This window comes from Falco cherrug, chromosome 14 (assembly GCF_023634085.1).
Source record: "Falco cherrug isolate bFalChe1 chromosome 14, bFalChe1.pri, whole genome shotgun sequence".
NCBI lineage: Eukaryota > Metazoa > Chordata > Aves > Falconiformes > Falconidae > Falco > Falco cherrug.
Genome location: NC_073710.1, coordinates 17,087,050 through 17,231,228, shown reverse-complemented (window position 1 = coordinate 17,231,228; position 144,179 = coordinate 17,087,050). Strand labels below are relative to the sequence as shown.

The 144,179-nt window shown below is 41.1% G+C and overlaps 1 long non-coding RNA gene across 1 annotated transcript; it reads left to right on the top strand.

Moving 5' to 3' along the window:
• Window positions 1–80,655: 80,655 nt before the first annotated feature.
• LOC129737391 (uncharacterized) lies at window positions 80,656–139,834 on the top strand. Its single transcript, XR_008735167.1, has 3 exons — window positions 80,656–80,752; window positions 114,720–114,864; window positions 138,980–139,834. It is a non-coding gene; the product is annotated as an uncharacterized LOC129737391 (long non-coding RNA).
• Window positions 139,835–144,179: the final 4,345 nt, after the last annotated feature.

Below are 144,179 nucleotides of genomic sequence, written 5' to 3'. Positions count from 1 at the left end.
TCCTGTTGACACACTGGTTAGCTCTGTCTGGGTCTGGTCTGGATAACAGGAACCCTGACAAGCAGCAAGGGCTACCTGTGTGAGCAGGTGGTGGGACCCGCCAACGTGTTTGCTGGTGCTGCCTCTAAGATCCTCTTTGCTTGTAAACCAGGCTACTGGAATGATTTTTCTTACACTGGATAGCATTGAATGTCATGCATCTGTAATCTGTGGGGTGATTTGCTGCTTTTCTCAGTGCACTGCTGTCTTCAGGCTCTTGAGAGCGAAAAGGTTTGATGCATAAATTGTGAGCCATGACAGAAAACGTGACCTTGTATGTTTTACTATTACTATCGGCCATCTCTGAATGGAGTGGCAGCTTTATCAGTGAATATCCAGCAATTTTTTTCAGATGAAGTTAGACATTTAGGAATAGATGCACCTCTTTCTACTTTCTGAACATACATTTTGTTATGACACCTTACGGAGCTCATTTTAAACCCTGCTCCAGGGCAAAAATATTTATGGCATACTTTAAATAAAACATATTATGTATTTTGTACAAACATATGTATCATTGTCCCCCTAGCTGGAGCTGATATAATTTCTGACACCAAGTGCTATGCCTCATGCAAAATTCATGACATGTCATTGCATAAGAATGAATGTGTTCCTTTAAAATACAGGCTTTCCAGCCATGATAACCACTTAGTTTTCAGTTTCAGGAACCAAAATCCTTCCTTGCTGTGACTGACTGAGTGCAACACTTTCTCAGTGACTGGCAGCCTCAGAGTCTAGGTGGTAGGTTGATTATGGTTTTCTCCTGCACATGGTCTTTACGTCTAAGTCAACAGTATTTGTGGGTCTATATTCAACATAAATCATCTCTTAGAGGTGCAACAGGGATCTGTAAGCATCCCCTTGTTAAAAGCTTTGAATACTGAAAAATTTTAGTTTCTGATCTTTATTGATAAAGAGAGGGGTAAAGATTGTTGTCAACAACATACACGTGGTGAAAATTATCATAAAGTCATAATGTACGGCTGCATGGATGTTCCAGGGATAGAATAAATCCGCTGTGTGCATGGCATTGCCTAAGCACAATGCAGACGTGCGCCCCAACCTCATGGCTGCACAGAATGAACAATTAAGATGGCACAAAGATAGTGGGGGTAGAAAATGCTGATTTGAGGGGAAGAAAACCAAAACCGACAACAAACCCCAAAACTTCAGGGGGTGGCTGGAGAGGAGCTGAGCAGTGCCAAGCCTTGCCTTCTGGCTAACACCGGGAAGCACCTGCGCTGCCCTGGCTCCTCCGCTCACTTCCCAGGGGCGAGAGGCTCAGCTGGGAAGGGGGCTGTTTATTCTTGTCCCGTACCTGTGGAGCCAAGGAGCAGTGTTTAGGAAGTTATCTCTGGTCTCCATCAGCTCCTTAGGAGCTACGTTTCTCTGCTGGGGAAGAGGTTGCGGAGAGTCTTCCCTAGAGGTGACTTAGAGGCCACAGAAGGACACGATTACTTTTTGAACAGCTGAGGGGGTGATTAAAGCATAACTTTAAAAAGGAAATATTAGTTAAAAATTAAAGCTTGGAAAGTCAAGAATAAAAGGGTTTAAAATAAAGGCAGTGTTCTTAAACTGTCCTGCACTAGCCATGCTGTTTGCAAGGGTGTGCATGCACGACGTGGCGGTTCTTGGAAGAGCCGTGGCACACGGCTTTCTCCCGGGGGCAAGTGGCTGCCTCCAGGGCAGAGGTGAGGCTGGCCGTGTCCATGAGGATTTCTAAAGACCATGTTCTATAGCACAGCGAAGGCTTGGTACTGTGACAGCTACTGCCCCTGAAAACCACGCTGGGATGTTGATGAAACACAGCAAAGCCTATTGAGTCCTATTAGTTATAAAGACTGGAGAGTGTTGTCTCTTATATTAGCACTAACATCATCTTCTTGCGCAGAAAATCACTGCTCTGACACATGTGGCTCCATCTCCCTGCCATTAAACCGATTAATACAACAAATGGTATTTTATAATAAATACGTGTCACTTTCATGATTTTAACTGGTCTTTTGATTTGTTTCCTATTTTATGTTGTTTAGACAGACTGATTTAGACAGTTAAAAATCCACTTAACCATGATACATTGTGGCTGCCTGACAGACAATAACATTGATATATATGACTAGATGAATCTCTAATTAGATTTTGGCAGCACTGTCACAGTCAGGGAAAGTTTCTCCAAGTACTCCATTGAAATGATATTTTATGCAACCTCATGGAACAAAGGCCGTTTTTAATTAAGCAGGTCCCCTCAAAAGGACGTTAAACTTAATGTCATTTTTTTCAGTGGCCTTTGCCCTTGCAGGATCTGCCTTCTCTAATATACACTTTGGTAGCATGACTTAAAGTGTCTATTAAAAAAAGTACATAAAGCAGATAAAAATAGGATAAAAAATGATACCTGAAGCTTGCCCTAATGCTACATGTAAGATTAGTTGTAAGCGTGGAAGCAACAGTCATTTGATAATATATTATTGTTATTTATATAGGAAACAAAATAGTTTAGAACAAGAGAATGATTATATGATTGCATAATAATATCAATATTCTGTAAATCTCAGCTTTTATGAACACTTCAAAGTAACTATAGAACAGAAAGGACTATTAAACGAATGGGAAAACTATTTCCAATAACATCTTCCTAAAATATTCCAGGTGAATTTCAGAGCTGGAGAGAGGCCTCTCGGAGGTCTCTGTATACTAGTGCAATATAAATGTGAAATAAGTAGATACAACTGTGCTGCAGTTAATGGACATGTACTTCATCTTACTTTCTCCAAACCTGCAGCGAGCTAGGTGTTAAAACCTGCATCGCTTCACTTAATGCTTGCCTTGGTAGCTGCACATGAGAGATGTAAGAAACAATCAGATTTCCTCTTCTGGACCTGGACTGTTCAGGTTTCATCAAGACTACAGAGAGCAGGTGTGAGCACAAGATCTGGAGTGCTAACCTGGGAGTATCTTACCGGCTCACTGGCATGCAAGTAAAATAAAAGCTTTCCCTGTGGATGTTTACAGCTTAGAGGAGAAAAAAATCCCAATAAATATATTTACAATCCCTCTATCCTAACATGTAGTAAGTAAAGATCTGTTTATTCCTAAGTACATATTAAGAAATCTGTAATGATACTAGTTGGAGTTGTGTGTGTGGATTGCTATACATCAAGAAAAAAAGGAGTTGAAGAGAGTGGTACTGTGGGAAGGGCCAGAATGGCCAGGGTATGTTGAATGTTTTCCAATCCCATTGATTTCAGCGGGAGCAGAGCATTGTATTTATTTTTTTTATCCTATAAAGATGAATCCTTTAATTAGCAAAACAAGGGCTGTTGGACAGTCATTGATGTCTGTAGCAATTTTGCCATTAATTGCAAGAAGTGCAGAATTCGACCTAGTCTACTGAGACCATCTATACGTATCACTAAGGAGATCATTCTGTGGATTTGCCTATACGAAGAAGTTAGCGTGATACATTCTGCCTTGACATTTGAAATTATCACACTGATGTCCTGCGTGGGCATGTGTGGTGCCCTTTAAAGCCAGGGTTAGGCTACGGCTTATTTTCATATGAAAATAATACACATGAAAATACAAGTGGGCATTTGCTGTTCTCATTCCATCTGTATTAATTCCAAAAGTAGATGGCAGCTGCAACATTTGAGAAGACTTGCTCCTCTCTCATGCCAGCAAGCAATTTTGTACAAAAACTATCCTTTCCATATAATTTTGAGGACCCAGAGTGTAGTGAACTGAAAAATGCGTTAATTTCTTTGCAGAAACAAGTTCTATGGACCTTGTAGCATGGTGTGATCAACAAACTCAAATACTAAGCATCCCAGAACTGCAAGAAAAAGGTAACTACTTTGTTTTGGGGGTTTTAGGTTTTTTGTTTGGTTGGGTTTTTTTCCCACAAATTAGTATTTCTTTTTTCTAGTTGCGAATTTGTTTGGAGGGTGTATAGTTAATGACTTTTCATTAGTTGAATGCATTTTGGCTTTGTACGAGTACTTGGTGAGATGTTCTCAGCAACTTTGGACGAAGAAGGTAATTTACTTACCTTTGCTCTACCCTGTGATCTGTGAGGAAGGCTTGGTTTAGATCAGCTTATCACTCCCAAGCAAACAGAAGCTTTCCATACACGATCTTTATGGGAGTACACTGTGCACCTACTAGCTTAATGCTGTCATGGTAAGCCTTGTCAGGAAAAAATACACTCCAGTGCAGTTTCAGGTGACTATTTCTGGGATGTTTAGCTAATGTTCTAGTTACCTCCCTCTGTTTCCTCCTTGAGCTCTAAATTTATTTGCTTAGGCATTTAAGTCCCATTTTAAGGCAGGAGCTTATATTTTCCTCAATAAGCCCAATTTGCCTGAAACAGTAGATCTGATAACTTCTCTACTGATGAAAAAGGTAGGAGGCTGTTAGCACTGATACTATTTATATTGTGCTAATGGGTTTTAACCCTCTCACAGAGCAGGGCTGATGGTTTAAAATAATGACGAGGCAATAAATTTTTACTGGGACAGGTGTACAAATAGTACCAAAAAGAGAGTGCTGCTCGGGGTCAGGCTATGAAAAGAATGGTGTCCCAGATCATAGTGCAAGATGAAACTGTTTTATTTGCTGGTAAGACCTGATGACACATGGTTTTAGCTTTAGCCACTAAGACTTATTTGCTACAATTGACAAGATCCACGTGTATCTAATATTCAGACCTGCTCGAGTCACAGTCATCTCAACTTCTGTTTTCAAAACTATTCCTCTGAAAAGGGGAGTGTCCCTACCAACCGTTGACTTCAGTGGGAACCAAAGTTGCACCCAGAAAAATCTTGGTGTTGCACTGATTGTTGCAATCCTCTGCCATTTCCAAAACCTCCATGAGACGCCTGGAATTCCTATCATGACTCTACCAGATGTGGGTAGTGGGAAGACAATTAATTAACCCTGACTTTAATGTAGGACAGCATAGCTAACTTGTGCTAATTTGCCATGATGTCCAACTGTTATACTGAGTATTGAGTTATTTGATAGCAATGTTTTTTCCATCAGTGGTGACATTTTTAATAAATATTTTTTCACTGGAAAATTATAAAACAAAACAATGTTTTATTTTCCATTTTTTTTTCAGCTCTACACTTCAGTTTTCTTACTACAGAAAGTCAGTTTTGCTTTTTAGCATTGAATAGGTGTTCACACTTAACCAGCTCTTATATTCACACTGCACCATTTACTTTCCCACAAATAAGACTAAAATATTTTTCAATAAATGAATAAATTATATAGAGCAGAAGGTGGAGAGTGGGTAAGCTGAAATAAGATGTAAAAACTCATGTTGAAATAGTGATTTGCAGTATGAGCAAAAAGGTAGTTCTTTTTGACCTGAGTGCTTCATCACCTGTTTAAATCACTAACCAAATTTAGTGAAATTTCTGTACCTAGATAATACTGTGCTGGTATTTGCTAAGTTCATGCTACGTGAATGTGGAAGAATCCAGCAGCATTCGTTTGGTTTTGAGTTCTATAGTCAAATGGGAGCTATTACAGCCTTGCTAACGATAGCTTTCAATATCATACAATCAAAACACTGTATGCTCTTGCTGAAGATAGCGGTGTCATTGTAAAGGTTGTATGTTTGAATGCTAGTCTTAAATACCTGTTTTGCACATCCTTTTTTCCCTCGGGACACTAGGCTTGTAAGATAATATATACAGTACTTCAGAATGTAGTAAAAGGCTCATCAACTGTCAAATGTAGAATTCACCTACCCCATGTTCTACTGTGGATTTAGGCCATCTGATTTGGAGAAGCAATTAAAAACTCTCAAGCTCACATTCAAATAGTCCTATTCTGTACTTGGTTATCATAGTGTCAGAGACAGTCCACCAGTGGAAAAGGTGTCAGTCTGGCAAAGCATGTAGTTTACCTCTTGGAAGCTGCAGTGCTTGTATGTCCTTCCAGATATCTTTTTTGTTTGCTCTTTGTTATCCTTGTACAATAGTGAGCATCACATGACTAGTGTTTGATTTGGTTATAATGTTTTCTTTCTTCTGGTTAAACTGTAGAGAGAAGTAACTGTTCAGTCCAAGGTCTTGGATTTTCAATGAACAGCTAGTTGTTTCTTCATTCATCGCTTTACACCTAAATGACAAACCAGGAGCATGAAAAAGGGAGGTAACACAAAGGTCTTTGTCAGCAAGTAGGGACGTACTTCAATTTGTAGCTTTGCTAAGAGTACCTGGCTGTTATAGAATATCTTCTACTCAATAATCCAAAGCACTTTACAAATACTTCTATTTTAAGATTCTTCACAGTCTTGTACAACAAGGAAATGTTACTTTCCCATCTTGCAAATGAGTATACAGAAGAACAGAATGTGGAAATGGCTGAGTAGCTTTCTCACTTCTGGGGGTATCCCTGTAGCAGGTGGCTGGTATGTAGGACAGGTGCCAGGATGTTTGCAGTTACATCAGAAACCTATGTAAAGGTGGACTCCTCAGCTTCATTTTGTGGTTTACCTTTAAACAAGGATGTGACTGGAAGCATTGATGATGAGCAAAACAGTTCTGTTCTCAGCAGCTTGAGGTGGAAAACAAAGGCAGAAAATAAGAGATGCTTGAAATGATGTTACTGTCCTTAATCTTCTTTTTCCATCAGACTGTTTATTGTGGTTTCTTTTTTTTCTTTTTTATTTTCTTCTTTTCTTTTTTTTTTTTTCTTTTTCTTCTTCTTCATTTCAGAAGAAAATTATCTTTAGGGGAAATCAGAAGGAAGAGAAAGAACAGGAAGGGTACAGCTGTTTTTCTCCATAGGGAACTGTCTTGGGGTAGGTATAAGGGTGAAAAGAAGTAGAAGAAAAAAGCCTATCCTTATGGCATCATTGTTGCCACTGTGGTGGTCAGTGGATGTTTTCCATGTTTTCCACTTGTGTACGTGAGGGCATCAAGGATCTTAGAGCTTGTTTTTCTTCAATGTGCAGCACAGCACGTTGGCCTAGATTTTATTGCTGTGACCTGAACTCATCTTTGTACCATAGGGGAAATACTTGCAGTGCTTTACTGATCTCGGAGACAGTCTCATTTTCTCAGCACAGAGCTAATATATCAAGCTAATTTACTGCCATGGTGTGTTGCAAAGCCTATATAATATTGAGTAAACATTGTTGGCTTATACATTAACTGTAACTAAAACCCTGTGCAAACTTTATTCTGGCTTCAGGATTTTCCTTGAAGAAAAGAAGGGTAGAGGTGTTTTTTATTTTTTCTTGTGTGTGTGTGTGTGGGTTTTTTTTAACCATTTTTCACAGTGTGAAAACTTTACTTTTAAATTTGGCAGTTCTGTTAATTCTAGGTCAAGTGGCAGGCATGGTTAGGAGCTTTCTGCATGGATCACTCAGTTGACTTCTTTTCTTTGCCAGGATCCCTTAGCAGTGTTTAATGTGGTTTCTCTTTCCTATTTGGTGTGCAAATATAACTGAAGAAAATAAGAATCTAGATGTCTGTCTGCTATGGAAACTTAGCATTGCTGCTGTGCCTTTGTATGGCTAAGAATTATAATGTTTTGGATGATCTTCTAAAAAGGAAACCAAATATTTAGTTCTTTGAATTTATGTGTGACTCCTTATCTGGGATTCTAACATGCTTTACCAGCACCAGGAATTAATTAGAAAATAATTATTATTATATAATTATTAATAATATTCCTTATGTAAGGAATATCCTTTAAAAGGGAGGCAGGACACCACCAAGAAACTATTTTATTTGGTGAAAAGAAATACCAATGTTTTTCAGTATATTGGTTGTATAGCCTAAAGCCCTTAAAATTTGATTTTAAAAAAGTTTTTGTGATCATTTGCTATGGTTCTTGGTGATCTTGTATAGATGAACAGACTGAAGCAGTAGATCTTAAGTAACCAGCCCAGTATCAGACAAAAAGGCAAACAAGCAATGCAGGAATTAGTAATCCTGATTCTCAGAGCCCAAACTAGACAAGAGTGCTTTCTGAATGCAAGCTGCAAAAATAATACTCTTATCCAGTAGATTAATAGTGCACAACTGCCAAACTCATCAAGCAGTGAGTGAACTGAGGGGATCTGCTGAAGGTGTTGGTTTGATACCATAAAATTCTGACTATGCTCAGACCCGCCCTTACCGGAACAAAGCATGTGTTTGGATTCTGTTTGAGGTTTGCTCAGGTACTTTGTGACTACTGAAGTAGTAAGGCACTGATGAGAGAAAACAGCAGTGGAATGACTGTGCAGGAAGCTCATAAATCCAGTCTCTCGGAAGAGGTGGTAGAAACACCATTGCTTTGGAAATTTAAGAGTAGTCTGGTTGCTCATGTAGAAAGCGTCCCCGAGGAAACCTGCCCTAGAAAGGTGTGGGCAAAAGCATTTTCCTGTGCACGATTCCTATGAAACTGTTTTTCCCAGTGTGTACATTTCTATTATTTACAGTAACCTTATGTTCTAGTTTTACTGGGACTTTCCCAGTTTCTTTTGTGATACTGTCCCTGTGTCCTGGGAGCAAGAGATAATGTTAATCGGAAAATATAAGGGCTTTATTTGTATTCAAAGCATGTTGCTCTGCTGAGTAAAATTCATTCTGGCTTAACTGTGAACAAACTTTCTAGTGGATGAGTGTTAATCTTATTGAACAGTGGTAGAAATGAAAAGCGAAACATCATCAGAGCTGTTGTTTTGCTCAAAGTGAATAATAATGTCACCTCTTCTGTGTTTCATGATAAACTCTGTTGGTGCGTTACTGGAACAAATTCTGCCCCATGAGAAAGAGCCAAATGTCACTACTAAGAGAGATTCTGACAATAGGGGCATGAGCATTTATTCTTGACAAACAGTCCCATGTGTCTTCTGCAGAAGTCTGGCAACCCCAAAATGAGTCACTAAAAAGCATCCCATTCTTTTGTTTCTAAAATTGAATCACTTTTAAACACTCTAGATTTCTGCTACGTGGGGACACCACTTCGGTGGAAGGAATACTTACAAACTTTCCTCTCAACTCACATTCCTTTATGTCTTCTTCATAGGGGCTTACTGCTGCTGAGGCCTGATTTGAAAGTGTCACAGTCTGTGCAATATGGGCTGTGATGCTTTTTGAGTTTGCTACAAAACAAAAGATCATTTTCCAGTTTTTTTTGCACTGGTGGGGAGGGAGGAAAGCAGCCTCTGGATTGTTTTCTGTTTGTTCTTCAAAGAAAGCCAATTGAATTGCGTTTCTTTTTCTTCAAGTACAGTCAGGAGAAGATTCTTTCATGGAGGATGGGTAAACAGATTACACAGAATCCCATTTTTACTTTTTTTGAGACGTGAGTTAGACTTGGACCTGAATTTTGGTATTTTTTGTATACTGCTTAATTTTCTGATTGAGCCTGGAGGTCAGGTTTCTACAGTGGATCAAAAGTCTTTTCTGTTCCTGCCTAAACCAGGAAAAAATGAACACTGTAGGCCTGATCTAAACCCTGGTGAGGGCAGTGGAAAGGCTGCCATTGACTTTGGGGTTTGGATCAGGCACCTATTAGAGATTGTCTTTTCATATACGCAAACAAAATCCTGGAAGAAAAATATCTGTTAGTTTCAGATTTCATTACAAACTCCAAATTTGTACCATTCTTTTTAGATCTGGCTTTTGGAAACTCTTATTATAGTGTAAGAAGTACAGACAACACTAAAACCCAACACTGTACTTACCAGCAAGGAAAGACAGACAAGGTGGCTCGTCACGCGCAGCCGTGAGTCTGCTGCATTTCCTTCACTGAGATTACTGAATTTCACAGATAAGCTTTCCCAGTACTTGGGAATCTAAAATCTCCTATGGTTTTATAACATTTTTAGTAAGTTCATGATTGGCTAAATATAATTATCATTTTATTCCATGCATGTTGAACAGTTCACCCAAATGTCTCAAAATCCTTACTGGGTTGAAAAGGGCCTTTGAGAAGCAAAGTTATGCAGTGATGGAGCTGGAGTGCAACCTGCATGTTCTCTTTCCCTGTTCATGATTTTACTCATTCAGCCACCATTCTTCTCATCATTTTATGATCATCTAGCAACCTTTTTCAATGCCAATTGGATTTTTCAGATAAAGGCACTAATTTCGATTGTACAATAGAAATCAGCTTTCAATGGTATTTCAATTAACCTTGCTATTAAAGAAATTGCTTTTTGCCAATACTCAATGGTTGGTTGACATTCAGAGAACACATGATGCCTTTAATACAATCTGTATTGAAAGAACAACCTGCATTTGTTGTCTTTGAACTAGCTTCTTTTAGTTTGGGTAGTTTTCGATATAGCTGACATAGAGCAGACAAAAAAAATGCACAAAGTATTTTGAATTAAAAGCTTTCAAACGTTCTCTGCTGTATTCTATTCCATTTGGGCATATATCGTGTTATTGCATTGCAAGTCCTTTTTTTTTTTTTTTTTTTTTTTGTAGATTATGTAAGTTATTTGCTTAACCCACCGCTGAAAATCATGCATGTGTCTCAAGGTGCAGACAAGCACACGGTGAGGCTTCGTTGATGGTTCTAATCCTTTATTGCTGGTGGAGGTCTCAGTAGGCAGAGGTGGTAAACTACCTGCTCCAGCCTGAATTCCAGCCTGGTGTGCAGTGCCAGGCTTGGTGCCAGTTTGTGTGCGGGCTGTGCTTAGCGCTAGGAGGAAATAAACTCGGTTGGAGTCTTGCCAAAGGTTTTGAAGTTCAGGTGGGGTTGCTCCCCAGTAACCCCTGGTAAGAGCCACCTTGTTAAGATGTGCTGGAAATACCTTTGCAGGGAATCATGACCCTGTGGTTGTCTGGCAGGAGGGAATTCAGAGTTCTGTTTTTCCCCTAGGGCAACGGGAGCTGACTGTCTGTCTTCCCCTGAAACGTTGCTCGTGACTCTCTGAAGGCCAGGGCGCTTTGCAGCACGCTGGGGTTACAAAGCCCTTTGGGAAAGCACTGACTGTCCTGGACTGGGACGTACGTACAGTGGGGGTCCTGCTACATTGCACTGGTTAGTGCTAATGCATTTCAGAGGAATAGGGAAAGTATAAGAAATCCTATGTATCCTCCTTGATACAGATTACACTGCTATACAAGCGACTGATAGGAAGTCAGCGCCACCAGTGCAAATCCAGGAAAATGATTATATGGATGAACAGATGAACAAAGCATTTTAGGGCAGATCCTGAGCTTTTTTTCACAGCAGGAAAAAGACTGAGGGTCCTGGTGCTGGATTTCCTACCAGAGGATGGCTTTTGTAAGCACACTGTAAATTCTAATCATGCCTTACAATGGGAGATACTTGGAACGTATTGAATATGGGGTTGCAGACTTGAGATGATTACTTCCTTGTGCCTATCCTTCTATTTAGCATAGCATGTATCAGTGAGGGTTTTTTTTTAAGTACGCTTTTTGTTTAGCAAACTATTGAATAATTAGGGCTAAACTGCCCAACATGCCCATATTCTGTTGTTTCAATAGTTTTTCTATAAAGATTTTAAGTACCCATACTTGCTTTTGAAGAAAAGTAAGCACACAGCGTCTGATGTTAGACATGAACATGTGTGAGTAAGCAACTTGCAACAAGGTTCAGTCTATGGATGACTCTATAAAGATTGCATGTAGGGGAATGGGAAAATGCATATGGAGATCATGCACATTCTGCTCATGAACTTGTTCATGCAGAAATCTGATAATCCGGCTCCAAACATTGTTCAAAGGATTTCTGGTTGGTGTCTGGCTAAGTGGAGTTTGTCAGTTGCGTTCAAAGCAGTCCACTCTGCTCTTAATGTTTCATTGTTTGTTTTCAGACTGAAAGTCAAACCCTCTGCCTCCAATTTGCTTTTTCATTCCTGAAGACCCCAAATGTGAAAAACATCCCAGTCAGAAAAGTGGGCTTTTCTACTTTTTACGTCTTTAATTGAAATCTGAGCCAAAAAATCCTGCCAGCATTTGAGACTTGAACAACTGAGAAGTAAAGACTGATCTGAAATTATAGCAGATGATAGAGTAGAGCACTAAATAAGAATATAATGAAATAATAAAAAAGAGACAGCCAAGTTGTCAGCAGCATAACAGTATTTTAGATAATCCCCTCTGGGCCATTTTCTTAACAGCAACCAGTTGTGTTTATCTGAAGATTAGTGCAGAGACTTTTGATTTTACAGTGCATGTTCCCCATTTACTTTTAAAAAAATATTTATATGCCTTTATATATATCGCTTAGTATTCCATGTGAGGCAAATAATACCACATTGCTTTAGGTTTTATTGGCAACACATTTAATGTTTGGGATGGGGTCTGTAGTAAAGAGGAAGCAAAATTATTTGGTCCTGTAGGCTGTTTAGATGAGGATTACAGCCAAAAGTTTGGGTCCCAGGAAATTGGCCAAGCCTGGATACTCACAATGTCAACTTGCACGTACAGTACATAGTTTAATATTTTATAATGAGTCTTTTTTTTTTTAAAGAAGCTGTTTGCCATTTCAGCTCTGCTCACAAGACAAGAAATTGGCTGAATCAATTAAAATCTTCGTTTAGCTTAATGTGACAGTAGAGTTTTGCCCAAATAGGAGTAACAGATCTGCTGTGCTAGAATGGGAGAGATTGTGAGAATTGTGAGAATATGGCTTTCACATTGCAGCCCGGTCCTGTTCCAAAAAGGAGGGAAGGATTTGCCAGCAATTGCAAACAGAGGCTTGGGTTTCTGCTTGCTTTTAAGAGATTTCTCTCATTTTAATGAATGTTTGAATAAAAATGTTAGAAATGAGCTGTCAGAAAGGATTATTATTTTTGCATCTGATTTAACCTTGTTTAAACAGGAAAGTTGCATTAAAACAGTGGAAACCCTGAAATAAGAGTGGCTTTATCTGAACTCCTTTACTGGATCAAATCCTTGATCAATTGGAAACAGGTGTAAGTTAAAATGAAGCAGGAGTGTTCACACTGAGATTGGCCCTGGTTTAATTAAATTGATTTTCAGATCAATTTAAATTGAGCTGATGCAATTTGCCCTGTTATTTAAATTAGGCCTGCAGGAGTAGTCTTGGAATGAGGGACTGTACACAATATGGGTAAGAGTATCTGAATCAGGACCATTATTATTATTTACGGGAATCAACTTGTCAATGAATTATTTTTTTCAAATTAGGGGGTAGCAGCCATAATAGGCCACTGGTGTTGGCTCCATTGATAATTATACCATTTTTCTTCTTTTCATAATTGTCCTAGTATGAACTGTGCTATTTTAGCAGAAAGTGTTAATTATTTTATCAACAATTGGCAGACCCTGCTTCAATTTACTGGTTTCCCTTTAACCAAAACAAAGATTACAGGCCCTGTTCCATAGCTCAGCTGCTGAATCTTTACTAAGAAACTTGGGAACCCCTTTCTCATGAAACACTGTGTAAAGCTTTAAGCACTCTTTGAAGCTGAGTTGTATTAAATGATAGACAAAAAAAGCCCTCTGAAGAATTGGTGCTTAATTACAACTTAATTAGCATAATTATGCATGCTAATAGCATCTCAAATGAATAGCAGTTGTCAGGAGGTTGGGACCATCTGTAAGAGTGTCGGATTAATACATCATTTTTTATTTCTAACAACGCTGTAACTCTTTCCCTGAAAGTGATTTTCATTAATCAAGTTCATTTTTATTATATAGAAAATTTGGCATTTTTCATTATGGGCCATTATCCGTTTCCCCATGCAGTCCTAATACAATACTAATGAGACCCCATGTGGCTACTCCACACTGACAATGGTAGTACAGGTGTATTATTATAATTGTTACAAACAGCACATTGTACCTCAGGACTAGTAGAGTTCTAATCTCAAGATATCAGGGTTTCCACTTGGTACCTTCCCTTGGGTCCAGTACAATTTCCAGAGCTTTATGAAAAACATACATGTTTGTGGTTATGAGGAAGCAGATTTAAAGAGATAGAAGCATGTTTGTTTTAGAGGTGGAAAACTTCGAAGTTCAGTAAGCTGTTTTGGAGATTTTTTCTTTTACTGGCTCTACTAAGCTTTGAGCTTCAAAGAAATTGCTTGCTACAAAGAGCTGCTGAGGGGGTCAGGGATGATGCGGTGGATACTCTAAAAGCATCAGTATTTACTTAGCAATTTGTGCGGGTGTGTGAGATCAAATTCCAGAAGTAGTATTCACCATAAGGTTTAGTAAAAAACCAGCAGCGGCAAACTCATCCTGGATAACTGAATTTCTGCAGAAGAAATGTATGCAGCCAGGTAGTCGAGTTCTAGTGGTACACAGCACGTACATGCACATGGAAAGTGGCTTTTGAAAGTTTAGAACAGCTTTTGTGTTAAACAATTGGCCAGCCTCTGCTGTCAGGCTCGCTACTGGGAATCCGGAGCATGATGATTTAAGTCTATGGACTTAGTTCAGATTTACAGTGCAGCAGCTTAGTGCATAGCTGACCTTAACGCTTGTGCTTTAGCTTTAACTAATTGGTTAATGTTTGCTCTGTAGAGTCAAAAAGCTCTGTGTAAGCTCTAAAGATTATTTTTATTTGGTGGCATGTTGGTATACTCATGCCTAATGTTTGTATTTGATTATTTTTTTTTCTCTGAATGCACTGTGGGTTTTTTTCAGATGAGATTTTCCCAAGGGATTTTTTCTCTTTTTCTTTTACTTTCCCTAAATAGCCTTCTGAAAACTGAAGGCTTTCCAGTAAATTCTGATTTCCTTTGGTGGCCTGACTATAGAATGAATGGAGCAGTTTTGAAAATCCATTTTTAAGGAGAGGGAGGGAAAGGGAGAGGGGAGGAGGACAATCAACAAAGCTGCTGTGCCTGTATTTATCAGGCTGCCAGTGGGAGCTGCACAGTTCAGACTGCACTTCTAATCAACCCTAAACAAAAGAACATTGAAAATAGCTCAACTGACACAGTCCTCACCATAACTCAGGACTCGGTGGCAGGCACCAGTAAATCTCTTGTTGTTGTTTGTGAATACATTTGTGCATATAAACCCCTCTGCAGCATCTACCGGGGTTAGGCATCTCCATGGAACAACCCCATCAACTTTTCCCCCACTGTGCAATCAATCTAGACTGGAGACAAATGCCCGGTGGCTTAGAAGCAGGTGGAAGTTGAAAAAATAAGGCCTGGCCAGGATCGAATGAAGATTGCATGTAAATTAGCAGCATTAATATGTAAAACAAAAGCTCAGCCAGGACTATTTGTTCTGGTGTACAGCTGCTCAAAGCATGGTACAGAACCTTGGTAAAATATCAGCAGCATTCTGAGATTAAACCTCTCTCCCCATGTCTAATGTGCTTGAATATCACTTTACACTGAAAATCCAATGTAAACAAGCAAGATGGTATTTAAATAGGAACTAGAAATTGCTAGGGCAGTACCACAATTTGTGTCTCCTACTGGTCTGCTCCACAATCTCCACTTCAGAGTCCCAGGCAGGGCAGGGAAAGTACTCTGTGGTTCAAGCTGTCTGCGTGGTATATAATCCTGCTATTTCTAAGGTACCAGCACAGCCTGTCTGCCAACTCATTATCTGGGGTGTCTGGTTATTCAGTTAGCCTGGTAACTGCTGGTTTGTTACTGTAAAAATTGAGAGAGATGAATCCATGCGTGAACTGAACACCCAGAAAGACACTGGTGGTGTCCACAGTGAGGGCAACTTTAAGCAAGTGAAAATCTGAGTCTGTGCAGAATTGCCCCCCACCAACCTGGAGGTAAGCGTGGGGATCTGACAGCTCTATGCCGCGCATGTGTGCTCAGTGCTGGACTTCCTTTGTTCAGGGATTTTAGAGCAGGCTTAATTGTATTGCTTTGGATAATGTTTTCTGATGTCATTAAACATCTACTGGAGAGCTAAGAATAGAACTTCAAAGTAATGTCACCTGTAACATTTGCATTCAGATTTTCTAAAAAGAAACTCTTAACGGTTGCTACAGCCCTTGGATTCTGTAAGTTACATTTAACTCTAAATTCCCTGAGCAAGGCAAAAGGTGAAGCTCCTTAAAAATCAATCCAACCTCCCCCAAAATACCGAAATGTGAAGAAACTAATAAAAATCAACAAACACCTTTCCTTCTTTCACCTTGATTTTCCTCAGTGTTGGATTTAATCATGGATTTCTGTGGGAGGGGAGGATGCATATGAAATTTTTAAAGTCTAATTGTTCCAGTTTGACTGCTCAGTGCTCAAAGCCTTCAGCACCACTTCTGTCTGCTGCAGATTTTAGATGCTGTGCATCCGCGGATCCTTTTGCAGGTTGCTGTTGGGTGGGCAGCACCTGACCACGCAACAGAACCAGAAAGAGGTATTGCAACGCAACCTGAGATACGGTTATCAAGTGAAGCGGTGCACCTGTGGCTCTTCAAATACAGTTGTTATGTTGCTGCAAAAAATTATAATACATAATACGTAGGGAAACACAATGTTATGGGTAATATAACCTACAGAGGACTGTAGAGGTGGTGAAGCCTGTCTGTGAAGTGAGGTGTGCGCTGAAGTGCTCTTGAGCAACTTGCACAGCACCTGTCTTGGATCTGGGGTACCAGGCTGAGATCTGGGGTACCAGGCTGAGGGCGGTCTCAGAGGAACTGTGGCATCTCATGCTGTTTGGATCACTGTGGGGGAGGGTGAGGTGTTGCCCTTGTGGCTGGGTGGATCTCAGAGAGGGAAAGGAGAGTGCCAAGGAACTTGGCTGTGTCTTAGGGACATATGACTTGTCTTTTTTATCTGTTGGAGTGATACTTTTTTTTCCTTCTTGATTTTTTTTTTCCTAATGTCTCAGTCCTCTAAAAGATCCTGACCCTCAGCTCTAAAGATAATCCTGGAACAGTGCCTCTCTCCCCTCTTTCTGTGGTTCCTCCTAACCTTTTGCTCTACTGCAAAATGCAGAGGGATTAATTTTCACTGATAGCACAGAATTTCATGTTGGGGGACAATCGAACCAAAGAACAAGAAGCCTTATGCTACTGAAATCTTAGACGGCAAAACACCACTCTGCCTAAGCCTGATGCAGGAGAGCAGCTTTCCCTATTGTCATCTGTTCGTTTTGCTTCAGCTGGCTTCTATATCTGCAACCCAGGGTTTGCAGTGACTACAGCAAAGAGTGGGTGCAACGATCCAGCTGTGATAAAGTACTGGCACATGGGAGCTGGTTATTAGTTTACAAGAAAAGAATCACAGGGTGGAGGTTATAAGTGGAAGCAAAATATGTGCTGCAGATGGCTGTCTGTTGACATTGCTACGGACAGATTATGCTTTCCAGAGATAAAAGAGTAATCATAAACTGGATGTCCTCCCAGGAGGGTATATATACTTGAGTAATAGACTTGGACTATGGGGTTAGTCTCCAAGTTCATATTAAGTATGTATTTTCAAGAAATTTGTGGATTCTCAGATTCAGTATTTTGTTCATTGTAAAAAGAGCTCCAGGCCATAAAGCTTGGGCTGGAATCCAAACTTTTGCCAGATTTAGCAGATTTGGAAATTCTAGCATTTCCCTTTTGAGCTGAAGTTCTGTTGATGATGATGAGTCTTAAAGCAAGAAACAAAGCCCCAAAGATCCATCTGTTGTGCAGGCTCCTGGGCTTCTGAGGGCGCTTCTGTACCACCTTGTAGTTCAGTGCTGGTGTGTGCGGTGTGCCAGAGACCAGGCTGGTAGAGCCAGAAGAAGATACCGAGCAGTACCTGTGGGAGTGGGCTCTTCCATGCTGGGAACATAATTTGCTAGTTGTGGGCCCAAGAGGAGAGCTGCCCGGCAAAGGGATCAGTAACACTCTCTGTTTTGCCCTGTTCTTTTTCAGCATCTGTGCTGAGCTTGTCTCGTGTTACCGTTTTGACTAGAAGAGTCCCTAAAATGTGGCTTTTAGGTTAAAACCTGGCGTATGACGTCCTCGGCAATATTTGTCTGACAACAGTGATGGCATTTTGCCAGCGGATCCGTTGTATTTCCTTGGAGGTTAGAAACATGTTGCTGGAGTATCTGAGTGCATTTGAAAGGGTTCTCTACAGCTGGGGAAAAGCACACTTGTTGTGCTAAAAGACCTGTTAGTTGTGCGGTTAACAGCAATCTTATTAATGCATAAAACTTCCATTGTTTCTTCATTTACTTGAAAGGGTTGTTTAGCCCCTTAATTGCCCTATAACAATATAGTGATAGTAAGTTAGATTTCAATCAACATACTCATGAATTGCCAGTATTTTAGCAATAAATTGCTAGCTAATAAACTTGTAGCTTCCTTTGTAAATGCCAGCTAAAGGCCTAAACATTCCTCGCAGAGTTAATTGCACATTTAGTGCTCATGTAATTTTGAATTAATTACATGCCAAATGGATTTATGTTGTATGTACTTAATAAACCTTGGTAAGTGCCCTTTTAACAATCAGTTGGTATTTAGGATCCTATTTACGTAAAAAGAATGACTTACAACACTGGGTCATGATGTTTCTACCACATGCTTATGTGCTGACTTTAGTGTGTGGTGGTTTGTACGGGATTCAGGACCAGAAGCTGCAGAATTAAGTAAGTGCAAATATGAATCCAGTGGAGGCTTCTGAAGATTTGCTATATCTCGGCTTGATCCCGTAGTCAGGAGGTGGAGTCTCTGTAGGCTTCTGTGATCCAGAGCACGTGGGAGGGAGCAGAATGGTTGGTGTTGGTTTTATTTTAGGTTTGGGCTGTATTGCAAAAGTAGAACAACTCTGGAAGCAATACCTGGCACTGCAGCAACAGTAAGAACCAGTGGCAAAAAGAGCAGCACCCAACACCCTGCTGAAATGGAAGAGAAAATCCATACCTGACTGCTCATTTGCCATCCTTTTGTAAAGTACTATTTTGTCAGCCTCAGCCTAGTAACCTATAAGGAAATTTGCTTTCTTTCCCAGCTAAGTATTTAATGTGTGACATTTCAGAAAGCTTTAAATCTGTCAATGCTAGTAGTGCAGACCTATATTACAAACACAAGCAGCATGAATGTTTAGGTAAAAAGACAGGTAAATTAACTTCCCATGCAAAAATTGCTCCCAGGGTTGATATTTTTTAGGTCCTTTTGCTTTTGAAACATTAGGCATAAAGAAGTTCACTCAAAACCTTGTGTTTGTGTTGTCCTGAAGTTCTAGGGGCTTTATTTTGTTTTTGACATGCCAGGAGCAGCGTGTAATGTGTTTGACCTTGTGGCTTTACACATATATGCATTCGGGGTTTTTTATCTGAGTAACAGGAACCCATTCCTGAAAGATTTTGCAACCTTTAACACACAAATGGTGACCTGTAGGCTGCAGGCTTTTAAAAATTTAATTATTGACCTTTATTCGTTTCCTCTCTCCTCAGCAGATAACACATCATTTAGTGCCTTTTAATATGTAGTGAGTGCTCAGTATTTCAGGGAGATATCATTGTCAGGTTGTAGCAATGTTGGAATGTTCCTGTGACAGGAATTCCTCTTCAGAACCGCACACCGAATAGCAGGCTTTTGCCCTCTTTACGTCGAGATAAAGGCTGAGCAACTTGGGAATACAGAGGCAGGTCAGGGTGAAGAGAAAAGGGCAACAATAAAATGAAAAAGCAGTTCCTTGGGGCCTGAAGTGGAGTTCTACATAAAACAGAATTGTATAAGTTCTTCCACTACTGTGAAAATGTCTGATTTCCCTTGTTGTCAAGAGGTCGGCAAGGCAGGTTTACAAGCACCAGATAACTGATGCAGCAGTATTACTAAAGATGTTCCTTTTTTTTTTTTTTTTTTTTTTTTTGGTCCTGCTGAGTGCCATTCAGTTAAATTGTTACACTAGCAGACTTATCTAAATAACCAAGGCATCTGGAAAAGTGCCATCTCTTACTTTGCTGGATATGGGAATAACTTCAGTATAAATTTACTGACATTATACTGGAAAAATACTTGCTGTGTTTTGAAGTGGATGCACATTAGACCATGAGATATTGGTGACTATGTGATTAAGCAGCAGCATATTGGGTAGCAGTTGTCACTGCAGGATAATAGACCACGCCACTAGTTAAGCGTCCTGAGTAAAGCAAAGGTAGTTGCAAACTGCTAAAATCAATGATAATTTGTTAATGGCAGTTAAAGCCAGGATATCAGGTGTTGAATTTTGAGTTGAAAAGCTCTCTGTTTATTTGTGAAACTCCAGCAGATATGAATGGAAGAAGAGATCACATCTTGGTGATCTTACAGCATACGTTTTTTATGAAATGGGGGAAGTGGTCCTACACTACTGTCAGATGCATTATAGCTCCAAGCTCAAACTCATGACTAGGATTGATTTTGCTTGTGCTGTACAACATGGAGAAGCAGATGTATCACATATATTAATGAGCAGTTCTGCCCATCAGGGAAGCGATATTGCCAACCCCAAATGCTCAAAGAACAGAAGATTGAATGACAACAGTAATAATAAACGCAGAGCTCTGTTTCACTCTCACATTTCTAAGCACCTTGATTTTTTTCCCCTCTGAGTCTCTGTACCCAAGTGAGCTAGAAGTTAAGATTCTCTGGAGCTGAGTAGCTGTTTTTAATTAAACGCCACCTCTTCCAAGATGTGTGGCAGAGTTGCAAACTGGCGTGTTCTAGCGTTAGCAGTACTTTTTAGGCATTTTCCTAGAGGCTTGTTTTATATTCCACCAAAGTAAAGCTTCTCAGTTAAAAACTGCTACGCACTAATCTGCAGGACCTTTTCCTGGCTTGCTTACCGAGGAGGGCAGGAAGACTTATCTGTCTGCTTATCTCTGTAAAATGCCCCATGGAAGGACACCCATCAGGCTCTTCTTACAGTTGTTATTTTCCTCTAGATGTTGCCCTTGGAGGTGATCATTAACTAGAGAGTTTTCCTTGTCAGAAACCCTTTCCTTGCTGCGACTTCCAAAGAGGTAGGGTGGTGGTCCCATAGCTGGTGGGCTCTGATGTCTGTACACTATGGAAGGTATATTTTAAGCCTAGTGCTAGGGAGACGTGTTTCTCCAAGCCTTGTGGTTTACTGTGGTTGTATGGGAACCATACATTTGTAACACTTTGGTCATTTAGATTTGGGACACAATGAAGTGCTTCCTACAGAAAGTTTTTCACCTTTTTTCCAAAAATGTGTTTTTTTCCAAAGAGAAAAAAATATCTCAAACTTCCAGATGGGGGGGAAAAAGTTGAAAAACTGTGCCTAGATATTCTTTTTTTTTAAGTAAAATGTTTCTTATATAAATGCCAACATTTTATTTTGACATTTTCAAAGTAAAACAGACTTCCTGGGGTGGGTTTGTTCAGTTTGCTTTTTATGCTAACCAAAAAACTCACCCCAAACCCCCTACACTAGAAGAGAAAATTACTTGAAAGTGCTAAATATTTTCTATCATCCCCAAGTAAATTATTTTCTCTTTGTTTCATTCTGAAAAGTGAATCTCTCCATAACTAATGCAGTGACAAAGATCAAAGAATAAACTTGTGCAGAGGGAAATTTAGGGAGAGAATAAAAAATGTGGGACAGTCAGTGAGGTAAGGAGATAAACAAAGCTGTTCCCTGGATGGCAAAGGTTTTACAAAGGGCCTTGCATTAGTTGTGCTGGCATTATGCATAGAGATTTAAAGAAAACTCTGCCAAATAAACAAGGACACACTAGAGTATGGACACCAGAGGAGGGAGCAAGTTGTATTATGCTCACAGATGTAAAGGTGAGAAAATTTGAGCCAAGTCCTAAGATGTAGAATTTTTTGGTTGAACATGCAAAATACTTAAATACATTGTCACCTGGAAGAAAATGTAAGTACTGACCTCCTCACAGAACTGAAGGTTTTGAACTGCACTAAACTCATGAAGCACTGGGTTACTGCCCTTCCTCGCCTGAACCCCAAAGACAACCACAATGAAGTTTCAGAATCTCCAGTTCTCCAGAATCTTCATTACTGGTGTTTTCCTCAGTGGTTCTCTTTGTGATTAAGCTTGGCGTATTTGTTTTGTTACCTGGTCAGTGTCTGAAGGATGTGCTCCTTGCCTGGGTACGTCTGTCACCAGGATTTTCTTTTCAGAAAGTCAAATTCTGCAGCCCGTGGAGGGCCTTCACTTCAGTGGAGCTGTGTGCGGTGTCTCCGTGGTAATTACTACAGATGAATTTGCTGTAAGAAGAGGAAGGAGACGAATCCCTTTCCAGCAGGACTTCTTTGGGCAGGATGCTGTTAAAGTTGTGTTAAAGCAGCGAGCCATGTCCATGAAATGTCATGCCACGTCTGTCCCCAGCCCCAGCAGACCTTGTCGGTCTCTCACCTTCCTCATCAACCCAGAAGCAGGCTGGTGCAGTGTAGGTTTCTCAGCCACTTGCCAAGCAGACAGAAGCTGAAGTCAGGGACCTTGGATGGTTTTGCCATTTCAAGGCCTAATTGCTGCACCCTGTGTAATGAGCTGAGGATCTGTTCTCTCCTTGAAATCCATGAGAAATCCCTCGGAGCAACAGTCCCAAGGAGCTTGGATTTACCGTGCAATTTTCCTTTGCTAAATGGCCTAGAACAGCAGCGGATATCACTTCACAAAAGTATAGTTAAAATTAACAATGCAAGATGCTGCCCAAGAACTGCAAATGCTAGACAGGGACCCAGCTGCAACATCTTATGCTACTCAAAGGATTTCTGCATGTAAGTTAGGTTACTCACATCATTAAGCATTGGCAGGAACATTCTCTGTATTTATACATCATCAGCCTTTATAATCTTGTTAGTCCTGACCCCCGGAGCTCTGCTTTGTGTTCAGGTGGGCAGGCTCAGTAATTTATCCGATGCAGGCACTTCATGACCCAGTTGGGTGATGTTCCGACTTTTCTGTCCTCAGTACAAGCAGCAAAATGGCTAAATGGTGAAAACAAATGAACTTGCTGCACGCTGGATGCTTTCTGTATCTTGCAGCTGGAGCCAGACTGAGGAGCTGAGGACTCTGGTGAGCAGGCTCCAGGTGACCTGATCTCCAGGTGGTCTTAGAGTCAGGCGATGCTAAGATGCTAAGGCGAAAACTCACTGATAGGTCAGAGAGGACCAGAGTATTTATTTTGGTATTGTTTTGGAGGATTTTAGGGAAGTGGTTTCCTTTACTGTTTCTAACACACTACATGTCTGTATTTCTTTTGCGTGTACATCAGGCCAAACAGAATTGCTATGTATCTTAATTAGAGGATGGAAATAACAAGCAGCTCCACCTTCATGGAAATTTATCATGCAGAACAAAGGCAGATTATAACCCCATGTACTTATTTTCTTGTCTCTGCAAACTGCACAGCTTTTTTGACACAAAAATCACCATTTGGAGAAGGTCTGAGCAAAACTAGTGTTTCAGATCATTTCCCTTTATTTGAACTCACAAAATTTAGTGCTATAAAATAAGACTGGAATTTTTCAGTCAAAAAATTATAGCCACTAACATGGAATTTTGAATTTTTAGAGTTTAGTTTTTCTTTTATTTGTTTTATCACTATACACTTTTATAATTTTTCTGTTTTTCTTTTTATCGTGGTTTCCTAAAGGCTTGTTTATCACTCTTTTTAGTGTGCATATGTCTGTTGCATCCCTTCCTGGAAACTTCAAATTTGGGGCCTTTTTCACAAAATTTGACAGATGACATGGGTGTCGAGTTTAAGTGCCTTCACGTTTTGTGAAAACAGATGTGTGAGTGCACTCAGCTGTCAGTAGGCACAGGAGAATCCATTCTGGAGGTCACATTTGAGACCCTGGAGAGGGTATAAGGTAAGCACCTTAAGTTTCAGTGCTCACAGGATCACTCTACTAAAAATGCTCCTTTTGATCTTGTAATTTTCCAAACTGTTTTGTGAGAAAGCTATGTGTGGCCTAAGAAAGAAATCAAATGGAAGAATAAACCCCCAAACTTTTGAAATGATTGTTTAGATTTGCACAAAGATAAGGGAGAGAAAGAATGTAAAAAGAACAAAGGAGGAAAAAGTATTTTTGGTAATTAAGAAGTTAAAAATATTGGAAAAAAATCGCAGTGGAAAAGTTTTAAAGGTGAAAATTAGTTTTAGCTATGGCTGGTAGAAAGCACTCACATTTGGCACTGTTTTTTTTTGTTTTGTTGGTTTTTGGGGAGTGGTTTTTGGGGGGGGTTGTTTTGTTTGGGGGTTTTTCTAATTGGTTTTTTTTTGTTTTTTAAATTTTTAACTGGCTGTTGCTTAGTTGCATCTCCCTGCTGTACAGTGTGCAGCCCATATCATTATACGTGCTCCCTACCTTCCCAAGTTTTTGAGCAAAACACATGCATGGACATGTCAGTATTCTTGATTCCCCAAGCAAGAGCTGGACAAAACCCATGAAAACTTACCATGTGGGTAAATTTTGCATCTTTTTTTTCCTTCGCTCACTTTGTCATCAAAGCACAGTTTGATCTTGTAATTGAGGATATTCCTGGGAGCCCCCCTGTCTTCTTTTAAAACAGAAGGTGAGTGTGAGCTGTGGAAGTAAACCTGAACTCCGTCTTCAACATCTGGAAGAATTCAGCAGCAGATACCATCATGAGGGCTGCTGCAGCGCCCACAGAAAGGGAACATTTCCCCTATGTCTTGGCTTTTCATGATTGACATCTCTCAGTGTTGCGGGTCTGACAAAACTCCCAGAGGCGAACACCCTCACTCTTGTATCCAGAAAGTCAGGGTAAATAAACTTGGCATTTTGAATTCTTATGTCAAGGAGTTGTCAATAATGTCTACTTGTACTTGAGCCTGTCAAATCTACTGACAAATTAGGGTGAAGCCATCTCTCTTTTTTTTTTTTTAAAAGTCAGCGAAGTCCCCTTATTTATTGTTCCCTCAGCTCCATCACCATCATAATGTAACACAGCCTCACTAGACTCAAGCCTAGTCAGGGTACGTTTGTTTTTAGAAAAAGCTTTTGAGACTTAGGAATTTGTCCTGTTGCTAGAACGGAAAGATTCAGTTTGTATTCCCAGCCCTCATGTTAGCACGCTGCTATCGGGTAACTTCTTGTGCCTGTTTCCCACCCTAGACCACGCAGGTGATCACATCGGCCCCTCAGCATCCAGCTGAGCCCAGTGTAACATGCTGCCGGTGGAACCTTTCTCGTGCTCAAGTGTCGTACTTCCATCTCAGGGAACAGCTGGAGGCTCCTCTGCCGACGGGAGCTTGAGCTCACCCGCTAAAGATGCTCCCTTTGCAAGGAGGGGAAAGTATCGTTATTGACTAATATTGTTATTGGCTTTAAACTAGCTAGCTTGCTAACAAAACTTGCTAACATACGTTCATAATTATGCAAGGTTCCACTGTAATGGATGGGATTAATTGTAAGAACAGGATACATTACAATTGATTAATATAATTAATAGTGTTTTATTTATGTTGTATGTGGCAAGGCCAGAATGGGAGGGAGATAAACGATGAACACTTTGAAAGGCAAGATGAGATTTAAAGTGAATCCCTTGAAACAAGGACAGTCCACATGGTACCGCTGGGTTTCATTCATAGGTAGTACTGCAGGCATAGCAGTGATGACTATCTGCTGTGATGTCTTAAAGCAGACACGAGGTATTGCAATACAGTGCTGTAGAAGTTTCTGATTTTTTTTTTTTTTCTGGCGGCAAATGGTTTTTCTCGTTTGCTGAGAAAGGGAGAATTTAATTCACATTCACTGCAGACAGCTTCTTCCTCTGCTTTTGACATTTAACCCTACGCTAAGGGGCCCAGAGCCTGCTAAATCTACAGCCCCCCCAAGTTAGCACTAACGTATCGTATCAAAATTCTTGACTTCTAGCAACCAGGGATTAAAGTGAAACAAAAGTTGGAGAGAATGAGTTTCTCACCATCTTTGTCCTTCCATTATATTCAAGCCACACTTCCTGCATCTGCTATAAATATTTAAAGCAACAGTAGCCAACGTTTAAAGATTGGGACGGAAGCAGAAATCTAACCGTGTCTGCGTCTTCCTTTGCAGCATGCGGCAGTGCTGCGCTGCACAATCAGCCAGAGGTCATGTGCATTCTTAATGAGGTCGTCTGCCCTCTGCTTACACGGCAAGCAATATGAAACTTCAGTGAGAGTTTTAATTGCTAACCATGGCTTATAGCCTTGGATGAGTTGGAAAAAGCTTTATAATAATGTATGTCCAGGCTTACCGGGCAATCATGGTTGTATAAGAGGGTGTAATTAGTAAAAAGGCTGGAAAATGTGTCGCCATTTCTAAAGCTTCCATACAATAAATCCCAATACAGTTTCCCAATCTGAAATTTACCTTTATCTCTCTTTTGAGCGCCTGTTACTTCTGGAGTGACAGCTTTTTTAAAAAAAAAGTTAAAGAGAGAAAATACTAGGAAAACAGGGAATTAAAGTCTAAAGATAAATTCATGACAAATCCAAGCATTTAAAAATATGAAGTTCCCAGCTAATGTTCCTGAACTGATCTACTTTCCCCCCATTTTGGAAACAAATGCCTCTCTTCCTCCTTCAATATCATGCTAGCTACTTTCTGAGCAGTTAGTTTGAGCACAAGAATTTTGCTGAGGAATTTAGGAAGTCCGTTACCTCTCCTTGAATTTCTCAGCAGCCACTTTAGAGGCAACACAACTTTTAATTATGTGTACATCATGACACTGGTTTAGAATAATCTAACAACCTGTCTTCCATGCATGCTGAAAAAGTACTCCCACAGACAAACATGACAGCCTTGTTAAAGTGTTACCTGTTTTTGTCTCTACTTGATGTTTTGGGATTCATTCATTTGAATGTCTTTTACTGAAAAGTGGAAATCCTGCAGTGCTGCTTTTTTTTTTTTTTTTTTTTTTTTTGTAATTACTGATCAACGGTTGGGCAGGGAGGAAAAGAGCATACAATGGAGAGGAGCATGTGTGTATTGCAAAATAATTATTCTCATGCATGTGAGAGGTAGTAGAGAGAAAATTAGTTTTTTTAGAAGTTTCTCCCCCCTTGTTTATTACTCCACTTAGAACTGAAAGCATTTTGTTTGAGTTCTGGCGCCATGGTATGTGAGGCATGAAATGGGACTGTAAATGCCAAGAGAATGATAACAGCCTGGACTAACTTTCAGGTCTGTGGATTCATAATCCAGATCCTTCTGTGACAGACATTTGGTATCGCACTTCTCATCCACACCACATACTTAACAGGTGGCTTATTGCTACCTTTAAGTGTGTCCAAGGTTTCCCTTGGGCCTTGGAAGAGCTCGGATTTGGACAGTGTACGATGTCAAGGTCTTAAAGACCGATCAACGTGAAGTCTTGCTTTTGGAAGACTGTGTTGTCTTGTCTGGTGAACAAGCTTCTTACTGTGATTTTGTTCTGGATAAAGAGGCATCTGTAGTAACTCAGTGCAGCCTGAGAGAGGCTCCTTAGGACTTTTGAAGATGACATTTGATTTGCAGCCAGAATAGCAGAGTTCCACTTAGACAACACAAAAGCTTTTTTTGCTAACGCTCTCTTTGGGAGGAAAGTATCTTATAATAAATGATTTGAAGCATTTCCTGGGGCATTTAGTACCATCTTTAAGGACCTGATTTAACCGCTGAGAGGTCAATGGGAATTTTTCCTCTGACTTCAGTTTAAGCAACAAGGCATTTCTTTTCTGTTCTTTAAAACCAAAATCTCCCTGACTATTGTTTGTATTATTCTTCCTTTTTTTTATTTCTGCCACTGAACTCCTCTCTGCTATTAGTCTTTTCATCTCCACAGTAAAAAAGAAAAGGAAAAAAAAGGAAAAAAAAAATTTGCTGATAAGTGGAGACTGGACAGCGGATACATCAGCTCCGTGATTACCCTGCTATATTTGGACATTGAAACCGAGAAGTTGCTGCCAATTGCAGCCAGTCCATGGGGACTGGTGAATTCTGTCAATGAATGTTGTTCGATTGCTTTTTTTACTAGTGGCTGTCGCTATCTTTTTGGACCTACTAACACCCAGGTCGATAACTGAAAGGCTATGTGGATACAGAGATTTCCTCTGCTTCCCAAGTTGGCAGCAGAGGTTATATGTTATAAATCATATGCCATTATGTGATGAATCTGGATCATAATCTAAAGGAGACATACAGTTGGTGTACTTTTCCTCAGCTGCCCTGCCTGGATTAATTATAGTATATTTCTAATCGATGCTGCTCTTCAAAAAGAAAACCATGAAAAAATTCCTGTTAGAAAAATGTTTGACCCTTAGCCCTCAGTTGTCTTTTTTGCAGTGAATGTAAATCAAGTGGCATAGCTGGTCCACAGAGAAAGCCTCAGATCGGCCAAAGTTGCAGAATCAATCTCTGATTTTGGAGGATTCATCTAAAGTGTTCCATGCCATCCAGATCTGAAGATGTGGTTAGGCTGCCTATAAAGCTAGGTACCTTTAATTTGGGTCAGGATTGGGAGCTTTCTTAAAGTTCAGGAATATTTCTGTGGACACACAGACACGCATAGAAACCCCTGCAACAAGCTACTTGTGCAGTCGGTGGACAAAGTTGATTGAATTAAACCTGAGTCCTTTCATACTTTCTGATACCAGGAGTTAATGAACTGTTGCCTGCAATGTTTAGTGCTGTGTGTAATCAGTCACTAATTGTAGAAACAACTGATTTCAGGAGTTCATGGCAATTATGAAACACTTGTAATGGCAGGAGTGTATTAAAAGGAAATAAAAAAGACATGCTTTTTTCCTGAGCAAAACCCAGCAACCCAGCAGTGAAGTGTCTGGGGTTTCAGGGTGAAAATGATAAGTCTCTTCTTTGACACTCAGTAGCATCAGAAAGTCTTAAATATCTGTGTCAAAAAAATTTGGTAGTTGTTCCTTTGCAAGTAATGTTAATCTACAAACTTTGGAGGCAGTATTGCTTGTTTTCAGTTTTGAAGGAGTTTATGCTTTCAGCTCACCTGATGATATATCAAAGTATTACCCTGACAGTGGGCGTAGATGCGAGGAGAAGCCATGTGTTAATTTCCATTCCTTTATGAATCAATCGATAAACAAACTGTAATGTCATTATAAATCTTAGAAAAATTGTGTGTTAAGAAGATGTGAACATTTTAATGCAGTTCCTGCTTTCAGAAGCTTGAGCAGAGGATAGCCCTGAAATATACTGAGGGTTAAATCAGCAATGCAATCAGTCCGACTGGCTTTGCCTTCAACATGCAAATTTAATATCACTGTAGGATCTCTCTTTCTTGGCCCTGCTGCACACTGACAGTGCCTCAAAAAAGGTGGTGAGGCAGCACATAGTACCTGAGTGTGCTGGTGCACTCTGCTTCTGTTTGATGCAGATTTATCACACTAACAGGCTAAACCTCACTAAGCTACAGAGAGCTTTTAAGACAATTATACTGCAGTGTCTCCTTTCTGCAAGAGTCACAGTCATAATCTTGCTAAGCAGCACTGGAAGAGCGAGTTGGATAATTAATCTGCAGTTTTTGCCTTTCATTCATAATGACTTGCTCACTTTAAAAAAATGTGTCTCCTAGGTGGCTCACCTTCTTCCTGTAAATCCTCGATCTGTGGATTTTTGATCTGTGTATTTTTTCTTATGTTTACAGATAACTACACCTATACTCATAGGCATGGGGGAGGCTGAATGCCTGAGTGTGTACTCAGTATTTCCAGACCTGGGATCATAACCGATTCATGCAGTCATGGGTGAGGTGTTCAGCAGCCTCCTGATGTGCTGAAGTGTGCGCAGCTCAGAGAGAAGGGATATACAGGAGCTCGTAGCAAAATGGGTAAAGCTTGGGCAAAAACCTTCTCTGTTTCCCTGCTTCTCACCATCTTGAGTGTGTGTTCAACCCCAGCCCGGAGAAGATGTTGTCATCTGTGGTTTTAAACACAGTTTTCTGTCAGTGGAGATGTGGGGAACAGATATATTATGGTGTTAGATTATCATGGTTAATCCAGTAGTGCTTCTTTGCAGTTGGTTGCCACGTTGCAAAGCTGCTCTCTTCCTACCTGGGCTGTAAAACTGTGTGCAATGTCCTGCCAGTTAACAGGACTTCATTTTCTAGTGAATGCTTGCTGAGAGAGGAAATACTGTCTGAAATAAAAAGGTACGGAGATCCCTACACAAGACAACATGCTACTGTTTCAAGCAACTATATCAGAAGAATTAACGTGTGAATTAATTCATACTGGGTCAACAGGAGATAGCAAGTTAAAACCATTTATCTGCTGGTGGATCTCTGTCAACCTGCTGATCCAGGGACTCATATCCTATCTGCTGTTGCAAAAATCAGTAAGGAAAAGGAAAGAGCTCATAGAAACTGAGAGGTGCTGTGGCAGTGCTATTTGTACAAATGCTTTACATGACTACTGACCTGTCGGCAGGTTTGTTGTATTTTTTGTTGTATTTTTCAGAGGTTTGGGGGAAGAGCTCAGCTGCACGAAGTGCTAAAGGAACTATGACAGTTTCTGGTAGCTGATGGTCTGGTGCTCCCAGATTTTAGAGTGGATAACTATGTTAATTTTAGCTGTGTTGAAGAGCTTTTCCTCTGGTAGCGCTTACAGAAAGGAAGAGAGAAAAGGGAGAGAAGTATTTATAACCTTCAATTAAGTTTATTTGGCATCCTTACAGACAGCATCACAAGATGAGACTGGGGCAAGAAATATGTCAGGTATATTCTAATGTGATTTTTAAAAGAAAAAAAAAAAGAAAACTTATTGGAATTCCCCCTTTTATTCCCTTTTTTTCTCGAAATTACAGCAGGTCCTGATCATCTGCAATGTTGGCAGCTCCTAGCGTCAGTTAAGGTTTTCAAGGCTGTGTTTATCCAAACCACTGCTAATAATTTTTTAGTAGACTTCCTGTGAAAATGTAATCACTAAAGAAATGCAAAAAAAAAAAAAAGTCTTCCTGGGTCTATACCATATAAACCACAGTGGTTTTAACACACTAAAACTGTTGGATTAGTTTATGGCTACTGAAACCCCAGCCAGCCTGGGTACAGGAGCCAGAGCTGTGTGATGCTAGCTGGGGGGACTGGTCTTGCACTGTGGTGCAGGGACGCACGGGCTTGCAGGATAGACGAGGGTGGGTGTGGAGACACACTTCAAAGCTGTTTTCTCCCTTTCTACAGCCTCACTCATACCCGACGAGCTGTGGAGCCGGGTTTGCAGGGGTGAAGGGACTGGAGCCATGCCGTTGACTTGTGCGTGCATTTGCAGCTAGGCTGAGGTCAGAGCAGAAGAATGCTGCTGTAATTATGGCTGCAGGCAAGGGCTAAGCATAATGGGAATCAGGGTCTGGCTCAACCAAAGATTTCCTGTATGATCCTGGTCAAGTCACTTAATTACTTTTGCCTCATTTCTCAGTTGTACAGTGTATATCCTAAGGCTTCAGTTACCTGCCTTGTCTATTTAAAACAAACTCCCTTTGAAGCCAAGAGTGTACAATGAGACTATACTGTTAATTGGAGTCTCTGGGTGATAGTGTAATTGTGTATAGTGTAATAACAACATTTCCCTGCAATTTGCATCAGCTTTGCCACTGAATCAGACCTCTGCAATGCTCACAGTTTCGTCCTGCTCCTGTTGAATATCAGTGCAGAAAACTTGAACGCTGGCCCATTAAATGTGGGCTAATCCCGCTCAAGAGACTTATCACTGAGTTCTCTGAAGTCAAAGGCAGACCTCTCATTATTTTTGGGGTCTGGGATTTTCCCCTAAATCCCTTCTCATGCTGGAGAAGTGGAGCAGGAGGTCTGCTGCCATGTCCGCGTGCACCGTCCCTGCATCCCTGGCTGCAGATGCTGTGCGTGGTGTAACGTGGCACTAGCGGTTCCACACAGTTCTTCAGGTTTAGGGTTAGCGGACCTGTGCTCACACGGTGAACACTGGTTCTGCTGCATAAAGCTTTGAGGTAAGAAGTTTGGAAAAAGTTAAACCAATCCTTGCTTTTTCCCCTTAAGAGAGTGTTGTTTTCAAAGCCTTCTTGCAAAATAAATAAACAATTCAAGTTTTGTTTGATTTTAAAAGAAACAAGCAGAACACAGAATTAGCCAACTAACCTTTGCCATATAATTCCAGTGACATTTTGAACAGCATTTCATGATTTGGGATGAACTGTCCTGACAGAAATAGCTGTTTTGAAACTGTAAATACTGCTGAAATCCAAGCTTATGTAAATATTTTCAAATGGGAGGAAAATAGACAACATGTAATGCAAAGTTTAGGTTGATTCTGGTGGAGATTGGATCTGCTGGAGTAACTCAGATGGTGTGATATGGTAATTCGGACTGAAGTGAATGGTTTAAGAACGGATTGTTTTCATAATTTCACGTGGTAGCGTGTGGTAAGGGAGAAATCCAACCCTGTGTAAAGGGCCTGCATGAATGCCATGAGTCTCATATATCCCACTTAACCCCCTCAGAATGGGGCTTAAATGGGAAATTAATCAAAGAAATCAATACAAGGTCAAATGGTGTTTGTTTACCCCCGGAGTAGGCAGGAGTGAAAAATTTATCTGCAGTGTAAGTCTATGAAGTTGAGTGGGTTTTTCTGACTCTCAGGATGAATTTGACTGGGAACCCAAGTGAATAATGAGAAGACACAGACTGAGAAAGTTTACAATTTTTTATGTTTTTTGAGCAAAAGCCTCAATTTTCTCAAACATTAGAAATACATAGAAGACTTATACAAAATTTCTTTTTAATTTTTCTAGATGGGAATATTTAATCCATCAGAGGAGCCATAAAATTCCTCATATTTAAATATATTTCAGGTTTGTATGTGTATTTTTTCCTTATGCCAAAAGCAAGAGGTGAAATGTTTTATTATGGTAGAGGACCTGGAAAATGAGACAAGTTCTTGCCTGTTGCAAAATGCCCCATTTTAGCCTGGGTACACACTGGGTAAATTCTTAGCTGTTGCTTAATATCTTCTTTCTGCACCTATTTAAATGAGCAGAGAAAACTCTTACAGTCACTGATGGTGGGTGAGCAGTTTAAGTCTGAAAATAGCATACTACAGTTTAATGCGGAAAAGGTGGGGTCTAAAGCTGCAGATAATCTGCAAGTGCCATTAATCTATTAATTAGTCTACCTACATCCTTGCCACCTCACAAGAACATTTATAGTAAATGTTCCTCCATCTCTTATGTGTGTGCATAAAATAAACGTGTAGAAGCAGCTAAGAATTTGCCAGGTGCACCTTCTATTAATAGCGGGGAGAATATACTCCTCCAGCACATCCTCTGCTCGCTTCAGCTAAAGGAGCTGTGAGATACTCCCTATATAATGGGCTAAACCATACCCAAGGTATTCAGTAATAAAAGTGAAACTTTAAGTGAATATGAATTTAAGTGAATGCATAATTCAGTAAAAGAGCTGTGTAGGTCCCTGTCTTACATACACATAGACAGGTATCTAGACAGTGTCACGGATTAATTGCAGTGGTGACTTCCTAAGATGAGGCCACGCGCAGACAGAAAGGAGCAGATATTCGTTGCTATCTCTGAACTTTGGTTTATGAGGTTCCTGTCACAGTCGAATGAGGGGAGGTCAGTGCTGCCAGAGGATAAACCAAAGTGCCCGAACAAGTTAGGGTATTAGCTTTTTCTTGTAGCAGCTATATTAGGTGGTGAAAATGTTCTCTGAATTTCAGACACGCTAACGTTGGTCCTATTTACATCTGCATCATCTGAAAAGGTAGGATCTGTCTGCTGTAGGATGAGACAGACACATGGCAGTACTTACATCTCCTAGGTCCACTAAAACCCTGACTTGACTGAACAGAGTGCTTTAATAAGTGTGATGGGTTTTGGAGTCTGTAGCTTGGAATTATTCCTTCTTTTCAGTTACGCTAATGCATCTAATAAATTAACAAGTATAGGGATACCTTAATGCCAGACAAGGAGCCGCTGCTTCATGCAGTCCATTGACATCTGTAGGTGCTTTTGATATTGTTGGGAGTTTTGCTCTTAACTTGAACAGGGCCAGGATTTCTCCTCAGGAGAGTGTTCCCACAAACTAGGACAAGTTGCATGAGTAAGAGCATCTGGACTGATTTGTGTGTATGTTTAGACTTCCTCTCAGCACTGTTTGAATGCCTCAAGAAGTAAAATAAATGCCACTGATGCATTCATGTCCTTTTCAATTTGTGTAACACAAAACAATAGTTCCCACTTCTATTGTGTGATTTATGTTTCCATAATGCACAACCGGTGCTTTGACATGCTGCAGAAAAGAATTTGTTGGACATGGTAATACTGATAGAAAAATGTTCTCTCTATTTAGATGTCATGACTATTTTCTTTTTCAAGTGAAAATTCTAGTGTCACATACAAATGTTACCTTTTCCCCTGATTATCTTGTAGAAAGCTAATAGTTTTGGAATAGATACAGATTTTTAATGCAATGCTATGGTTCTGGTTTATAGAAAAATGGATCAATTACCAAGGCAGGCTTCAAAGAGGGAGACTGCCCTAAGTTATAAATGGCTCAGTCCCTTAATTCTGTCATAATCCTATTTGATATATAGTTCTCAGTGCTGCTGAATCCTTTTAGGGCTCTTTGATCAAGTGAGTACTTTCAAATGTGATGCCTCCTGTCATCTAACCCCCTAAAAATAACACAGCTTGCCATTTAATTTCTGGAAACATTAGTTTTCCCTGCTTTTTTTTTTTTTTTTTTTTTTTTTAATAGAGAAAACAAAAAGCCTGACTTTCATATTAGCTAATTTAAGGAGAGAAAGAAGTACTACTGGAAACAATACTTTTTTAAAAAAAACTATTTATTTATTTATTTATTTATTTATCTCCAATATTCCTGCTTAGGCTGGTGGTCTGAGCTCTAGCAGAGACAGGACCATACCACTGGTACTTACGTATCAACTATTAGGTGCTAATATTCTAGGCTTTACTGAGGACTTAATTGATTGGGAATATCAGATGTGTGAGAGATGCTGGAATATCACAGAAAGCTTCAGTTTTTCAGAAATAATGAATGATTTAGCATGTATTTGGGGACATCTCACTGGATGCCTTTGAATTCAGCTCTAAGGAGCAGATCTTTGTACAGTGCCTCAGGTCTGGCTTTTTTCAGCATCCTGATGAGTCTTTTCCAGATCAGGTCATGGGACGCATTAGATATGCATGTTTGACATAGATCCTTTTCTTCCTTCCCACTTTTAAAAGAACACCAGGAAATTTTACAGTTACTAAGCCTGAGTTAATATTTTTTTTTATATTATGGCGATCTGATGCCAGAACTTCTGCTTTTCTGCTGGGCACTATAACAGCTGTAACTGCTAGTCAAAATCCAGCTCTGTAAGGAGGAAAAGTATTCATGTAAATGGAAGGTTTGATACTTGGCATATGAGAAGGTCTTTGTTCTCCTTCTCCTTTGCAACCGCTGCCACTAAGTTACATTCAGCATTGGTATTCTTTCTTCCTGTACCCAATATGCACCCAGGTGAGCAGATCCATCGTCTTAACAAAGGCAGCTCAAGAGAGTGAAAGATTGTAGAATCAAATTGTCCAGCCTTGTGCAAAGTTTTCAACTCTTCTAGTTGGAAATTGGCAGCTCTTGGAGCTATACTTGGCAGTTTCCTGCAGGAGAAACTTGGTCTGGGGCACCAGAATCGCAGGAGGAAAATGTAACCTGCATGCAGGAATGGCTAGCTCAGCACCTCTTTTTTTTCCCAGCTAGTCATGTTTTCCAAGAGATCATATATACCCTGGAAAGGGAAAACACTGGAGGAATGTGCTTGAGGTGAGTCTTGCAGACCCCTCACCAATGTGAAAATTCATTTGACCTTTGTACTTTTGGAAGCTGTGGGGCAGTAGGCTCCGTGCAGAGCCATGGCTCACGCCACGCACAGCCGGCAGTGGCAGCTTGCAGAATTTGGCTTCTCTTCTATCTTTGCACCTCAGCTCAAACACCAGTCTGCTCCAGGCTTTCTTACACAACTGCGACCTGTCTTCCCGCAGACATCTCCCTTTGAAAGGTAAACTTCAATTTCATTGTAACTACTCTTAAAAGGTAGATTAAATGTCTGTGCCTGTCCTTAAAGCAATTAAGATTCGGATATAGCCTTCCAAATGAAGCGATGAGGGCACAACAGCCAACTGCTGTCATGGTGGAACTAGGCTGGCTTGTACAAAGGGCTATGCAATGATGCAGCTGCCTGTGACCATAGAGGACTGGATTCTTTCTCCTATAGAAATACATTATCCCAGCAAATCCTATGTTCCTGTTTCAGACCGGCTTTCCCTCAGCATTTAACAAGTAGAACAGACCATCCCAGACATCGTTCCAACCTGTTCAGATGTTATTCTGCTTCTGCCTACAGGTTATTGTACATTCAGCTGGAAACCCGAGCATTTTGAACTCCTGAACCATCATCTGCTCAATCTATACAGTCTGTTTATCAAAGGGTTTAAGTGCACTGTAAGGTCCAAACCATGTTATGGAGCCCTGCCAGCTGAAATGAAATATTAGTTGCTGTATATTTTGAAAAACTGTCGCTTTGTAGGCCAAAAGAGCTTGGAGATCCCAGCTGGTAATCAAAGAGCAGTGTCACATTTTTCATGGTTAGGGGCTCCATTGGTCTCCAGATTCTTTAGAAACCTAACTGATGAATTAGCCAATCAAATTTAGATCTGAATTAAATCCAAAATGCCATCATCAAAGACCTGTATCGCCACCAATAGCAACACCTGCAAAAAGTCAAGCCTGGTGAAAATAAACAACCAAAGCATCTGTGCAGGATGTTTAGCTTCATGTTCAATAAATCCCTGCTTGGGAAACAAAAGCTGAACACAAGTGTGGTCCCTCAAGCACTTCTTCCTAGGCAGGGACGTCCTGATCTGTCGCCTTTAAGATCGGAAAGGGCTTGCTCTCGATTTCTGTGGGTTAACTGCTAGGGCTCCTCTCAGTCCCCCCAGTCGATGGGGCAGATCACTGTGGAAACAAGAGGAAGGCTTTGGGAGGCTTCAGTCCTTGGTCCTGTAATGCATTTAGTGGCAATTAAGTCTGATTCTGCACCTTACTCGGTGCTCTGGCTATAACCCAGTTAGGGCGACACTCTGAGTGCTGCTGGGATGGATTGCTGAGCCTTGGACCTGACCTTGCGTCAAGTGAGAAACTTAAGTCTTTTAGACCTTTTAGTGCTCTGGATCTTGTGCTGGCAGTGTGGCAGCAGTGGCTTTCACCACCTCCGGACCTGTGGGAGCCACGTCCAGCTTGTCTGAAGATGGGGTCAGGTATGCGTGATTCAAGAGCAAGAACAAGGCAGAGGTGAGCGCCGTCTAGCTGAGGCAGTGGTCGGGGAGGTGCTTCCTCCAGCATCTTCCTAGCTTGACAGGCCGCGTGTCCTGAAGTAGGCATCTCATGGGAGGTCCTAGGAGGTGAGGATTGGGGTAGACAAGGGGAGTTATAGCTCTCTCCCCCTTTCCTGTGTGCTGCTTCTCGCAGTGAACTGCTGAGGTAGCCTGGAGCGTGTGATGCCTACTGCAGTGCTTAGTCCTTCTGGCCGGAATGTAACTCCTGGTACTTGGCAGGACCTCTGCGAGATCAGGCCCTGGGGTCTGGAAAGAGAGGGAAGGGGGAAGCAGGATTACTCCTGAGATGAGCTCTGAGCACGCAGCTGTCCTAGCTGAGACACTTGCCAGCCTTCTAAAATAAACCCACTCAAGCCACTCTTTTCTGATCAAAGAATGAAGTGGCTTAAGCTGGATAAAGCCTGTGTTGGTGACAGACTTCACTGCTAGGGCCAGCTCGTGCGTTTCCTTCAGTTAGCGATGGCTTTTAAGGATTTTGACTTAATTCTTTGGATCTTAAACATAAGCAGAAAATTCTTATAGTTAATCATACATTTTTCTTTTAATTACGGAGTTTGGCAGCTTGCAAATTGAATACCATCTCTGCGGTGTTTCCTGTAAAATGTTCTATTAAAATGTATTGTTCTGTCTTGCCTTCTCTTTTTCCTGCAGCTGAGTTTAGCACAGGATAGCTAAAGAGACCACAACAGAGAGCAGTTTGCTTGTTACTTTTCAAGGAGAATTTGTTTTGAGTGAATGTATAATCTCCAGAGCCCCACAACACATCTGATTTCCCCTCACCTCTGCTGTGACTTGTCCCGTGACATGAGACTATCGATAATATATGTATCTTCTTACTGTACTGCTCAGTACATTCTCCTGTAGGTAGATCTGGTTAGAAAGCACTTGAAGTTTCCTTACACATCTGCCCTTCCCCAAGGGATCAATGTCTTGATGGATCACATTCAAACACATTCAACATCTCACGGAGGGTGTGTGAAAGGACAACAGAATCACTTTCACTCTATCCATATCCATTTCCTACTGCACTCCCCGTTTTACAACTATTGGCATGCCTGGAGGGAACAGCACTTCTCAAGGTCACAGGAGGTGGAAAATAGCCGCTGTTAAGGTACAGAAACTTTTGAATCGGGGTAGTAAAGACGTGACCTTTTCCTAACTCCAAGGAGAAGTTAGTGGGAATGGTTGGTGGTGGCAGCGTGTCTCTGTGTATAGTGGGGTTGTGGTGGGCTGGGGATTTTTTAGCCTTTGCAAGTAAGGTTAAGTGCTTATTTTTAAAAAGATGATAGTATTCTTTGCCTTTTCAGGGTAAGAATAATTTTCTAAGTTTCTTGACTTTGCGTTATAGGAGTGAAGGAGAATAAGATCCCAGCATTACCACATTTCACCCTCACTTTTCAGTGGGATCTGTACGTGTGCCTTATAAAAGTGCAGTGCAGTTTTATGCGCTGACTGCACGCTTGTTTCATTGTTCACTATTAAAGAGGAGATTCTGACATACCTGGAAGTGTCCAGCAGTTAGCAGTCACTTGTAAGATGAGTTTTTACTGTGACTCTTGCAGGGGTGGGAATTAAACCTGTATATTCCACTTCCGAGGTGAGAGCCCCAGCCATTTGGTTTCAGAGAAAGAAAAGAAGCAGCACATCACTTCTGTGTAGCCCTGAGATGGACCGTCACGTCCCCATGAACCTGTCATGGCAGAATCTCTCCCAGGTCAAAATGATGTTCCTTTTGGCAGATCCAAAATGTTTGTCAGTGTAAATGCAAGTCACTTCTGTTATGTGTGATTGAGAGTGAACACAGACTAGGCAAGTACATGCAGCGTCCCACAAGGCATCCAATTACCACTGGAACTTTCTACCACAGATTTTTCTGTTTTATTTTTTTTAATAGAAAACATGATTTATGGAATTTTCTGAGAGGAAATTTCATTATTGTCACAAAAATGTTCATTCTCCATTGGGGAAAGCAAATGAAGTATTTTGTTTCCACTTGGACTTCTTGAGTTTGTGGTTTTCAGAACCAAATTATGTTTTGGGTCCCATTGACAGTAATCGGTTTCTACCCTGGCTGCCAGGGTGTCTTGTTGGAGTTGTAATTTTCTAGTGCTGCATGTGCCAGAACACCAAACTTCATCGTCATTAAGCCAACCTTAATCTTGTACAGTCTTTAGCTGAACTAGTGCTTGTATCACCCCTGACTGTCAGCTGGGTACAGGGGATCTTTAAGTCAGATCTAGTGTCCATATGCCAGAAAGGCCATATTAAACAGGGAACAGCTGATTCTGCTCTGCAAAGACCCACAGATTTCATAGTCTTGTAAAAGCAGGAACCAGATGGATATTTTAATGAAATTTAATGAATTCAGTATTGGGCTGCCAGCAAGGGAGGGAAGCAGAGATGATAGGAACCAAACTGAGGTATTTATTCATTTCTTTGCAGAATATATTGGGTCAAAACCAAGAAATATTTAAGCTGAACTTTTCACAAGGGGTGTAGGTTCCCAGCTCCCACTGACAGTCAGGAGCTGTGGGGCATACTCTCTCTTGATTTTCCTGGAAAATCTAAATGGCCTCAATGGCTCTCCCTCCCCCCCCCCATTTTTTGGTACTTGAAGTGAAAAGTGTGTGGTGCTCATATGTGATGGGTAGTTCTTTATTCCTTGAGAAAGATGGTTTAGATAATGTATAGCATCATGCATAACACTCTTGAAGTGCCAGTCCTAGAGCAACTTAGATGATTCCTTAACTTTAGAAATGATTTTACAGCAGCGATAGCATTCCCATTAGCATGTGACTCGGATGGTGGGAGGTGCCATACAGATTAATAAAGAAGTGGTGTTTCTGTGAAGGCTTTATAGCCTGAACAGATCACTGCATACCGTATGTGAGGAAAGCTGCTTAAAATCAGCCTGCCTCTTCTTCTGTGGAAGGTGACATTTCAACACATACGGCTTTGCCCAACTTACGCTTTTTTTTTTTTTCACTTTGCAAGCGATATTTTGTAAATATTTGTCAATTTGCCAATGTTTGTGCCTCTTGCAGCCTTGAACAAAGCTTGTTACTGTTAGTGAACATATCTGCCTTTCTTGGCATCTTTCCATTTCATTCTTAGGATTCCTTATGTTTTTAATGTACTAAAAATAAATTCTTATTGCTGTTAATTATGTTGACCCTTATATCCTTTTACTTCTCTTATAAGTTTTCTACAGTTTTTACTTTCTCATTTTTATCTGCAGTTTTCAATTTTCTCCCTCTTTCCACCCTTATTTGTTATCTATTTTATTTATATGTACTTAGCATTCATAAATAGCTGTTTTTCCTTCTCCCTCCTTCTTTCCTAATTGTGTCTTTCTGAGCCAATTAGTAATGCTGTCAGTATCGGTCGCAACTTTCTGTTTACATTCTTTCTACTACTGTAAGTGGCAAGGTTGGTTTAGCCAATAACTTCACAAAAGCAGCCAGATCCAGGACAAGTGACAGGCCAGGACAGAAAGAAATCTAAAAATGTACTTTACATTTGACTCGACTCTTACTCGGACAGAGTGCCCTAGGATGGCGACTGACAAATTTCCACTTGTCCTTAGGATGACTGGGGTAGATATAAATAAACCGTGACATGTGACCTAGCAAGGAGTGTGAGGGGTTGAAATCCCATCCCAAATAATCAATCCCACTGCAATTTCCTAAGTAAGATTGGAGAAGGGGTAAGAGTCAGCTGTACCGAGCAGCAGTGATTAGCCTCATTTGCCCTGAATTGCCAAGGAATGGCGAAGTTTATAATTGTGTAAGTGACCAGCTGAGCAGAGGCATTGGAGAGAGGGGATGGAATGAAGGTCTGGGTTTGTTTCTAGACAATAGGAAGCAGTTGGCCGAACTGTGCAACTCTCGAGTTTCTGTGCAAATTGCTTCTAGTTTACTAGTCATTGTCTGCTCAGTGCAGAAGTTTTGTGAATGGAAGGGGCAGCTCCTTTCTCAGGTATTTACATATATTTTTCTTTTATTTTCTGCCATATTATTGCAATAGCCATTGGTTTTTCTTCTCAAATGGGAACCTGTGTCTTTCTGTGCTGACTTCTTGCAAGCAGAATTAAAAGCACGCCTAGGTTAGACTGAGATGAAGAGAAGCAGGTAACCCAAGCCTGATCTGTAGGATGCTGCTGGCTCACCTTGTGGAAAAGTAATATATACTTTGGCTTGAGAAGCAGGCTCATGTTAGGGGACCTGGCAGCAGAGTAGCAGGTGTAGCTGGCTGCAAATGAGTTCCCCTGGCAGGGCTGTGTGGGGATGTGTGCCTACTGCTGATCAGTACTTTGCCTGGCTTGAGCTTGTTCTATCAGGCTTTGCTTTTCTGAGCACTTAAGATCAATATAAATTAATAAAAAGAAACCCGACAGCCCATAAACAACATTAGCTATGGAGCTGTTAAAATGCAAGCAGTCAAACTGTATTTAATCCACTTTCTCACATTAATGCTGTGCAAGGGTGCATATTTAAAATGCTACTATTAGATTAGTAACAGATGTTGCTTAAAGGAAACAATAAATGATTTTTATGGAGAATTATTTTGGAGGAGGCTTCTTTGGGGCCATCTGAAGAAGTCAACTGGCCATATGTGCGCACCGTCCACTCAGTGCAGAATGACTGTGAACTGTGTGCACAGCCAGGGCTGACCCCCGCAGCCAAGAGCCCTCCCCTGGCGATGCGCAGCCAGCCCAGCTGCCGAGAGCAGGGCAGCCGAGCTGTGCAGGCACTCAGACCAGCGCTGTGCTGGCACCTGGCTGCTCAGGCCACCTTTCAAGTTGTCAAAAAATGGACTCAATTTCATTATTGCTCTGAGATCTGTTCGTTCCCAGCTCGGCCCCTGCCTGGCTTCAAGATAGCATCTTCATAGTTCTCTGAAGTTCACAGGAGATGTCCATGCTTCTGATGAAATAACTGTGTTTAATACTAAATGATACATCCGTGTCCTTTGGGAAGTGTATCCTCTTGCAGGGTTTGTTTCAGTATAGTCCCTACCTCCAGTGTTACAATTTCTTTCTTGCTTTGTGTGTCAGACTTGTCTGGTCTGACATAATTGTCCAGTGTTAATTATTGCGTGAGTTCTGGCATGATCTAGCACAGTGCTGAGGTATCTCCTTTCTGCTTCATTTCTGTAGAGACGTGGAACGATCCCTTCTCCAGTAATAAGGCTCAGCCTGGTCACTCAGGTTCCAGGGAGTTTCTGAAAGCACGTGTCTCCCCACGCCTCAGCTGCAGCATCCAAAAAGTGAGTAAAAGCATGTGCTTCCTTCGTGACACACAAAAGAAGTGCTACATTTTGGTACATACAGAGTGGAGCATCTGCCTTGCAGCCTCAGTGTCGCAGAGCTGGAGATGGTAGGGGGTAGGGGGAAGGGGGAAGGAAGGACATGGCTATACTTCGTACATGTCTGGTGCGGGATACTCACAGCCTTGCTACCCCATCCTGCTGCAACCCTTGTGTCTCAAAGGAACCTGAAACAAGCATCTTGACAGGGTAGGACCTCCCTGCACAGAAGAGCTGTGTGGAGAACAGGGAGAAGCTGAGAACACCTATTAGGACAGCAGGTTTGAGGCTTTCTTTGGGTTGACGCAGAGACCAGGCTTTCTCCTCAATAGCCTATATTTCAGGAAAACATCCTCCCTTCTGCCTCAGGTAGCTAGATACATGCATATTTAGACCTTTCTTCTTCTCTAATACATGTGTATGCATGGGTTATATACATATATATACCTGTATACCGTAACCACTCATCCCTCTTCCTTTTGTAATGTTTTTTAAACATTTGTGATTATACAGCATCTTGTAAAGAATTAAGAAGTTCATAATTATTTATAAAGTTAATACTTATAATGAAATGGTTGCACTTTGATGTCTGTATATGTTTTCTAAGCTAGGATGACCTATATTGTAGAGGTATTATGTATACTAGGTGATGCAGGGATTGGCTTGGGAATTACCCATGTTTAATGAACACTAAAATTAGAATTTGACTGAAATCCACATAAATGGCTCGACAGCAAGTTCGGCTGCCCCTGGGGAGCTGTGGGCAGCTCAAATTTACCCACAGGCATTTTTGAAAATGTTTTTTTTGAATCAGCATAGTGTGCTTTTTGGAGCAGAGAGTGCAGCTTGCACTTTAAACTCCCTTCTCTTCACCTTGTCCCCCATTTTGGTGTTGAAAAGCCCTCCACGGAGAGTAGAGCACGAAGTATGTTGCAGATATAATACATGCTACACTGATGCTTTTTTGCACTACTTGCCATGGGAAGATTTCTGCTTTCCCTACTTAGTGGCCTCATTGCTTGGGCACTTGCTACTTTAAATTTCTAAATATTTGTCCTCTTCTGTAGGTATGTGTATGTTGGATAGCATGAAACCTCGTCTAGCATGAAACCTGGTCTAGCTGTTCTGTATCTTGCTGTGCACCACACTGCAATGCTGAAAGCATGCAGCCACAGTGAACCCTAGCTCTCAGAGATGAGGCCTTTTTTTTCGTTTTGTTTTCATGTTAGTGGCTTTTTCCTTAACTCTGGGGAAAGGTAAATCTACATGCTGTACCTTCCTTTTACCATAGGAAAGGAGTTTAATTATCCTTTAGGAGGCCTGTTTATATCATGACTATTAGCCTCCAGTCACTGAAGGAAAAAAATTCCTGGAAGAATAATATGCGGCGCTCCCACTTTGCACAGGCCTGGAAAAAAAGGCAAGTCTTACTTGCACACATCAAAAGTGGAGTCAAGAAACTTGTTATTTCTGTTCAGGAAGGATGGGCAGATGCAGGCAGTCCTTTGCTCCTTTTGCTTTGTCCTAGCAGCTAACAGGTGACACGGGGCTGTGCCACGGCCATCACTTTGGGGTGCCTGGCTTGTACGTGACAGCACAACAGACCCCTTGGCTTCGGCTGCACAGCCAGGCAGAAGTGGTTAGAGCTGATGGCCTGTTTAATTCACAGCCCAGTTGTGCAAGTGGAAAAATATTGCAATTGTAATTGTCGCCCACAGTCAGTGTGAGAATTCTTCATAAGATTCAAGGAGAAAATTGCTAATTTAAGAAGCCAGTGTTCTTCCAGAGAAAATCTTCAGGAAAATGAATTTCCCATGTCACAAAGGGAATACATGATTTTATCGGTGGGCTCATCTGTAGGACTTTGGTTTGCCTTCAGAGGCATATATCTCCTTTTAGAATGTATCTTTGAGGAAGCGCTAGGTAAAATGGAAACTGGCAGCATGGGTTTTGAGCTGTTTTATTGCAGTTTGTGACATGTCGTGGCTGTAAAGAACTCAGTCCACCAGTGCCTTCTTAACTGGCGTACTCCAGATTAATTTTTTTTTCAGCTTTATGCTCCTAAGCCTGAACTGTAGCCCAGCCTTTTAAAACTTCATTCTACATTGTTGCTTTTCCCCGCCTTTCTGCCTTTCTTTCTTTCTGCTTTCCTCCCATTTTGTCCTGCCTCATAGCTGTAGGATGTTGGCTGGAAACAGACAAGCCTTTTTATTTCTTTTGACTGCTTCTGCAAAGCTTGATGGGGAATTTACATAATCAATGAGGTAACCCTGTCACCCCAAACATGGAGTCTTTAAAGAGAATAGTTTTATGCAAATTAGATATTGATGGTGTAATGATTAATTGGCCCCCAGCCTTTGTTAATATGCAATTGTTGTAGTGTAACATGCATTTGTAATTATTTTGGTTTGGTTGTTCAAACAAGTGGTGGGCACTTAATTGCTTGCAGCAATTGAAAAGACAGGATATCAGGGAGAAAAACAAAGGGCTGGTTAACTCGCTATCTGATATAACATTAGATTTCCTTTGTGTATATTGTGTTACAATGGTCAGATTCTTAGGTGATAAAAATCAGGGCAACTCTCTTGGAGGATATGGAACTATTCTGACTTCCAGCAGCGGAGGATGTGATTTGAAATGTTCCCAAAGTCAAATTTCAGTGTTGTATTTGGTGTTGGCTCACCTGGGAGTTAAGATGGTGAGCTGTGTTGCTTATTGCTGTTGGTTGTTATTATTAAAAAGGAACCACTTTGGTTCCAAAGATTGCAACGAGTTAGAAGCATGCATTAGTGAGAAGCTGCTTGGAAGATTGTTTCAAGCAAACAAATAAGTTTACATTCTACAAGGTGCTTATCTGCTCTGTGCGGCTTTCCAGCTAGTTTGATATCTGTTTTCCATTCCTTTTGCCTCTAGATCTGCATTTAACAGACTGAGAAAAAAGCCTGTGTATTTGGAGGTGAAGAATCCTACATCTCCATAAATGTACTTAAGCAATCGACTGCATCAGTTTTCTATAGCTAGTGAAATTACTACATTTTTGCTTGGAGAGTGCTTTAAAGTTGTGAAGTTTGTCTCCTAGGATAAAGATAATTTGAAGGGGATAGCAGAGGGATCCATCTAGGAACAGTGGACATAAAGGGAGCCGCTGCATATTATTAAGATCTTCTAAAAATGAGCTCTGTTAATAATTATATATAGAAGTGAACTCTGTATATAATTATATAATTGTAGTTATATAATTACGATACCTTCATAGCAATAGGGCATGAGAATAGAAGCTAAAATATGGAATAGAGACAAGAATGGGAGTGAGTGTAACAGATGCTTTTTGGCAGACAGATAGCAAGATGTTCTTTGACTCAGCAGCAGCAAACAGAATTACTTAGAAAGGATACACTTTTTATCCTTTATTCCAGCAAATGAGACACTGGAAGTGGGAGGACTGAGTATGTGCCATGGGTAGGACTTGCCTTAGCAGTGATGTGCTGTTAGGGCGCTGAGGCTGCAGTCTTTTGGGTTCCTTATTCCTGCTTTGGTCTGTTGTTCCCCTGGAGCTCTGTCCCAAATGCCCATGATATACAGCTTTTTCTTGGTCACTCAAGTGGTACAAAATCCAAGGAGAACCTGCAGCCAATTTTTGTCTCATTTAATAGGTTATGTTACGATATATATGCATTGTCCTGAAGTTGGTGCTGGAGTATAAAATAATATCTGTTTTTAAGATAATTATTTTGCATAGTCAAAATGAATATGCAGTTTTCCCCAAATGATTGTTATAGAGTTGCTGATGAGATCTGGATTTTTTAAATTAATGGTATTACTTCTAGGAGAAGGAAATGTAGAATGTTACTTTAAATCACTTATGAATTCTCTTACCTTACTTCTGTTTAAAACTACTTATGATAGTGGGGATTAATTATACAGATCCACTCTGCTTTGATTAATGTCCTTTGACCTAATGGTCAAGTATAAAATGTGTCCTGTTGTCTTTTGTATAATGTCTGTTCTGCTACCCACATATGAAAATGACATGTAATCTCATAACGAATTCATAGTCAACTTTTTTTAATGTAGACCTAATAGGCAAGACAACAAATGAATGCTTGTATCATCTAAATAAAGAGTTCAAGCATATCTTTGATCTTTTCATTCACTGAGAGGCATTGGCAGTGAATGGTTTTAATTTGAAATCGAACATGCTAAAAAGCTGCTCAGAACTGATGAAGCTCAATCATTAACCTGTGCAGCATCTTCTTTACCACCCATTTGAACCTCAGGGAAGTAGGCAGGTTTTCTTATGTTTGGGTAGCATCAGCCACAAATGCTACACCAAAACTTTTAATCACTCTCAACAGAGAAGAAATTAAGTATGTAAGAAAAAAATGGTGCCTTGAGTTGCTAGGAAGGTTGAGTCAAGAGCAAAGTAAAAGAAGACCAGGCTAGATTTTGACCTGCAGGTCCTGAGCAGGTCATATTTTCACTGTAAGAGAAAGTAGTATCAAGTGGCCAGAAATAATCACAGATTTCAAGAGGGAACTTCACAGGTTCCTCTTGAATTCATCACTGATCATCTTGGACATTGTGGGCTGTAGGCTAATTTCTCAGCCAGTGGGCAGCTTGTTCAATAAATCCTTTGTAATCTTTTTCTATACCAGCCAGTGATAAGGAACCTTCCCTTATCTAGTAGATAATAATAATACCTAGTAGTTGAGGGGCAGCAAAACTAACAACGAGAGGAAGTGTGCATGACAGCAATGCTGACCAGTGTTACAGAAGTCAATATCTGTTAAAAAAAAAATAATTAAGTATTAAAAGCAGTCCCAAAGCTAGCAAGTATCTCAGCATCTCCTGGCTCAGACGTGATATTAGAAAATAAAGAAATAATAAGACCAATCATTTTACAGGTGTCGGAAAAAACCCCAATCTGATGCAAGCTGGGTTAGGGGGCAATGATGTCCAGGAAGAAATAAAGTCACAAATTGGCACACAAGTGATTGCATTGACCAGTTTAAAAGAGATCTGGTAATAAAAAATGTACATCATAATAACTTAAAAAACAAGTGATGCCTTTTCAGCAAAAAGAAATTTCTGTCTTTTAGTGCAAAGGTGAAAGCAGGAGATCCAGCAGCAGAATAGCTAATTCCAGACATGTACAGCAGTAAGCATCTCAGGAAATGACTGAATATTGAGTGAAGTGAACAAATGCTAAGGGAGGTTTCAGTGCCAAACCCAGATCTTTAGGCAGCATTTCATTGTGTTATGTCCCGTTGTGCCTCTTGGTGCGAAGAGGCTGTAGCCGGGTCATCCCGAGGCTCCAAGCAAGGCATCTCCTCCTCTCAGGAGACATCCCTGTGTGTAAAATTGCACCGGGGAGCAGACACAGCTGTTGGTCACGGCTCCAGTTGTTTCTGCGGCTAAGGCCTGTTAAGAACACCCAGTTTTAATGTAGTATTTTTACACTAAATGCAATGCATATCCATAAATTGCATCCTAGAAAGGATATAATGAACATGTCTGTCTCAGACCATAAACTGTAACGAATCTACAGTCCTATCTTAGAGATACTACTGTACATCTGAAAAAAGTTATTGAAGTGTCTCAGTTTACACTGGCCCAGAAAACCTAATCCACAGTCTTTATTCTCTCTAACATTGCACATATATTTAAAGTATAATATATAATTTCAAACTGTATATTATTTATCCCTAAGAATGTTTGTAGGAAAAATAAAAAATTTGCATAATAAAGCAGACAAGCAATTCAGAGATGTTCTGGTCTCCTGGGCAAATTTGAATTTAAGCAGGTATTGTTATGCATTTTACAGAAATGTACATTGAAAGAAGAACTTTCTTCAAGTATTATACCAATACCTCAGAACAGTTATAAAAATTTAAGCTTCATAAACTGCTTAACTGGTGTTTTCTTAATACTCTTGTAGTTTAAAGAAGCTGAAATGTTTTATTATTATTATTCTTTAAAATCATGTTCTCTTCAACTTCTCCACCAAACTTCAAGCAGACGCTTGTGAGTAAGTTACAGAATAAACCCCAAAAGAAATGTTTTCTCAGTGGAAACACAGACACACTATTTACTGTGGCAATAAGGTACACTCAGCTCCAATGCCACATTTGTAATCAAAATGACAGCCAGCGCCTCACCTACCTGGAACATAAGACATGAGGATGACAACTCTGTCATCAATCTTTGGTTATATTTCATCAGGACAAGGCTATTGTCTGTGCTTAAGATAGTCTAGGGAACTACAATAATTATTAAAACAAACCCTCATATATTGCTTTCTGCTAAAAGGGTAGTGACAGGTTTTCACGTAAAATCAATCTCCAGATTAAACAAAAAATCATTATAATAAAAGAAGAAAGATAATTTAAAAAACTGATTATGTGCAGGTGGTATGGAAAACTTATCTTTCCTGTTCACGCTCTTAAGTAGCTCTATAGGAAATAGGTGCAATGTGTGGTCAAATTGTTTCAAATGCCAGACTCTCATCTCCCCGAGACAGGCTGGTCGTGTCTTTGTTTTTGTCACTGTAGCTGTTAAAAAAACGTAGATAGCCTGGAGAGCTAACGAAGATGAGACTCTTGTGAAGTTCCTTGTGGCAAAGGCCCACGATAATGAAAGGGACAAAACTGGGAGTGGGGACTAGATTCCAGCTGCAGTTTGTTTTTGCCTTTGTTTTCAGAATCACAAAATCAAGCTGCGTAGTTGCTTTCGTGGCATCCTGCTGAGCAGTAGATGCTGCAGCACGAGTCAGGAATGCTGTGATCGCTGAGCACTTTGTGGCTGCCTTAAAGAGCAAGATCCCACTGGTCTGTGTAACGTATTGAAAGCCGTGATAGCAGGCATGACCTCTGAAATGCTGGGACCCCTATGTGCTGCTTGGGGCAACCGGCAGCATTTGGAGCCCTTTTAGTAGTCCATTATCATTTTCCTGGCAGGACGAAATCCAAAAGGTCTGATTTCATCCATGTTCCAAGGAGAAATGGGAGGAACGAGCAGTTCAGGCCATAGATATAGCAGTATCAGCCTATGCGGGGTGGATTATTTTAGCTTTTTCCATCAGAGACATTCTCCTCAGGGCTGCCTTTCAGAAACGTAACAGTATGAAAAGTGTGTGTTCTGAGCTAATATGGGCTGTATCCCCACGTGTTCTCATGCAACGGAGAAACCTGTGACCCTGTTAGAAAGTTACTTGCTGGGCCAGATCCAAAAGTGACATCTATGGTATTGCAAATTACGTGTTGGTAGGAGTGTCTAAGGCAGTCTAAACGGGTGGAAGTTAAAGCAGCTATAAACAGAGACCTATTTTGACATAAACTTGTACCCTCTTAATAGCTCCTTTTTGCACTTCCTCCCTACCAGTTTCCCACTGCGTAACGGGGAGGTTGGGAGTCATGGCTTGAGCCGTCTCTGAAGCTGGTGATTTACTTAGCCGTACACCTCACCTTGGGTGGCATCCCTAGGAACTGGTGTCAGTCCATGTTCTTCACCATTCCCAAAGGGCTCAAGGGGTATTTGCTTTGACAGGGAGCTCTCGGAGCAGGAGTACCTGCCGTTAAACTGCAATGCAGACTCTGCTGGTAATACAGAAGGTGGACAGGTCGTTGTAGCATCTTGTCTGTAATAATTTGCTCTTGCTGGGGAGAAAAAATGTAACTGGGTCCATTATGGTGAACACAGAGTAGGAGACTAAGCATTTAGTTTCTGATGGATGACTCTGTAGATGTGATAAATGTTAGAATGGTTGCAGCAGTAATGATTCTGTGTTGTCCAAGAGGTTGCATTAATTTAATTAGATTTGTACTGGAGTCTGAGACGACCTGCCTCTACACAATGTCTTAAGCAGCCAACATGCACTGGAGGTGTACAGGAGAGAGGAGGTGTGTGTGTGGGTCTGTCTTTTTTTACTTCACAGACAATAAATTCTAGATCAAAGCAAAAACAAGCAATGATATGTGTAATTTTTTAACAGAAACTCTATAAATATTCAGTGCTGCTGTTTGGCAACATTAAGAAACCACTGAAAAATGCAGTCATTGCTAAATGTGTTCATTTGAGAGGTTTGCTGTTACAAATGTGAATCTTCAAAGACCATGAAACTTAACAATAGCTTTTCAGTATTAGACAGAGAGTTAATTATAACATCTATCACACAAGCAAGGTAACTAAAACAAATCCGTATACCTCTTTAGTTTTTGTCTTGTTGAGTGAATGCTGTCAGAAGGAATTTGCCTCAATGCATGTGCTTGGTGATGTTATCAAAGTGTCTGTCAGGGAGAGCACTTTAATACTGTTCAGAGGCTTGAGCGAGCTCTCTGGGATTGGCAGAGACAGTGACAGAGGTGACTACGGTAGGTCCTGACAGTTTGAATACAGAATTATATAGTGCAGTGACAAAGTGTTCAGTTTATTTAGACTGGGGAACACAATGTGCAGGAGACAAAGGAGAAGCAAAGAAAAGGTTAAGTTACTGAAATTTTAATTGAGCTCTGAGTGACTGTTTTTGAATAATTGGTTGTGTCAAAACGTAATGATTACCGGCTTGGGAAGCTGCAGCCTTTCACCCTTAGGTCACTGGCTCAAATCTGGACTGTGCTGGTTGTAATGACTGATGTTCAATACTGGCTAATGTGAAATGAATTGCTGATCTCTGCCCAGCTTCTACTGGATAAGCATCTGCATCACCAACAGCATGTGCTGGGAGTCTCGGCGAAAGCAGCGTCCAGAAGTAATCTTCTCCTTTTTACCCAAGTCCCCTGCTGAGAATTGGTTCTCTGGTATGCGAGATTTTGCGCTATCACTACAGTAGCTTTATTAACACAGTGGAAAGATGAGAACTTTGCTTCTCAAGGTTTCCTTCCTGGTGACTTCCGTGTGCATTTGGTAAAATCGTAGCAATCCATCACTAACTATAGGGAGCCTTTCACAGCACTAACAGGACTACGGCAACCAAGGCATCAGTATTAATCACTGAAGATTGTTCTCTAGGGTCTGGACACAGTCATTTCACTCCATATTTAGGACTATTTTTGAGTCTTCGTCTTCCAGAGACAGGGAAATAAAAATAATAGCCATTGCACAGACAACATTAACCCACACTATCACTCCCCTTGCTTGTGTCACAAGCCATTTTTCCTGCCGCTGGAGCTAGTGTGAGATCTGGTGCTGAAAGTCTCTCAGAACACATTGAACATTTCTAAACACACCTCTCTCTGTATAGGTCTGGCCCAGAGCCACTCCTCCCCAAAACATGCCATTCCGCAGGCGGTGGGAGCTTGGAATAGGGATTTGCTATGATGCCTCAGTAGATCAAGGCAAGATCCAGCAGTCACTGGGTTTTACCGTCTGAAGTGTATGTCCCTTGGAACAAGCAGCAGAGGAAAAGTTTATCTGTGCATCCCCGAATAAATTGTAGAAAGGTACCTCTAGGCTGCTGGAGTATTTCTATGAATACAAGATGATAAAATGACTAGATTTTGTTGGCATCCTTAAAAAATTCCAAATCTTCTGGACAGGCAACCCAGATGAGAAAGACTCATGAACTTTTAAGTTGCTGTTGTTTCCAAAGAAACCAATTCAGCTTTAGCAGCTTAAAGCCATTCCTGGCTTGTTTATCTGGGGAGAAATACCCTTCCTGCTGTAGTTTTGTCATTGATTTCAAAAGTGAAAGAGGTTTCTCCACTGACTCAGCAGGCCTGGAGAGGACTTTGAATCAGTATTAGTTTCACGAGTTCATGAAATCTTTTTTCTTATTACCTGAGTTTTTGGTGGTGAGTCACTTTATACTCTTCAGTGAGAACTGAGGAGGGTGTAATAACGCACGTTCTCCGATTTCCTATTCCGCTGTGTTATCCAAACAGCTGGATCTTCATGCAGACTCTCATGGGAATGTCGAAGGTTATGAACCAAGCTGTTCAACTGGTTTGTGGGTCCTCTCCAGACACATTCCAGCTGAAAGCTCTGGCATTTGAATGAGAGAAGGTCTTGACATCTTAATTCTGGACTAGCAGGTATCACTCCCCATGCAAATATAATTTCTTAGAGCGTGAGCAAGTAACATATGTCCAGCCCCTGCACTGCAGAAGCCCCAGGGAATGGACAACTGAAGTCCAAAAGCCAAACATATTTCCTGATTAATTGGGCCCTTGAGGCTTTTGGGTGACATTAAAGAATCTGCCAGTCATTTCCCCTCCTCTCACCTCTTCTTTTAGATAGTAAGTAATAAAATAACATAAAATCTGCTTTCAAGACCTCATTACAATGAGGCACTTCAGTCCAGATGCTTTGTATCTTCTGTAAGACCTCGTCCTATAAGGGGAGGGTGCATATCTTGAATGCCTACTTCAGCTACAGGAAGAATACCAGCTCAGCTGCTTTTCTTCCAACCAGGAGTAGTGGCTTGCACAGTGCCCACCCTGTTCTGAAACTGCTGGAATGTGGAGATGGCTTTTGGGATAAAATGCTGGAATTAGAAAGGGAGCCATTTTCTAAAGACAGAAAATATCTGCAGAATTAAGAGGTTAGTGGAGCGTTAAAAAAGTGTGATTCTAACTCCCTCTGGCTCACTTCAGGGGGAACAACCTTCAGATGTCAGTGCTTTGGCACTCAGAGGTCAGGGAGAGCACCGGAGCAGACTTTTTATCTCCTCTGGACCTACAGTGCACAGCATGAATGCAAAGCAGAGTGCTTAGTGTCTTCCACCTTTGGTCAGCATGGTTGTGTTGGTGAGAAAGGACAGACCCCATCTCCAAGAATGCAAATGACACCGTATTTTTGTCTTTTTCCCACATAATAGATAATTTTCTCAGTGTGGTCTGGCCCAGGAGTGGTGACTGCCTAAGCAACAATTCAATGTTTTTAAAGTGTTCTATATTTTTATTTATTTTTAACTAGTAAGGGTGGTGTGATGGATTACAAGCATCATGTGTGATGAATCTTGCCACCTCCAGCATAACTTCCCCAGAGAAATCACCTGTGTGGGTTCAGCAGACCATTAGGATTCAGCCCCTGACTGCTTGGCCTTTCCCCACCCAGGATGAGAAAGAAAATCCTAATGAGGTATCAGCAAGGACCATGTTTTTTTTTCCTGTTGCCTTTGCCATGGGATGCAGTGCATTTTTACATGAGTTGTGTAAGGGGGAGCTCCCTGATGAGGAATAACGCTGGCGTGCACCAACAAAGTGACAACCTCTTGGTATCCTTGTAAAATTCCACCCAGTTAAAGGGAACCGGAGAGGAGATATATGGCTATTAAAGTAAAACATAACTGCCTGTCAAAGAAAAGTAGTGACAACACGCACCAAAAGCTCCGCCATCTAATGCCTGTCAGCAGGAGCGGGTAGTTTTTAACATCGTTCATATTCCTCAACGAATGTGCTTGAATTGGCAGAGACAAGGATGGAGTTGACACGGGCAGGTTCTGTCAGCTCAAATCCAGAGGTGAACTGTGTGCATCCGAAACCCGGTCCTGACAGCTGCATCCAGGCGCAGGCATGTTTAGGAAGCGGGAGCCTGGGAGGGCAGGGGAGGGACCAGCCTGAGCTTCGTCTTCTCCCAGAGAGGCAATGTCCGCTGTGAGCAGGAACGGAAAGGGGGCAGGGAGAGAGAAGGAACAACACAAAACAATGCCTATTATGTTTCATGTCAATGTTGCTGTCATTAGGTAGTCGGAAAGATTTCAAACAGATAAACTCCCCTTTGGTATGGCAGGCCGCCTTGGCAGCCAATTTTAGGCCTTGATTTGATTGATAAACTCTTTGTGACAAGGAAGGATAAAAGAGGCCCCTAGTTTGGTACATATAAATAGGAAATTAGCTGGCAAAGTTGTCAAAGATAATTAACTCTCTGATTCTGTGTGTCTATTCAGGTTGACATACTGAAATTATTTAGAAATGCACATGTCAACGCTCTGACAGAATTTGGTGCTGATCAGATAAACAGTTTTTGAGATGCCTGATTGTAAAATGATGTAAGAGCTTAGCTGGTGGTTTTATCATTATGCATTCTCTTAGCAGCAGCAGGTATCAAACGGCAACACCATCCTTTAATGTGCTAGATTCAGAGATCAGGAGACAAAGTTAAGTGTGCTACTTCACAGTACTCCGCTCGCTTGTTTTGTTCCTTGCCCCAGGTTAAAAAAAATACTAATAACGTGCTAAATTCCTGGGTGTTCATCTGCTCCTCATCCTTTCCCCAGGCACAATTGGAAGCAGAAAAGATAAGGGTCTATGAGATAAGAGGTCTGAAAGCCATGGCATTTTGTTACTTCTTCAGAAGAGATAAACTACCCACTGCTATAATCCCAAACTCAAAGATTGGCAAGGTTAGGAAAGTGCAATGGGAAAAAATCGGTGGTGCTGAACAATGTCTTTATAGTGGCTCCTATTAAAGCAATGACAGAGAACAACAAATATATTTAGCATTGCAAACTCAGCGTCTCACCCACTGTCCCTTGTTTACATCTTCTCTGGAGTGGTCGGTGTAGCACTACAGTTGCGATACGTGTCTGGAGTGTACGTCTGAATGGGGTTTGATTTCCAAGTCCCGTCAATGTCCTTGGAAAAGTTGAAATTGATGTGTGCATACGTGTTGTACAGCAGATGTGAAGGCACTGTAATCTTTCAGAGTAACTTTTACTCATTCTTGGAGATTTCCTCCATCTGAAAGTGTTTTTCAGCCTCCAAAAACAGCTGCTCCTTGGCAGCGTGGAGGTATAGGCACTGTAACATCTGTCTTGAACATGGCATTGATGGAACAGAACTGGCCTTTGCTTTCCTTAAAGCATTAGGAGCTTTGTGTAGCTTGTAGGCTGTAATAACTGCCAGAAAGCAGCATTACCCCAGTTCGGTGAGTGAATGCTGTGGCACCGTCCAGTCAACTCACCATGCTGCTCTCAGCAGATTGGGAATTTTAAGCCTCCAGAGTCTAAACTCAGTCTGGACACCGGCTGCCAAGTTTTGCAGCTTTCTGTCACATCTTGAAAGCTGGCAATCAGTCCAAGTTTTTACTGTGGGATCTACCCTCTAGATAGGCAGCTTTGATTGAGTGCTCATCTTTCAAGAGTCTTGTCCAAGGTGTGACTGCTTGATTTGGTAGGGGGCAATGGGGAACAAGTGGAAAGAAAATGAGTAAAGGGTTGGTATGACATGCCGTCGCATTTACCTAGGGGGTAAAGGAGGCAATGCTACAAACCACTAGAAAAATAACAGGTATCTTAAGTGCAGTATCTGTAGTGCAAATAGCTGGCCCCATAACCTGCTCGAACCATTGCTGCTCTCTGAAGTACTGACCACTGTCTGCCTCCTGCCCCTTTTGTGCCTTTCCAACCACGGCTTCCCAGGCAATGTGAGCGTGTGAAACGTCTCTGCCACACAGACAGCAAGAGCTCACACATTCAGGTCGTTGCCTCTCTGCCAAACCTGGCTTGATAGACGCAAGCCCTGGCTTTGATCATGTTGATGAGGAGCTCCAGAATCTTCCAGAGATCTACCCCAGAAACAGACCACGTACATGACCTCCCACAGGATTCGCAAAGGGTAGGCACAGGTTCCCTGCAACTCAATACTGATGAATACGCTACTGTCCTTGGTGTCAAAATGATAATGGCACATGAATTATTCTCCCTGAGAGCCCTATAGTTCCTTTTTATCATATTTTGCACTCATTTGTACAATGAACAGTGTCTTGCCTCCCATCACTTACTCACCCAGAAGCTTTTTGTCTGTTTATAAATAGGATCTCACTTGACATAACACAATTCATGATATTATTTCCTCATCCATAAGCATTTCTGTAGTGCTCATTTCTGCATTTACATTCTGCAACTATCTTGTACAATAGGTACCCCAGGGGCCAGGAATTGGGCTTTAGCAGTAAGATCTTATATTTCTCTTTTTTTGCTATTCATCTTAACAAGGGAGTTCAAGAGTGATGAAGGTCGGTAGTGGTTAATAAGGGAATGGATGCAGGTACTTATTCTAAGTGCAGGGACAGGCTAGTGCTTTATAAAAAGATGTCCTAAACACTGATGTCTTTGCTTTATTATGTTCATCATGTCTAATTCATACCTCCCAGCACATGGCAGTGGGGGTCTGGTTCATAAAGAAACTGATATTCTCATGTATAATGCAACATTATCTAACCTTCCATATATATCACTGGTTTAGGATGAGTTATCTTAGAGCTGCATGCCCCTATGTGGCGTGGTATCTATTTTACAATAGGTTTGTAACTTATCACAATTGAAACCAAAGGAATAAACTGGAAGCAAATGTACTTTTCTCTTGAGTGGTTCTTGTTAGGGCTTAGTTGAAATGTTGCATCTTACGGAGACTTCATTTATACGCAATTTGATGATGAAGGCTCTGCTGCAGGCAACCTGGAAACGTGAAATAGGGATTTAATCATAACACTTTCACTTTTCTCCATTGGGAGCTGTAGGTTTGCAGTGCCTTGGAAGAGCAACCTGCTTTTATTTTGATGCCAAATATGGATTTATGTGCCTGGCCGTAGATATGCAGATTTGAAAACAATGTCATTGTATGCCAGAGCTACCCAGAAGCCAGAGATCTCACAGAATGACCTGGGGCTCCTGGTGGATCATCAGTTGAACGTGAGTCAGCTCGATGCTTCTGCAGCGAAGGCGGCCAACAACGTCCCAGACTGCATTAGGAGGAACCTTGCTATCAGGTTGAGAAAAGTGATTCTTACCCTTTACTCAGCACTGGTGAGACGCATCCAGGGTCTATGTCCAGACCCAGGCTCCCAGTGCAAGAAAGACTCGGATGTGCTGGAAAGAGTCCAGTGAAGGGCTACAGAGATGGCTAGGGGATGGAGAGTCTGGCATATGGGGAGAGGCAAAGAGAGCTGAGGCTGTGCAGCCTGGAGAAGAGAAGGCTCGGGGGATATCTTGCCAATTTGTATCAATATCTAGTGGTGGTGGAGAATAAAGGAGACAGAGCCTGACTCATCTCAGTGCTGCACGGGTTGAAATACAGGATGTTCTGTTTAAATGTAAGATACTTTTTTTTTGCAATATAAGGGTGGTCAAACACCAGAGCAGGTTACACAGAGCAGTGTGTGTGGTCTCCATCACTGGAGATACTCAGAACGCCACAGAACACGCTCCAGAGCATCCTGCTGTAACTGACCCTACTTGAACAGAGGGGTTGGACTAGACTGTGTCCAGTGGTCCCTTCCAGCCCCGTGATTCTGTGACCCTGTATTTCCATTACAACTGAAAATCCAACTCATAGACAATGTAATTGTCTTTTCCACAAAAGACAAGCATTCTTCTAAGGAGAAGTGCATAGGTTATTATGTCCTGGAGCAGAAGTAACTTCCTCATGACTTGTTGGCAGATGCTTGACACATCTGTTTGCTTTAGACTTCCACTGAAAAGACATTTCTGTTCCTGCATCACATGTGTCAAATTCAGCTTCTGGGGAAATGTACAGATGTTCACACACAGGGAAGAAGAAAAAAAACATGCCACAGGAGTAGGTCATGGTCGTTGATACATCATACAATGTACTAATGAGGAAAATATGTTTCCTTTAATTAAAACATTTTGCCTAGGCTTAAGATATGTTGTGATTTCAACAGGCTTTTATATGTGTGTGGTTAAACAAACATGTTGGATGTGTGGGTGCGCAGTGATGCTCACATGCCACTCTTTCCATCTAGCTGTAAGAATGAGCCCACTGTTGATGGTGAGGCTGTTGTGGGGATTTTTTAAGGAAACTGCATGCCAATATCGCAGTTGTCTTTCGTCTGCTACTTCTTTGTGTGGTTTTGCTCAGGAAAGTAGTTAAGAGTACTTATGGAACAGTCTGAGGCTTTTTAGGAATTGGAAGTGGCAAGTGTCTGAAAAACAGGTAAGTGCTACGTGTGCTGTGAGGGCTGGGAAGCAGGGGGGTACTCGGGGAAATAAACGGGGTGAGAAAGAGGTCTCTCGCTCGTCTTCAATTCATTGTTTTTGCGGAACTTAAAAACCAGTAGCTATTCAGTTTGATTCCATATGTTGGCCATATGATTGTGCTGCCTGTGCATATCGCTCTTCCATTTCTCCGTACTTGATTTCCAGGCAGAATTCTGTGTATTTCAAAGGTGCAGTAAATTTTACTGTTAGTGGGTTTGGGAGTTTGAGTCTTCGCTAACAGAGTGTGTAATTGTTTTTATACCCAATTCCAGACAACCTTCCTACCTGTTTTCCTCCTCTCCTGTGATAGCAAGTTTTCTCTTTCCATCAAATAGGACAAAATGGGTGGTCTTGAGTGATGTGAACGGGGATTCTCCGATCATTCTGCTTCTGCAGTCACAGCATCATTTGGGGGTTTTGTAGTCTCCTGCTCTGCCTGTAGAGCCAAAGGAGTTCAAGCTGTGAATAATTAAGTCATCTTCCAGTATTATTGAGATGCCTGCTACTAGAAAATACAGGGTACCCTTGTGGTATCTGACTTCAGTGTCATCCATGCTTGAATCCTTATACAATTCTAGGGAAGGTGGTGTCCAGTTCCAGGCTCCAAGGTCAGGATCCAAGCCTGAAACTGCTCTTTGACATGACTTGCAGGCATCTCCAAGAGCACGTCTCACTATCTGAGATATTATAGCTAAATCACATTCCTCCCAAAAGGCAAATATTGAGGTACTTCAGGTATCACACTCTGGTAACTGTTGGCATATACATTTCCTTAAGAATTCTGACTCACGTTACACAGAGGGAACAAAAATCTCAGAGTTCAGGGCCCACATCTGCTCTGCAGCTGCAACAAACATCAAATTTATCATCGGTTTTTGTGATGCAGGGTAAACTGTGTCTTCCTAGATAATTAATTAAAGATCTTGGGAGTATCTCAGCTTGAGAAAAGGAATGCAGGAATGGAAAAAGGGAACGACTATGGAATTTTTGTTTACAGGAGAAGGAAAAAATAAGCCTCAGTAGCAAAGAAGAATAGAAAATAGATTTCCCAAACTACTTCTAGAAACCGGAATTACAAAATCAATGGATAAAAGGCAATTTGCTGGGTCTACTGATGATTTTAGTAAGGCATTTGATGTGATTTCTCATGACATTCCTGCTTGCAAAACAAGTTTACACATTGGTTTGGGTATAAACATTGTGTCATGAGGACTGCAAACTGGCTGAAGGATGATTATTAACAGCAACATGTCATGTTTTGGGGAGGTGTTTAGCAGAGGCTGGGACCAAGATGGGATTTATGTTGATTCTTAGCTACTGCTAGTTATGTGGAAGAAGGCTGTGCTATTAAAATCTTTAGATGCCAGTCACTTGGGAGATTGAGTAGACAGTGAAGCTGCCCAGATATGTCCAAGTAGACCTATAGATGATTGGCATATGAACAGAAAACAGCACAACGCCATGTAATGTGAAAACCAAGAAGCTAATACTTGAGGAAAACCTCATTCTGTGGGAGAAACCTAGAAGACCACTTTGCTGACCTGAGGTGATGGATAACAGGAAATGAAATATAAATCTGTGGTGCCATGACATGGCAACAAGCAAGTCTCAAATGGGATGGAGGCAGGAATTTTTGACCAGAATTAGAACCTCTTGTAGGACAGTGTGCTCCGTTTTGGGCACCTCAAGACTAGACTTGACGGAAATTCAGAGAAAATCAGCAAGTTTATGTGTACGTGTGTGGATGAGTTCACGTGCACCCAACTGACAGTGGTCCAGTCTCTGCTGACACTGAGGGCAAGGATGTGGGCAGGTGGTGACTGTGTGCAGGAGTGTGAAAGGCATGAACACCATAGTGTTAGAAAAAACCCCACTGTATGCGGTTTTATTAAGAGGTTGCTAAGAATACAACCAAAACTATCAACTGGAAAACTGAAGCAGGATATTAACGAAAACATCCTGAATGAATGAGATAATTTAGGTTGGAACATTCTCCTTTACGTCTCTTACATTCAGTTTGAGGAACACAGCGCAGCACCATGGGGATGCAGTACTGGAGGGCGGGTGAGTTGAACTGTTTTTTAGATTGTATGAGCTTCTCGAGTCTGCAAGATGCCGTGCTTCCCGGGTTTTCGCTCTTTGAAGTTTTCCACAGAGCAAACCCTGTATCAACTCCAAGTGAAAAGTCACAATCGTCGTCACCATTTGGCCTGAACAGGCCACCTGAGGCCTCGCTGCGTTCTGTGCTTGTTGACATTTTAGCATTTACACTTTCAGAGGTCTGTGCAATGGCTGAATGGTACAAAATATGCAGGACAGTGTGGCCCTTCTGCAGATGGGTGTGCACTCAGGGGCCCATGCGATCACCGCGTGCAGAGACATAGGTCTGTGTAGACAATGCTGGGGGGGGTGCGGACAGACAGCTTCATGTGAATTGGTGCGCTTCGTTGGTTGTGCAGGGCTTGAACAATCAAATCCCTTCAGTTCACTCTGCTAACTGGATTGCTTATGACAAAATCACAGCTTTTTCTCCAACCCTTTTTAATCTCCATTTTGAAAAAAATTGGAAATGACATGGTAAAGTAAGACCAATTAACATTAACAATTGCAGTTTATTTGCTTCCACTGTTTTACAGCATGCAGTCTGGTAAGGCAACATGCATTTCTATTTTGGAGACATCAAAATAAATAAGTAAATAAATACATAACCCTGTGGGCTTACGGATTGAGTCAAAGAGCAGGAGATTATTCCTGGCACCGTACTCAGAAAAAATTGTTGCCTTTGAAAACACCAGACATTGACAGTTTTGCATCAGGACAAAATTACGATGAAGTGGAATCTCTCCATTCACATTGTGCCAATTCAGCAGATGTTTCAGACAATTCTGGAAGGTAAAAAAGAAATTAATAGAGACTAGAAACCAAAACCAAGCCCAGATCCCTTGAGACAAAGGTTACTATTTCTCCCCCTATCAACTCTCCTGTATATGTAGCGTGGTAGGGTTATGTAAGCACTTGCATTTGTATTGCAGTGCTGCGTAGCACTTTTATATAGAAAAGACGCCAAAGCTTTTACGAAAGAAGGTACGTGTCATTATCTCAATTTTACAGGTAAGGAAACAGAAGCACACAAAGGTGCTAAGACTTGCTGGCAAAGCACACAGAAAACCACAGCAGAGCCAAGCACCTGACAGATGATCGTGTGTGTTTGCCTTTGGGCCGTGTCATCTGTCATCTTAATGGTACAAACATTTTGGATTTAGTCACACTGGAAAAGCAGAGGACTTAGAAAAAAACCAACAACAAACCACTCCAGAAATTTGCCAACTAAAATCAAAACATCTAATTTAAAAACTTCTAAGAAATAGTTGTCGTGTTTTTGTTCTCTGTGAGGGAAATGCTCTTAATTAGAGCTTTATAAATGTTAAGCTATGCCCACCCTCATTCCACAAATTAAAACCAGCTACACTTGAGAGAAGCTACTAAGAAGACTTAGTCAGTAAAAATACCAGTGATTATTCTAAGATCTCATATTCTTTCACCAAAACAAAATAACATAAGCCTAGAGACTGACTGACTTCTATCATAAACATTAACATGCTGTGCTTGGACCTCTTGAGATCTGTCGAAAATCAAAACGTTTTGTCTCCACGTAGGTTTCTAGTAATGGATTTTCCATGCATCCCTTATTTCAGTTTCTCTTACCATGTGTGGGACTCAGAAACTCATTGCTGCTCTGGGCAGTATCAGTTCCTGCTACTACCTTAAACACATCAAGGGGCTGATCACACATTACTTTTTTATTATGCACTGTGTATTTCTAGAGGAGAAGGGAGCATTGTTTTCTACCATTTTAACTTAGTGTTCTGGGTGAAAAGGATATCAGATGGGGAAAGAGCAAATTTATCTTTCAACCTGTTACGTGCTATGCTGATGTGTCTTAAGTGTGCTCCTAATAGTGAATTTCAGCCTTTAGCAATACATTCTACTGGAATTGTATTTAACAATTTGATCCCCATTCCTTGAAGAGTACTTCACTGCAGAAGTTTCTGTACAATCTGTGAGGGAGGGGTAAAAAAACCAAACCAAACCAAAGCAAAACAAAACAAAACAAAAAAAAAAAACCCAAAAAAGGAAAAAAAGGCTATTACTGCCAGGGGAACTTCAAATCCCAATATAAGCATTGTCCTTGCAGGAGAGCTCATGGATGGAGCAATTCCAAGATGTCTTCTAGCAGCTCCTATGCATTTCAGCTGATTAGTTTTCAAGTGCTAGCCTTCCTGTTCTTAATTCATTTGTATTTAAGTATTGCTTGTATTTAAAAAGCTGCAAAGATTAAGCAGAAGACCTGCTTGCCCGTATTCTATCTGTACAAAACAAGTAACCAGACAAGAATGTAACATAGTCTTTGTAAAACATGGGAGAAAAATTCTCTTCCTTTAAGAGGACAGGTCTTATTGCTGCATCTTTGCCTCCTTTTAAGCCCTGCTAATTGTAGTGAAATGGCCCCTGATTTTCACCTGAGACATCACTTTGTCAGCTTCAACACTTTTAATTTGTTTTTTCTTAAGGTTTCAGAGAGAGTTAGGAACATGTTTTTAAAGATTTCTTTATTATTAGTTCTATTAGAGTTTGATATTTGCTTACCTTCCAGAAATAAAAAAAAAACCCTACAAACCATGCACCAGGAATAAAAAGAATAATGCTTATGAGATTTGTTTAAAATCATTGGCTTTTTTTACATAACAGCATTCACCTAATCTTTTCCAGTTTTTCTTTAGAGCCACAAGGACTAGAAATTAAAACTTAAGCAAAAGCCAACAAAAAAATCATCCAAGCTTAGGTTCTTGTGCAGTCTCTTGATTTAAGCAACACTTTTAAAAACATTAGCTATTGCAACACTCAATAAAATCACTAGAGGTTGCACCATAGAGTGGGGGGAGTGGCTCACCCGCTATAAATTTGCCTGCCTCCCCGAAGTCAGTAGAGCTAGGACTCTTTGCACCAGCTGACATGCCTGTCCCAATATATTTGGTCTTGCAGTTGTGTTTTTTGATTTAAGGGAAATGGTTAAAGTGAGGCCGTCTGGCTCACATAGAGACTGGAGAGGGAGAGTCTCTTTGGCTCTGTTTCCATTGCAAATAACTCAGCCTCTGAAGTTTACTCAAAATATTTAAAACAACACACAAATGAATAGAATGAAGTAACAAAAAATGCAGAATGAGTCGCTGTAAATGCAGAATGAGACCCTGTAAATGCTGCATGATGAAGTGCTTGTACATAAGATACAGTTATAATTACATGTATTAGAGCAATGTGTATCTCCTTTCAAGAAGGATGAGGACTCAGCCTAGGAGCAAGTTGTCCTTGAATCCAAGGGGGATTTGAGGGCAATCCAGAAGCTAGAGAATTGGTCGGGGAGCCCTGGTGCAGATAAGAAAGTATCTCGTCTGTAACGGACCCAATTTTTACACCGAGCGCTCCGTGGAACGTGGGGCACCCACTGTACACAGGAGTGCTTCCTTGCTGAGGCAGAAGTGCACTCGCCACCGTTAGTGCTTAACAGACCACTTCTTAACGATTAGATCAACCTCTCGCTGCCTATGTCTGCTTTTAAATATACACAAAAAGCCCCAAACTTCACCTAAGTAGGGAAATGCACTGACACAGGAAGTTTTTTTGGTAGAAGATTCAGGTGGAAGTGGCGTGAGTTGCCATAGTTACTGTGTTTGGTAAAGTCATAAACATTAATTCATCTTACTCGTGATCTTTCTTTCATTTCAGTTTTGACTGTCTGGTAAAGTTATTACTTGGTATAGTTTCATGATTACTGTTGCTTCCTCTGAATTTCTTTTTCTTACCAGCATGTGCTGTGCTCTGCTTTAGAATATACAGAATATTTGCAGTACGCAGAATGATGGATGTTCTAGTTAATATTATACAGCCCTCTGGTTTAGTGTGAAGTCTTGAGCCTGAGATTTTCACCTACCAAAAGTGGAGAATAATACCAAGATAAGCCATAGTTAATGGCACGCAATCAAATATCACAGATATTTTCATCATATATTAAGGTTAGATTTTGCCAGTCATATTTTTCTCTGGGTTTTTCTTACTCTCTGAGAAACCTCATTACAAGAATTAGAGCTCCTACGGGCATGTGTGCTTATCTGTGTAAATAGGAATGCAAGAATCTGGCCTTTAATACTACTGATACTTTCCCATGTTGTTACCGGTGTAGAAACATGTCTTATTCCATGAACACTGCACCAGTTCCAAGAGAACTGTAAGATACTGCTCAGTACAAGTAAGGACATTTGAGTCTGTTCCTAAATACTATTTGTTTGATGAACTGCAAAATATTTCCAGTATTTGTTTGTCATCACTGTCAGCAACTCTGCACCTGGCTCCTGGTGTTCCAAGAGGAAAACTGCTCAACTTTTTTTTTTACTTTTTTTTTTCTTCCCTATTTTTAATGCTTTTTTGCAATAAGTGAACAATGAGCTTCTCCTCAGACATCCAAGCATAGCACGGCGGCACTCTGCTCGCTGCTGCCTTGCAATCTGAAAAGAACAAAAGCCAATAAGCAATGATGACAACCATGTAATCCAGTGTTTTACAGCCTTCTATCTCAGGAAAAAAGCTACGTTCCAGTGCCACTCTGGCACAGGTGAATATCTGCTGCTGTCTGAGACTCGGCAGGAGGCAGAGACACTTCCAGGATGACTCTTTTCCCCTGCTCTTTACCTGCAGTTATGTTACAGGCCCTGCAGCACTGGGAGATGCTGAAGTTCGTTAGTATCCAAACCAGAGTAACAGTCCTTTTCCTGATATCATTCCTCAGTCAGAGGGGTAAGAGAAGCATTGGAATTGCTTTCTGGAGAGCACATGAGAGGCAGATGTGACACATTACTACTAAGGCTAGTGGGGACCTGGTGCATCCTCGTTGTCATGAAGTCGTGTACTCTCAGGGCAGAGCACAAGCCTACCTAACACCCGTTATCGGTCTTGAAAAGCTCCGATGTAGGACTAACAGATGTAAAAGGGAATGGATCAGAGTTTCATGCAGGGCCTTTCTTGTTTATTTGAGATGCCTGAATTACTTCTTCACGTATTACTTCCTAAAAACCTTAGCCTCACAGGACAGTTGACAGTTTAAGTGTTGGGTTTATCAAGGGATGCTGTGGAGAGCCAAAGCAGAGATCAGACACTCTTCCATTCAGCCCACGCTACCCAAAGGGATTTCAAAGTGCCCCAGTGCAGTATCCTTTTTGGCCAATCCAAAAACATTTTTCCTCATTTAAATGAGAGCCATATGACACCCCCCACCCCACCCCCCCAAACAGAGTAGTAGCAGCCAGTGTAGCAGCAAGTTGAGGTACAACTGTGTCTGAAGGGTGATAGTAAGAGATCTTTGCTTCTTTGTACAACCGGCGCTGAGGTTGCTCTGTTCCCATCATTGATTCAGTACAAGGTGACTATCCTTCCTGCGGATGGTTTTCTTCAGGGCAGAGGTAGCTCATAATCTGCTGCCGCAAAGGTGCTGTCAGTGAATATTCCCAAGTGTGTTTCCTGCCTTTCCCTAAGCAATAAAGTTGATTCCCTTGGAGAAAGGGGGAAGGTTTCATAAACAGTGTGTCTCCAGTTTTTTGTTCCCCCGGAGACTGAAGTTACAGGTTTCTTCCTGCTACAGAAAACTGGCAGCAGAAGTTCAGATTTTCTTGGGTGATGCTAACACCTCATTTCCACTTCTTTCAGTGCCTCTACTACTGGTGGAGTGCTTCATCCTATGTGGTTCTCTGCAGCCATTCCAGAAAGCAGTGCCTTCCCCTGCATTGATCTTTCTTGTGGCTTCCAAACGTCTTTTGTTCTCATTATCAGCACAGACCATTGAAGGGCAGCCCTCAGCCAACACCTGAAAATGACTTAAATAGCGGTGTAGACACCTGGTCTTTGAAAGAACAATGCCATTTTCTCCTGTGAGTCTAATTATAGTTGCTAATGCATTGACCCATAGGAAAAATGGTCCCACATAGTAACTGTCTGGTCAAAGGTGCGGAAGTAGTTAAGAGAAAGAGACGCTATGTTAGATTGAGACTCGTAGCACTGCGTAGCTGTGAGAGATCTCAGACTCCTCTCTGTTCTCCGTGTTGCTGAATTGCTGTTAGGCCTAACAGTTCCTCTTTGTATCAACCTATAAATACAGCTGTGTCTACTGGATTTTGCCCAAGGGCTTGTACATCATAGTTTGCTAAATTTTAATTATGCTTATGTTTGCATTTGAGTGGAGTTCACATGTCCCATAAAGCCCTTAATCCTCAGTTTGCCATCCCAGGCAAAATGCCCAGTCTCAGCTGAGGCCTTCCTAGCAAACTGCAGTGACTCCATTGACTCATCGCCACATTCTCTAATGCATTTATGGATCTGGTAAGAGCTCTGCTACAGATCTGCATTCCTTAGACCAGCAATATAAACTGCTGTTGATACCCTTCGTCAAGAAATACTATACAAGCATTCTGTCAAGCAACTGAAAATCATCCATCTCTCCTGGTGATTTAAAGAAAAAAAAAAAAGTATCTTCGTATCAGTGTGCAGGCACACTGACAGCTGAAAAATATTTTAACGCAACTGCATGGAAACAGTGAGTTTGTTCTAAGAGGTTTGAAAAGCACATTGTAATTATTGTTTGACTCCTTTGTATACAATGTTGCAAGATTACTCCCTTTTTAAAAAACAAATTAGTGGTGCAGTTTGCATCCAATTTCTGCATGCAATTACCATGATTACGTGTGCAGTTCACATAACTGCACATAGAAGCTGTCAGAATTGTCCGTTTGGATATGCGAAGTGGAAATGCCGTTGTCTTCTGCATGCATTGGTTTGGCAGCTGATTTGCAAATCTGCCTCTACTTGTGGCCTGCTTTCCAGAGCAAGGTACTTGTTTCAATTTAAATAAATGGCATCTCTCAGTCATTCCTTACAATTGACAATTATAGACTGAGGTGCATTCATTTGACAAGGACAGATCTCCTAGAACAAATTATTCAAAGGAATTTCATTTGTTGTTTCTTTTTTCCCCCCTCCTTTGATGTATGGTAGTACAAAGGAATCCAGGACGTGGCTTTTCAGAAAAGAAAGACTTCTGAAATATCCTATGGGCAGCATTTTATTCCTGTGTAGTTCTATTCACAAAACATTTCTTGAAACAGTTGCAGATGTGCTTGTTAAGATTTGCATGTGCTAACTGCAGTACATTGAAACTCCCACCACAATGTGTTTTCAAGTTAAAATATAGCCTCCTTGTGCATACTGCTCTGATGAAAGTACATGCAAAAATTATGACGTGCACAAGCCCAGGATCTGTCTCTGTAAACAGAGCAATTATGAGTGCTATCACTTTTGAAGCCGTTAAAGACTCAAAACAAACCAGCCAACAATATTTTATAGTTTCCATTCTGTTTTGCCTTTATTTTTATATTACAACCCAACAGCTTCAGGCTGCAGCAGAAACTGAAACCCCTCAGAATACAAAACATAAGTAAGAAGAGAGAGCTTTCAGGTTGATTACATCTGAAACACACATGTGAAGGGAATCTGTAGCTCAGAGAGAGACCAACTTCACCAACATCGTACACCAGGTACATCATACAATAAGTCAGTGGCAAATTCAGCACTGGAAATTAGGTCTTCTGGCTCGCAGCCTTTTGCTCTTAACACTGGGCCAATACAATAATATATTTTTTCCATATGTCATTATATATTTATTTCTTGATCCCTCTCTCTCTCTTTTTCCAGGTTCCTGTAAAAACTTTGGAAGTTATTGACTTTTTCTTGAATTCCCTAGGAAGCCTTCTTATATCCACTTAAATACCAGCACCTTTTATGCCCACATCCCTCGGCCTGTGCTAGCCCTCTTTATCTTCATCTAAAGCTCCAGAGGGAAATGCTATTCATCTTTATTTCTTTAATTTGTCTTTCTCTAAGAAGCTGACCGACGACTTCTGATTTCCTTTATTCTAAGCCAGATTTAGATGGTTCTGAAGCTTCAGAGCTGTGGGATATGGGTAGCACAATTAGAGGAAGCAGAATTTGAATTCCTCAGCGGAGGTAGTAATGGATGAGGCTCCACCACTGAATGTGGTGAAGAAATTACAAAACTACAGAAATGCTTTATGTCTGCTGACGCTGCTTAAACAGCACTGGTAAAAATAGTGTGTCCATTGACCGAGCAAAAATGGAAAGGATCATTTTTGATCCTTTGAGTCATATACCAAAATTTTCACATGATTACCTTTAATATATCACATTCCTCAGAGCTGAGGGTGTGAGAGGTCTGCATTGGAAATGGGAATTGCTCCTCAGAGATCCCTCTGATTTGCTGTGGGACCATGCCCATGTGTAAGTCCATCGGGGCACCAAGGGACCTGGCAATACTGAGCATCTTTTGACAACTTTCTCCCAAAGATAGGGATTCGGAGTGGACAGAAACCCTTGGTCTACTGCTGCCTTGCTGGGTCACACAATGAAGCCTGGAAGCTGTATTTCAACTGCTTCATACAGTACAGCTACTACAGGTTGTCCACTTCGGAAACGTTTGTTGAGAAAGGAGAAAAAGGAGCTCTGTGGTAATACCATGTCTCAGAAATTACTGTATGACTATTTTCTTGGTTGCTAAAACAAGGCACAAAGCCTCTGAAGAAAATATTTATTAAGCCACAGATGGCAAAGCTGAGCCTCTGATTTCCCTAAATCCTTAAGAGGATTGTGGTACAGCTTATAGGAGCATCTTAGTGGCTGGATGCTCAGCTTCTTATTAGATATGTCATACATATATACACCCAGAGTGACTTGAGCAGAGAAAGTGTTTGCATTCCAGCTTTGCTAATTACACACCTTGAATTAGGGTAACAGATAGCTATTTCTTTGTTTCTTTCTTTTTAATGTTTGTGGGATTCCAGGCTTTTGTGTACAACATGGCAAATTGCAAACCTGTTTTCTAAGTTTGATTTTAGATACACTGCATATATTTTCTTGATTTTAATTACAAAAACGAGAGGAAGCAATAGTAGAAAGGTGAATGATCAGGGTGGTCATACCTTTGTTTGAACAAAACATGGAAGAGCAGAGCATCATACCAGACATGTACAGAAAAATAAAGGAAAAGATGTGATTACTTTTATAGATGTCTCTTTTTTTCCGAGATAGTTTTACTTGCATTCCTTTGTTGTTTCCTACATTCTCTGAAATGCTTGTCTTTTGTTCTTCTGCTTTTATTCATCTTTACTTCTTCATATTTTATGGTTGTAGAGAGATGAGGACTGAAAACGTGATTGGGAAAGATCACAGTAATCTGTGTCCAATCTTGACACGGATGATATTCAAGTCCTATCGCAGTTGTCTCCATCATGCTCTCTTACATGCTGCTGAGATTCTCCTATTTTTTGCTGGTGTTGGTAACAGTGGCTTTTCAGCAAAATGTGCTTAGTCCAGACAGTTGACAGTACACCGTAATTTTGTTGAAGATTCCCTCATTCATACTATGACTTTTCTGGAAAACCCAGATCAATTTTTCTAGTGAATGGTGTGTGTGGGACAATGATAAATGTGATTTTTAAAGGAAAAGGCAGTGCAACAGATTTTGTTGTTTGTCAATTTTTAGATGAGAGTAACTTGCACGTTTTCTGAATGAAAGAAAACATGGGCCGATGTGAGAGGGAGCAGGAGAGAAGGCTTACAGCAGTCCTGTGATGCCACCAACCTAAGCAGAACCAACCTCTTTTGCTGGACCAGGTTTCTCAGGTTAGTTCTCAGTGCTGATCTCGTTTGCCGTACGTACATTTATTACTGAGAGTTTTTGAGTTGTATGCTGCCCAGAAAAGGGCTTGAAAGTTCATCCATATAAACCATCTTCTCTTATTTGATTTGCAGCTTTAGGGAAACAAAACTTTGCATATTGCTTGACAAAGATAAGCGGATTATAGGAAAGTGACACCTGAGTTTACATTAATGTGATCTTCACATCGAATTAGTAGATTCCAAAGTATTGCTAGCAGCCAGATCCAAGGCAGACAGACCCTTTATAAGCAATTATGAGCTAGATTTTGACAAATTGCTGTTACTTTTTAACTTCACCTTTTGCAACAGATTCTCAGATGAGTTTTGCGATATCCACTGAAAATTATAAGCAGTATGTTATAGCAGCTGTGCTCTTGTCTCTTCTGTATTCTGGAGGGATCAAAGAACCAAACCACTGCTTTTTTAGCAGTCTTTTGCACGATCTGGTGGTTCTGCTCCAGAAGAGTCCTAGAGACAGTCCAGTGTGGATGCAGAGTGAAGGATCACAAAAATAAGATCTTGGGTTGCAACGGGGAGTGAACAAAATGGGCAGTGTACATATAACTAGAGAATTCAGCAGTGTGAATATTAATTTTTCAATTGACGTGATACTAAACCCAACAGTAACAATGACAGTGAAATGTGATTATAAATAGCTGAAATAAGGTCAGCCAGTATAAAAATAAGGCACACTGTAAAGTGTATAGGACCGTGATTTTTCCATTCTGTAATCGAGACACACCTACCAAATTCATAACTACAACAGAGGAAACATTAGTTCATAGAATGAATAATATTTTCTCCATACTGACATACCAGACTTCCTAGTTCACACAAAAGACAGAAATACAAAGGGGTGGGGTTTGGGTGTTGACATTAAGAACACGCTCAGTTTTTTAGTTTCTGAAAATCCGTTGGAAAGTGAGTCTCAGTGCCCTGCTTTGGGTATCAGCTAAAATACATTGGCTGCCTGGAGAGGAAAGAAAGTGTGGCATACTTTTGAATGACGACAGAATTTTGTGGTTTCTGGTTAGCTCTGAATGAGCCATCAAGGATGAGTTGTTCCTTAATAACATGATCGATTATGTCATGAGAAAATATACTATGCCAGACAGACATCATCTGTGATACAAAGCAAGCATGCAATTACTGCGCTGACCTGCGCTGTGAACGTGGGCTGCTTTGCCAGCTGAAGGGAGAGCTGCTAAAGTTGTCATGGAATTTCAAGGCTGACTTGCGTAAGGCTGGATCCTGATTGCAAACCTGTTCTGTTGGGTAATTTGTGCTGTAGGAAAACCTTTGAATATTTATCGGTGGTTGCAGTGTTCTGGAATTGGTAGGAGGATTCCTAGATCAACTGCTTTTCAGCTTCATTTACATTTTTGTAGGGTAGTTTGGGGCAGTATGTGTTCCAGAACAGCTAGGTGAAACTGGAGCGTGCACGGGAAAGGCTTTGTCCCTGGCAAAGGTGGTGTTACAGATTTGCTCAAGACTTTCCTCCCTAATTAAATGGGTGTCTTCCTTGACTTTGATCTTGTGAGTCATTCATCTAGAAACTACTTACATTCTGCAAGACATCCCTGAATAAGTCCCTCATTTTATTTATATCTGTGGGATGATTTAATACTAAGTTAATGATTTAGGGACCTATCTGATTCCCAGAAAAGCCAGTCAGTGACTCTCACTGTCCCCATCTAACCAACTGGCTATAATACCTACTTACATTTTAATACCGTTTACATTTCCACAAAAGAATTTATATTGCTTTCTAATATCTTGGATGCAGAGCTTTTTATAGATTACTACCCCTTAAATTGTTAATCCTTACTTTGTAAGTTATCTTTCATTAGAAATGGAACAGAAAACAAAGCCACAAGTACAGACCTAAATGCTTCACATTTTGAGAGGTTCCAGGTTCAGGTACCCTGAACATAAACTTTGTTCTGTGGCTTTGGGCTCAGACTAAACAGAAAATAAGCTTATTTTCAGGTTCCAGTTTGAAAATATGGTAAATTCTTAGGAGATTAGTTGGCCTGATGGGTTTGTGACACTGGAAGAAGGTCAAAATCAGAAAAGGTAATTTCCTTCCTCTCTACTGAAAAGAAGTAAAATTGATTTGTTGCTGATATTTTAGGGAGATTTGTTTCTAGAGACAGCAGAGAAAAGTTAATTCAGCTAGAATGTCTTCCTGTTTTTCAAGACAAATCTGTCTCTTACTCTGTTACATTGCCATTGCCTTCAGCAGATGGGGAATTAGTAGCCAAGGAGTACAGGAGTTGCTAAGAAATTCTGTCCTTGACTTTAGAAATCTAATACATGGTAAATTCATTTTTGACTTGGGAACTGCTGTTTTATGCAGTCACTGGTGGAACATGCCTGCTTCAATAGGGAATCTGAAAAGAAACTTTGGGAAATTTGGAAGAGCAGCCTGTGCTGGGGTAAGCATATTTGCTCACTTTGGCTGTTCGTGTCACCGAGGCATCCAGTTCCACGGTGTGTAGTACCTGCCTCTCGGGAGTGGGTGCTAAGCTGCGATGATGAAAGCATGGCTTCTTGATGAACACATACGACAACGAAGATGATAATTAGCGCAAAGGCATGTAGTAGAGCATCTAGCTCACACTGAGGACAGTACGGAGCCATACCACCCACAAGGGATCTCTGGGATGATAGCTTAATTGAAGGGAATTGCTCAAGCATGTACCACACCTGGCAAGGAGTTAGAAACTTCTGCTTCAGGTAATGTTTTAACAAGTTGGGTTGTGGTTTTTGGTTTGGTTTTTTATGTTTGTTTGGTTGGTTGGTTGGGTTTTTTTTCTTTTTTTTTTTTTTTTTCTGTTGTCACCTGAACTGGAAGATTCTACTCCCTGCTTATTGATAGATACATCTCAGGTGATGCACCAAACCTGTTTTTTTCCCCCTTTGTTTTGTTTTTTAAACTGGTTTCATTCATGTGCTCAGGCCTCTTCTGCACTTCAGATCCCAATTGTAACAGTGAATGGGAGGATGCAGAAGAAAGCCACCATGAAAGCACAGGTGAGAGGTGGAGTGTTCTACTTCATTCCAAAGAACAGGAATCAGATCTGGTCAGTCAAGCTTTTATCGCAGCTCTAATTTTTATAAAAATTATCTGTAGAAAAAAATGAGCATTCAGAGTTAGGCTCTTAAATCTAAATAATACGGGCTGATTTATAACAAGACTCAAAAGCCCAGCACTTCCTTATCGATTGTAATTTAAGGTTAAACACAAAAAGTAGCAGTCATATCAATAACATACACCAAAGTAAAAAAGGAAAATACCCTACCCTGTCTAATGACTTCTCTTTCGAAGACACCCCTGCCACTTTTTCTTTTCTCCAGTGAAGAACATTGCAGCACCTGTCTGGGAAAAATAGCTAATTTAAGCTATTTTAGACAAAGAGGAGAGAATCAATTTCTGTGTCAGATTTCTTCACATGCCAGTGAAGTTCCTGGTTTAAGTATGGAATGGGCTGGAGCTTGAATATTTTGGGTGGTGTGCAGTGTGGCACTCTCTGTGGCGATCTGAGAGCTCAGAGATAGGCAAAAATTTCCTCCACTGCATGCTGCAGCTGGTGAGTTACTGGTCTGGTGTGGTCTGGCTCTACAAAGGGACCTGTGGCTGAGAGACAGTTGACACCTTTTGCACCACCTTCAGTTTCTGGGTAACTTCAGGATGGGACTCCCACCAGATCACTGCATGAAACATGGATCATAATGTCCAACAGAGAGGAAGAGTATTTTATGTCATTGTTGGTGGACACAAGTGAATAAAAGCTGTGGGAAGCTGGTTGTCCAAAAGAAATTGGGGGGTCTTACCAGATTCTGTGAATTGTGAAAGTAGGTGGCAACCAGCCTCCAGCATCTGGAGCAGAACTTAATGCAAGCCCTCTCTGGTTGCTGTTGACAATCCGTACCACTTCCAGACCTGATCTTGCCCTGCTGGGTGAAAAAAAGACATCCTGCTGTCATCCTGACATCATCAGAATTGAGGCTGTCTCACTCCTAATATCCTTGCGTGTGCATTTAATGAAAGGAAGCATAAGTCTGGAATTTTGTAAAAACCCCACTTACAGCACAGAAGAGCTTATAAAGGTGTCAGATAAGTACAGGTAACCTGCTAATGTCTGGATATCGGAGAGTGAATGTCTTTTCTTACCACTGCTTTAAGAAGAGACATTCAACCAATACAGTTAGCATAGACTGTATCATACACAGGCTGGTGCACAGGCTGACAGAGGTCAAGGTGATCTGAGCCTCCGGAATGTTGCTGGAGTGTTTTCCATAAGGGGAAAGACAAGAGAAAGTTTAAAGCAAATAGCCTATTGTCTCTTAGCTACTACTAGTCCAAACTGAAATCACAGGCTTGTTCCTTTATGAAAGCACACAATAGCGTTTCAGTTCAGTGACCCGGCAGACTGCTGCCCAGCAAGCTGACTCAAAGGTAGGCTGTATTCAGCCTAATCCCATGAGCCCCAACCACTTTTGGGAAAGTTAAGCACTGCTGAAAGCTTCTGCTATCGAGTAGGGAGCCTACAGCCATCCAATAAAAACCACCAAGCGCAGAGGCTGAGGGGCTCTGGTTGCAGCCCCTTGTGTGTTAAAGCTGCAGTGTCTCCAAGGACAGTCCACTTGGATGTAAACAGCATTCCTCTGCTGGGGTGGCAAACGATGCCTTCCTCCCTGCTGGGCCTCAAGATGTAGCCAAAACTTGTTTACTCTGTAATTTAGAGTTCATTGTAATCTAAATAGGGATTTTTGCAATGCAAATAGGGCTGTACAGAATGTAATACATTTTATTTATCGCTACTGTTTATTGTGGCTATATAACTTATCACTCATCACATAGACTGTATTGCAAAACACAATGTTTCAAACACACTTTAACTCTCAGATCATGATCAGTAAAGAGAATATATTATACTTCTAACATGCTCTTTCCCCCACAGTGTTTTACAATAGCTTGCATAAACCCCATTTTGCAGAAAAGGATTCCAAGAATGAAAAAACCCCCAAAATCTTGATTCATGTGCAGAGGTCGTTTCCGATTGCATAGAGTGGGCAGACAACTGATGAGTCCTTTCATTTGATTTCCTGAAGCGCCTGCTATTAACCACAAAATTCAGTGTTAGGTGATAGTCTTCCATAATGATCTAATGCTAACATAACTAATTGCAGTTCGCCATAGCTGGAACAGTCTGCTGGACTCGGTGCTCTTTAGAGGTGTAGAAGCTAGAAATGCGATGTACAGGTTGAGGAACAGGAACGTTAATGTGAAGGAGAAAGTCTTCTCTCTCTTTGGCCTGTAGGAGGTGATCTGAGTTTGCTACTTCTATAATTTACAGCCTGTCATAAACTAATGATCGGGCTCCATAAAAAATGGAATTAAAATAGTGCCCAGTGAAGTGGGATGAAGTGGTTAATGTTTGTTACATAACATTACGTGCTGGACCTTGATCTTCTGACAACACCCACCATTCTTCAGGTGACATTGCAGATAAATGGTTCTCTTCAGCAAGGAAAACAAGTGGTAAAGTGGTAAATGCTTCAGTCATGGTCGATGGAATACCATGCCTCTTATGCAGCTCAGAGATTAGAAATCTTTTATTAGCTGATTGCAGTTGTAAGTTAATGTATTTAGACTATGTCTAAGCAGCTGGTTCTGTGAGCACTGCTAACTACCCAGCTCCTCCTGTACCCCGCTGCATAAAATTAAAATTAAAAATTCCCAGCAGTACAGCTGGGAGCAGGTAACCCTGGGGGACCTGGAGCCTCCATCCAAGGAAGCTTTCAGGACTTGGCCAGACAGAGCCAAGTCTGATCTACAGTAAATTGGCAATAGCCCCACGCTGGGAGGAAGGTAGAACTAGATGGCAGCTGTAGATTTCATCCAACCTGTCCAGCTCCTTCCAACTCCCCAACTTCAATAATACTGTGATAAGTGCTGATGCATTCTAGGTCTCACACAGCACTCATTGCCATCGGATCTGGGCTGGGGTCTGTACCGCAGGGACTGCAAAAGCAGGAGCGTGGCAGGAGATCCTAGTGCCTCGGGCATCTGTCCTACGTCCCCGTCTAGCACAGGCACTTGGGTTCCTTCCCATCATAAAAGAGCAAGAGGATTAAGTTGTGATGTGTTTCTGGATTTTGGCCTAAAATAGAACTGAGGGCACGGCTGAAGAATATGAGTAGATTGAGGAAATGCTGCCAGTCCAGACACGGCCCAAATGCCTACAGACGCTGCTGATTTTAGCTGAATGTTGTTGCAAGAAGCTGTTTTTCGGCAATACTGTCAGTGGTGGGAATGGTCACCATAAGAGAGGGCAATACTGGGGCAGACACTGAGAAATCAGTGCAGGTATTTGGCAGACTGGAATGCCTGACAGTGTTGGAATTAGCAAAACTGCTTTAGCATTTCCCCTGCTTATATCCACTCTTGTAAATAAGAATTTTGGTTTTGTTTATGTAATAGCAATGAGCAAAATGTTTCATACAAAGAGAAGTTCTGTGAAATGTGCATTTCTACAATATTTTCTCTGATACCAGAAATAGTGGACTGGACGTGACATGTTCTGCTTTGGCTTACATTTAATTTGAGCAATATGATAACACGGAAACAACGTGAAAGTGGTAGCAAGTAGCCTGCATTTGAATATATTATCTTAGGTCTCACCAGCAGCAGAAGTTACGTTTATGTAGATAGATGGTAGTATAAGAGCCACCATTACTGACTGTTCCATAATGTAAATAGTTTTTCACTCTCTGTGTATAAAAGGCAATGCTTATTGGGTTAGGAGTACTAGCAGTAGCCTGGATTTTTTTTTTTCCCTTAAATAATAAAAAACCCAACAAGTCCAAAAATTATAGCTGCTGTGGAGTAGCTGGTGTAAGGATGGTAGCAGTAAAACTGTCATTTTTGAAAATGCCATTTGGGAACTTCCCCAATTTATTTGCTGAATGATTAGGGAGACTGTCGAAGCGTAAAAGATTTGGAGGTAAACTGTCCAACGTTCAAAGCTACGCGGCTTGTCACAAGAGCAGTTACACTGCAGCTAAATCCTTGGTGATGTAAATAGCTGTCAGCTCTCAATTAAACAGAGATCACTTCTTAACAGTGTTTTGCCCTACCTTTCAGATAAGTGAGCCTATTGTTTTCAGCGCCAGAGCTACTACCAGTGTACACAGCACTACTCATAGCATATTGCTGGTACCGGTTGTTTTCAACGCACAGAGTAGTGAATATTAACAGAAGAGAAAATGCCTAATAGTTGTGCTCTAGCTGAGATGTATTGCTGTACAAGGATCAGAAAAAACGCTCCTGGCTGAGGTGCAAGCAGGGAACAACCTGGCTCACCGAGGCCGATGGCCCGAGGGAGGTGTGCCTGCACCGGTGGTGCTGTGGTCTCTGTCTCCAGTTTACTGTGGGTCATGGTAGCATCTAGTAGCACTTTCATGATCTCGCTTGAAATGAAGCAGATTGCCATGTCTGCTGCTCTGTCCTCTACTTTTTCCCTGTGAAGTATACTCCTGAACATATTTAATATTTGCAACCATGTCCATGCGCACAGGGCAGTCTGGATTAAAACATAAACTGAACAAGCTTTACAGTACTTTCTCCAAGAATCCAATTAAAAAAATGTGCTTTCCATCACAAAGATGCTATCAACCCAAAAATCATAGTTTATATTCCCAGGACAGATCATTAATAGTATTTCAATCAAAATTTGATTATAATAATCCTAACCTGTTTAGTACAAGCCTTGCAGAGCCTTTTATTTTTTTAGCTGGATGAAAATAATAACAATGCCATCATCAAAAAGGAAAAAAAAAGAAGATGCATTTGATACTAAGGTAGTTTAAACTCATTTCAGCAGAGACTGTAGACTAGGGGCAAATGTTTTCTATAAACTGCTCTTTCTGAACACCAGCATTTATGAAAGTCATATCCACTAAATCTGTGGGTCTTTCTCATGAATGTTTTATCTAATTCCAGCTTTGCTAGCACGTCAGAGGGTTGTGCTTTTGGTAGGTTTCCAGTTGTCTGGTAGAAATCCAGTCGCTTATTCGTGGGTGAAATCTGAACAAGATGGAAGATATTGCAAGGAGTGGAATTACCTTTTGGCTTTGATGAGCTGGTCTGGAACTGGAGGGAGAAGCAAGATTTTATTATATATAATTTTCCCTCTCCAGTTTTATTTATTTCCTTTTCCTCCACTCCATCCTTGCACTTTTCTCTGGGCACTTGGCAAATCCACAAGTGCTGTTAATGTTGCTCCTTGGCTGAACATTAAATGCATATTTTTGAACATGACTGCTGACTCCTCCCTATCTTGCATCTCACTGACATGCCTGGATCCTGTTGGCCCAGCGCCTGGGATTATACATGTTCTTGGAATATCCCAAGGGAAATCCCATCTAACTTCTCCTATTCACATGACCTAATGGTTGTTTGAAAGTGCCTGGGTTTGCAGCTTCTTTTTTTAAAAATCAGAATTTTGAAGTTCATGTATTATATTGGCCTTTGGAGGACTTTACTTTGACCCAAGTAACTTCTTTTTTACCTGGGCATGAAAAACTTTACTGGAAACTATGTGATGTCCATGTAAATACTGAGATGTGGTTGCTCACTGGACGTTTGCCTTAAAGATAGAATACAAACAACGAAAATACACCAACCTTTAGCCTGCAATCATTATGTGCTGTACCTCTGCAACAGATGTAATGCCTTGTGCAGAGTTCAAGGCTTGCATATTTAAAGACTGAGGGAATTTCTTCCCACAGAGTTAAAAAGCAAAATGTTACTGATGTAGCTAAAGATAAGGCTATTTTTATTAATTTAAAATGTGTTGTGAATAATGTGAACATGTACAAAAGAACACGTACACAAACTAAGTCAATGTAGGATATTTTTATATACCGTTGCAGTCTACACCACTACTGTGTTAACCATCTTAAGCAAAAATATGCCAGACCATTTGGGCCTTAGTATAACGATGTTGTGATTTATTGCACTCTCCTTTTCCATCCTGCAGCAATTACCAGAAGAGCTGATAATGGTCTGCAATTTGTTTTCCAGAACTGGGAGTAGCTGCCAGCAAAAGCAGCTCATGGGGAAAGGCTGCGTACCTGTACTGCTCAGCCAGACCAGGGAGGACAGGTCAGGGACAATCCTCGGAGAATGCACAATGAAGTCCCAACCTGTTGAGCTGGTAGCAGCTGTTTCTTCCAAGATGGTGCAGTGGGACCCAATAGTGCAAAAACTGACTTGGTATTAGATTGCTATTAAAAATATGAAACCTGACTAAAATAGCGGACGACGAATCAGTCCTCTCCAGGTCATTCATATTGATTTAAGACATGTTCTTGATTCCAAGAATCAAGCGACACACACTCTATTTTTAAGAGCTTACCGCTCTAGGTATTGGTGGGGGTTCCTTATAATGGAATTTACAGTAAGCACTTGTTACAGTTATACGGAATCTTTATAATCCATGGGGGTAGAGAGGTGTTTCCTGTTTTGAACTGGTTTCTTGATGACCTTGGAGTCAATGTATGGAAGCTCAACACATTTTTCAGAACTTGATCCTGCCCAGCTGTGACAATGTTTATCAGTTGCAAAGAGGTGAGATCCTGTGAATTTCACTGCAAAGGACAGATATTCATCTTCAAATATAAGATGATTTCATATTTATTGGAAGCTTTTGGGTTTCTCTAAGTATCAACAAGGTTAGGTTAGTTCTGTTTTATAGGAAAGTGATTGCAGGCTAAAAAAAGGTAGTTTGGCAGAGGATGTGATAGCCTAGATCTTGGTAAATGTGCAGAGCAGAATTTCAGCAGTTAATCAACTGTGGACATCAGCTGATAAACAAATATTTTGCAGACTGAGAAAAAACTTTTTGACTTCTCTAAGAAAAGGAAAAAGTTGGTTTATACTTTGCACTGGAGAATGAAACTGATTTTTTTTTTAAAAGCTGCATTTGATTCAGCCTGTATTCTGTCACCTCTTCTGTCAGTTTTCCTTGTGTGTTTAGACTCCGCTCTGCCTGTGTTCAGTACCTGGTGTTTTGGATGAGCAGTCATATAAGTAACTGTGCTACTGAAACATAATAAATACTGATTATATTCTTCCACATTCATTAGGCTCAGAGTCTGAAGTTTTAGAATGGTGAAATGGGCTTCTGCTGTGCTTTATATAAATGAGAACAGTGAAATAATTTGCCTTCCTTAAAATGTACCGTATTTTTTCCTGTAAGATGGCTGGAAAGAGAGGAAGAATTCCTATCAGCGTTCTCATTGGTGAAAGGATCTGGATCACATGCTGTAAAAGAACAAAACCCAGTCAAGACAGTGCGACAGCCAGGTCATTGTAGATGCCAAGCAGCGGTAAGGATGGACTCTGCATTATTACTTCTTTCTTCTCCCTGCTTTCTTTCCCACATACATTTCAGTTTGTGAGCACTCTCTCCTGTGACCTCCAAAGTCAGTGGGGTTCCCACTAAGCTTTCAGCAAGAACAGGAATATCAATGGCTGCAGGTACTTTAAAGCACTTTCACTTTGGCAAGAAGACATAAGTATTTTCCCACCATCCTTCTCCACATTAGCAGCAGCAGTTCTTTTTTTTAGCAGCTTCTGCTCTTAAACACTTCCGAAAGGCTATACTTCAGTCACCCTTCAGTTGAGTAACCAAAATAATCAGGTATTAATTATGGGTAGGAACAAGGTCCAAAGTGTGACTCGTAGTGCTTTGGTTCATCTAGAGTAAATAGGAGCTTATCTGTGGGGCTGCCTACGTTTTTTACTTCAGTGGTATCTGGGAAGTATAGCTCAAGATCTTAGAGGAAACTTTGAACCCACTATACTAGTTTAAACAAGTTTGTGGCCTTTGGCTTTTTAATCTTTCCCTTGGTTCACTGTTAGATTTGAGTGATTGCCAAGTAGTGTAAAAGCCTGGAAATTGGATATTAAATCACGAAACACTTATTTACATTATTTTCCCAAGGAGGATGTTGCACATTAAACATCACCCATCCAGCTGGGCACAGAAGAATGTTTTCCACTTTTACTTCAACTCTTTATTCTCCATGAGAATGGAGGAAACTCATTACTTTGCAAGAGTAGACACTGGAGCCGCAAAGCAATATGAAGATGACTTTAAGTAACTGTATGTCTTATTCTAATAATATGGCTTTGCATTCATGTTAAACCTTTCCAGTAAAGGTATCAAAATGTTTTGCAATTTATAATTCACAAAGCAAGTATATACTTTTATCTTGTTATTGTGGCTTTACAATAAGCTGTGCTTGAGGTGGGAAGAGATCATGGCATCTAAATGCCCCAACTGGCCTAACAGAGAATATTAACCATTTGTCTGTTATTTTGGTCACTGTTACATTTCTACCACCCTTTTGAGGAAACAGAGGTTTGATTAATAGTTTCATACAGGATTGTAATGTGGAAAAAAGTTCAATTCTAGATGGATATTTATTAGTACTTCTATATTTTCTATGTAAGAATAACTTGGACTTAAGAATACTTTGTATAAAAAATAACTTTTTACATTGCAAATCCAGCATGTAGGTCATTTAATGCTTTTGAAAACTCTACCTTGCATACCAACCTTTCAGTCTTTTGCTCATGTAATCCCTGTTGGTTTAAGAATTCCAGGCAGTGCTGGAATTCAGCAGTGGCTTGATATGAAACCCAGACAAACAGAAGAAATTAATAATACAAGTGGTTCTTCCCATGTATGTATGCATACATAAATAATACTTAGGATTTGTGCCTGGTAGTGCTTTTTATCTTCAGTGTATGGAGAAAGTGGGTAGTAAAACCAGACCCTGTTTATTTAAATTAATTTCCTTTTTGCCTGTTTATGTAAGTAACAAAAAGTGGTGCTTCCATTCATCCACAGATAGATGCAGTGTCAAGGGTTTCTCAAGGACTCCAGAAGTCTTAAACTTACTCCTGCGTTAAGGACAATAACATCAGTTTTCCTTTCTGAAAGATTTTAGGATCTGAAGAGAGCTGTCACTGATTCTAGTACCTTGAGTTTGGTCCCAAAGTCAGACCCTAATAATTGCCGAGTTGGCCACACAGGGAGGCCTGACATAACTCGTAACTTGGGTGTGCACACAAAATTAGAGTTCAGCAAGGAAACCTGTGTATGTCTTAAATGTGGTGGGTATCTTCATCCAGTTCAGATCAGAGTAAGTCCAGTACAATTAGGTTTTCCCACTTGATTCCTTGAGTCTGTGCTGATTTACCCCTTTTTGGTCTGACCCTTTGCTTCCGATAGGCTTGCAAAAAGCCAACTCTATTTGCAAGTCTAATAATGTGGCTGAAACTGGTAATTACTATACATACTTCTGGAAGATCTATAATATAATTAGCAGCTGCTGTGAGTTGCAAGATGACAATAAGAGAAGATTTATGTGCTTCCTTTTAACTTAAACACAGTTTACTTCTATAAATACAATTCTGAGATAAGAGGAAATGCATATTGCATTGGCCAGTCTTCCCTGTGACACCGAGATATGTATTACCTCTTTGCTCCAATTATCCAAAATTATTGCTTTCCCTTTTTCCCTGCTTTGATTGCCTTTTAAAGTGTTCTCTACCACCCATGCTAAAGGGGTGCAAGTATCCCTAGAGGGCACCTCTTGATTTTGGATGGAGAAGTTGTGTAAACATGTTGCCAGTGTGGCGGCTTGGTGAATCAAGCTTTCTGCCTTTACGTAACTTCTTTCATTAAGAGTCCCACCTGCTGGTCTGAGGAAGCCTTGCTTGCTTGGGTAAGAAGATGACTGAAGCCAGTGAGCAGAACTCCAACTGTCCTGGACTGCGTGGTCCCTCACCATCACTGTGCTGCCAAAGCTTGTTGCTGGTCTGCCTCTTTCTGTCGCTGATGTTCTAGCGCAGAGGCCGTGTCCACTCTATGTAAGCGGCAGCCTTAGGATGGTCATTTACCATCTCTCTAGACTTCATTAAGCGGAAAGTGGCCTAAAGTACTAGTGAATGGGCTGTGATCAGGGCCTTGCTAGACCTTGAAACTCAAGGCAGGAGCCTCGCTGACAAGTCCAGCTCTCTTATGACCTCTCCAAAGCCCAGAGGATTTTCGGTTTTCAAAGGCCAGCTCCACCACAAGCGAGTGCACTTTCTGACACAACCTTAGCAGCAAGGTCTGTGAGAAGGCCCTTGCCAAAATTTTATCCCTTTCAGGCATAGTTTCCCCAGCAGGACCAATGACTTAAGTTCTTCTGCTGAAGTTTAGAATTGCAGAGCTCATTACAGGGGTGTAAACTCTCTTTTGAGGGTCTTCCTAGCTGTCCACCCACGTTTTATATGATGAAGACAGATTTAATCTCTTGCCTTTCAAGCAGTCTGTGCTCAGAAGGGATTAAGATTTACATCTTCTATTGCCCCCTCAAAGAAGGTGAAGTGAACATCAAACCAGCCATGCCACTGAAAGTATGACTGAAGGTAACAAAAACTTGTTCTCTTGAAACATCTCTGTTACTGAGCTTACTGCATGAAGAATACTTCTGTAACCTGCCAGCCTTCAGCCCAATTGTACTGATGCTGTACAGGTCACTGATTAGAAACAATACTAGTTGCACTTATGATAAACTCTTTGTTGGACCTCTAATCTCTGCATGCCTATCCTCTTTTGAAATGTGAAAGCAGACTACGTGCTGTGAAGCATCTTGGTTAGGTAATAGCTAAAATGAAAGGAAAAGATCACAACAATCATAATGATGACGATGATGATAAAAGTAAAATGATGTAACTGGAAAATCTCTTGTGTTACCTTTGCTAGTCTGAGCAATTCAGAGAAAACCTCCCAGTTCCCAAATATTGGATAGGGAAACTCCCAGACAGCAAAACTAGAGGCATAGTTATAATTTATTTAATAGTGGTTGCTTTTTGGGGAAAAAAGAGGAGATGCTTCAGATTTAAAACATTAAAGCTGCCTGAAGCACAGAGTGAGTGCAATCATGATAATGTGGAACTCTGGGTTTGACTCTTCAGAGGTGGAATGGGAGTAAACACTTGCTGTTGCAGCCATTTATAAAAAAAACATCCCTAGTTTCTTCATGAATGTTTCCCAAATGCTGCAATTTTAATCCCAATTCAGAAAGAATTGTTTTTCAGAAAGGGATTAGACCTAATGAAAGCTTTTCTGCCAATGTTGATAGGGCGTTTGAAAAAAAACCCAAAAGATAATAAGCTCTAACCACTGTATTTTCTGGTTTGCTCTTGTAGTAGTAATACTGTTCTCCCTAAAAACTCCAGGATGATCTGGGACCTCATCCAACTCATGCTGAAGTCTTTCCACTCAAATAGAATCCTTGGTGACAAAAATTAGAGGTGATTACTCAGTAAATATAACGCATCGTCTGTCATGGGTCTTTCAGTTTCTCTTGCATTTGTTCCAAAGCCTGGTACAGGATGCATAGGAGAACTGCACAGTGTAACAGGCCTTTTTTTTTTTTAATTCTCTCCTTTTAATTTTGCAGATTTTTTTTTAAATATAAAAAAAGGAGCATGAAATTTATGAAAATGCAGGCCATGTCAACATAGTTCAATTTCTCAATGTGTCATCTTGTCTCAGTTCTAACTGGAAGAGCCTGAAGAAGGCCCTATGGCCAACTTGTCAGCTCTAATCTCCCCTTCTACTCTTAGCGGATATTTTATTAACACTTTTTAAGACTGTTTTTTATTTATTTTGCAGTCTACATGCTGAGGCAGCAGCCAGTTTGTTTCTCTTCATCTTTTTCTCTTCTTGTTCTCTGCTGCTTGAGAGAGAGGTTGGCTCTTCTGCCATCAGAGTCCACAAATCACAGCAAAAGGGATTGTTGCAGTTTTCATAAATGTGGTGTTACTTGAAAATTATAGACTGCAACTGCTTATTGCAGTTCTGTGCAATGGCTGTAAATTGGGCCCTGTATCTTTCTGGTGACAGTCATTCCCGCAACAGGCCTTTTAGGAAATTGGAAGGGAAATTAAACAAGAGCAAGGGGTAGCTTTCCTTTTATCTTTGACATGCCTTTCTGAAATCCTTATCTATCATATTCAGGCAGAGATGTTAGTGAAATGGTGGTGGATTTAGATGTTGTCTGTTTCTGAAGCTGCAGACTGCTGATCCTGCATGCTCTTTGAGGCAGATCTGTTGACAGAGTCTAGATACACATGAAATTTTATGAATGATGGACCAGGTTGACATGGCACCGATGGATGTGTTATTTCTCCATATTCACTGTTCATTCATTTATAAATCAGATTTCTCAAGCCCATTTAAAAAGATTGAGCTAAAGATGCTGTGGCCATGGGTAGACAATGGTTTGCAGGGAAGGTGGACTGTGGTTAGTAAGGGAAGACTACTTGGTAACTTTTTTTTTCTGGTGCAGGAGATAAAGATAAACAAACTGAATGCTCTGTTGTCCCCTTTGTTGGCTCTCTGGACCATGGATCCAGGCATGCAGGAGTAAACAAGTGTATCTGCTTGGTTGCTCACTTCTTGCAGGAGGTACATGGAAGCGAGGAGAACTGTGATTCTCTGGTTGTCTTATTGACTGGCCTGATTGCCTGAGCCAGTGATAGGATGGTAGGTAGTGCGTAGAAAACTAATAAACTGTAACCCCTCCTTCCTATCCCATGTGAAGAAGGGAACTGCAGATGCAAGGTGCGTTTTTGAGACTCACTGCCTGCTGCTGGAAGTGGTGCATCTTACTCACCACTTATGTGCTGGGATGTGCCCAGTCCTAATCCAGCCCTGCAGCCCTGGCCTTCCTTCAAGTTTGGTTTGATGGGAAGGGCTCCTCACCTAACCTTACCTTTCTGTTCACCACAGAACTCGCCTGAAATGAACTCAGTGTTGACATTCATGTAGGCAAAAAGCCTCTGTCTGGAAAGGCCTTTTTATATCTGTTCTACAGAAGAAGAACACATGTTAATTCTGGCTATGGCAGATCCTCTGGGCCCACACCTCTGACACACCCAACATAAAGAGAGTTTAAGCAAGCACTTACCCTTGAGGGTGGGAGGGGATGCTCAGTTTTATCATCTTACCACACCCCAGATGCAGTCCTGGTTTCCTTCAGGCCCTCTTAGAGCAACCAGGTTCTTTCCCTGTGCGCAGCGAGTAGCCTCCGTGCTGAGGTTTGTGTCACATCGCAGCCTCTTGCTCCATGATGCTGCCTACCACAAGGGAAGTCAGGTACAACAGCACCTTCTTGCACAGGTTGGAGAGAATCAGTCAGTGCTATGAATGTATCGAACGATGGATTTAACAGCCTCTCACACAACTCAGACCAGACCAGAAATCTGACCTTGAGATCCCTGTGCCTCACCAACGCTCCGGCTGTCAGCGCCGGTGGAACAGTGCCTTAGCTGAACCTGGCGTGACAAACCCTCAGACACGCCTGGTGAGAACTGGCACAGGTCCGTGGTTGTACGAACTGCTCTGCCAGGGCAAAGCCTTTCTCACTCGCCGTGCCATGTTTAAAGGGGCGTGAGCAAATTAGAACGCACAGTTAAAAGCATGGATTTCCTTATCTTTGCTATTAGTATTCATTTTGATTGTTCTGAATGATAGATCCCAAGAAACCAGATTTCTTTTTGATCTTCAATACCACTTGCTTACATTTCACTAAGCCCAAACAAGGCAAACCTATAACTCAATTTTGATTTTGTCTGTCCCCTATTTGCTTTCATGTATGAGCACGTGCTGCAATGTTCAGGCTGTAGATGATGCCAAGGAAAACTGAAGTCCAAACCGAGAAGCTGCTTTCACTGGAATTTAAAAAAACAAATACAGAAAGCTTTCTGTTGCTCATTTTATTTCATTTTTGATAAATCTAAATTTTGGGTCAACCTAACCTGCCAGTGTTTATCTAAATACAGATGCAACAGTTGTGGGAATGAGAGCTGAACCTTAAATCAGAGGAGGAGGAGACTTTGATTAGTGTGTGGCTAGGAAGAAGGAAAGCATCTAAAGCAAGAGGATTTGAAGACCTTGCCATGTTCCCACTGAAATGTGTATAAATTTTATAAGTGCCTTTGAAGCAAGTAGATCAGATGCTAAATTAATGATTCTGCATTACTTTATAACTCTTACTCAAATCTAGTGCTTCTAGCTAACTTCAGTGTTTAGCTGAAGAGCTAACTGGAGGGGTTATTTCGAGTTGCCTTAAACCCATGTGCTGCTAAATGATTTACTGGATATCTAGATACCTATAATCCTGGAATTAGACCTACTGGGATATAAATCCCTGAAGCTCACAAGCAGTTAAATAAGGACTAAAAGGGAAAAGAAAAACCCATCTAATCCTTTCATGCTAAGGTACATAATAGCACAAAATTGGAAAAATCTGTCTTCCACACCGAATAAAGAGTGATTACAAATGAAGGCAAGAACATTATCCAAAAATATTAGGAGCTGGAGAAGTACTATGATCAAATAGAGCAACAAACAATTCCTGAAAGAAAAGGAAACTGCATAAATACCATGTATGTGTTTCAAACGGTCTGCACTGACACTAAATAGAGCTCCTTTTGCACACAGTTCTATGAAAATTGTTAGCGAACCTAATTCCATACCTTTATTGAAAAGTTTGCCTTTTTTCTGCGCCAGGAGGGCATATGCAAAGCTCTTATAAGGAGAGTGAAACCGTGTGCTGGATTTGCTAAGGCCTGTGAAACAACTTCTGCTTTATTGTGAGCAAGTACGGATGGAATTGCCGGAGGTGGAAGTTTAGCGGTCTGCCTCCAAAGCCTGCTGCGGGCGGGGGAAAACTGCCTAAGGACTCCAGTGGCCCAAGAACGCGGCCCTGTTAGTGTCTTGTCGCTCCGTGTTTTCTGCTCCAGGTGGGTTGGTAACACAGTTCTCGTTTTAGACAGCCAAACTCAGGAATGAGATCCACAGTTCTGGTCACATCCTGCCAGAGGTGAACTGCCCATATACGCTTTGCAGGGGTAAATACAGCTGCGTCTGAGTAACTGAGGCAGGAAAACTGATTTTGAAGGACCTCAGCTGGTTCAGTGCTGATACAAAATACTGCACAGCGCTGAAGAAATGGAGAACGAAAGTTTAACCTTATAGAATGGTCCTTTGCACAGCTGTTGCTGAACAGAGCGTGTGAGGCAGCGTGCACAGCAGTATCTCTTAGAACAAGGGCTATTGTACGCACTGCAGTTATCCTGTGGGAAAGTAAGTAATACGCTTCCATCCTAATTCCTGAAGTCTTCCTGGAAGAGCCAACTGATGAACCGACTGTGGTACTTACAGTACCCCGTCTGGCCATTCTGAAATTGATTTCAGAAATATTTCATGTGTGTCAGGTGGGCTGATGAGGAAGAGAAGGAATCTAAGAACAATTGATTCTACCCTTGCTCTGCTATATATCCTTATCACCTTAATATTGCAGAAGTCTGGCTGCGTCGTACAGTCCTGATGCTAAGTAATTAGAAGCAATTCCCTCAGTAATGTGACTGGCATGTGAATAATGACAAATACTGCAGGATCTGGCCCTGCACCGCTACTGTATAAATGTAATTTTGTACAAATAGTCACATTCATGTGCAACCAGTGGATGTATTACTTTGATCATTTAACAAAACGAGCAGAGGCAGGTAATTAATTGTGGCTAGTAAGTGTTTGCTCAGTATTCACAAGTAGGAGCGGATCATGCTTATTCTGCCTTGGGGGCTACCTTTGCATAATTTCCTTTGTTTGGTAACACAATGCACATTCCAGATGCCAGGAAAGAGTAATATAATCCCTTTATGGTGGAACCTGCGTGTTTACTAATACCCATGTATAGTTTGTGTGAACGTATTTGCGGCCAGTCTCTGCCCGCTGCCCTGGGTTGTGTGTCCATGCAGGAGGAGCAGTGGGCACCTATCCATTTCAGGAGGCACTAATAAGCCTTGGCCAAATGCGGTATGCTAAAATCATGTGCTTCCCAAACTGCTCCAGATCTCAAGGCAATTTCATGTGTTTTGCCCTTCAACAGATGATTTATGTTCATGAGCTGTGGAGTCAGCGTTTCTCTTGATAAATTCTATTCTACAATAGACATTATTGAAATGGAGAAGTTACTGGGTTCACAGACCAGTTTCTCACGTACCACGCTGCAAGGTGCGTGTCCTCCTACACTGGCGCCTCAGCGTTAGTCATTAATGACTGGCTATTCGGTGAGCCTGGAGGATGCATGGCAAAGCCACCGCTGACTCCAGCCCTTCTGAAACTTGCTGATAGGTCAAAAGAGCTTCCTTAGTGGTTTGGTTTTTTTTTTTTTTTTTTCTTCTTTTCTGGGAGATGCACATTTTAAGCGCTCCTCCAACAAATACCAGTGAGAGCAAAAGCAGATAAATGTTAAGCTTCCTTTGCATTCCACAAGAGGTCCCAGCTGGTCTTTCTCTTCCAGCAGCAACCCTGGGGCAGAAAGCAATGCTTTCTATTTCCTCTCACAGTATGCAAAACACAACCCTAATAAGGCTTGACATAGCTGTCCTCTATGTGTAGTTCAGGTTTTTTTTCCTAAAAATCAGACTGGATGCAGGGTGGCCTAAGACTTTCTAAGCACTTTGGCTGAAATTCTATTCAAGGTTTTATCGCAGGGCTTTGCACATGGATGATTTTCAACCATAGTTTCTATTTCACCTATATTAATGATTTTTAAGGCCAGCAGGAACCATTATAACCATCTTGGCTGACTCCCATAAGCCAGAGGATTTTACTTACTGATTCCTGCACTGAGCTTGTGGTAGAGCTTGAGCACATAGTTTAGAAATACATTCAACCTTGATTTAAAAACTCCAGCGATGGGGAGTTTGCCATGGATAGTTTACTACCCATTCTGGCTTGTTCTTGCGGATCAATTATCTGACTTACAGAATTTCGGCTGTACAAGGAAAGGGAGCAAAATATAGTGGTGTCTCCCCTCACAACCCCCGTATTACCTCAGATGAGACTAAGAGTTGCATTTATTGAGATGTATTTTTTTACAAATCAGTGCACAAGTATTGTTAGAATTTCAAAGAAATAGCAATTAAAACAAGCCACCCTGAGAGCTGGAGCTTTGTCTTTAAAATATTCATGGTGAAGTTCCTATATGTTATAAAACCCATAATTTTTCTAGCAGTTGAAGTGTTTATTTATATACTTGGAGGTTTGGTTATGGGAAATAGTGAAGTTGAAAAAAAATGATGCTGATTAGCAAGCCAACACAGAACTAAAAGGTGACAATTTGCTTTCAATGAAAATAAATCTGTATTGTTTGTGCTGAAAAAGGGTCTTGATCTATGTTGGTTGTGCTGCAGTCAACCTCTGACTGATTAGACATGTGTAGCCTTGTTATCCAGCCAAACCCCTGTGAATCTGTCCTTCTGAAAGTTTGTTGAGTCCATTGCAGTCATTCCTCTGTTGGTAAATGGGGTCCCAATATCCAGATTTCATATCTCACCTGGCGCTTGTTTGCTCACTATGGGAACACGTGGCACAACCTGTAGAGCAGTGGTCTCACCTTTGGCTGGCCCATTGGCAATAGTGTTTTGGCAAGCTGCGGGCAGCATCACCTTTTGTCTTCCTTGTTCACTTGGACCACTGTGGAAGCATTTCCTTTGGTCACTGGCCATGCTGAAGGGCTCTTTTGGTGGCATGCTGGCTCTGAGCTCTGAGAGCAAGCCTGTGCTCGCACTCCTAGGCATCTTTCAAGTGTACAGATGGAGCAGGGTACCAAAAAGTTATGCAACATTAGACAAGTCCAGGTTAAGGTCCTGTGATAATGAAGAAAAAGTTGCCCATAGCAGCAATCGTAGTCTTTAATCGTGTGTGTGTGTGTGTCTTACTCTGTAGATGTCTTATCAAAGTTCAGAAGGGAAGCCTATACTAATAAGCACGGGGAAGAAAAGCCTTATCAGCTGGAGCCTAAGTTAATATTTACCCCTTTATTTAAGACTTTGCTTGTGGATGAGAAGAATAATTACATCAATAGTAATTGATTAGCCATTAATATTGGTAACAGCTGTTAAGCCACTGTGAACTTGTAAATGGGATAACTGGTATGAAACTGGCTGGGTGCTGTTTGACTTCAACAAACCTTAAGCAGCCAGGAGGAGATGGTCAGGAGCACAGGAGTGTTCTGCAGGTGCTCCTGCTGCTCCTGTGTGACATGCAGAGCCCTTACCGTGGAAGCCAAGTAGCAAGTGGTTTCCTAAACTTCCCCTGTATAAAATCATAGAAAATTTGTGATTACAGGAAATGTCCTGAAAAAAATTCCCAGCCTCATTTTTGACTGGATCAGTTGTAATGATATCTTTGGGAATCATTACATTTCTTGGGAATCATTTCTTTGGAAGCCTTTCCTCTGCTTTTTTAGTCTGGTGTTTACTAAAAGAATATTTCTTTCCTGCTGAAAAATGGTACATCTTTGGACTACCCAAACCTGAACTGAATTCAAGTGTCTTGGTGTTTCATTGGCAAGAAACAAAAGGAAAAAAAAGATTACATCCTTTGTAGGTTTATCCATCACCTAAACATCCAGTATTTCAATATTTAGCTGATAGTGGAACTATAACATTTCTGTGTCTTTAACAAGGAGCATTTTACACGTTATGTAGGATACTTGCCTTTAAAGTGTTGTCATTTAATAATACAGTTGTTCTCTATACTTATATTAGAGAATATATGAATTGCCACATGATGTTAATTAATTTTTAATTGAGTGTAAATGTCCATATAGTATGTACATACATATGTACACAAAGTCTCTAGGACAGAAGAACATATTAACTGTAGCTGACTGATAAAAGTGAGAAAAATAGTCTTTATGTGGAAATAAGAAATGAGAAGGAAACCCCCTCTTCTTTTAATTTCAGGACTGATGTATGTCTTAGATTACGCTGAAACAAGATTTCATTGCCTCTGAAAGTGTTCCCTGCTGGCAATAAGTAGCCTTACTTTCAAGTTCCACAGCAACAGTCCCGTTGACCCTACTGGAACCGTGATTCCACCCAGTGCGCGTTGGTCTGTGAGATGCATGGTACAGCTTTTCTGCAGGTGTGATTCTCTGTGACCCATTCAAATGACAATAAGTGAGAACTTTCTCAAGGCTCAAATTATTTCCATCTGGCAAAGGAAGGATGCACTTGACACAGGTGTCTGCTGGCCTTTTCAACCCTAAATGGCCAATCTCCAACTGGCTCAATGGTGGGACTATTCACACAGGAAGGGGAAACATCCCTGCGTGCAAACTTCCTTTCACAGCTAATCCTCATGCCATGAAGAACCTGTCTGAGATATTTCAACAAGCTTCAGATCCAGTTGTTTATCTAGAGAAAAAGTTTGACACAGATATTTGCTGCCCATTTTATCCTGAGCAGCCTGAAGAGCTGGCTATTGTTTGCACTAAACTCTGAAATCAGGAGTCCCAGAGCAATGTCCTCTCTTTTTTAATTTTAAGCTGAAAAAAACTCCCGGCATGCTCTAGCTTTGCTTCTCAGTTTTTGCCCTTTCATTTATTTTTTTTCCTAACAGGGACAAGCCTTACGCGCAGGTGGCTGCTGTGGTTCTTTATTTCTGCTGATAGCTATTGACCTGCCAACTGGCTATTCTCTTGGTAATAGTAAACAGGTTCCTAATGGTTAAACTTCCTTCCATTTAAATTCTGTAGTCCAAAAATAATCTAGTATTTTATTAGCCAGGGAACGTATTATTAAACACATACATCATTCTTACCAGACTGTACCTCTGTAAACCTAAGTAGTTTTAAGTCAATATTTTAGGTTTTGTTATTTTTTTCTTTTAAAAATTTTAGGATAGGGCTCCAAACAATGGAAATTAAAAAGTGAATTGAGTGATTGGTATGTAGGTAGAAGGCCTGGGACTAGAAGCTGTACACAGTTTTGACAGTGTGTCTGAAACTACATGAGAAAATGTATGTGACAAGTAGCAAACTCCTTGCTGGTTAGGATAGACTCAGAAGTCAATAGTTGATTTCAAGGGGTGTATTTCTCTATATTATCTTGGTTTATATGACTTACGACACCTAGGGTTTTTTTTTTATTTTTTGCTATTTACATTACTTGATTACATTGTAAAAACCCATCGTACTTTTTCAGCTGTTAAAAGGAAGGTAAGATCTTCCTGGCATCGGCTAGATGACCCCTTGAGTTAACCGATTGTGAAAGTATCAGAGCTTTCATATGTTAATGTGATCTGGGCAAGACCCCTTCTGGTATAGCCAAACCATATGGAATTTATATCTCAGTCAGTAAATGGGGAAAGGATGTTATTTACTCCAGGATATAGTAGTGCTCTCATTGACTTTCTGAATCTTTGTGAATGAGTGTTAATGCTCGTGGAGCTGACAGACTGCTATCACAGGCTCGGCCGAAGTGCAATCCAGCGGGCTCTGGTCAAGCTCTTGCACACGCTGCTCTGCCAAAGGACTTCAGCCTTCACTACAACACTCTTGTTTTTCCATTACTAAGACTTTCCTAAACATACAGAGCCAAAGAGTCATATTAACACATGCATACATGCCAGAAGGCACAGCATGTCTCTGTGACCAGGAAGCACACTCATTATTTAACAATGGATAGAGCTATCTGCATTTGTTTTCCATCTGAGTTAATCTTAGCCACCTTAGCTGATATCATTTAGGTCACCTAATATGTTATTTAAGTGCTGGCCAGCATGTCCAAACTTCCTTTTCCCACAATGATGGGAAAAGACAGCTTTACTTTTCCTCTCGTTGCCTCACGGATGTCACACAGGTACGGTCCTGTCCTATTGTGCTCTTTTAGCAAGGTCGGCAGGTTCAGCGCTGGCGGCCCATCTCATCTGGACGTCCCCTTGCACAGCTAAAAAGCCACGTGTGGTTACAATCAGTAATTTCTAACAGACATGGCTGCTGCTTCTCTTCAGCTGAAGTGTCATTCCCTTTTTCAAAATATCTCCCTACTCCCTACTCTGTCTTGAGGGACATGTCTTTTTCTACCTTTCAACCTAACAAATAAAAAACAAACCAAAAGGGGAGGGCGGATTTCTGGGTTGTTGGTTGTTCAGTTCTTGAAGGAATCTGTGGCCACAACTGGGTAGTCTCTTCTTTCTCAATGGAGAAGACAACTCAAGGGGAGGTAGTGAGTGAACCAAATGGCATGAAGATCAAGTGGCCTAATCTAGAAATGCCGTCTTGGCCAAAATGTGGTTGTGTTGTTTGTTTGGGTTTTTTTGTTTGGGGTTTTTTTTTTTTTTCCTTTGGTGACTTTTAATGACAAAAGCCTACTTATTCTAAGATCTGTCTTTTTTTTTTTTTTTTCTGAAAAATTATGTGTTTGGAAATTTTCTTTGTTCTTTGCCAAATGTTGTTTTTCTAAATCCAAATTTTTAGTCATTTGTGATATATATCCCTCCCCGCCCCAATCCATATAAAATTTGTAAGGTGTGTTTCTTTTAGTATAAATCCAAGCTTTTCAGGCCACGTGAGCACTGCTTGTGAATAATGAAAGCCGAACGTAACGGGGAGAAGTAGAGAAAAGAGATAAACGTGGGCATAATTTGTTAGGGGCTGGGAGAGCAGCCCCGGGAAGGGCCAGCTCCAGGAACCTGGTCCTGGCCAAGTGTCTCCGTGGCAGGGCTCTTCCTCCCGCAGCCACCCACCCGCTCTGGTTTCCGCGCTGGTTTCCACTGCTTCTCCTGCAGGGCTTGTGCTGGGAGGGTCCCTCACAGCTGGCTGGAGGAAGGTAAATGCAGTCTGGACTTGCACGGCTTCCACCTTAAAACTCTGCGTGGAATTCGGGAGCTCTGTGGGGCACCCGGCGCTGCTCGTTAGCCTGTCCTTACATCTCAGCAGCAGCCTGGCCAAACCTCTGCTCTTCGTGCCTCTGCTGTGTCCCAAACACCACAGGCACAAATAATTTTGGATAAGTCTGTACTGAAGTTTGATTTAATAAATCCCTCTAATAAGTGCAACAAAGAACAGAAAAGATCCCTTTGGTGGCTGAGCCAGCTTAAATGAGCAGAATGCTTTATAATTAACAATCCAGCGGTTCACTTCACATGCTTGGCTTTATAAAGAGCAAAGTGAAAAATACTTTTAAAGCATTCAGAGAAATCTTTGTTTTAAAGGACGATAGAAATGCTGTTCTATCCACGGACTACCACCAACGCTCATAAGGCCATACAGCTTTAGGTCACTCTCACAAAATGGTTGCCAATATTTTCTCAGCGAGCTCTCTATCGATTGCATAAATACAGTACAGTACCCATGAGGTAGTGTTGACCTGTCACATAGTAAAGATGTGGCAAGCCCCATAATTCATTACCAGTTGGAAATAGAACATCATTGGAGAGATAAGGATAACAATGACTTTCCATCCAATGATAAATTACTAGCAGCTGCATTATTTTCCCTCACTTATATATGGCTCTCTTTATTGAATTTAGCTTGAGATAAATAAATGATCTGCCAGGAGCCTGGTTAATATTACTTCTCTGGGACCGATTTCAGGCCCAACTAGGCTTTTGCTGATAATATCTTTAAGCTTTTCAGTAGGGAGAGACATAACATTTGTTTCTGACAAGAACCCTATGTCGCCTTATCTGTTTCATTTGAGAGGCCGTCGACCTGAGCTTCTTTAGTTAAAATGAGAGCTTTACTGTAGAGGCCAAGTTCTTGAACTTGACTCTTTCTTACAATGAGATTATATGTCCTGGTTGTAAATTTGAAGCCACACGTGATATACAGTTATTCTTAGCATTTCCTGTTGATCACAGGGTATTGATTGCCCCCGCATTTGAATCTTTCTTCTATTGGCTTGAAAAGAAGTTCCATCATTTTTTATAATTATGTTTTTCACCCCATGATAATCTGTGAGCTTGTCAATGCACATTTATATTTGACTTCATGCATTTGTTCCATTTGAAAATGACTGTTTTTTCAACACCTCTCCCTCCTCCATCCACCAGCTTAACAAACACATAGCCACTTGGTTAAAAACTAAAAAGGCCAGTCTGAGAAAAGAAGATTAACTCTTTCTGCAAATCAAGATGCCAGGGAAGGCACTTGAACTCCCAAAATTATTTTTATTACCGTTAATATTTTATGTACTGCTTCAGTCATCCTGGCCTTTGCAGATCCTTTTGGAAGAGATGAGGCAGGGAAGGATGGAGCTGAGGTGTGAGGCAGCAGGCGTAATCAGCCTGTGCTGTGCTCCTACAGTAACTGTTTGGATACCTTGAACGTGGTATTTTTGTTATTTCTGGGAAGCCCTATCATCAGGTTATAGATTAAAATCAGACAGTTGCCATTTTTCATACAGTGTGAATTAGAGGAAATTAAACCCAACCACTTCTGATAAATCCTCTCATAAATAAACTACATGCTGGAGTTAAATATAAGTCCAGCCACAGTTTGATTCACATTACGAAGAACAAAGAACAAGCTCTGTCTATTTTAACACTCCATCATCATTATTTTTATTTATACTATAGGAATGCCTAAAGGCTCCAGCTGAGTTTGGAGCCCCCATCTGCTAAATGCATAATCAGAGATGCCTTGAAGAGTTCGCAATAGGAATAAGACAGAGAGAAAAGGGAAAGTACTCTCACACCTTCCCATCCCTTTCCTTTTACACTTAGGAAACTGAGGCACAGAGAAGGAAAAAAATTTGCTCAAGGCAGTGACAAAAATTTTCAGCAAGGTTGGCAGCTCCTGTGAGACCACCTGAGTTTCTGCAGAGTGCCTTGATGTGAGATCATTTTCTACAGGTTTTTTTTTGGGGGGTCACCCGTCTCCTTTACACTTTCCCACAAAAAGTTACTACATAAAATGGGAATAGGACACTAAGTCTCTTTTATCTGACGTTAGAAGAATTCATGGTTAGGAAAAGAGGCACACCCTAAATAAATAGCATCTTGCATAGATTTGTGCAAGAGAAGATATAATCTGTGAGCATATTAATTTTAATTTGAAAAATGTCTGTCTTGAAATGAAAAAAGGAAAATTTGCCTTTTTATATAATAGGAGTAGTTTTGGCATGTAGCGACCATTTCCCATGTCAAATCAGAAGATAAAAAAAATCTTGCACAATGCTCCTGAAAGACAGAAAGATAAATATTTATTAAATCAGAGAAACAGGATAGTCATATGACATGCAATCTATGTCAGCCGGAACCATTTCTTATTTATCTTGAGAAACTGACAGGATCTTCTCACCAATAATGATTAGCTAAACTCTTCAGAAATTAATTTCACATACAATCACAAACACAGGCAGCAGGAAGGAAAAAAAAAAAAGGGTAGTGGATATCAAATAAATTATTTGCAGCCAATGAATGATAATGCATTTTCCATTTCTGCCGTGCTGCCATTCTAATGTTTCCCCAAGTACCTTGAAAGTATCGGGATGAGATTCACACACTTGTACAAAGCACAGAGAGGCTTCGTGCAGAGCTTCCCACAGAAGGCTGGATTAACTGTGGTGCCCTTGTGTGTATGTGATGTGTGAGCAGAGGGGGGGAGGAGGACTGCAGCGGGGTGCTTCTGTTGCAGTACTCCCTGGAGCAAGCTGGGAGGATGTTTCCAGGGGTTTCTGACCACAGATTCCAGTAGCTTTGTCACCAGATTATTTTACTCAACAGTTCTTCTATGTGATGGCCTCTTGGGGCCTCGAGGTGTATGGATTGCTTCTTGGAGGGGTGAAGTCATCAGCCACCCCTCACTTCTAGCCCAGCTGGGTCACTGCAGCAGGAAAGGGTGATGCGTGTCCCTGGAAAAGTTTGCTCTGGCGAATCATTCTGACGGAGATCCCTGTGCAGTGGTGGGTAAACGCAGCTTCTCTGTTTTGTGAACCAGAATGCTGAAGTGACTTGACCAACATCTAGGGAGGCTCAACTGGGAATAAAACCCTTTGGGACTTCATTAATAGAACACTTTTCCTCGCTAAGAAGCGACTGCTTTTTCCTATAGTCTGGGCAGTGACTCTATAATACCAGCCATGTGGTGATGACGAATGATGATGTGATGAACGATCTGTTGCTCTGTACTTTGTTCACTCTGCCACGGAGGACTCTTGATCCATATTGCCTTTTCCACAGAATTATTTTTTCGACACAAACCATGTCTGTTACACAAAGTGGTTTCTTCATTTACTATGAGGCTACCGGAGCAGTTAAATTTTCAGCGTGCTGCTGTGAGGTCTTAAAGCAGTGCCTCCTTGACAAGGATCTTGTGCAAACTTTGGCAGAGGAAGCGTAACTTCTGTATCTACCTCTAAATCTAGTTTGGTTCAGTTGAACCACAGACTCCTTGTTTTTTGAGAGTCAGCCTCAAGTCTGTCCGCCTGTGTGCAGGAACACTGCAGTAACTTCCCTGCTAGCCATCAGATGTCATCTTTACAGGCAATTAGACCACACTTATGCTTGTCTTTGGTGAAGATCATTATCCCTCCTGCTGGAGTCACCACCTTTACAGCTGATTTACAGTAACAGATCACACCAGGGCTCCACAGTTCCCTTCAGTGTAAAGGTGTGCAGATTTAACCTGTCTGCTTCGGCGGTGGTTCAAGAAGAGCGGTGTGGTGTTAGTCATTTGAGTGTTATTCACAGGGGCCTGGGCCAAGGCCAACAACTCAATTCACGCTGTTGGCTGAGCAAGAAAAATGCCACTGATGTTGACCTTGTCATAAATTCACAGCCCCTGTCCCTTATGCCACCAGCTGTCCAGACCAGCCTTTTAAAGGCCAATTGTATCTGTGTTCTGGTTGCTAAAATTGTTTGGGGTTTTGTTATTTCAACTCTGTGGTCTCAGAGGAGCAAATTCCTGAATAATTTTGCTTTCTCATCAGCCAAAGGCGCCGCTCTGTGCTATATGCTAACAAGGCTGGAGAACAAGGCTGTCTTTAAATGAAAAAGCCCTGCCTTTTCCTCCTCACATTTGTACAAGTTAAACATGACTTCTTGCTTCTGTCATTCATCCTATTAAGAAAACCCCAGACTGCCAAGTGCAATCTCATTTGCCAGTTTCCAGGGGATGGCAAGCTTTTATACCTGAATCATAAACCCTGAAGGAAGGGCCTTATCTGATGTGGTACACCAGGCTTAATGGGCTGGTATATGCAGCTGCATCACCTTGGGTAAGAACTTCAACAGAGCCTCTTATAAATAGCATGCCTGATGTTACATGCATTACGCCGAAGGACACAGGTGTTTATATTTACAGACTTAGTACTTAACTGCTTTAAGTGGTTCTTTGGTGGTAGGATCTAATTGAGCAATATTCTAAACTGGTTTGATTCAGTTTGAAATTCCAGCTCTGCAGCAAGATGTTGGATCAAATGCGGTTTGACCAGTTATCATCCTCTCTCAGCCTTACTTGTAGGATGGAGATGCATTAATGTGGTAGTGATGTAAGAGTGGAGACTTTCTTCACTTGTAGCCATTACTGATGAACAAGTTGTTCTGATGATTTACCCAGAAAGCCTGAAGTGTCCGTATAAAAGTAAAATTTCCTTCTTCTTTTTTTTTTTTTTTTTTTTTTTTTTTAACTTGAGCAGATGGAAATCTTAGATGGAAAGGAATAAAACCATAATTTGCTAGAGCCCTCAATTAATCATAATCAAGTTTGTGCATGTTACACTCTACGAGGGTAACAACAATGAAACACAAGGAGAAAAGGATGCTTTCCTCAGGCAATTCTGAATACATAAAAGCAATGAAGAAGCATACTTCAAAATAATGCGGAGATATATGACTGCACTAAGTAAAAATGCTTCTTTAACTTACTGTAAAAATAAAGATGTTTAGTTAGATTTATCATTCTTGTCACAAACGCAAATTCATCCCCTGGACTATGCCATTGGTGCTGAAAGTATCCAAGGGATGGTTGGGGCCCACTATTTTCTGTAGTTATTCAAACATTGTTTCATTTGTTTTAGAGCTAACTAGATTATTCCTTCTTTTTCTTCCATGGTAATAGATGGGACACCTTGATCCCACAGAAACAGATTTTTGACTTTCACACTGTATTTAAGCCATCTTTCAAAAGGGTATAGTGACAGGAACAGTTTGCTTACAAGTTTGCATGAGTTGCATCCAAACATGTGAAAAGACATTTTCTTTTGAACTAGTTTTGCAAATAGCAACACATGTTAATTGAAAGCAACCCCACTCCCCAATCCTCACTTGATTGACTTGGGAACATTCAAAACCAGTGAGATTCATTTCTGCAGCCTTATTCAACCATTGCAATGAGCAGATGAAACAATTGTTTTATTTGTAAGAGGAGATTATCCCTTGAAGGCAGATAGAAGGATACTGCCTACAGAACCCCATTTGCAGGCACAAAGAGCGCTTAGTCAATTTTTGGCAGCGACACTGAAGCTATTAGTTTTGAATATGAGTTCACCGATGTTCAGTGCTGTAGATTTCCAGTTAGTTCATGAAGGGCCTTTAAAATTACGCACAGAGCTTCATTAATTGCTTCAGAAAAGCAGCAACAAATATCAGGCCCTTAAAGTGTATGTGCACAGAATGGCCATTGATTTCAATGAATATTCCACACTGGAGGACTGATCCTGCATCCTGGGAAGGCAACCACAGTTTTTTCCAGTAGTTGCAGCAGGCACTGCCTCAAAGTGCAAGGGCTTTTGGGGTCAGGCCCCATCGGCTGCTATCTGGCTATCTAGCTAATTACCTGTATACATGGTTTATATACACATACACACATGTGCATAGATATATATATTTTTTTGATCCTGATTCAGTGTGTTGGGAGTGTAACAGCTGTTGTTTTAACTCAAATTAGAGACCAGACCAATACAAGATGCCAAAGATAGGGTCTTTCCAAAGAAAGAAATAGAAATCCAGCTGTATGGTCTTTTAACAGGTTTTTTTGTCCTTTCTCCATTGGATAGAGTAGTGCCTGAACATTTGTTCTACAACTAACTATCCATAAAGGAGAATTTCCTGTGCCTTCTTTGCAAACAGTGCAACCCCATGTGATCCCTGATCACAACAAATTGATTTATTTAAATAAAAATAATGATCTTCTTTCCTTTCTCCAGCCCCAGCAGCAAAATCCCATGTAACCCTGATCAGCAAATTGATATACTTATCTTCTTTTGCCCTCCTTCCTCGAACCCAAACAATACCACCCTGATCTCCAAGTAATAAGAAAATGATTTATGCAAACAAAAATAATTATCTTTCTTTGCTCTCCACCCTCTAACTGTATAATCTCAGCAGCTCCTTGTTTAACAAATTGATTTATTTAAATTAAACAAATGGTGATCTCCTTTTGACCTCTATAGAGCACAGAGGTGGCAGACTCCTACCGGAGCCACCACCTTACCCATATGCTTAGAAGGATGTGTTTTAAAATAGAGCAGCATTTCTAACTAACCTTGATGCTTTGTGATTACTTTCATTGAAGCTCATGGAAGCTGTGTCACTGTGCTGTGAAATTAGGATACATTTCCTCTGAAAAAATAATAAAAGTAAGTTAAATGTACCTTCCTCCATATTTTTTGTGGCAGGGACAGTTATTAATTTGATTTCCCAGGGGGAACTCTGCAGAGGGTGGCTGTATGCGGTTTGTCTACACCCATCTCTCCCACTGTGCTGCCCGTAAGGTTCTGTAGAGCAGACAGAGCTTTAAAGCATTGGCAAACTCAGGGCACAAATATGCGCTATGCTACCTCACCTCCAACACGGACAGAGCCATCTAGTGCCAGCCTGCTCCGTGACAAACACCAGCAACAGCTGATGGATGAGATCCTGAACTCCAAGGGTTTCATCTGTTATGTTTTAAGGATCTGTCAAACCACAGTTTGTATTGTATGGACTCTGGGCCTGTCGCTGGCAAAACTTTCACAGGCAAGAAGAGAAGCAGAGCCCTGCTTAAGAGCCATTGATGTGATCTTCTTGTAAAAACAGTCCATGCTAGATTGTTCTGAAGGTGTATAAATACATATATATGTATATGCATGTGTGTATTTTTTCCTGTGCTGGTTTTATTTAAGATTGTATTTTCTGTGCTGTCAGTATCTCTGTTTTGTGCAGCTGCTACTTGAACAGTCATTTTGGCATTATACAGAATTACATAATTATATGTGCCATAAGCAAAAGTGCAAATAGTCCCACTTAACACCTAATCATATGATATCTGTTGTGAAATGCTGGCAAAAGAGCCAATAGATATGCCTGTTACTTTGCCATTAGCTCTGGTTCTTTGGGGGCGAGTATGGACTGCAGCTGGAATCTGGCATGGATGGAAGGGGGATTAAGTGATAGTGGGAGCCCACGTGTATTGTATATAGAAACATTCTTCCCTCGACCGGTTTCTGTGGTGTGTAATACTCTGAGCAGGACACTGGTGTTAATCAGGCATCCAGACTTTGAAGTGCTCTGTTTGCAGTTCATTCACACTACGTGGCTGCGCTGGTTTCAGAGCCACTTGTGTTCTCTGACCGAAGGGAGTGGCATGACGGGAGTGGTAGCACGAGGCCCTTACTGTTCATTCAATAATTGATTCTCCTGGATGGATTGTGACTCCCCAAAGGTTGCAAAGAGACGTAAGAATGATTGTACAGCATCGAGAATGTTAATTCCTTTCAAAGCCGGAAAGTTTTCACTCCCTTGAATCCTTTCCCTTCAAGTTCCAGCACTTTTTCTGATCCTCTGGAAATGCATAGGAGAATCATTATGAGAGCCTGTTTTTATTAATGAATCATTTTCTTCTTTATGTTTTGGTAATTTTAAGGGGTTTTTTAATGTTGAGCACTGAATTGGCAACCAACATGTGAAAAACCTGGTCTTCTTTATTGATATGATTGCCACAAACTCTCCCTAGGAAATCCAAATGAAAGGGGAGAACGTTGCAAAAACTAGTCAAGAAGTTGCAAATTAGAAATATAGATACTTGTGAAGCTTCTCAAATCTCAACCTTATTTTTTTTCTCTTTTAAATGTATTTTTTGTTCTTCCAAAAGCCAAATAATTGAGGTTTTTGCATCTGAACACCTTTGGAGATACAGTCTCCAAGTACACTTGGATACTTGTTTCAGAAAATTCAATTTCATGGAGCTTTGGGCTCTGATCCTCACCTTGCATTACCTTTACTCCTGACTTGCAAAAATAAAAGTGAGGTGAGAGTCAGGCTATAAGATTATGCAAAAATGTTCCCATGGAAAAGAAAAATAAAAATCTCATTCTGAAACAATACATGCAAGATTATAGCTGTAGCCTTTGAAAAAATTTGGCCCTCTCTGTTGGCTTGCCAGAGAGGCAAGTATTTCTGCAGATGACTTGGAATTAGTAGAACATGAAATAATGTCAATGGTACTGGTAAGAGGATTAAACAGCAGTTCTGATGTTATTGAACGGTTTGCAGAGACCATATTAAACAGCCACATCAGTCCACAGGTCAGCCCTGCAGTTCTTCTGCTAAGCAAACACAGATGCAGAGTTTCTTTTCATGGTCATCATTTCATGCCTTTGACATATGTTAGGCTCTTGGGACTCAGTGGCATATTTACAGCCTAAGCGTTAAAGATGGCTTTTTTCATATTATTAGTGGACACCGATATCTAAGGCAGTAGTAAAAGGAAAAAGGAGGAACTCGGGACACTAGGGATGGACTCCAGTGCAATACAAACACATCAGTGAAAAATTAAGCTGCTAAAAAGTTCCCTGATGAAATGTTGGGGGATTTTTCAGTTGCTGACAAAAATTCTCCTTAAAAATCCAGTTGGTTTAAAATCTCTTTTTCTTTTGGGTTGATCTTTTCTGTATTTTGCCAAAGCTGCCTATGAAGTTGCAGTGGTTGAATTTCACAAGGCGAGAAGAGTTCAGCTCATGTCAGTGCTGCCAGGCCTCTGTGCTTGTTCGAAGTTTGTGCAAATCTGCTGGGACTACAAATTGGCCAGAAGAAATTGAGGGAACGGTCTGTCTTAGAATATTCCTGTTCCTTTTCTATTCCAAGAGAAACTTTGGCAGTTCTTTAACATTTTCCTCAGTTTTTTGTTTGTCTGAAACCAGGAGTCAGAAATGAAGAAAACAAATAAAGCAACTATACAGTAAGCGGGGGGTTATTTATACAAACATAATGCATATTCTTTTGTGTGTGTAGCGAGGACGTGGTGGGGCAGATTCTTCCTGTTTATCTGAATGGTTTCACCTGGCTCAATCCTGAAAACTTGTGCTGTTTTCAAATAAAGGTGTAAATACAGACAAGCTGTGTGTCAGGGTAGAATTCCTGAACGTAAAGATTATTGACAAAGAATTCTTATAGAAAGGAGAATATAAATCAGCTGATAATTTACAGAGCCTTTGGTCAATAATTGTTTAATATGAATATTAATAAAATTAATAAAATTTTAAGTTAAATTTCCAGTGTACAACTGCTCCGCATGTAGCCACTTCTTCCTGCTAGAGGAAATAAACATGCAACCAGATAGTGTAGCACTGAATTACATTCAACCTCAGAAATGCTTTAGCATGTCTTCAGGAGTGGCTGCCTGCTTCGGTGATGGATTATAACTTAGCACGGGATCCCACAGGCATGGCAAGGTATTTATGTAGTGTTCTGATTGCTCAGACACTTGGAACAAATGTACAGTCATTGCTACCAGAAGTCAGAGTATCGCTGTCTCCCACTTTATTTCATTTATTTATATTTAGCAATATATATTAGTGCTGGAATATAGCAAACCACTAAGCACAACTGTAGCTGGAATACAGTTTTCAAAGCTTATTTACAGTAGCTCTTCCTCACGATGGGTAATGGTATGTTAGTCCTTAAGTAGTTCCATTGATTCCAGGGGGTCCATCAGAGAGAGGCTGCGTTCCTTCTGTAGCCGAGTATGTCTCTATTTGGTCCTGTGTTTGAAATGTAGAAAGAGCTCCTTTACTGCTGTGTTCTTAAATGCATGAAGGATTTGAAAAAAAGCCCTACCCCTAGACCCTACCAAAAAGCTAGGGATATATATATATATAGGGATATAAAACACCACTGATGAGGCTGGTGGGACACTGGTTTTGCAGTATTTCATTGCGTTGCAGGGAGCAGTGGTACATGCTCTTCCGTTAGTACGCAGATGGATGTGCATTCTGTGTGCTGTTTTCAGCTCTGTACTGAAACCGATCTGAAATTCCAAAGAGAAAAGAAAAAGATGAGATTCACATCAGTAGCAAAGAACATCAGGTGATGTTGATTTAAAGAAAACATTAATCAATCCAGATTTCCTTGGAACTGGGCCCAGGTTCACTCAACAGGTTGGTGAACCTTAGTAAATCTTCCTGTGAATCTGTTCTGTGTTTTGTATCGTGACCTGAAATCATCTGAGTTTCATGTGGTTTTGTTGTGCACGTTTTGGAATGCTCGTGGGGCAAATCCAGGAAGACACAGAGGTGCTAGATTTTGCATGCTGCCGTAAGTTAAGCGGCATTTCCCTCTTATTGACGCCCCCCCATACCAAACTGAACAACGGTTGATGCTGTCAGTGTAGGTTTGAAAGAGGAGACAGTCACTGTCTGTCAGTGTTCCTGTGTCTACACTAGTCTTTATTGCAGAGCCAAGAGACAGTCTTCAACTTGATACTAATTCATCAAATAATAACAAATAGATACTTCAAATTGATCCTAAATAATGGTATCATGAGTTTTGGAATGTTATTTTCTTTTTCCCTATTTCTAGTAAATGTCTGAGTTTTACTGCATAGGCAGATACTGGAGTTGTGAAGGGCATGCTAGATTTCTTGATGTATACTGGTTTGAAGAAGTTATATAGCACTAGAAAATATTTGGATTTTATTTTGAGACTGTGGATGAACAGCTTGGGTTTTAATTTTAACTTCATTGGTTTGTATCAGAATTCATGAATAGGTGTATCCAGCCTCCATAGCTGAATATAAAGTATTTAAGATCCATCTACTACAATCAGGTCAAGAATATGATGAGGTGACACTTTCTATTCCTTTTATTTCTAGTCCAAGCTAGAGCCCAGAGCAACAGACGTGAGACACTCAGCACAAGAAATAAAATCTGATTCATCAGAGGGTGCCAAATTTTTCATTGTGTTTCAGAGTGAGGAACAGAATCATTTTGTTGGAATTGGGATTCTGGAGAGAAAAGCTGGTGGGAGGAGTTGTTTATTTTTTTTTACAGTGATTTACCACCTCATAATTGAGACACGTTTGTAGATCAGTGTTATGACAGGTAGCTCAGAGAAAAGGAGAAGGGTTTGTGGAGGATGGTCAGTGAGTGTAGCTAATGGCTTAGCATATATAGAAGGTCAGGCTAGATAATTTAACTGTCTCTTCTGGCCTTAAACTTGAGGAATCTCTGAAGAAGGAAAAAACTAAGTCTGTAGAGGTAATAAGTAAGAAAAAAATGTAGCAGCCTGGGGTGTCCTTTAATGCTCCTGAGGTTCTGTCCCCCCTAACCCATCAGACAGACTGGTACAGCCATAGATTGAGTGGTCCTGTCAGTCCAGTCAGAAGTACAGTAGGAAGGGAAGAACAGTTTGCCAATAATATTCAAGTTGAAGCTGACATCTTTATTCTCCTCTAGAAGAGTTGTGTTTGCAGCCGCTTGTATCATAGCATTTTTACGCTAAGATTGTCTCACTTATTTAACTTGACACATGGAGCACCCCTCAGAGGTCTTTGAGATTCAAAGCAGCATTGGAAGTGACAGCCCAGATAACGTAGGTAATCATATAGGACCTTGTGGGACTGCACCGACTACTTTTTAATTGATAATTCCAAGTTTCTGTAGTAAATTTATTTCTTAATTATAAACACCATGTCATACATGGTAGCTAATGATTACCACTAGTTTAAGTTTGCAGCCTAGAAGACATACTCCTCCCTACCATATAATCATGATTTTCCTTCCAAATTAAGATTTTCTGAGAAGGAAAATGAACAAAACCTGCACATTAAATCCGTTTCCTTCCAAATAAAGGAAAGCAAATTTAAGGTACTAAATCAAATAAGTGATTTTAATTAGCTGATCATTTCAGGAAGATCATAAAACATTTAAGTAACACTGAAGTTACGTATATTTAAGCAGTTTTATGGAGAATTAAAGTCTTAAATGGTAAATTTAAAATGTAAATACAGAAGTCGATGGAGGAATGTTAATTGCTTTTCCTGAGTTTCTCACATGGCCTGGGATGTTATGAAAGCTATCAAGAATTACATTCATAGTAGTAATGTACCCAATCCAAAGCTTATTAAAGTCCTTGGAATTTTTCCACGGATTTTAGCAGTCATTTTATGAAACAACAAATACTTTTAAATGTCTGACTTCCAGTAGTCATGAATGAGTGATTTAGGTTGCTCAAAGAATCACCGTCAAAAGTATTAGCAAAAGTGCTTTTAACATGAATTTGTAAAAGTGCGACTTAACCAAGTTCAGTGGCAAGGTTCACTCTGTTACTTAGATGAAACATGCCAAGGCAAATCGAGTTAGAATTGAGCTAGAAGGGTTTACGTAGAGACCAAAGATGCAAAAGGGAAAGGGAGACCCTCCCATTGAGTCACGAGGTTCAGAGTGCACCCGCTTTGCTTTCTAAACTCCAGATGGAGCTTTGGTGCTGCTAGGTCCGGTCTTGGATAATAGTTTATATCTAAAAGAAGTAGCTCCGTGGAATTCATTTGTATTAGTTTAGCATGCTATCAGTCACTTACCGAGGATCTGTTCCCTTGGGTCAGGAAGGCTCTCAGTCTCAGGTAAGGAATCTCTTATCCGTGAGAGCCACCCCAGCTCAAGGGGACAGTCACCGCTAGGCAGTCCTTTTGCAATTTAGAGAGAACTGGAACTGGGCTCATTCAAAGATCTGTCATTACTCAAAAGGTCTCTCTGCCTCAAGGAGCAGCCTTAGAGGAGTCCCAGCTCAAGGGGAGAGCACTGCCATGTAGCCACGCTGCCTCCAGGGACACCTCCAAGGAGGCTCACTGAGGATGCCATAGTTATGGAACCAAGTGGCTGGCTCGTAGTCAGACCGTGTACGACTGGAAAGGTATGCATGAGACTCCTTGTACCACAGCTTGCTTTGTTCCTTGATAAATGAGTCTTGGAGAACCTAGCCACTGTTCCTGTGTTCCTGGCATGATCCGAGTTCCAGGCTCGTGTGCATCAGGGCTCACTGGGTCACTGCTCCTGTGTGGGTTTCCTGGAGGAGTCTTGGCCCGGCTATGGCTCAGGCCTTTACATCTTCTGGAGCCGGTACCAAAGGAATGCTGGTTTGGTTAGGGGGTCGAGTGTATCCGTCACACCAGAACTGTGGAAGTCACTTATATGCCAAAAATATCTGTGTGATGTCAGTTTTCTAAAATCACTTTAAATTTCCAGCTTAAGCTTCCTTTGAGAAGCTAAGAAATTTAAACTGACCTTAAGAATTGATCCGGTCCCCTTTTAAGCAAATAAAATTATATTTGCAGTAACAGACACTTTACACCATCAGATTAATTTACATCAAAAGAAAAACTTACATGCTAGGAGAAGCTGCTATGATTGGACAACAAAACGTGTCACCAAACTGGATTATCATGAATATGAGCTCTTATGTCCCTGTCCGTAGCTCACTAATACGTTACTTTTGATTCAAATAGATCAAATTAAAACTTGATTTTACAGTTTGATAATAATCAAGTGCACAAGGTTTCAAACCAATTAAATTAAAATCAGGGGTAGTAAGGCTGAAAAGTCATGATGTATACGTTTGTCTAAATTCCTCATTGTAAAACACTTGGAAATGAATGGAATTGGAAAAAGGAGCACAGAAAGTGGACCTCAGCAGACTTACTTGGTTCCCTGAAACTGGAAGAACCACGGCTGCATCTCTTCCAGTGTCAGGTTCTGGATGGGAGTGATAGCCTTCTGTGCAAGCATCTTACTCCATGTAGACATCGGGATTGCATTGCAGGGGCTACTGTTCCACCAGCAGTCAAAACCAAGTGGGATTGCTGTCCCCTGGGTCTTCCTGTGACCAAATCGTTGTAACTGGTTTGTGCAAGGAACAGATACTTCAATGAAAGAAAAGATTTATTTCAGAATTAAGTACTAGATTAGAAAGTGCAATGTTGGGTTTTCTTTGGTCAGTCATGAGACAAGTTCCATTGCTTTTGAGAGCAAAAAGGTGCCCGGGTGCAGAGGAGCATGCCTGCCCCGCTGGCTGGCACCGTGGGGTGATGTGCAGCAGTGCTGCGGGGGTGGCCACAGGCGATGCCTGACCTTGCGGGCTGCAGGGAGCCACCACGAGCCCTGCTGGGGCAGGGAGGCACGTGCGTGGCAGCAGTTCAGGCCTACAGAGAAGCCACCCTGCCAGTCCTGGCAGAAGTGCTGCGTGAGAGAAGGGGTGAAGCCAGTGTGAACCTGGTCTTTTCTTTTTCTTTAAAGCATCTAACATTACGCACAGTCCGAGGCACGCGATCTGGGACGTTGCTGTGCCTCTGGTTCTTCAGCTGTTCGATGGGGATATTATTACGCTCTTGTCTCGGACGCTGAGAGGGTTAATTAATTATGTTTATGGAACCCTTTGAGATTCTCAGATGAAAGGTGGCTTTAGAATTGTTAGGTGTTATTATAAGAAAAAAGAATGATTTTATTGCTTCATGTTAATGGTTAACATCTGCACCACAAAACCTGCTTGATCACATAAAGATTCTGCTAAGCATTTAATCCTAATTTGCAGGCTGATGCATATTCATTTTATTTAGAAGATTAATTTAGTCATCAAAGGTTAATCTGCCTCGGGTTTGTAATTAGACAGAGCAGTGACTTGGCGTCTCTGGGCTCACCCAGGTTGCTCTGGGTTTTCTGAGGGGGCAGGGCTGTAACTGTCACCAGTTTTCACTTCCATCTAGTGCTCGGAGAAGGCGTCATTTCTGGACGAGGTAAATGGCAAGAGGGTAACACCTTGGCCAGTTCAAAGATTAAAAATAAAAGGAGAAGTGTGAGCAGATGAACAACCCATGTAGTAAATCTCATAATGCTGGTTTAATTCATTCCTGGCAGGTTTACTGAGTGAGATGTCAGTGGATTAAGCGAGGAGGTTTTTTTATATGTATATGTTCAAATGGTTAACACATTTCACAATGCCTTTTTTGTGTGAATCCTGCTCCTCTTTCAAAATTACTGATGAACAGTATGCAATTTCAGAAATGAAAAATTGTGAGGCATTCTGCTGAAAATACCAGATTTTAACTTTTAGCTGATGTTAGGAGACACAGTTAGAAGGTTAGGCAATGATGTGGCCTGAAGCTTCTCGTCCCCCTGAAAATGAAGCCTTTTGTGCTCAAGGTTGGCTCCTTTAATCAAATTTCACTAAAGAAAATGTGGTCCTTGTGAAGAGTGAAAACAGTGTTTCCTTCGCAGGTACACCAGAAGGCATCTTTAAATTACTGTTTATAAAGCTGGCTGTGGCTTAAGTGTGAAGTATTATTAGTGGCATGGTGCTGTCTTTTGAAGTCAGGGAGAACAGTCGCTGCTTCTTTGTCATGTCCTCACCTTTTCTCTGTTGCAAAGCCGTCAGGAGGGTGATACCGGGATGCGTGCTGCACGCTGCTGTGCTTCAGCGACAAGTTGTTGTCTGACATTTGTTGTTCAACAACGAGGTGGCTTCCAGCTGCAGGCACAAAGTGGGTGATGGGAGGCGCGTGTGACACGGAACAGGCTCACCCTCACTGTACTAGCGTGTCTGAAACTGCTGCCGGTGGAGACAGGGCTGTCAAAGGGCAGCTGTGTGACCTGGGGATCCAGCTCATGCTGGGTTGGACGTGGGAAGTTCCGTGTGGTAGACAGGACTGCGAAGTGGCAGGTGAAAACCTTACAAATTGAATGTTTTGTCTTGAAAAGATTGTTTTACCCAACTTGAAATACGTGCTGCAAAATAAGTATTGTAAATGAAAATGATGATACTAGAATTTAGGAAGTTGGCCAGACCTTCACATTTCAGTGCAGCTTGGCTTTGGTTGAGTTCAGAATCCAGATTCCAGGGGGTTTTTGCTTTTTTTTCCCCAGCACAGTTCTCACATCTCTATTATGATTTGCCAGTGTTCCCCTCCTCTTTCTGGTGCAGAACCTTAGAAGCATCCAAGAAGGAATTTTGGAGACCATAACCAGTTCTTAATTGAGAACAGCCCCAAATCAAGTTAAGTGCCAGTTTGACTATCAGAATATATATGAAGCTCTTCTATTAAAGCATTCTATTTTAACTGTTATGAAGAACAAGTGGCCTAATGTGAAAAAGCTATTGATGTAGCAGTCATTTGCTTGACAGCCGATAGGTTAATTTTGGATGGCTGATTACAGCTATGGCTTCTTGTTGTCTTTGCTTTCATTTTAACTTGATCTAATGACTATTCACCGATTTTCATTTTGATTGAGGAACTTCTAATTCAATTGCTAATAAACTCAAATTGGGTGGGGCCAGATTTGCGGTTTCCAGTTTGAGAGGCTGGCATAGTTTTCTTGGTGTTTTGAAGAAAGAGTGTTTTGGACTGCTGATTTGCAAAGCTGGGAGCTGTTTGCAGGGTGACCCATGACTAGTCAACTGTAAGCACTTGTCATTTTGTTCTTTACAATGAAGATAACCACCCATGCAATGAGAGTAAGTGATGGCAATTCACTACAACTGAGGGGAAGAAATCCCGAACAGAAAGAATATATGTCACTCAAAGCAGGTATTGAAGAACAGTGTTAGTTACTTTTATGTTGCTCAAGCCTTTCCCTTCTAGCAGAGACTGAGAGTGGAATTAAACGCATGCGTTTGCCACAGATTTTAGACTGTTTCTGCTGTCTTGTCTCCTCAGCGTGAACCTTTAGCATCTTCATCTTAATCTTGATGTGATTTGTATGAAGGATAGATAGGTACCACTAAAATGTGGATCGTGAGCTTCATCTGTCATCCCTGCTGCTATATCATTGACTTCAGTGAGCTTCCAGAGGAAAGTGTCTGGCCCACAAGAGGATGTGAACTGTCAAGAAGACAAACCTCTTTCTCATCCATTTGAAATGCTTGTGGGAAAGAATGCCCTAAATATTTAGCAGGTTGTGTAATTTGAGAGGCAAGCCAGGGTTTTTTTAATTTTATTTTTCTCCCTGCCTTTCCATTTTCTTTATTAAATAGAGGAAAACCTTGCCTTAGGCCCGGTGTGCTTATGACAGGGGAAAAAATACCTGCCAGAATCTCCATTATTGCTCGGGCCTGTATATATTGTTATTGCCTTTGCATCTGTAATAGCAAAAGGTGACTACGCCTCTTATGAAAAATTCTATTTGCAGAAAAATACCCTCTTCCCTGCACTTTTTCCAAAACCAGCACAGTGCATAAAGAATCCAGGAGGGTTTAAGTTAGTTAAGGTCACGCAGCAGGGCTGATAGCAGTATGTATGTAAGGGCTGGACCTGCGTGCAGTAGCTGGGCATTGCAATGACGTTCCCAACGGGATCAGGAGGAAGCAGGCACGTTCCAGGCCAGTTTAGCTTCCCCTTCCTTGCACTGGTTGGGAGTCAGTGCAGCTGCACGGAGTGTGGCAGTCAAATCCACTACAGCCCACCCTAGTTTCTGGTGGACAGAAGACCTGATGTGGAACTTCAGCTATCCCCACTAAGGTCCCTTATTTCAGCACTTCTGAAAGGCAGCCATACTGATTGCTTGCATCACCCACCAGCAAAGATCTTGCCCCTTCACATTTCAACTGCAGGGAGCTGCAGTGAGTCAGGCTTGGGTGGAGGGGGGAGATCCTCCACCCAGATTGCCAGCTTGAGCTTGCCGCTGGTTTATCTTGTGGGCTTAGGCAATGGGTTAAGTTCTGCTTCTGGAAGACCTCAGGGTTAAACTCTTACATCAAAAGCACGGCCCATCAACATCATATATTAATGGCTGACTGCTACCTGTTGAAGTCATGTATGCACTAGGACCCTGAGAGACACCCTTGTCTGTATGTGTACTGAGGTGTTTTAGGTTGGATAGGTAAAAAGGCATGGCACGTCGCTCATGAACAATGCTGAGTATGGGAATGCTCTCGCTGTGCTCAGCAGGGCCATTCATGTGTGTGTGTGCAACGGCAAGTTCCCGTTCTAAGTGTGTATGTAAAAGTTCACATGTATGCACCATTGAATTTACATAATGCTGTCCACAAAAGTCAACATTTTAAGGCTTTTAGAGCATTCTTAGCATTCCTCCCTTGTTCGGGATGATTCTGAAGCAGATTCTTGTTGATTAGGATAATCTAGGCTGTAGGTCCCTGGCAGTGGTATCTTTCTCCCAAATATATGCCAGCTCCAAGACTGGTTGCTGTTACCTTCAAAGGATGAGAAGTCAGCACCTCCTTCAGCTGGCAAGGCTTCTGCACAAGTGCGTGCTGCTCTTTCCCAGCGGAAAGGACTGTGCTTGCTGTCTTAGCCCTTGCCGGAGGGTGAGCTGTCGTTATTACAGTTATCCTATGGGCACAGGAAGTGATATTATATAAGAAATCATTTTGCAACCCTATTTCTACTAATCATTGCCACTCCTACCGTAATGACAGACAGATGCAATATACACAATTCATGTTTCTATTATTTTTCTGCTACACTTTGCATGTGTTTTCCATTTAATTACGGTATATGAATTTCATATCTCATTTTTTCCCTTCTCGCATTCAAAGTTGAGTTTGGTATCTGTGATATAGAGATAGGCCTGTGGTAAATTGTGTGATGCACTTCACACTCTTAGGTCTGAGTCTCTGCAAATCTCTTTAAGTGCTCTGAATATTTTCCCGTTTTGTTGGTGATGCAATAGTATCTGGGATACTATTGTAGTAGTTTCTGCACAAGACAGAAGAATCACCTGAGCATTTAAAGAAACTTTGATTAACGACACTAACAAGACCAAAACCAATTGTAGCTATTTATAGTTGTTTGAGAACTCTTTGCACCATTGTATCTCCAAACAAACTGCAAAGGACTTTGCAGAGGGAGAAAACTCAGGTGTGACCTTAACAGGTGACCAGGATACTGGAAACAGAGTAGTGACCGTACTGACATAGAAACCAGTATTTTGTGACTGAGGTACTCAGTGGGAAGCATGTCTCACAGTAATTTATGCTTGAAGAACTTGTGACATGCTACTTGTCTGATTCTTTCTTCGCCGGCATGTATTACCGTGTTTGAATTGAGCACGTAAAACTCGAGAGATTTCAGTTCTAGTTTTACATGAGAGACACTAGGTAAAATAGAGAACAGGATTTTGTGAGAGCCTTTAGTAAATGTTTGTTGTACCATATATTAATCTGAATTATTGGAAAATTTACTAACAGTGAGCTCTGCCTCCTCTCTAACTTTCCATGTGTTTCAGAGAGTTGAATTATGCCGCCTCTTACCCAGAAGAAAAAAGCAGCGTAAGATCATTGGCGTAGTGGACATGCTTTGGATTTACACTGGCATCCTGAAAGCAGAGTTGTCCCCTGTGGATGTAACAGTATCACAGTAACTGTCCCCAGGTAATACTCAAATCTTATTTTTTCTGAGTGTAGTGTCTGATTGTAATGTCTTCTGCAGATCGATCCACTGCATAAATGACACATTTAAAAAAAAATGGGTGAATGCCTACTTAGTTCACACATAGCCCACAAAGGTTTTAAAGGCTTGGTGTACTCTGTTGAGTAAATAACTATAAATAAAACAGACTATTAAAAAATCTTTAAATGTGCATTATGCCATCAAACTATGCTGTTTGGAAGAGCTGTGGTGTTTGGGAAAAATTATACATGTTTTTAACAACTGTCCAAATATGTATTTACACATACTTTGAGATGTACACAAAGACATCTCCATAGCAACTCCTGGGCCCCAACAAGCTTTATTAATCGTTCTTTGAACATAGTATTTTTAGTAGCTTAAACACTACAAGTAACTACAAGTAGACAGCAGACAGCTAATCATAGGGAGAAATGCTGATTTCAAGGGAGTGAGAATATAAAGATGTCTTTGAACTTAAAGGTCAGGACATGTAAAGTTGCTGCAACTTACTTCTCCCACAACTATCAGTAGCAAATGGCAAAATACATATATGAGGTGTATGGAATATACCTGTGTGGTGAGTGGACAGAGATTTGTAGATCGTACAGGCTTTTAGTACCTGGTTGTTCAGCCAGGTAAATGAAGAGACATTTTTCTTCCTGAGAACTCCCCTAGGTCAGTTCCAGCTGGAATATGCACTAAGGCTATTACCACTGAAGTTTTTTTTCGTTATATCTATGACCTGCAGATATTTTTGGATTCTGGATTCCCTAGACTCAGAACATTAGAGGCATTTAGCGTCCTAATTCCTGTTTAGTCCATGAGGACCAGGATCTGTGGGATTCTTCTGGCTTCATTGTTTAATATGGGTATAGTATGATACTTGAAAGAGAAACTCGTTTAGATAAGAAACTTCAGAGTAGGGACCTTACTTTCCTGCTTGCATGTGATGTTATCAAACAATAATCCTCGTTAAGGAAAGATTAATGTTCAAACATGATCAGGCTGGTGAAATGTCTTTTTGGCTGCAGAGGAGATCTGGCAGAGTCTCCCTCTGCCCGCCTTTGGATCATTTCATACAGCTCATTTACATAAGTGATTTTACCTGTGAGTGGGGTGGGGATTTCTGTATGGGATCATCAGCTTTTCCCACTACCACTGAGGAACAGGAGACACCATCTGAGATCTCACCTGCATCCAACAGTAATACCCTACAAAGCCATCCTTTAGTTGTAAAACTCTGGAACCAAGTTCTTTGACTCTGTATCTGCTGGAAAGTTGTTTTGGACTTCACCAGCTTGTTCTATCACATGTTAGAGAGCTCCTCTGTTAAGATGACTTGTCTTAAGCAATCCTCTTAGTGTTCCTTTGAGAGGTGTTTATATTTTAAATACAGTAAGTCAATCTGTTGCCCTTCTCTCACAGGCAACTTGATCAGGCCCCATGGGGCAAAGTTAATAAGTCTTCAAATATCTAAAAAGCCCCTTTACAAGCGGCACCATTTACTTTTCGGTTGTGCTGCTTATTTGCTAATTCCCATCTCCTTGCAAAACTTTCTAGGTACTCCTCTGGCACTCTTGATTTCTTTATCTGACTTGTTACGAGTGAACGTGGCCCTTAAGGACTCCTTTATTTTTGGACAGTTGTCAATTTTACCAATTAAAAGAACGTCTTTGGATAGTTATCAGAAGCTGGAGCTGAAAACATGTTTGCAATTACTGATGACATAGCTGTTTCTATTTGCTGCTCTCTCTTTTAATTCCAAAAAGTGATATTTTTTTTGGCAGTAGATATGAGAAAATATGTCATTGTGTATAATTACAAAATGCTGTTCATTTCTGTCTTGTAACTGTGGGGGGTTAGTTGCTACAATACATTTGGTTCATTTTTGGCTCACTCAACTGCATGACACACATTTAAGTGTATTATTAATTATCATGTTAATATTCATTACCGTGTTAACTTCCATGGGATCATATGATTCTGCCTGCCTCCAAATTGATGTTCAAGTGTATATGCAAGCATGAAAAAAACCCCTCACTGAATGATTTCCTAGGACTTTCTACTAAACCCTAAAATCATGTTCTGTGCATTTTCCTCCAGGATACCTGTTTTTTTCAATGAACTTTAACCCCTCTATGATATTTGCTACAAAAAACCCCCAAAGATTCATCCCTGTGAATGGGCTTTGCACAAAGCTGCTTCGAATGTTCCTTGTGCTTTCATCCAGTTTCTAAATACCAATCGGCAGTACTAGGCTACTTTAATATCCTAGGTTGTATCTGCCATCGCATCAGAGCAATCTGACTCTACAGTGCGCTGAAGAAACTGCATAATCTTTCTAGTGGCTTGGATTTTTCACTTGATGTATAACAAATATATGAATAATGGCTCTATAAGTACCTGTGAAATTTTCAGTAGATGGCAGATTGTTTTGCAAGATAAAATTCTACTAAAAACAGCAACTTGGAAACAGCAAATTTCTGGGTAAGAGCTGAACCTCAATTTAAATGCCTCTTGCCTGGGGATTTTAAAAAAAAGTCTTGATACAGATATGTTGGGCTCAACGTCCTGGAAGCACAGACCATCCTTACCTGAAGTCTAGTGAAATCAGTGGGAATTTTTCATGGTTTTTGAATGTGTATCAGACTTCATCTGTCTGTATGAAAAGAGAAGGCACATAATGCCTGAAACGCTTATTTTTTTCCCCAGAAAATAGGCCCATCCAACTCAAACTTGGCCATTTCTGAAAACACCTTTGGTTCCGAGGGGCTCCACCTGCTGCAGTTTGCCGATGGTTGAGTTATTTTCCCTAATCCTGGTGAAGTTCCAAAAGGTTTCAGACACATTCATTATCCACTTCTACTTCTCCTATCTTAGAGAACACACAGTGTTCAGGGAAGAGAGGGGGTGGCTTCAGCTTCTTGCTGCAGCTGGTGGGTTGTCACCCCAGAGCAGGCGTGAGGGCGATGCCATGAAACCAGGGTGAGGTCACAGCACTGAAAATTTTATTGTAGTGTAAGACTAGCTCCCTGCCAAAGTCCCTGCGGAGCAATATATTTCAAGGTCAAGTACACTCCACAATCGTCTCGAAACAAGCATGTAAATACATTGCATGGGCTGAGCCCTGCTGTCATTGACATTTCCCCCCAGGTAAATGCCATGGCTGCGGTGGAGAAAATTCCACTGGGAAGCCCCACACCTGAACAGACCTAGAGATACTCTTCTCAGCTGGGATTTAGGAGTCTTGGTTCTAGGTGGCAGCATAGCCCTTCTCAAACCCTCTGAAGTTTGTGGGGTACACCTGCCCTCTGCAATGGAGTGCAGAGATATCCGAGTCACTTCTGGGCAGGCTGGCTCTGGAAGCGGCGCGGCTGCATCAGCCTGTTCAGAAAGCAGAGCCAGTGGAGCAGGGGCACTGCTGCACCGACAGGTCCCTGCTGCTTCTGGGCTGTGAGCTGGTGGCTGTGCAAGGCTGGGCAGATGCATCTGCTTGTTCAGAGATAGCTGGTTTAGTTGTGCAGAAGTTGTGTATTTTTCTGTGCTTCGGCTTCACTTACAAGGGTAGGGCTCTTCTGCACCGTGCCTTTCTGTCTGATGACAGTATAAGCAGGTTCAGGCACAGATGAACTCTAACCACACATTTGGGTATTGCCTACAACAGTGAGCTCTGCTCTTGTGAGAGACACCAGCATGCTACTAATTATTGTTGTTGTCGTTGTTGTTATTATTGTAGTCAACATGTTGTATTCAGAAGTCATAAGGCTTATTTTAGGACATCAGACCTCTTTGAACACAGCCATTTACAAGTGTGAGGTCTAAATTAATATATTGATAATACCATGTTAGGAAGGATATTTTGAACTTCTTTTAAAGCAGAAGTTAACATTTTGTCTGAAAATAGTAATGGAAAGAAAATAGTGTGGTCCACCAAGGTGTATCATTTAGACCTGATGATAGAATAATTGTTTTCCATCAAGCAAACCAATGAAGAATCCATAATAAAATTTTACAAGTTAGCTGCCACCAAGAATAAACTCAAGAGCACTATATGAAATGAATTGGGTGTATTAACTGAATCTTCTCTCAGGACAATAACTCTAATGTAGAGCCAAGGTCTGAGGAGGTCACCTGCAGAAAACCCTCCTGGGGCATTTCGGAGGAGAAAGAAAATATTCTTCTCCCTGTCAGGTTCACTTCGTGTCCTAATACATCTGAGGATGTGTATTGAAAACATAATACACGGCCACCATTCTGAAACGGGGTTTAGATAACAAGGGTCATTAAGAAATCTCTGAGGATGACAAACTTAACCCTGCATGAACTTAAGGATCATATCCTCCTACTAATGTGAAGAGTAAGTCTGGTGGATTGTAATTATGACTGAACTGAAATGTCACTTACCATTAGAATCAGTTTAATTTTTTAAAAAATTACAGCGTTTCTCTAAAAATATATGTGAGAGATCATAACTGGCATCTACTGAACATAGTCTGTAGTCTTTTCCAGTGCTGTATAAGAGACTGTCTGGTTTTCCATTTATTTCCAAGTATCTGCCATATCTAAGACTGTGCTTGCAGGAGTGGGGTGTGGTAATTCAGTGCAGGATCCCAAATTAAAATACCGATTGAGAAATCTCTACGTTTGTCATCACAAATATGTTTCTAACTCCACAGCTTCTGCTAAGGCCCTTTGGGTAAACCCAGAGGGTGTATCGTGACTCTTCCCGAGTACAAAGGATGATGTGTGCTTTCCAAAGAATGCGCAACACTCCTGGTTATGAATAATCATAGACACTGCTGGGTTTTCAGCGCGCTGCCTTACAGCTGGGTGCGCTGGGGCGAGGTGCCCCAGACATGTTTTCGGGGAGTCCTGTGTTCGCTGTGTGCAATATAAGCGGAGAGCGTTTGAAGTTGCCCTGCCAGTGGCAGCATGAAAGATTCGTGGCTGCTGGTGCTGTAAAAACCATTCCCCGAGCATTCTCAGACCTTTGTCGGACTGGCCCGCTTCAAGTCTGCCCGTCTCAAGCATGGAGGCCACTTGAACTGCCCTTCCCCAAATCCCACGCTCCCTCCTATGGGCATGCCTTTGAGCCTTGAGCCTCAGCTCATGTAAATTTTTATAGCTCCATTAACTGGGATGTCATCAATTTGAACAATTACAAATTACAGTGATATTAAAATATCCAAGCAGCACTTGCCAGAAGTCGGCAAGGACGGGAATTATCACATTCCCTGCTCTCCAGTCATGCTGGGGCTCTTCGCTTGGTTCCTGTGCCCCGTGTCTTGCATCGGCGAGCCGGGATGTCAAACACTTGATTTGCATTTTTGCTTCCTTGAACTCCTAAAAGTTGCTTATACCAGGGAAGGAGCTTGGCTAAGCATAGAGTTTTCAGTATATTGTGTTTACTTAAGGGGATTTAGGTACTTACAGAAAACTCTGTGTAGATAGAGACTAACTACAAGGATTATGGGCGAGTTTTTTCTAGCTCTACTTCTAACTCAGCTCAACTCAGTGAGGCTTTTTGGCTTGATAAGCCGTGGAAGTCTTTTGTTCATAGTACAAAAAACAAAAAAGAGATAGATCCCTTGGGTACCTTTCATGGACAAGAATGATAGGAGGTGCCTTCTTTACAGCACATGCAATTCTTTGTGCCCATTTGTCAGTAGTGTCCATCTCTGCATCTCTGAGCTTGTGTCAGGGTGCTGCGTACAACAAAGCCATATCCTTTCTCCTGGGATCAGGCAGAATTTTTGTCTCATCGGACTTTTTCCTGAGAAGCCTTTTTTGATTCCTTTTGATTGGATGAACTGGCTTTATAGCTTTTTGGGGTTTTTTTGTTCTTCTTTTTCTCTTGGTTTTGTCACAAGACACAATTGTATTCATTTTTAGAGTGGTCCAAGCTGTAGCAGCTAACTGAAGGCACTATGGAGTGTGGTGTCTTGGGATGTTAATAGACACATAATCACCAGGGAGGGACAAATTCCAGTCCCTGGGGGATGTGAAGCCCTGCTGTTTGGAGAACTCGTGGTCTCGTGATGAAATGAACTCAGACTAATTCTCCTCTCAGTACGATAAATCAGGAGTGATTTCCTTGGACTAAAAAGGGGTCACAAAGAGATAAAACTAGTGACAGGAGAATCATTGCCCTTCTTTCTTAAGAACAGGCAGTTGTTTAAATTCCTTTGCTCCTCAGATAGTGTTGAATGTCATGCAAGTGATCGTTCAGTCTGTGGGGAGTGGTATACGATCAGGATGCTAATGTACTGTGAGTGCAGCTGTTTCTTCCTCATGTCACCCTGCTTTGACTCACCTTTGCTGCAGAAGTATTTGTTCACCGCTCTTCATTTGTAACTCAGATCTATACCTACACACATTTGCAACTGAGATTTGTAAGAGACAATTTTATGCTTGAAAAGGGAGAATTACTTTACAACTATACCTGTTGTCTGTGCAAATGCTTGACAACCTTGCAAGAATTCCTTTCACTCTCTGCCTCTGGTTCTCTTTGTCAGTAAGAAACAGAACATGTATAGTCCTAAGTGCTGAAAATCAAATACTGACGTGATATATTAGCTCTTCCCCCCACCCCCCCCACCCCCCAGTGTTCTAAATGTGGCTCTACTTTGAAATTAAGTGCACTACAGAATATTCGGTTGCAGCACATTGCTGGCATACAGTTTATAAATTGTTAGTGTTTGGCAGCCCTTGGTTTTTAAATTCCTACTGATCACAAGTAGCTGGCACTAATCAGGTCCAATAGAATTATGGTACTGTGTACCTTCTTAAATGGCTGGAGTGGAGATATACATCTAAAACCCCCATATATAATAGCCACATGCCAGAAACACTTTACTCTGAGCAAGGTTTTTATTTTACTTTTTACATCTCTCACATTTTACATCTGGTTCAACAGTTCTGAAGGAAACAACATCTGATGTGATAGCAGGAGATATATATCACACATCTAAAAACCTGCCAGAAATGCAATTTAAATATAGTTTTGGACAGAGTAAAGAAGTATTATTGGTATCAGATGTCTGGGCAGTGAGAAGTTGAGCTCCGTCTCTGCTTGATTTTTGTCATACAGAAGGAAATCATAAGGTGAAATCCTAGTTCTGCTAAAACTAGCAAGAGCTTTGCTGTTGATTTCAGTCATCAGAGTTTCATCTTGCAGCTGTGAAGTAACTGCCAAGTTCAAGCAAAACCATACAGCCTGAGCAGCAAAGGCAGACCTAAGTGTGGCCTTTTGCAGAGATGAGCAGGTGTTGGACTGGTTTTTCGGTGTGGATAGCTGTCACCTGTGCTGTGTCACAGACTTCAGAGACATCTTCTCCAGTATTTGGATTCACCAGAAGTTCGGGCAGGGAAGGCTGGTTCTGGTCTAAGTCACTTTATGCCAGTTTATTTTCATAGTGCAAATGTAGAAATATCTGAAGTTTCAGATAATCCAGTTCAAATCAGTAGGAGTTTTATGCTTTGGTCATCTGAGAGTGCATATACCACCTGAACTGAGCTCCTGAAGTTTGTGGGAGTCATTCATCAGTAACGGATGGAAAATGTGACCTGCTAGCTGTGCCTGTCACAAATTAGCACCTCCTATGGCTAGAGTCTGAAGGGGCTGCCTGCACATCATCTGCGCATGGCAGTGGGTTTAGTTGCTTGGAAATAAGATAGCCTATGCATTCCAGAGGTATAATTTTAAGACTGTTAATACTTGGGGTTTGCTGAAAAACAGACCTTACTGATCCAGGACACTGAAACCCGCTGATAACAGCCGTCAGTCAAAGGCTCGGGAACATTTCAGCCACTTTTGTCTCAGCATTGTGCCAAAGCACCTAGGCAAGCAACCCAAATGCATTTTGTTCTTTAGCTGGGCATGGAAGATGTGTCATTGTGCAGAGTGTGGGACTGTCTGAACAGACAAGCCAAGATTCAGTTTGTTATTAGTATCATAACTGTTATTATTTTATCCCTCCGGAGCCCTAACGAAGGACGGGGCCCCCAGCGTGATAGGCTCTGTAAGGAGACAAGCTTCAGCTCTTGCTTTGAAGCACGCTACATTTTTGTCTCATTACTTCTGATCATAATCCAGCACCAAAAGAAATCAAAAGCTGTCTCTGAATTCAGCGAGAGCTGAGGGCACACGAAAGCTCTCAGGAAATGCTCAGTGTGTTGTCAGGATCAGGCCCGTAATGTGTAACTCCAGCCTAGAAAACTCATTTCCTTTGAAGCTCAGTTGAGTGTTACTACTACACATCAGCATGTTGCACCACACAGAGTATATCAAATTTGATGTCATTTTTTTTCTTCCCTTTTCCCTGGGAACCTGTAAATATCCTTTGGTAGCAAAACCAGAGAGGAATAAATTCTCCTCGATGTATTTACAAATGTGAGAAGCTTTTCAAGTTGTATTTGCAATTCTCTTTCTTGCAATGACCTCTATTTTCATAATCCTTCATGGAATATCATGGTTTAAAGAGCTTTCTCTCCCTGCTGTTTTTGTTAAAAGGTTTTTGGTGTGATATTTGGAAAGTCAAATTCTGCATTTAAATGTTGTGTTTTCACAGATATAAAGGAAAGAGGCCATATTTATTTTTTTCCCCTCTTTTCCCCTTTTCTGAGAACATCAAGCAATTCCACTCTTTGCATGTATTGTTAACTAAACTGTGAGAGCATACAGCAGCTTTAATAGTAAAGCAATTGTGATTACATCTTGCTTGTAATTACATTTATTTCCTCACATATGTCCAAAAAGGCAAGCATTCGTTTGGCCTGTATAGGCATGTGCTAATGGCAGGAAAATCATCTGGCAGTTTGACAGCAAGGAAAATAGCTTACAGTCACTTAAAGGCTTTCATGTCATGGACACTTGCAAAGGCTCTGAGCACTCAGTTTTTTGCTCACATGCTTTTAAAATCGATTGCATTTTGAGAGAGGAGGGAATTTGTTATGTGCTGTGGATTTGCATCTAAATAATCAAAATACGAAGAGGTACAAATGGCGAGGTATGGGTGTCTGATCACAGATATGAAACCCCCAGTAATGGCACTCTACGGGACTGATCTGCAAATAGCCGTGGGCCCCGTGCTTTGCTCTGTGTTAGACTGGCAGAAACACCTGCAGCTGTCTGTGGAAAAAAAGGTGGACAAATAACAAGAGTCCCTTGTTACAGGATGAACTCTGAGACTCGCTTGTATCCCTACAATATACATACAATCTCATTGAGTTAATGGACTTGGTATGTACAGGACAGTGCAACTCAGAGTGACCTATAGGGTTATGAGCTGCTCCTGTTAAAACAGGGCTTTGCCAGCCACTATTTTTGGCACAAGCTGGCCACAGTAGTAAGCATTCTTTTCTCTTTTTAACAAAAGTCTGGCTAGAAATTTTACAGACTGATTTATGACATAAGCCAAAATCACATGCTTATTCTCAATGAAAAAAAAAAAAAAGTTTCTTATTTGAAACGATACGTGTAGTTTTGCTTTTATTTTCAACCAGAAAGTTTGCAGAGATCTTCAAAAGCTATATAAAGATCAAAATCTAGATAACATTTGACTGAGCAGTGTATCTGGTAGATCCCGAATGCTGTCTGGGAGGAGTGAGTAGTTTTCACTGTTCATACAAGCCACAAACTAGGCCAATTTGCAGCAAGATCTTCTGAAATTAGAGGTACGTTTGTATCTTCTGTCTGGTCTGCTTGCCTTCCTCTACTGTGGCTATCAAGAATCTCAACCAATTCACTGTTTTCTCCATTGGAATAAGTGAGTACCCAGCCAGAACAAGAAAGCTCTCAAAAGGCATGCCTTGATCCCGTGTTAGATTTTTCCCAGATTTGTGGGCACACAGAAGACATTCGATTGCCAGTATTCATAGTTTCTGAGTACACAAATTATGGCCACAGCTGTAGAGATCATTACTGAAAATTTGTTCATGACTGGGTAAATACATGAACAAATGTTAATCTGCACACCCGATTCAGCAACCAATTACGCACTCTTGCAAATGTGTCCAGTTTGATTTTTTCTTGCTTAGTTGGAGAGGAGATGCTGCATAAATCTTGTAGCCCTGTGCCAGGTGATGGGACAGTCAGGCAGAGACAGACAGACGGATCTGGGCTGGTGTAAATACACCCAGCTTCACTGAGCAGGGCTGGCTGTCGCTGAGTTACAGTTACCAGATGAGGAATCAGCCCGCTGTTTTTTGCTGAGTAATTAGGCTGGGCAGCCAGGGTAGCCAAACAAATACTCACAAAAAGCTGGTTCTGCCCTCCAGGCAGCACGGACAAAGAAACAGCAAAATAATAATAGAAGTTGTTTACTGGGTATGTTGCTGCTGTCTACAAGGGTAAGGCATTTTCTAGTTTTCTTGGGGCAATAAAGCTCCCAGCGAATGCTGGGCACACTTCTGCTGGCGTAGTTCTGGTCATCTTTGTAGGCGTCCCTCATCCTTTAGCTGCTCACAATATGGGCAGTCATTAAATCTTTTAAAAGGGAATTTGTGAGGGTAGCCCAGAGCCACTATAGGACTAAAACCCACGGGGTTTTTTTGTTTGTTTGTTTCATTTTGGTTTTGGCTACTTTGTAGCTTTATTGTGTTTATTGTTCCCTGTCTCTCAAACCTCCCATTGAGCTAGAAACTTTCAATAGCAAGAGCACAGAGTAAGTATCTTTAAAGGTACTAATATTCTTTTCCTCCCAGAGAAAAGACCCTAAGCTTTTTCCTCCAAGCATTAGAAGCAGCGGTAGGATTTTTCTTTGCCATGGCAGGGGGAGGAGGCAGCAACAGAGGAATTAGTATGGATACAATGAGAAAATAAAGGTGCATGATCTGTGTGTTACACTGCAGAAATGAGTCTTGTCTTTGGCCAGAATTGAGGTCAAATGACAACATCTGAGCACTGGGTGAGGAAAAGCAGAAGGTTGGACTGGAGTTTTGGTCTGTTCCTTGTGCCATAATTTAGGGAGTGCTGAGAAATCTGGTGTTAGATCTATTTCTGGATTTGTCTGCTGTGGCTCTAAGAGTTATGTTAGCTTTTTCCATTCTGCCATCTGAAAATGTTAATATTTAGGGGATTTTTTTTTTTTTCATAAAACCAGCAACAACATGGAAAATATTAACAGGAAACATTTTAGATGCTACAGGAAATTACAGCTGTGAAGAGTGTTTCATATTGTATTAGCAGAAGATTGAATGAGGCTTCTTGCCATCCAGACTTCTAAATCCGTGAAAAGGAGAAATGTCTCTGACTTCATGTACCTGCTCCTAAGTGGTATGGCATCTATAAAGAACAGGTATTATTGTCTGCTTTGCTTTCACTGGCCAGAGTATCAGCAGATACACTTACCTTTTAAGACAGCTGGCTTGCATAGATAGCTCTGGGAGTCCTGAATGTAGGGAATGACATGTACGAGTCACAGGTGACAATCTGCTATCCCAGCTGGAGCACTAGGCTGCGAGGGGTGTCAGCTGGACAAGTGCCTGGCAGGCAGTGCCTGCTTGGTCCTGCTTTCCGAAATGGAGGACAGTCTGTCCTCTGTCCCTCCCATCAGGAGGGGCAGTTGGTATTTCACAGTAACTCTCCTGGGACAAGCGGGCTGTGGAGCCACCTGGGACTCCAGCTCACCACCAGCCCAGACCTGGCAAGTTCAGAGGGGGTGATGAAGCTCCCTGAAGAGCCGGGTAAATGAAGCTATGCTGAACTTTGTTTTGTTAACATAAGTCTAGTCTGGTTATTTCAATATTAAATTTGCTGTTTCATAATTTATATCCCTCAAGCGTTATTGTGACTCACATCGGGTGACTGGTTTACTCTCAGATCCTGCCCATGTTCCTACGTACACGGTTTATTTTCTGACTTGATTGACCTAGAGAGAACATTGCTGCTGCATGAGCCTTGCCATGAGAAGATGATGTGCTAGCTTCATCCTGTTCGGAAATCTCCCTAGACTTCATGCACAGAAATAGCAACAAACTAAAAAAAAAACCCCAAACCCAAGACAAAATAAAACTTCAGGTTTTCTTAAGAAAATTCCACTACTTCGGAAAAGGCATAAAATCAGAGGTAACCCCTGCTGCTGCTGAGCCTGTCCTCATGCCTCTGTGAGTGTAGGGAATCAACAGAAGGGTGCCTGTGAGCTCAGCGGCTTTGTCCTGGTTGTAGTCTGGTACCAGGCACTGCACTGGAGCAGTCTGCCCTGGCGATGTGGGAGTGTGTACCGCTCTCGTCAGGATCACCTGCCCTCCCTGTACATCCACTTCCCACACCCACAGGATGGCATCAATTCCACATCTACTCATATCCACGGAACTGCTGTGCTCTGCAGTCTGCAAGGGGTGGATATACCTGATCTGCCTCAAACTAACAAATCCCCCTGTGCTTGGAAATGAAGCAAGCCTCAGAAGGGTGGAAAGTTCCCTCTTCTGAGATGATCAGATGCTATAATACAGTTTCTTTTGAGCCATATTCTGTTGGGCAGACAGCTATTGATGTGGTCCCCATTGTCACTTAGGTATTTGGTCTATTCATTATTTTCGTTTATATTGTTTATGAAAGCACCTAGAGGCCTGTGATAAGCAAATTTCACCGAATAAAATAAGCCAACTTTAGTAGGTCAATTAGCATTCTCCAAAGATCATACATTTTAGCAGGGAGTTCTGCAGTTTACCGCTGTTGTCTAAGGAGAAAATGGAAAGTAGACCCCTCCCCTCTTATACAGTGTCAAATACCAACTCTAAATTAGAATGTTACTTATTCTTACTGAAACTGGGAATTCACTGTATGAGCTGAGTAATCACAATGCCGTGCTCTGATTTCATTTCTGGAGATCATCCAATGAAAACAGCCTGGTTTTACCTACTGGGAAGAAATAGGCAAATACAGTCATGTCTCTAATATGTGTACACAGTATATCAGCGCTTTCCAGGTTGCTCGCTAAATGCAGCTTAAGAATGTTCTAACATACAGACAGGGAGATTTGTAATGAGACCTATCCAATGTACTTCTAGTGTCCGCTGTTTGCTTTATAGTTGTAAAATCAATAAAACTTAGGTGTACGAAAGAATATAGCTCAGTAATACAGCGACGCAGGCTGATGGAAGTTGTTCTGATGGTGAATTTATTTTAGATTTGAGCATTATGAGCTTCCTTCTTTCCCTACTTGCACAACTTCTACCTGTTTTATTTCCCTGTTCCCTTCACTTGGTTGTCCTTTTGAAGGAGTCCTTTGAGATGCTTTTTTCTTCTGTTTAAATTTTCTTTGATTCTTTCATGACGCCTCTCTGCTTAAAGCTCTTTGCTTGTTCTAGGTATCTTTTGACTATGTTTTCGCTACTGAGAATCCTAATATAAAACCAATTACTTAGGTAATGATGTCTGTCTCATTCAGAGAGACAATACAACATTTACATTCTGTGTGCCATGCTAAGATTGTGTCTTTCATCTCAGTTTACTAAGGTCAACCTGCCTGAAGTTGAGTCTTTACCTTTATAACTCTTCATTTGGAGTAAGTGGTCTAGTTTTTCTTCACAATTTCACTGACTTCTAGTTATTGGCTTGAAGAGAGCCTGTTGATGAGTTTCTGGTTTGCTAATTTAAGCTTAAACTTCATGTCATACTCAGCCAGACCAAGTCATGTGAGCTGCCTGTCTTCACAGTCTGCCTCGTCTCTGTTCTTCCTGTAGGCTGGATTTGTGAAGCTGACCTTCCCAGTAGGATTGCTGCCATCTGGACTCCTGTGTTCAAGATTCCAGATCCTGGGTGAATTCCAAATGCACACAAGGGTGGAGTATGGGAGGGACTGTGCTGGGGGACTATCAGATTTGCATGCTGGAGTGCAGGGGTTTGGAGGCTAGAGTTCCCGGAGCTTTGCCTCTGAGGCTTCGGTGGGAGTGGGCAGCAGGTCTGCCTGTTAGGGGGACCTTGCTCTGGCACTGCAGAGGGGGCCAGTGATTCTGGGGTCTGCAGCCCAGGTCCTGAAAGGTATTTAGGTTTCTGACTGCTATTGATTTTGGTGTCTTCCGTGGTGATGCAGGGATGAATTATTAATGAATCAGTGAAATTAGTGCAGCTCTTGTTGGCCAGAGTAGAAAAAACAAGCTAAAGGAGGGAAAGCCACTCTTGTAAAGATTTCCAGGATGACTGTATTAGTGCGGCAATGTGAAATATTAGTTTTCCCAGGGAATAAGGGACATAAATACCTAAAGCAGTTCTCACCCTAGCAAAACCATTTGATTATTTTCCCTTGGTTCTGATGTTGTTCATCAGCCTAGTCATACAGTGACTGTTTCTCTAAACCAGAGCTTTTCCATTACAGTCATAGATGTTTCTGCTTCCCCCCTCATTTGTTCACCAGTCATGCAAAAGGCATCATATACTACATTGCAATCCAAATATTCCATCTCTAGTGAGAATACATAAATTATTTTGATTTGTGATTGCTTTAGGCTCCGAAAGCTTGTCCTTTGATTGTGCCACAGAAAGCATCCTTACAGATATTGCATGCTACATACAGGTTGGAAAGGTCAACTTTAGCGGTGGCTTCAGAACTTAGTGATTCTCATCAGCGCTGAGAACCAAACTGAGAAAATCAGATATGTAACAACTAACTCTAGCCAAATGACACGGCTATATCCAACTGCTGATGCCACTTTTAATCCTGGAAAGTAAAATACCCAACCCAAGTCAAAATAAAACTGAAAACCAACTACCACCCTAAATCTAGTGAGGTTTTATCTGATTTTTTTTTCCCTGGGATATAATAAATTAAACATAGTATGAAATGCAAAAAGGTTACATTGAGACATATAATATTTGAAGGTTTAATTCATTTTTCTAGTGTATAAGACACAAGGCTATTAAATTTTTAAAGCAGTGATCTCCTCAAGTCCCTACTTTATGAGGGCTTTCTTCATAAAGATAAATGGTTTCCTTGCCAAATCAAATGCAGATTTGAAACAAATTAAGTTAATGTTCAACGGTACAAGGTAGAATGGATGGGGGAACTGTTTTATTTTGCATTGTAATAACCATATACACCTAAATCAATAGCTGTGGAAAAAAAAGGCAATAATATCACGTAACTGCAGGAAATGAAATATAGTGAGATGAAGGGGGGAGCGGGTTGCAGAATGAAAGGATTTGTATTGGAATAATGACATTTCATTAAAAAGGGAAGGAGTGCTATTGAATATAAGTCCATACCAGTAAATTCTATTTCTTATAATAACACTTGAGATGAGTTAAAGTTGCCCAAGTATTGTGATAAAGCATCTTGCTGGATTCCTTTCTTATATTATGCTGTAATTTTATGTTAAAAGAAAAATTTGAAATGTTAAAGAGGCAGTGCATGTTTTTTCTAAAGTGCTTTCTATTTCTCCTAATGTTTCATTTAACTTGTTATATTATCCTGTGCTCCTGCAATCTGAGCAGGAGGAAGTTTATCAGTTTTGCTCTTCTGTAAGCTCATATTAAAGAAACAAAACAAAATGTGAATCTGGCAGTGGTGAAAGGTATTGGATTGAGAGTCCTGGGGATTAAAGCCCTCTATTTATCTGCAGCACAGGCTCAGGCTGGTGAGTAACAATGCAGGCTGATAGCGGGATGAATCTGTCCTCTCTGCAATACAGAGGATCAGATTCTTAGCTGGTGTAAATCAGCAGCAGCAAGTGACAATACACTGGTTAATGCTACCGAACAAGACTGGCCGCACTCTTTTTCAAAGTATCTTAGAAATCCTTGTTCCCCTGGAGTCAGTGGCTGAAATTCCATTGATTTCAAGGAGATAGGGATTTTAACCTTGGTTTTTCTGTGTGTCAGCTCTGAAGTCTCCCTGAAAGACTCACCAGGTACAAAGGAAAATATTCCACGGGCTTTCCCTCAGTTGCTTCATTCTTTTGAGATTGCCCACAAAGGGACCTGTTCCACTGACTGGGCAACTGAGAAATGCGTGTGACTACTAAAAATCAAAATGATACCATACCGTTTGTGTCCCATGTGTCAGATCAAGTGGAGCTCATTAGAGGGACAGATTAATTTTGTTCTTTGTCATGAAGAGTATCTGCTGAAACACGAAATTGGGTGTCAGTGTGTGGGCCTCTCGGTCGAACCTCTACCAAGCGATCATCTGGAAAATCACTTGTAGTGTTAAGAGGTGTATAGGATTTTAAAGAAAGTAAGATTGACAGTGTCGTAATACCTTGATATCAGTTATACAAACATTTTGGAACATGGATGTCAGACAGCTGTCTCCGAGCTTCTCTCTACCGTTCCTTGTACAGTATGCACAGACTACATGAAATGGTTATTATCCCCTTCAGCAGTTTGTGAACCCTGTCTTCTCTTACAAAAAAATGTCATAAAAATGCCATGGCAGCAGGGTTACACAAGATAGCAGTAGAACTAGACCTGTATTTGTAAAGTAATGAAGAGAGGTTTTGGAACTTAACTGTGATTTACTGAGTTGTTCACTGTTGGGTACAGATTAAAGAGGAGCCCACCATCGTGAGGACATGCTATCTCTTTGGGTCATTCTCATGCCGTAATATCAAGGCTTCTACTTTCTGTGATGTATTTCTGGCAATTGCACAAGTCAAGCAATGTGTTACTTAGATTTCCTGGACTAATTAGACAAAGCAACTGTGGTCAGAAATGTATGAAAATTCAGAGGACATTCGGACAAAACTTGGCTTATCGTTTAAAGCCTTAGAAATTATTGCATCTTGTCTCCCTATCATAGAAGGGGCATTTTTGTGCAGAACTTGTGGCTTGAATTCTTTTGAGCAGATATCTGAACAATGCCCTGTGCACAGTTAAAGGATGAAACCCATTCTAAGAGTTGCAGTCAACGGCTCGATGTCCAAGTGGAGACCAGTGATGGAGTGGTGTTCCTCAGGGGTCCATATTGGGACCAACGCTGTTTAGCATCTTTGTCAGCAATGTGCACGCTGGGATAGAATGCACCCTCAACAAATTCGTGACGATACTGTCACGAATGAGTGGTTCAGGTTAAGTTGCTTAAAGAATCACCGTCAAAGATATGAGTGAAATAGTTTAATAGTACTTTCTGGGAGTGGTGCAGCTTCACAAAGTTCACTGGCAAGGTTTACTCTGTCTCTTACTACATAGAAATATCACACAAAGAAGAATACAATTAAAATTCAGCTGGAATGATTTACACAGAGACTGAAAATGTCAAAGGTTAAGGGAGACCCTCCCATTGAGTCGTGAGGTTCTGAGTGGAGTCCCTTGCTTTCTAAACTCTTAATAGAGCTTAGATGTGACTAGGTCTAATCTTAGTCTCGTATTTGGACAACAGTTTATATCTAAATAATAGCAGGAATAAGGGAAATCCTCCCATGGAGTCCCAAGGTTCACAGTGGCCCCCCTTGCTTTCTGTGCTCTTAGTAGAGCTTAGCTGCGGCTAGATCCAATCTCACTCTCCGATTGGGTCAACTGTTTGTATCTAAAGGATGTCTAAGGTTTTTGTTCGCAGTTTAAGGTTGATCAAAGGATTTTAGCAGCACTTAATCATTGACTAATTTATCATTTACAAAGTGAATCAAATAGGATTTACTTAAATTACAAAAGTGGCTTAACTACGGATTTGAAATGGTAATACTTATACTACACTTATTATGAGGTACCTAAATTAATTCACACACACACACAGACACAAAGGAATAGATGTATAGAGATATATATGTTCAAAGTTCTATACCTATGTGCTTGACTTGTTGGTTCATTGGTTTTAATAAGGACGAGCCAAGCTTTCTTAAGCAAGTTTCAGACCTCATTCAGTTTGAAGAGTCTCATCCCTAAGAGCACTCTAAAAGCATATATAACCGTACTTGAGGTTGTCTCAATTTCTTATGTTGCTTCAAAATAAGATCCAAAGAGGATCTCACTGAAGCAAACCAACTTTTCAGAACTGTGTAGTGCGAAATCGGTACCCATCTGTATCAGCAGGAATTGATATTGTTTCGCTGAACAATCCAGGGTTCTTACTGAACAATCTGGATTCTTACTGATATATCTTACCTGCCACACCGCGGGCTGCTCTTGTGCAGAGTGTCTGTTTCAGAAACAACATTTGTAGTCTCTCCTTTGGTAAGTTCATCATCTAAGGTGTCACCAGGTTTTTGCCAAGAGGCCAGGGGTGACTGATAGCATCTAAGGATTTGGCTGTCTCCCACTCAGGAAATGAGTGAAATGGGTGCTCAGTGGAAGTAACTATTTTTGTAAAAATAAAAATAAAAAAAAGGCAGGCAACCAAATATATCCAGGCTCTCCTGTAAAATGCCACAGGGAGTTTCATTTTAGAATATGTACGACTAATCAGCCTCTGATTTGTGCATTGCTATCACATTTTCTGGCCTCTGTTTCTTCTGGATAGGACACTTGGGATGTGATCCTTTCAAATTGCCTTTTAATTTTACTCCCCATGAAATTAATTATTGACAAGTCCTAGAATCTAAGCCACTCTAACCAACTGTTCATGGATTTGTCATGTACGCTTACCAGTAAAATTCACAAGTCACACTGTACTATAAATTATGTAAGTCAATTGGAGAACAGAAACAGGACTGGGTGGTTTATCTAAATAATAAACACAGTTTTAATGGTAAACATTCACTCTGAACTTTCCAAGAACATCTTGTAGCATAAAAAAATTTACTGCAGAGATTCTCAGGTAGTGATTTTAGATAACGGTTAAATATAAGAATTTCACTGTGTTGCAGGAACAGTAAAAAAAAAATGAAATATTGAATAAAGATTTTATTGTGAGTTATTTGCTCAGCTCTGTAGCACCATCAATTTTTTCTCCCTATATAAAAATAATGAAGTCAATAAATGTGTTTAGGTGACCTCTGAGACTTACGAAAAGGATGTTATGAGATGGGTGAATACTGGATACAGTATTTCATTCAGATGCTGACCAGCTGTTGTGGTAGACAATGCTGGCAATCCTACTTTTCACCACTGATGCTGATGCAAATTGGGTTTTCATTGTATATATATATTCTATCATAGTGTGGGAATGTGAAAAAGACTACTAGCCTGTCAGCCCTTCTGTCCCACCTGCTTATGCAACTGTGTGTAATTACAGGTAGTAAATTGGGAAGCCTGGTGACCGGTATGAGAGCCTGCCTACAAATTTGCCCAGCCATCGCCGGCAACCAGCCTGGTGGCTGAATTTGGCTGCAGCCAAAATACCCCTGGGCCTATCGTTGTCCTAATGACTTCAACGGGTATGCGGCAGAGGTATAAACGGTTACTTGGCTTTTTTTCCCCTGGAAATGTAGATTTTACTCAAATGCATTTATGAACATCTGGACTGTATCCTGACCCTGTCACCGTGGGCTGTTAATTGTTCCATCTCCTTTCCAAATGAATGATCCCAGCTTGCTGCACATCACGTCAGATACTAGCAAAGATTTGTTGTGGCACTGACTTGCTTGTGTATATTACAGAAAGGCTCTCATGAATCACAGAATGCGAGGGGATGATGCCAGGTGCTTTCCTTAGATGTGTGGTGCTTCTGTGAAGTTTTCTGCCTTGGTACCTGCCTTGTCATCGGTGCTGTGTTCACAGAAATGGGAAAAATATTTTTCAAGGAAATATACAAATTAGCACTTTAGGACTGATTCTTATGCAAATTTAATATTTATACTGGTTGTGCCTTTTTCCTTTGCGGGATGATGAAAAAGAGAGGAATTATGCGTTAACCTTAACAATTAATATGATGAGAATTCTTTGTTAGCTTAACCGCATTTTCTATATATTTTCTCTGAATTCAGTATTTATTTTCTTTTCAGTCTGACAGCTATTCAAAAGGAGGTGCACACCTTGTCAGTTACTGCATGACCTCCTTTGTAAATTGACTGAGAGTGTGTGATTTGCCCTGGAGCATCTTTTTTAAGTAATTAGTGTAAATCAGTCAATAGATCTGTGTTAGTAACACCTTAAAAATTGCAGTAGTTTGGAAAATGTTGCACTCTATTATACGTGCCATTGGTTTAAAATGTGAGAAAATTATCTGTTTTAAAAGTAGATCAGTAGTACTTTGATTATGCAGCTTTTGATTTAGAGGGCTTTATGCATTTATTCAGTAGGCAGTTGACACTGTACCTGCAGTGTTCTGCTTATTAACAAAGTACATTCAAGGTGTTGCTCCATAAACTGCTCACACTGAAAATAAGGATGTAGAAGGATCTTTCTGACTTGCATATGTGTGACTCCATCCAAACCAAAGTTGTCCACACTCTGGGATGTTCCAGCAGCTCTGTATGGTTTCTGTGCTATGCACTGACCCTCTGCAGTTGCAGAGCTGTGGTGGTGGTGACCCAACGCTCTTCTGAGTCTGGGAAGCAAGGGAAAGATGCTGGTTGTAGGCAAGAGACTGAGCTGAAGAAGGTGTTGGCTACAGAGGCAGTTTGCTTGGGGGTGAGGGATTTGTTAATCAAAAGGCAAGTTCCAACGTCCATTCTAGCTTATTAGTGAGTCACTCATGACTGGCAGCCTCCAGTGGCTGTTTACCTTCTTGGGTGCAGTTCTTTCATCCACAACTCATGGATGCTTCTTTGCCCCAACCAGTTCTTTGCCCTTTACTGAATTCTTGCTTGTGGAGGCCAGCCTTTTGGTTTGGTTTCTTTTTTTTTTCTCTCTCTCTCTCTTTTTTTTTTTTAAAGGAAGGGGGATATCATTTTGGTCTCTGCCTTTGTGAGATTTTGTGGTTTTGCAACTCTGTGTTTCTGTTTTCTTTTCAAAGTAAGTCTGCCCTTCAAAACCGCAGGGAGACTGACTCCAGTGAGGCTGACTGCCATGAGAAATGCTCTCAGAAGTCCATCTAGGAGCCTTTGCTCCTTCATATTCATATACTACAGTCCTCTTGTTTCTTACTTGTATGAATAATTAAAAAAAATATTTGAGTAGTTTAGAAAATTTAATCGTAACTGAAAACAGTCTTAGATCCTGAATAGGTAGCAGCTTTGAAAATGCTGGTCACTGTAGGTCTGTCATCCCCAAGATGAACCTTGCCTGCCTTTCTAGCTGTGCACAGAAACCAAGCTGTTTAGAGGAAAAAAGCCAGGTCTTATTATTTTTTTTTAAAGAACTGTAATGAAGCAATCGTAACAGCCCTTTAAATAAATACAACTTGCATTTACATTTTAACATGCACTTATGGGGTTTGTTTAACTTAATTTCTTTTTCACCCCATTTTAACATAATAGAAAGTCGAGGGCAGGCTGTCTGCACGCTGCCGTGCACGGGGCCCTCCGGACTGCAGCTGGCAGGGTGCCTAACGTTGTCACCCGCCTAGGAGAAGCGGGTTTAAGCTGCAAAGCCAACCATTTAGAAAGATGCATTGTTTTGCCCATCCCCAGATCGGAATCTTTGAAAGCAATTAAAACACAATTGTGATCAGAAATCATGTATACTCATCTCAGGCCTCGGCTGCGTAAAGTTCAGTGTTCCCTGGAGTCAGAGATCTGGGCTGGACTTTCAGGAGAGCTCAGCGTGCACCAACTCTTGTTGGAGAACAACGGGGGCGCTTCTCGAGATTGAATGCCTTTGAAAATCTGATCATGTCACTTTATTTATTTATGTAGATTTGTGTACGCACAAATATATACAACATGCCTAGAAACAAGCATGCACACATACATGACAGCTCTAGGGTCTGGTTTTTCAAAGGAGCCTGGGAGAATTCAGTGAGAGATGGGTGCCTAATTAAAATTCATATCCTTCCTGCCTTTGGCATAACTTAAACCTACAGCTAAGTTAATACCAAAACATGACTAAAGGGCAGCAGGATAATTCAGTAAAACCCACAAGACTCAAGCCAAGCAAATTAGCCTTCCTTTCACCAGCCTTACATTTCTCCGTTTCTTATTTTGAAAGATAGAAGAAAAATGAGAAATGAATGCCAAACATCTTTAAAACACTGCCCTTAGGTGGGGTGCTTTAGCTTGTCTGGGGTCAGGGCTTATCTCTGGTTATCTGTTTATATAGACAGCAAGAGGGGTCTGATTTTTGTTGAGACTTCACCGCACATTTGCACTAGTGTATGAAAACCATAGCCAGGTAACAGAGCACTTTCAGCTACTTGTAAAATTGTGCTGTAATCCGTAAAATCGTAGCAGAAACAGTGCATCTTCCCTCTTCGATATATTGCAAAACAAGCAAGCAAATAAACAAACCCCTTGGTTTAGGATTCCCCAGAACCTTGTTCCTTATCTACATGTACAAAAAGAAAATCCTGCGTCCTGGAAGATGATTTACCAAGCCAATAGTTTTTATGATCGTACACAATACATTTTACATTCCAGCCTTGCTCCCAGGAGGGAGGAGGGCACCCGAGTTCAACCCCTGGCATCTCTGCGTTATCTAAAGCGTATGCTCTAGACAGTCCGCCAGAGTAGAAAATGGAATACGTTCATAAGAAAGGCTTTTACACCACCATGAATCTGGAAATCTTTGCTGCCCAGGATATAACCTCAACAGGTAGTTTGGAGAAAAAGTACAGAAGATGATAATTTTTGTTCTCTCAAGACCACTGTGGGGAGGGAGGACTTTGAATGCCAATCTTTCCTACCCTGGGGGAGGGCCAAGTTAATTTGCAAACCTTGAACAGAATCGCTTCTCCAGGCACTGGATTTTAAAAGAAAGTGGCTGCAAATACCTTTTGGAGAGATGCGATCTCTCTCTTCCTGTTTTCCTTAGAAAAGGCTTGCAGGACAGAGCCTCTAAGATCTGTGTGAGAGGATTTGTAGTTGATGCCTCCTGCCCAGATTTGGTAAGAAATCAGTACCGAATCAGTCCTCCTGAGCTGGACTCGGATATGCAGAGACAGAACTTGCAGTATGGGGTGATGTACATGGCTAGGTGTGAGCTCACTGCCTCTGCCCTGATGTGTAGGGCCCCTGGAAGGGGTGAGAACCCGACTCACAGTTTTGCCCTTTTCCTCAGGGTTCTGCTTGAGTTATATCTAACCTGGGGCTCTGAGCCCCGAGGGGAGAGTTGGGAACTGTGAGGGCCAAATGATTTCTTCCCTCTTTGTCTGCATCAGCCTGTGCTTTCCTCTGTGCGTGGCTTTATTGAGTTAGAAAGAATGAATCCTAAACCACTTTCTTTTCCAGAACTGCTCAGGTTTACTGCAGTTCTCTCACTTACACTCTCGGATGGTACTGACAGTGGAGAATGGGTTTTTAATTAAAGGGAAAAAAGTTATTAACAAATACCTTACATCAAAGCGACTGGTCTCTAACCTAACTAGCCTAGGATGCTTGTCCCTGCTAGGTTCCTGGACAAACACGCTTCACCACTGTGATCTTAAGAGGCTGAAGTATCTTTCAGACAAGCTCATTCCTTAGACTTAATTAAAACCTAGTTCACTCCTTTATTCAATTTATGAGGCCTAGCCAGTAGGATTAAGCGATTACAGGCAAAAAGCTCCATTTGTGAAACACTCATAAGCTCAAGCTGCTAGACTGCTCAGTTGTACTCCATTAAATTAATAAGGAATGAATAGACTGATCCATTATGAATAAAGCTGTGGGGAGCCTCAGCATTGCCTCAGACTCTCTGCACACTCCTTAGAGAACATTTGTGCGAAATGATTATGTTCATATTCATTCAATTGGAATTCTATAAAAGTGGAATGCATAAATTACTCTAAAGATGGGGAGTTTATCTTAAACATTAACTATGTGTGTGAATTAATAAGACTATTATAAAACCATTAGCATTCAGTGTATTTACCTACGTATGCTGCATACCTAAACTAAATTCAACAATTGCTCCTAATTGTTATTCTTGTTGGGTGATCAAGCTGTGGTTCATTTTCCCTTGTAGTCATAATATTTATGAATTACAGTTTTTCCTGTTAAAACTTCTCAGTCCCCTTCCCCCCCCCCCCCCCCCCCCCCCAGCTTTACATTTGCTCCTGCAGTTTTTGAGAATATAGTAAAATACCGGACCATTAATGTATTGGGAAGTGAAAGATCAACAGATGCTTACAGATGTGTTGAAAGAAAACATTGAATAGCACCTGCAAACTTACGTGCTGTCAACCAAACCTTTCTCTTCCACAGAGTATTAGATGAGGAAGGATGGCAGTGACTCCCGGGTGAGTGTCCTCTCAGTCTGCTGCTGTTCTGCAGGACCCAGCACAGTCCCACTTTTGAACTACAGACTTCAGCCGCCGGCCTTTGCCATGTTGTGAACATGCACAGTCTGTTTCTTCTGGAAGAACTCCAGGTGACTTGAAAGGTAAAAAAAAAAAAAAATAAAAAATAATAGAAACCCCAAACAAACCTCAAAACCAAAATGGGGGGGATGGGTTGGTTAAAAAAAAAAAAAAAAAAAAAGGCACAGTGTTCAGAGGACTTGGCAAACAGGGAGTTAAAATCAGCTAACACGGTTTAGTTAGTAAGGTTATAAAAGCAAGTGCTCAAACAGCAAGTAGTAGGGGCATGCTGCAGGATGAGAAGGGCTCAGGGCTCAGCTGCTAGGGCAGGCACTTTGAGCAGGCAACTTTTCCTTCTGCCCTGCTTTTCCCTTTCTGTCGTTTGACACTTTCTGACAGAGCGACCAGAGCAGCAGACCCTATGGGGCTGTTGAGTTGATTTGCCAGGGACGGGGCTGAAGCAAAAAAGACTGCGTTCTTAGGACTGATCCGATGTGATCTCAGTGAAACGGCGAGGAGGGGTACCTAGGCACGGTGTTATTTTCCGTGCTGTTCCCGAGCAGGGCGAGGAAGTTCCGTGTTAACACAGGTTAGCTGGCACGTCTGACCTTCATTGTTCCCAGCGGAAACAGTGACAGTCTATTAGTCCTCCACAAGGGATATCACTATCTCACAGCAACTCTGAAAATCCCCCCGGACACTCCTGGAACAACAATAATTCTGCAAGAGTTCACACAGCGTTAGGGCTCTGTGAAATGTTTGCAACAAATCTTACCTGGATGGAGAGAGGGATGCGTTGGGAAGGGGGAGAGGGATGCTTCTGAACTCAGCTGCATTAGAGAGTTGACACTAACCTAGCAGGCAAGGCAGGCGGGAGTTTTGCAACAGGAAAATCTTGCTAATTCTCTGGAAATGAAACAGCCAACTAGATAGAAGAAGATGGAAATTAGTTTTTTAGCTCAATCTTGCTTCTGAAGTACAATATCAACCTCTAAATCTGAATTTTAAAGAAAAAGTCAAAGAATTTAAACTAGAAAACTCATAGGGGCTAAAAGCCAAAGAAACTGATTTTCAGCTGAACTCTTAGGGAATGGAGTGACAGAGTTTTAATACAGCTTATAGAAAGTAGTAGTTGAATCAAAGTACGATTGCCTTTGATACAAAAATAATGCTATGCATGAGTAAATAAATCTGTAGGTTTTGACACGTTGAGTGGCTGCTAAAATCCTTTTGTGGCTGTGCTTTAGAATAAGAGGGTAGGAGTAAAGAAACTCTTAGGCTGGCTACTGGATTTCTTAGACTTGATCTTCTCATCTTCAATCACGCTGTCCTTTCCACACTTTATACCTTTCAAATATCCCTGTACCTTTGGCCCGTAGCACACTTGGGTGGTATGTGCTGGCCTAAAATGGAGCACAGCCTGTCAGTGCTCACAAAGGGACAGGGGACGCCTGTACGCAGCTGTCCCGATCCAGGTGCCCTAGGAAGACTCCAGAATTCCCTAAATATACAGCACAGGCTATGGTCAGGGGTAACCTCTGCTTGCTGTTTTGCAGACCTTTCAGTGGGGACGTGTATCTCAAGACACAGAGTTCCTTGATGTCACTAGGGCCCCTGGATGGCTTAATCCAGGCTTGATCGAAAGGATTAATAAATGAATTCTTGACTGAGCCTGCATGTGAAGTCTGTATTGGAGAAAGGCTTACTCTTTGGCCCAACTCCAAGAGAAACTAATCATCATGAACTTCATGCAGATTTACGATTATTCTTTCTATAGAAAGGGTTAGGCCAGCACTCTCTGGCAGTAATGAAAAGCCTGCAGAAAAGGAGAAAGCCAAACATACACAGAGCAAACATTGTGTGTAGGTTTGTTTGCTTGAAATTCTTCCCTTGGATTTTCTACATTTTCATGGAAAACTGATGTGAGAGTACCATCATGTATTAAACCAGATAGAATCGTTATGCTCGTCTCAACACCGGGAGACAGGAATATCACACAGTCTTATTTTTTTCAAGGGAGATGATATCGCAAAATAAAGTGATAAGAAAGAAAGTTACCGTGATAGTATGAAATACGTCCACTGGCTGCCTTCAGCACAGTAATCTTTTATGTTCAAACCATTACTCAAAGTGCAGATTATTGAAATGCTGCTCTTCTGTGGCGCTCTCTTGGGTGATCTATGGAAGCCTGTGGGAGTCAGTGAAAAGAATCCTATCATTTCTGGTTGTTCCTTAAAAAAAAAAAAAAAGGTAATAAAATAATATAGCTATTAAATTGCAGTACACATACATGTGTGTACTGGAAATACAGTACGATAATAGGGGTTTAAAAAGGTGCTGTTTAATAATCGAATTTATAATAAACTTTTAGGATATGCAGGGGAAAAAAAAAAAGAAGAAAACCCACATCCTGCTCATCCAGGATTTGGGGCTTTCCTTTTTCTATTAAAAGTGGGTTGAAAATGGTTTTGTAATCTATTTCCAACACTGCATTTGCAGATATGCTTGGATTTGTAGGTTATCTCCTACTCATAGGATTTTGTTAAACAAGGTTGTAGAACAGTCATTAAAATGAAAACCAAAGCTTTGTCCCAGAGTTTTTCCTTGGTCTCGAGATAGCTTTTTTCTTTTTCTTTTTAATGCTAATTTTTTCACATTAAAACATAATTTTCCTGCTTCCTACACAAAAAGGACATAATTGGGGGACGGAGATAGTACAGGGGCTTTAGAATTCTTTCATTTTATAAGGCAACAGACCAGTGGTCTGTAAGATCTCGTATCTATCCCAAAAGAAGATTAAAATCACTTGGCCAGCCAGGCAGTGCAAGATGGCAACAATTTTTCTGTGATCCTTGCGCATGATTAGTGTATTTCTAGAACCATGGGGACTGTTAATCCTTGTGACTTAGTGACTTAGAAAGCTAAATAGTCTAACTACAGATGTTACTACTTTGTATATCTGCATTATTTGGATCTCATTAATGTGTGACATGGTTTATGAGCTACATGATGTGTGATGTGTGAATGGGTATACAAGGACAGGGGAGTGCCTCCCACTTGTGGGGCTGTGTAAGGGCTGAGTGCATTTTGTGCACGTGCAGTAAGGGCGAGCGTAAATCTCCTTAACTCAGGAGAGTTAGGAAGTCGCTTGCTTCTCGCCTGGCCTTGCCTTAGAGGCGAAATAGGATGTGTGGTTAAGGCACAGCAGCAGCTGATTTTATATTGCTGCTGATGGTGCTCCAGTTTCCTGGAAAATGCCTTAGTTCATGCTGGTGTGGCCATTCCCAGGGCACCAGGCAGCCCTTCTCTCCTGCAAAAGCTCTTGCCTCGATGCTGATGTCTGACCTAGCATTCTGTATAGTCCAGAATATCTGCAAAAGTGTTGAATAATAACTGGTGGAGTGGAAGGTGCTTAGTAATTGACTAAGCAGAGGAGGGTGGGCACCTCTCAGGGCAAGATTATCAGGACTCTCACCTGGTGTTCAGTGAGATGCTGCAGTATTAGGATCTACAGTGTAACGTCTGTTAGGAACAAGCACCTTTGTACTGCTTGGGTCCCCCCACCCAAGCTGTCATCCCTACACTGAGAGCTGTGGCAGCTCTGCAGGTCTTGGATGTGTTTGACGGAAAGGGCAAATAGCAATTTAACCCCTGCTCCTCTGTCACAAAAGTCGTCGTGGTGACGGTGATCCATGCCTGGGTATCATTTATTTTGGACATGCAATCTAATATCAACTTTTCGAAAGACAGATTTGATAAATTATAATAGCAGATACCATGGGTAATACCCACATGAGTATGTATGTTCTAGGTTACCTGGTTTTCCCGTGTTGTACCGATATGCATGGGTTTTGTGTGCTCAGAACCACCGCTTCCACCGTGCCTTGGAAACAGAAGGAGCTACTCTATATGGAATTGATGAGTCATTTCCTCCTATATTCAGGATAGTGTTTATTTGACAGTTTATCACGGAAAATTAAGCAAAGTGATGTTTCTAGTTTTGAGAGGAAGGAGACAGACCTATTTATTCTGACACTTTCTATAATCTTCTAGGGTAATATAAAAAGATTGCTTGCATTTCTTAAGATGCTGTGAGAATACAGTCCTGCTCACCTTCCTCACAGAGATCCATTTCTTATCTCAGTGAAGCAACAGGCAGTGAATAGATTTCTCTTTAGATGTATGCATTCCAGTGTTAACACATCACATAGGTATCTTCCCCCTTGAAAACAAGCACAATGCCAAAGAATAACCCCACCCATGCTTTAACATCACCAGAGTCCCAAGGAGGAAACTTCAGTAAACATGTTTGCTTTCTTGGATGTATACATTTAGAGTATATCATTAGCCTGGGCAACTACGGAGGCATAGAAACTCAAACTTAGTGCAATAAACCTCCCTTCCAAATGACAGTCCTCGTGAGTGCAGGCTGGGGCTGAGACAGAAGAAGAGGTATTTAATGTGCGAGGAGCCAGCAGGATTGTACCAGGAGCTGGCACCCTTCTCTGCAGTGCTCACCGCAGCGCTTGCTGAAATACAGACCAGTGGGAAGAGGGTACTGACCCCTTCCCTTCCAGACTGGGGCTTGAGTGGGGCTTCTGATAAATCATCTACTCTTAAAAAATATTTCTCATGAAAGCATAATGCTGCCAAGGCTGAGAGGGCTAAAGGTGAATTTGACAATAAATGATAGCTATATAACAGTCTAGGAAGAAGTTCTAAGATTTTCCAAAGTTTGAATAGGGATAAGTGGCCTGTTAGGTAATTTTCCATTTCTTGCAATATCTTGCCTTTTTTAGCCAATTTGCCCTCTCCTTACATGTTGTACTTTGGCCAGTTTCCCTAAAAGCCTGCTAGAAACTCAGCATGTAATAAAGTTCTGCAAACCAGATGACCATATAACAATGACTTTCCCATTTCCATTGCATCTAGCTCTGACTTCCCATGGTACCAGCAGGCTTATACTGGGTACCCCGCATGTCACACCAGTCCCAGTGTACTAATGGTCTGTTGTCCTGTGGCTGTATCATGAATTAAGGATTGAAGCTACACTGTCTCTTTTGGTATGCAAGCATGTAATTCCAATGAGCAGTATCCCCCACAGA